The sequence below is a fragment of the Typopeltis vanoorti genome, chromosome 3 (genome assembly GCF_054136105.1).
Source record: "Typopeltis vanoorti isolate ZY-2024b chromosome 3, IOZ_Tvanoo_1.0, whole genome shotgun sequence".
Taxonomy (NCBI): Eukaryota; Metazoa; Arthropoda; class Arachnida; order Uropygi; family Thelyphonidae; genus Typopeltis; species Typopeltis vanoorti.
Genome location: NC_143551.1, coordinates 125,272,966 through 125,417,144, shown reverse-complemented (window position 1 = coordinate 125,417,144; position 144,179 = coordinate 125,272,966).

Sequence of the window (144,179 nt, the reverse complement as noted above, 5' to 3'; positions counted from 1 at the left end):
CAGAGGAAAGTAAGTTCAAGAACCTATCAGAGTGGACTAGACAACTAGTACGAAGTAAGGTGTTTTTGTAGTGTTTTTTACTAGAGACAGAATTTGTGACGCTGATTTTTCTAAAGTTTTTTTTTTTTTTTGGTAATAGTACTGTAGGCATTAAGCTAATCATTGAACTATCTTGTTCAGTTGTGTGAGAGAAAAATTAGCATTTTGTTTAAGGTGAAATATTATGTGCTTATTATTATTATTTTTTTTTTGCTAAACCTGCCTTTTGTTTAGCATGTGTAATTTACTCTGTGCATGACTAATTGATAGCTAAAGTAATACCATAGACATCTGGTTTTTAAGAGAATGTTTATTTAAGAGGATTAATTGTGTGTCTAAAAATAAGTTGCTGTTGAAGTGTAGAGCCTGAATTAACTTGTAATTTTAGTATTAACCTTTTTATACATTCTTTGAGTGAATAAATTGTTTTCTTTGTCAAATAATTTGCCTGATTCCTGCAACCAATGCACTGCTCATAAAATTCGAATCCGTGTGTCCTAGAGTTTTGAGTAGCCACGGCTGTAGAATAGAAATTTTGCGTTGCTAGATTTAATGATAAGTGAGAGAGGAAAGTGATGTGTTTTGCTGAGTGTTTTTCTTTGGAAAGATATTCAATTCCTATCTACGAATTTTGATGGCGCAGTCGGAATTCAAATAAAATTGAATTGAATTTCTAAATTCAATTTAGAAAAACGCCAGTTGTTCAGACAAAGAGATTGTCTCCAGTCCGAAGCAATTTCTTAGTTCTGAAGGTTTTTTTCCACTGAAAAATAATATTTATGGCATTGAGACAAAAGGAGGGAATTAAGTTGGGTGCAAGGATAGAAATTTAAGAGATTAAATCAAGCAACGTATTAAGAGCTCGGAATTACGACTGTTGAAATTAAGATAAAGTTAAGATTGAAATAAAATTAAAGTTAAGTTTTGAATAAGATAAATGTAGATTTTAACAAAGGCACAGCAAACAAAAGATTTAATAAGATAAGATTTAATTTAATCACAATGTTACAGAACCCTCCCAGAAAATAAAATAGCTATCAATGCTCTTAAAGCAAAATTAAAACAAATAAAAATAAAAGAGACTGAAGAAGCCTGGATACGTGCAAAAATTAGAACAATGGAATATGATGAAGGGAAGTCCAAAGCAGCTTGGCTCTTTGAAGTGCAGAGAAAACCAAAAAAACACCATTCATAAAATAAATCATGAGGGGACAAAGGTCGAGGGAGATGCAAACCTCCTCCAATTCTTCCACTCACAATACACAAGTACCGTCTCCCAATAAATAGAAACACAAAACTTACTAAGAAGCTTACCGAGATTAACAATGACAGAAGCTGAATTTATAGATTCACCCATTACAAAAACTGAATACAAAAATACTATAAAGTCCCTGCCACTACACAAATCTCCAGGACCTGACGGTCTCACTGCGGAATTTTATAAAGCTTACTACCCCCTGTTTGAGACACTATTTGTGAAAATGCTGAACGAAATACAGAATTCAGAAAGCATCGCAGAATATTTCAACCTCGGTTGCATAACACTGATACCAAAAAATAAAGACACCACAAACAACGCAAACACACAATGAAGAGGCATTACACTCCTCAACACAGACTATAAAATCTTATCCAAAATCATATCAATTTTAACAGTCAATTTTAACAGATGCAGACAGTTTCTTGTTTATTATGAGTCGTGACTGTGCTGTGTTGTATATGTTTGACATTAAATACAAATACCAAACCTGCGGCGTTAAAAACAGAAAAATAGAAGATAATATTCTGACAGAAGTATATATGAACACTACCAGGCAACACAACAACCATGCCTGTTGGTAAGTCTGGACATAGAAAAGGCCTTCGATTCGGTCAGTTACCACTACCTGAAAGAAGTCATTAAAGCTGCAGGTTTTGGGAAGAAATTCCAAAATTTAATGTCAAACATATACAACACAGCACAGTCACGACTCATAATAAACAAGAAACTGTCTGCATCTGTTAAAATTGACTGTTCGGTCAGACAGGGAGATAGCCTATCTATGATCCTATTTGCTTTTGTTTTAGATCCGGTGATACGAGCGATATCGGGACATCCCGGCATAGCGGGTACTCATATAGAAGATGAAGGTAAAACAAAAGTACTAGCCTATGCCGACGATGTTACGTTAACGCTAATCACAGTCGAGTCCTTCTCGATTGTTTGTAATATATTTAAATGTTTTGAAAAGGCATCCGCATTAAAACTCAACTTTCATAAATGTCACGCGATGTTCGTCGCAGGTGGGCAAATAAGCCAACTATACCGAACGAAATTAAAATCAATGAACACCTCCCTCTTTTAGGAATCACCATAGGGTACCAAATCTAACATAACAAACAATGGGAAGTAGCCGATAGCAAAATTACAAAAACAAATTTCACAAATGAGACTAAAACAATTATCAATTAGACGCCGAGCAAAATTTTTACTATCAAAAATATGGTACCTTGTTGCCAACGCCAATTACAATGGCAATGAAGTAGACAAAATTCACAGAGAATGTACAAAATTTATTTGGGGTTCGAAATACGAACCCATACGAAGGTGTACAATATTTCATGATATAGAAGCTGGAAGACTTGGTTTAATAAACGTACATTTAAAAACTCTGAGTTCAAGAGCAAAAATCATAGAGAGAGCTTACTCGGAACACAAAGCATGGGGTGTATATATAATACACTGCATGCAAAGCATAATGCCACACCAAATAATTTGTTCCCTACCACAATCGAATGGCAAAATACCAAAAATATTCATTGAAATTGTGGAAGGGTACAAATTCATTAATAATCATATACCAATAAAAGATATCCTCAAAATGAAACCAAAAATTGCACATATCACTCTCACGCGAGCAGTTATACCACCACTCCAACACCGAGAGTTTGAAAAAGGTAAAATTAAATTATCCAATGTACTCGAAAAGGCATTCAGATTACCTATAAACTCAAAATTAAAAACATTTTATTACAAAGTTCACCACGCTTGCCTACCCACCAGAATATGGTACACATACAAAAGTATTCCACTTCGAGGCCCAGCCAAATGCTACTTCTGCCCTGAACCAGAAACACTATATATCACATAATATTATACTGACCCCATACCTCTAATATGGAACATTGTTCAGAAATTCATAAATCACAAAGAACCGGTCACAGAATACATACTATTCTGGCTAAAGGATGGAAACATAACAATAATAGAAGCAATTATAATCATAACAACAATGTATTCCATGTGGACATACAGATGTGATAAATTTATGTAAGAGAAACAGGCCCAGATATACTCAAAACACTCAACAAACAACTAAATGAAATCATAACAGACACAATAAACAGAAAAAAGGTAACAAAACACCAATGGCGGAAGATAGGCCTTATCTCTGAAGAATATGAAGAAAACATAAAAATCATGGAAATAAAACACCCACCGTAAAAAAAACAACAACATGGAATAGAAAACTAAAAACTAAACATATAATATACATGTGTATAATTAATTGTACAAGTATTGTGTAGTCATGTATATCTATTTGTATAAAAGGAAGTAGGAAGTAAACATTAGATATATATCCACAGCAACCCATCCTTAAGATAAGTTAATAATATTGTACTAATCTAGGATGTATTGTATGATATACTTCCAAAAATGAATCTACATTTATATAAGAAATAGAAAAATGTATGTATGTTAATAGTAATTCTCACGTAACATATGTTAACAATATTTTATAATTTAATATGTAATATATGATATATTGAAAATTACATGTATATCTATGTGTACATATGAAAACAGTCATTGTAAAGATGACAGTCATTTAAACTATAAATTAATTTACTGATATAAGACTGAACCAATATATAACTTATGAAATTCTGCTAAATATATGTATATGTAATGTGTGTATATATATATATATATATATATATATATGAAAAATGTTGTATATATGTAAATAGCAACTTATCTCTTAAGATAAGGTAAAAGATTGTATTATTTCAATGTGTAACTTATGCTAAATGGCAAAATAACTGCTCAAAAGATTGTACAGGACTCTAGGTGAAAATAGATATTGAGCATGTTATCATGTTGGCAATGAAACGTCAATGAAAATTGTTAACTGAAAAAAGCATGCTGTGTACTTATTGTATATATAAATAGCTCGTCCGAATGTACATAGATGCTTTTGAGAAAATAAAATATTATCAGTGGATTGGCGTTTGTACACCACGGCGCTTGATTTCACGAAGGAAGACTTGGTATCAAATCTAGTTGGTGACTAGAGGAAATTTTTTAAGCCTTTTTTCGACCGATCCCGAGTTAGTCATCTCTGGCACAGGCAAGCAGGTTTTTTCTCTCTTGGAAACTCGGGTTTTTCAGTTATTAAATATATTGGTCAGGGTTAGGGACCACGAGATGGCGGTTTTGCTAGGAAAAGAAATTCTAAAAACACGAAAAATCTATACTAATACACTATAATACTCTGATTTTCTGAGGAAAAAACAATAAAAAAGATAAATTCACTAATTTTACACGAGCGCTAAATTACATGACCACTCACAATATAACCGCAAACTAAGAATCCAAAATGTTCCTCTAGTCACCGAGTAGATCTGAATCGAGGTCTTCCTTTGGGTAGATTTTTCCGTCGACCCCGTTTTGAAACAGCAGCGAAACTTAGTAGCAATTCCGAAGAAGATAAATAGAAGAAATGAATAAGAATATTACAAATTTACATATATCAAATATTAGGACTACATTATCGGTAACAAGTTTTTATTTGATATCAAGAATAAAAAATCGGTTATATTTAAAAATAGACGAAAACATATCATTCATTTTAATTCTAGCTACCAACATCTTGTAGTCCAACAAACTAAACAGTGAGGTCATTTTCTTTGGTGATTTAAATGTTTTTTTTTTTTTCCCTTAACCAGTTAATACTTGTAAGTATACTGTAGGAATAGCCTCTTCGGGAAAGGTCTTTACTTGGGATTTGACAACTGTGGCTATTTTAACATGTCTGTCACATGAGAAACAACAGCTGTCCAGCATGTGAAACCTAATTAATACAATCTTTGAGGACTGCATTCTCATAATTTGCAAAGTTGTTATTTTTTTTCTTCGGCAATGGAATAAGGATGGATCATTAATGTTCTCTATTTCTATCTACACTGCACTTTCCTCAAATAACAAAAAAATCAGCTAACGCCTTTTTATTCCCGTATACGGGAAGTAGGCGAGGCCATTTAGCCCTATCTAACTTTTGGAGACTGAGTGGGCAGTTCAATCTCCACTGGTACCAATCAGAGATAGATGGCCCAAGGCTATCACTAATTAAGCGGTACACAGTGAAGAGAGACGGCTCAAATGTGCCGCCATCTCGTGGTCCCTAACCCTAACACAATATATTTAATGTCTGTTCTACGGTCGATTTTCTTGAGTTTACGGGACGAAAAACCCGAGTTTCCGGAAGGAAAAACCCGCTTGCCCGTGCCAGAGATCGACTAACTCGGGAACCGGTCGAAAAAAGGCTTAGAAAAATTTCCTCTAGTCGCCGACTAGACTCGAAACCAAGTCTTCCTTCGTGCGGCCAAGCGCCGTCGTATGCAAACGCCACATCCATTTAGCTACACAGGCTCTTCCTGAAATAACATAGCAAAAAAAAAAAAAACTAAATTTTTATTTTAAATTGTGAAATATGAAGAATAATGGATCTAATAATCAAAATGAATTCGCTATAAATCATGACCGAGGAAAAGGAATTTTTCAGCGTTTTCTGGAATAGCCTACGTTTGGTTCCTTCATAAATATTTCTGGCTTCTGGAAAAACTCTTTCTATGAATACGCTGGTGCAAAAAAAAATATTCTTTTTTTTTTTAGATTACTAGACTTAATTTATTATTTGTTTGGTTAGATTTTGTGGATTCATATTTCAATATCACTCAGATCTTTTGTTGTTTGCATATTTTACATTTTGCAAATTTTGAATCTGCACATAAATCGTAAAACTTCCAAATATTGCTTTTTTTTTATAATTCATCACCAAAACTGTACTCGACTAAAATAAAAACAAAGGAAAGTACTACCTATTGCAAAGGCTTTTCCCGATTTGTTGCATTCATTATGACGCATGTAACAGGAATTTTTCTGCTTCGGCTGTCCAAATACCGAATCTTTTTACTGATTCGGACAAAGTCGAATATTCGAAAAACAGATTGAAAACAAGCAAACCGGATATTCGGCGCATGTATTTAGAGAGTACTAAAAATTACGCAATATTCTAAAGTGAAAATTTACAATTAAAGAATTAGTAATCATTAATATAGCAAGGTAAAGAGAAAGAAATGTCGCCAAAGAACAAGACAGAGAGATGATCTACAAAGGTTTGACATGAGATAGTGGACACTGGCTAAAGACAGATAGAAATTGAAAGTCGAGTGGGAGGCCTATATTCAGCAGTGGATGGAAAGAGGCTAAAGAAGAAGAATATAGCAAATCCTTTGCATTTCTCGTTATGATGAAGGCTGGATGGATTTGTCATGACTTAGTTCTTATGGAAATTTGAAAGTTTTGAAAGCATACCATCAATAGCAGAATCAAAAAAAAGGCTCATCATTATTTGAGTTATTTCTATAGTTACTGGGGGAGAGAGAGAAAAAATTCGCAAACTATAAAAATTTCCGATAATAAATGATGATAAATTCTGTATCGCTTCCAGAGACGTAACTATTATATATCAAAAATGCAGGAGGTGGGGGGGGATTCAGTAGATACAGAGAATAAACTCCCCCCCCCCGTTTTACGAGGATTTTTTCCGCCGACACTATAAACCGTCTATAAGTGGAGTTCAAAATTCGTTGCTTTGAAGACGAACTGTTAAAACAAGTTCTATTTATGTCAGTCCCTAGGACTTTTATCCCTTTGTCGCCAATTTTTATTTATTTATTTATTTATTTTTTTTATTTATAGAGAGAGATTTTTTGAGCGCCTGTCTCGCCCGAATTAGGGCTGTGTAGAGTCTTTTAAATTGATCAGAACTGCCTTCGGGCGTTTGTCTTTCCATCTGTCATTTTCATCGTAATTTGATGATTCTCGAATGAGTTCGTTGGGATGGAGGAATGTCAGAGTAAAGTACTTGGTAGCTGTCTGGATGAAAAACTTAGGTATATCTGGTAAGTTTCCGTCATGGTGTAGGAGAGTGTTTCTTACAAACTATGGGGCGTCAAAGATCATTCTGAGGCACCTGTTCTGGAGTATCTGAAGTCTTTTGATGTTGCTAGGGGAGGTGTGGCTCCACACTGGTGATCCATACGTTAGTATGGGTCTAATGACTGCTTTATATATTCTTAATTTGTTTTCTGTACTGACTTTGCTTCTTCGGTTAAGTAGAGGGCAATGTTGGGCTATTGCTGAGTTGGCTTTGTTGAAGACATGTGAGATGTGGGGATTGAAGCTGAGTCGGTTATCTAATTTGATTTCCAGGTATTTTATTTCTTTTTGCCAAGGAATATAAGTGTTGAACATAGTGACTGCTCCGTGTTGGATTGCGTTCTTTTTTGTAAAGAGTATGCCCGTGCTCTTGTATGCGCTGACGTATATCCTCCATTTTTGAAACCATTTTTCAAGATTTGTTGCTGTTGCTGCGTTTTGTAGTCGTTGTGTGGCTAGGTATGGCCTGAGCGATCTGGCTAGTATCGCCATGTCATCTGCGTAGAAAGCCATGATGGTTCATGGAGTGTTTGGGACATCTGAGATGTAAATATGCAACTTAACTTGAAACTTTCGGTCTTTCAGATAGTGATAAGCAAACGTCGGTTCAATACACTTCCGATGATATTATTGCTACCCGTACATAATTTTTTAAGACCGGTGCAGGAAGGGAGAGAACGAGGGACCATTCCTGGAGATTGTGTAAAAGTGTGGTTAACAAGGGTGTTAGGACTAGATTTTTTGCTTGAAGGGTTGTGAATGGGTGGAATGCATTGCCAGAGGTGGCTGTGAATGAATTTAAGAATGACAGGTATTGTGTGAATAATGGTTAGTGTGTCAATGTAGGGTTCCCCGCAATGAGTCTTTTCACTCCATGGAGACACCTTATAATAATAATAATAACAATTTATTTTTATTTTTTTTATTGATTTCTAAAATATTTACACAATTACATAATCATCTTGAGTGACATTCCAACTTGTAATTTTTACAAAATTCAGCACTAAGTGCTGCATCTGTGATTCAGTTTCTATATTGCATTTCAATTAAAATAATAATAATATGATAATGTGATAATGATGATAATAATAATAATATGATAATGTCTCAGATAAATTACATACATATGATTATGACAGATTTTTTTTGCATGTTTACACATTATGTATAAAATAACAATTTTTCTATTTTCATCGTACAGAGTATTTACATGTTACAATTAATAAATATTACACTTGATGTAATATTCATTAATTCACTCTGTTCATTATACTGTACGCAGTTTAAGGCACGTTATTTCTTTTCACTATTTTTTTTCTTCGGATACAAATTCATATACTTTTTTTAAAAAATCTGTATCTTCATTATTATTATTATACACCATACTGACTGTTTGTAACATAATTTTCAATAAAAATAATAATGATAATAATAGTAATGTATTGATTGCTAAAATATTTACACATACAATAGACATCTTGAGTCACATTGCAACTTATAATTTTACAGAATTCAGCTCTAAGTGCTGCATTTTCTACATTCATTTCAACTAAAATTTTTAATAGTATTTTTTTGCCTCTATATTATGTATTTACAACACATGTTCTTCTAATGTTAGCAATGGAGATTATTCAGAATTTTTTGTTTATATAATTTTTTAATTATAAGAATAATTTATTACATTATTTTTTCATGTTACATGAGTATTATATTAATGATATTATCACATAATAATCAGTATCTTCTTTATTGTTGTATACTTTACTAACTGTTTTATTACAACATAATCTGCTTCTTTGATTATAAGGATTACGTGTGGTTGAGTGAAGCGAGTTAATCCCACCTACTTCGAAACTTGGGTTAGCTTTTGTGAAGAGAGTGGGATTTAGGCTTCACTATTCATGTTGTTGCTACTGTTTATGTATGGGATGTAGGCATTAGATGCTAGTGATTTGTGATGTGTATATTAGTGTTAATGGTTTCTTAACTTTGTTGGTATATTTTCCAGAGTTCGTGTTTTAATGTTCTGTAGTTATCTACGTGTTTTAACTTTCTTGGTAGGTTGTTGAGTTGCGTGGGTATCTGATGTGATCTCACAAAAGAACCGTATGAATTGTTGAAGGGGTGTAGGGATGTAGAGAGTTGTTATAGGTCGTGTTATACGATATGTGTCTCTGTTGTTTCGATAGGTGATGTTGAAGTAATTCCTTGTTAATGTCATGTAGTGTTTCAGGTTTTTAATGCTCAGAATTCTGTGTATCGCCATGCGCTTGTTGGATATTGGTTGTTGCGTGTCAGGTGTCCAGATCACTGTTGACACGATTTTCCTGTGTAATGTTTCTAATTTTGTTAGGTGACTGTTTGATGTATTTGCATAGACTGTTATTCCGTATCTGAGTAGGGATTCGCAGATACCGTGATATAGGAGTTTTTTTATTTTTTTATTTTTATGTTGGATGGAATAATGTCTTTAACTTGGAAGAGTTTTGCTGCAATGATCCGGAGTTTGGTGTGTAGGTATTCTATATGTTTTGTCCATTTAAGGTAGGAATCTATATAGAGACCGAGGTATTTTGCACGTGTTACAGGTTTGATTTCGGAACATTTGCAGGTATTTTTGTTGTTAATGCAGCGGTACGTGTGAGTGTATCGATAGAGATGCCGGCGTATGATTCTTGGGTTGTATATTATCAACATCTGCGTTTTGGTGGCGTTGATTAGAATTGCGTTTTGGTGGAGGTATGTTGTGATTTCATTTAGGTCTTGTTGTGCTTTGCAGAGAGCCGTGTTGATGTCTGTGTGGATTGCTAGTAGTGCACTATCATCTGCGTACTGAAATATTTGACTTCTTATGGATATGTTATGAACATCGTTAATGTATATGTTGAATAGAATGGGTGATAATATGGCGCCTTGAGGTACACCGTGTTTTATTTGTATACCCCGACTGTGACATGTACCTATTTTTGTTACTTTTGTTCTGTTTGAGAGGTAGTTCTTGAACCATGTATGCAGTGTTCCTCTTATACCTATTGAGTATAGTCTGGTGAGTAGTATGCTATGTTCAAGTGTGTCAAATGCTTTGGTTAGGTCCAGCAGTATAAGGACGGCGTACTTGTTTTTGTCGAGAACTTTGTTTATTGTGTCGGCGATGTCTTCTAATAAAGTGATGGTGCTTTTTGTTTTCTGAAAGCAGTATTGGTTTTGCGAGATGATGTTGTACTTCTGTAAATAGTTCTGTAGTCTGGTGTGTGTTATTTTTTCTAGAATTTTTGAGATGACTTAGTGTAGCTATTGGTCTGCAGTTCTGAGTATCGTTTCTTTTGCCGTGTTTGTATATTGGCGTAATTAGTGCAGTTTTTAGTTGTTATGGAATAATGCCTGTGTCGAATATTATGTTCACGAGTTTCAAAAGTATTGGATTTATTTGTTCAAAGTGTGTTATAAGGTCTATGAGTCTTATTTTGTCTATTCCTGGAGTGGTCTTTGGTTTTAGTGTTCGGAGTGCTTCTTTCAGTTCCTGTTTTGTTATGGGTGGAAAATACATCGTTTGTTGTTGACTTTGTGTCGGTAGTTTTTTGTCGATCGCTGGTAGTTTGTCTTTTTTGAGTTGTGTGATGTTGGTTTGTGAAAGCATGGTTGAATGAGTCTGCCAGTTCCTCTTGGTTTGTGTCCTTCCCGAAGCTTTTTGCAATAAAATCTTGTGCTGAAGTTTTCTTTTTTCGGGTTACTAATTCGTTGTGTGTAGCCCATGTTTGCTTAATGTTGTCGTTATATTCCATGAATTTTTGGAAGTAGTAGTAGTAGCGTCTCTTTGCCCTACGAATTTTTGTTGTTAGTTGATTTCTTGTGTTTTTGTTTGTACATGTGTGTGTGTGTGTGTTATTGGGTGACTTTTTAATTTTTTTCCATAGATTTTCTTTTACAGTAATACTATTTAATATGTTCTTATATACATAAGATGTTCTTATAGTATGTCGTCATTTATCCATGGATTGTTGTCTGTTTGTCGCCTCGTTGGTGTAGGGTTTGTTGCTTTTTTGTATATTTCTGTGAAGTTTAGTTGAAAATTCTCGTATAATGTTACAGGCTCATTTATTTTAAGTAGGGAATTCCAGTCTGTATTTTTTACTTGGTTATCGGCAATGCTCTTTAGTATGATCGAGTTTTGTAGACTTTTGTGGTGGTGGGTAGGTAACGTAATGAAACGAAGTTCAGAGAAAGTAGTGATCGGCAATTTTGACGTTAATTACTGATGATGTATATGTATGTATGGGAGCCCGTATGTTGATATGATCAATGCATGATTGTGTTAGTGAGTTATTGAGTATTTCTTCTCTTGTTGGGGAGTTAATGGTAGGGTTTATGTTGTACTGACTTAGTATATCAAGATATTTGTTAGTGGTTGAAGAAGCGTGGTCAAGAGTATTTATGTTAATGTCTCCTATTAGGATGAGTCTGTGTGTTGTACGGGGTTCGATGCCGCTTAGCCATGTTTCTAAGTTCAGCTATGTTTTTAGGTACTCGTGAAGAAAGCTAAGTAGATTATTATCTGGGAGTCTGTATATTGTGTATTTGATACTATTGTGGCTATGTGATTTCCAAAATTAGTGTTTCCGCATGTTCGAAATGAGTTTGTTTTTCAGTCACATTGTATTTTTCTTTGATAAATGCCACGATGTCACCTCCTCTTTTGTTTGGTCTACATAAGTTGTAGGTTTGGTAATTATTTATGTTGTATGAGTAAATTTCTGTGTCGTTTATTCCACCTTCGGTCAGTATTAGCGCATCTATGTTTATCATGGTATAATTGAGCTGTGTTATCAATGTAAGCCATTTTTTTTTATACTTCTTATGTTTGTGTGTACGATAGTGAAGTTGGTATGGGTGGAAATGTTGTCTGACCATTTCTTCAAAGAGTCAAAGACCTTGAAGTTTATGTTGTCTGACTAGATATTTATTACAGGTTTAATTTGCAACCTTATTGAACATGTCAATATGTCGACAAGATCGGTGGGAACCTGTGTAGCTCAGTGGAAGTGGTGTTTGCCCTTCTCAGTGCTGAACTGTCAGAAGATAAACTTCGTGGTTTAAGTCTAGTCACCGACTAGACGAACTTTTACTTATTTTATTTTTTCGACCGATTTCTGAGTTAATCGATCTTTGGCTGGTTTTTTCTCCCCGAAACTCGTCTTTTTCGTCCTGTAAACTCAAGAAAATCGACCGTAGAACCGACAACTATTTTCAGACATTAAAAATATTGTTAGGTACCCGAGATGGTGTCACTTGTTAGCCGTTTCTTCACTGCATGTCGCTTAATTAGTGATAGCCTTGGGCCAGCTATCTCTGATTGGCTACTAGTGGAGATTGAACTAGCCACTCAATCACCAAAAGTTAGACAGGGCTAAAACGTCCTTGCCTACTCACTATAAGAAAATAAAAAGGCATTTGGTGATTTTTTTTTTTTTTTTTTGATCAGACTGGCGATGATATTTACAACAATGAGGATACGCCGGCACATGAAGAGGTGTGCTGTTATCAAGATGGATACAAAGTTAAAAATCGTACAAAATTGCAGTCAGGTTTTGAGATCGTTGACTTCGCACATGACTTTAAAATAAGCGACTCGACAATAAAAACCATTTTTAAAGATAAAGTTAAAATTAAAGAAGCTGGTGAAAATGTTACTTCCTTCTCGGCAAAGAAAAATGGAATTTTGTATTTTTGAACTTAAATATATGTTTGCATTGTATTTTGAATAAAATTATTTGTTTCAAGATATTTTGTACACGATATTAATATGAGAAAGACGTAAAAAAAAGCAGTATTCTCCGTATAATGTGAAAATTCGCCTTCCACCAATTTTTTGGAAGCATTCCCAGATTAAAACTGGATCTTAATAAAGTATCTGAAAAAAGGCCCCACCAGAAATTCTCATTTGTCTCATTGCTTCGCAGACGCTAAAGATTGCATTTATGCCACTAATCATTCTGGATGCAGATTATAGTTCACTAAAACAGCGCTTTTTTCATATTATAGGACATTTGATCATTCAAACAATATTTAAATTGGTAATCAGTGATATCTTATATGAATTTCAATGAAATACTTTTTCATGTGTAGTTCTGTATTGAGTCAAGAGATGGCAGCAGAGAACAGTAGCAGCTCTAAGTGGAGTTTAATTTTCTTTGCAAATTTATATACGAGGGTGGTCTGAAAAGTTCTCGGCCTAACAATGAAAAAATGAATTTATAATTTCAAAATTAGTTTTATTTTTCAACATAATCTCCCATAAGACTAATACATTTATTACAGCGATGCTCCAGCGCCATTATCCCGTCATTATAGTGGTTCTCGATAAGATCTGCAAAATACCCTCTACAGTTGCAATCACCTCTTGATTGAAAAACTCTTGAAGAAAAACGCTGACCAGCGAGGAAAAGTTTTAGTTATGGGAAGAGATACAAGTCAGCAGGAGCCAAATCTGGGGAATAGGGTGGATGTTCCAAAAATTCATAGTGCAGATCCCTTAATTTTTCCCATTGCCAAAACACCTTTGTGGGCAGGTGCATTGTCCTGATGAAAGATGATTTTTATCTTCTGCAAACCGGGTCTTTTCTCAAGAAGTTTTCCATCTAGTCTGGTTAAAAGATTAGAATGATATTCCCCGGTTATTGTTTTACCCTTTTCAAGATAATTAATGAACAAAATGCCTTTAGCATCCCAAAACACCGATGCCATGACCTTTCCTGCTGATGAAACCGATTTTGTCTTCTTTGGCGCTAAAGAAACGGATTCTGTCCGCTGTTTTGACTGCTGTTTGGATTCTGGTGTGTAATGGTGAATCCAAGTCTCACCCATAGTAATAAATCAACACACAAAATCAGATTTATTCTTGTTAAAACGTTCCAAGGACTGTTCAGAGATGTTCATGCGAGTGCGTTTTTGATCTGCTGTGAGCAAGAGCGGCACCCGTCTTGCGCAAAGCTTTTCATTTGCAATTCTTCATACAAAATATATCCACATATTATTTTGAAATGCCTAGTCTCAGCAATTTAACACACTTTGACTTGCCAGTCATCCAATACCATATCGTGCACTTGATCAATGATTTCTGGGTGTTGTTACATTTTTCGGATGTTCTTCACGTGGATCATCTTCAAGGCTGGCACAGCCACGTTTAAACTCGGCAGCCCATTACTTAATTGTCGAACACGAAGAAAAGGAGTTCCCATAAACTTTTATGAACTTCGAATGAATTTCTTTTGGTGTTAAACCTTCTTTTACAAAGAATTTTATAACCGCATGATACTCAATTTTATCCATTTCAAGCGATACAGACAACATTTTTGCTTCAGACAGCTGTATAAAACAAACTACTTGATAGAATGACTTGCAATTTCACATGGATGCTTATGACAGATGCACCAACTTAGAAAAAAAATCTTGCCGATAATTTTACCATCTGTGTTCGAGACCGAGAACGTTTCAGATCACTCTCGTATTTTATGTGAAATATGAATTTTGAGTCTTTACCTCGCACACTTTTCTTAAAAACACTGTAATTATAAGAATTATAAAGACATAGCATGATAACCGATCTAAAAGAAACACACATCAGCATTTTACTTTAATTATTCTGACTTCTTCAAAGTAGTTTTAAACAAACAAATACCTTTCATTAGAGAAGTTTAGAGATGTGCATGCGCACGCACACACGCATAAACTGATTATTCTGTTATATATGCAGTGATTGAATGGTCTTCGTTATTATCTTTGCATTACTTCATGCTTAGGTTATGATACTTTAACTGGAAAACTGAAAAATTATTAGTTTCGTACAAGGATTAAAGAAATTAAACTAACGGCAATGCATTCCAAGTAACTTTTTATGATCTTAATATGTAGAGAATCTCTGCAGCTTAAGCGGTAACGAAGGCGTTATTTGGTTGGAAAGATCAGGAGTCAAGTCCCGTCTAGGAGGCAAAGAACTTTTATTAGTGCTCTTTCAGCGACTTAACGTCTCATTCCCAGGCAGAAGTAGCTCAGATTTTTTATCGTGCAAACAGGATAAAAAAAAAACAGATATCAATGTAATTAACAGTGTATTCACTGTCTTCAGAGCTGCAGTTATTATTATTACGTGACACCTCCAGGGAGTCCAAAGACTCATCGAGGGAGGGAACCAACTCTACAACTCTGTCTCCGCCACTCAATCCACCAACTACACCAACGCTGTCTTCCGCCCACCACCACCACCACCACCACCACCACTAGTATTTTCACAGACAATCACAAACATCCACATTGCCGACTGCAGGATTCGAACCCACATTTGGCCGAATGTTTAGCGGATACGCTAACCACTTGGCCAAACAAGCTGGCACCATGTCAGCAGTAATTTCAAATTGTACAAATTCATCTCTCTCTCTCTCTCTCTCTCTCTCTCTCTCTCTCACACACACACAATAATTTTTTTTTTTCTCGTATAATATCCGAGCTTAATATACCAAAGGTGTACTTATATAACAGGGAGAAATATTACTTAAATTAAGGGGATATTAAATCCCACATAGTTTTAAAACCGAATAAGAAACTCAAAGATTGGAATCAGAGAGTTTCTTGCCGAATATAGTAAACTATAAAGTATCGGCGACACTAGCGTTAGCCAATGCAAGTGATCCTAGTACGTAGTACAATACCGGACGACTCGTTGCAAAGGTGGGGAAAGTTCGGATCGCTATTCTTAGGTATTTTCCATAATGTAAAAACACATTTCCTAGGAAATGTATGCTGAACTTCCCCCACATTTGCAACGAGTCGTCCGGTATTGTACTACGTACTAGGATCACTTGCATTGGCTAACGTAGTGTCGCCGATACTTTATAGTTTACTATATTCTGCAGGAAACTCTCGATTCCAATCTTTGAGTTTCTTATTCGGTTTTAAAACTATGTGGGATTTAATATCCCCTTAATTTAAGTAATGTTTTCATTGCCGAAATGAAGCTTATTAGCTCTTTATACTAAAGTAAGGGAGAAATATGTTTACAAAATGCTCCTTACCTATCGGTCAATTATCTCTATAAATTTTACGTCTTCCTAAAAAATAATCGCATTTTAAGTGTAGGCAAGATAACCGAATAATGTCTTATATTAAAATAGTCTTATTGAAACCAAAAACTGAATAATCGAATGGTTTCATAAATTTTAACATGCAGCCTGTTAAATATCCAATATCACTAAATCCTACCCAGAGAGAGAGAGAGAGAGAGAGAGGAATATTTACTATTATCATTTTGAATTGTTTTTATGAATAAATAAAAAATAATAATAAATAAAGGAACCTGATCACTGTAAAACAAAGGTATTAACATTTCAAACCGGAATGTAATTAATAATGTAATTAATATCGTGTAATTGTAATTATTCACTGTTAATGACTGTGAGAAAGAAATTCATAAAATGAATTACTGGTAACAAATAGTAATATCCTTAAGGAGGCTAAAGCATATGTAAATATATGATATATATATATATATATGTATACAATATATGCTTACAATATATGATGTATTTATTTTTACTACTATGTATTTATTTGTTATTGGTTTAATAAAAAGTACTCAGTAGAAGTGACTTTTGCACTCTACGTTTCTTGATCGCACGACGAAAGACTTGGGTTCGAATCTAATTGGCGACTAGAGGAACATATTCTAATTCTTTTCTCGACCTGTTCCCGAGTTAGTCTATCTCTGGAACGGGTAAGCGGGTTTTTTTCTCGGGGAAACTGAGGTTTTCGTCCCGTAAACTCAAGAAAATCGGCTGTCGAACCCACGCTATTTTCAAACATTAAAAATATTGCGATAGGGTTTGGGACTACGAGATGGTGGTACGTTAGCCGCCTTCTTCACTGCGTACTGATTAATTAGTGATAGTCTTGGGCCAGCTACAGTGGCGTAGCTGGGGGGGGGGGGGGCGGTCTGTCCCGGGCGGCACTTTGAACCTTACCATATACGTCGTTTTGACTTTTTGTAGCAATTTTGGTGTGTATTGAAAGGGGCGGCAAATTCAGGGAGCGATCCGGGCGGCAAAAGCTCTAGCAATGCCACTGACCAGATATCTCTGATTGGCTACCAGTGGAGATTGAACTGCCCACTCAGTCTCCAAAAGTTGGATAGGGCTAAAACGACCTCGCCTACTCCCTATACGGAACAAAAAGGTTAGCTGATTTTATCAATAAAGACAGACCAATTACAATGAAAAAGGATCTTCATCAACTGGTATTGAACCTAAGACAAAAAAACAAACTTGCTAACTAACAAAACCACCACAACGAAAATCGTTCTTCAAAGTCTTGAACCTACAACAGTATTATTGCTCCAACATCATCTTATAATTGTTTATATGAATTACTGCTTATTCTAATCGTCGATACACACTCTTCGCCAAATAAATAATTTTTTTAATATGTATTTATTTATTGATTGCTAAAATATTTATACATACAATAAACATCTTGTGTGACATTGCACCTTATAATTTTACAGAGTTCAGCACTAAGTGCTGCATTTCCTACATTGGATTTCAATTAAAATTTTTAATAATAGTTTTTTGCCTTTATATTATGCTTTTACAACACATGTTTTTCTAATATTAACAATGAAGATTATACAGAATTTTTGTATAATTTTTTATTTTTTATTTTATTTTTATTTTTATTTTTATTTTTTAAAGTTTGAGAAAGAGTGATTATACAAACGAATTTCTGCATTTGCTTGTAAGGATTACTTGTAGAATAATAATAATAATAATAATAATAATTTTATTAACTTTTTATTATTATTAACTTTATTATTCATACCTGCTTATTTACATTATATACAAGTGGACTTATCAGTATACAAGTACTTTCACATAAATTATACAATCTGCAGGCATTGTAATCTTATGAACAATGAAACTTGACAATTTTTCAACTTTACATTTCTGTATTTAGCATCTGTACATTTCGGTACAATAAGTTTGCATCACTTTACTTTCACTTTTTATTACCTCTCAGAGAAATGACATATATTTTATAATATTTAGGTAGACAATATGATTACATCCTGCGTTTTACTTTTATTATATATATATTTACTTTTTTTTTTTAAGTTTAGCAAAGTGTTATCGTTATCATACAGGATATTTACATATATTTTCGGTTTAGTATACAATGTTATATATATATATTTAATTACACAATTTTATTAAAATTCCGTTAAAGCTTACAAAGACATTAAGAGTTGGTTACAAGATACATCAAAGTCACTATTATATATTAGCACTGAAATGATTTATTATTTTCTTAATTAAAAAATATTAATTTCTTTCAAAATTAAAATAAAAAACTTAAAAAATTTAAACTTTTTAAAATTTAAAATAATAATATCTGCTACTACATACTACAAATATTCTGTATAGAATGCTAGATAAATACGTTATTTAAATTGCATAAATTATGATATTAACATATTAACTGTGAGCATATAACAATGCGTTTTTAATCTTTTTTCACATACATATTTACAGTGATCCATTTAAATTTACGATGACTATCTTTTTGTTAAGTCGATTATAATATTGACTTGTTTCTTTGGGTGGCATTTCTGATTTCTTCATCGAAGCTTTGTAGAGCTTATCTGAGTAACAGTTGGTTTAACTGTTACTCAGATAGTGACAAAATTCTCTAGTGACCCCACAAGAGAATTTCATAACAGGACCAACAATCTTCTAAAATCAACTTTGGAATTACCAAGGAACATCCGCCTTTCATTCAGATCCGTTCATTCTTTAACCGCACGATTATACGGGCTTCCTAAGATTCACCAAATCCATACTCCCTTAAGACCAATAGTTGAAGGCATCGACTCACGGACATACAACTTATCTAAATATCTCGCCTCTTCCTTAAAACACCTCACAGGCAAATCTTCTTCTTACATAAAGAATTAAGCTGACTTTGTTTCTAACATCAAAGACCTCAGACTGAACAAATCAGATTTGATGGCAAGCTTCTTCGTAGTGTCGCTTTTCACAAATGTTCCAACCCAGGAGGTTCTCACTCTTCTCAAGAGCAAATTATCAAAGAAGTTCTTCGCCTTACTTACCCACTGTGTCAACTCAGGCTACTTTAGATTAGAGGACAAGATCTTTAAACAAAACTCCGCACTAGGTATGGGTAGTTCGCTTTCCCGGTGCTAGCTAATATATTTATCGAAGACTTGGAAAAAAAAGCGATTTGTTCGGCCACACTAAAACCTAAAATCTGGCTCCGTTATATTGATGATGTTTTTCTTATATGGGAACACGGCCTAGATAAATTCAAAGTTTTTCTGGATCATCTAAACAATTTTCATCACAAGATCAAATTCACCTATGAGCTAGAAACTAACAATTGTCTTCCTTTTTAAGACATAAAACTTACAAAGTGCTCTGATAATATTAAAATTTCAATCTTTAGGAAGCCAACAGATACAGACAGATACCTTCATGCATCCTCTCACCACTACCCTCTACAGAAAAATTTGGCATTATTTCCACCCTTGCACATTGGGCCAGATCCTTATTATCAATCGACGTAGAGCTTCAAAATGAACTTAATTTCCTCAAAAGGACCTTTCTTTATAATGGTTTTACTTTAAAAAGCACTGAGAAATTTCTTTTTCGCCGTCGTCAACTAACTCATGTAAGGCAAGGAGATGTAAGTTCTACTACCCCCAGAACTTACATCTCCTTGCCTTTTATTAGTTCCCTCTCCCCCACACTGGCTAAAATTTTTAAAAAGTTCAACTTCAAAACACGTTTCTCTACTTTTCCTAAACTACGTCGTTCTATTCCTAGTCAACCTAAAGAAAAACATCACCATCTTCAGTTCCCAGGAGTATACAATATTATTTGTAATTGTGGAATACCTTACTACGGACAGACTGATAAATCTATACTTCTCCGTGTTGAAGAACACAAAAGAAATATATCCTATAACAGAATCCGAGCCAGCGCTCTCTCCGGCCACGTCCTGTTCTCTATAAACTCAGATGAAGGCCACCAACATCAAATAGACTGGTCTCAAACTTCTAATATTCACATATGTTATGATGAACTTGAAAGACGTATTCTTGAGTTAAAGAGGTGTCAAGGTACAAATAATTCTTTGTACTTTGACATCTGAAGAAGTTGGTTTACCAACGAAACTAGTAGTGTCCCCATTAAACCTGATTCTTTATATTAAACCTGATTCTACACACACACACACACACACATATATATATATATAATATTTATTATGATTATTATAGATGATTATTATTATTACTGATTATTATAATTACTATATATAATAATAATAATAATAATAATAATCAGGAGTTCTAACAGACACTTCAGTGACCTCAACCTTCCAAGTATCCTTGGATTTGGTAACCGTAATTCGAGAATCAGATAGTTAGTCCTGTGCCTATAAGTAGTGTTTTGTCAGTAAATTGCGTGGGTTTTACTGCAGGTTTGCCTGGTTGCGGGACGAAAAAAAACTAAAGTTTTGGTGAGCAAAACTTCTCCACCCAGCCTTTTCAATCAAAAGGTATTGTCAATACCGACTGAGCTACGGAGATGGCCAAATGAGCCAGTTGCTAGATCTCTACTGTCCATTCATCCGTCCATACAAATATTTTCTTAAAACTTCATATTTGGGATTCTTACAAAAATTTTGTAAGCTACACTAGTTTCGGTTTCAATCACACTGCATGCGGAGACACAATACCGGATTTTTTTTTCGATAGAAAAAAATAAATTTAACGAATTGAAATCCAGTGTAATTTGCGATTTAGGTTGGTCATATGTCCACGAATTCGATTTCCATTTTAATCAAATGATTGGTGACTAATATTGCCAAAATGTGATAGCAGTAATTCTGCTCTGACAAAATAAACCCGCAAATTTCGTATTTAGGAGTAGGATAATATTATTATCCAAGTATCGTACACACTCACCAGCAGTCAGAAATAAAGCCAACTTTATTTCTGTTATGCCAGCTGTCAATTGCAGTATATTCCAATGGAATTCAAAGCTGCCACTTCGAGAAAAATAAGTGACCTTCATAAATTACATTTTTATGATAACTCCACACGTGAAAAATCACAAGACCTATAATTCTAAAAGTGCCATTTGTGGGCAAGTGATTGAGGAGATGGTAGCCTGTTGATATGTTTCTTAAAGAGTGGGAGGTTGTATTCATTGAGAAAAATGTTATAGGGGAGATCGTTCCAAAGACTAGAGGTAGATGGAATGAGGAAGCTGATGAGAAGTTAGTTCGCAGTGTTTGGAGCTGGACAGTGTATGGGTGTTGGCCATAGTTAGAAGAAAGTGGTGAAATCGTAGCTGCCAATTCAGAGATGCAATGCCCATAAAAATACCTAAGGAACAGGCATAGCGCTGAAATATGATAAAGTAACTGAAGGGAGTCTGTGAGGGAAGTGTCATCTATTATTAAGCGGATTGCCCTCTTCTGAATCTCATTAAGAATTCTTAAGGAGGTCTTGGAGGCTCAAGCCCAAATGTGCGAATACTCCAAGGTTGGTCGGATCCTAGACTAGTAAAGTGTTACGAGTTGAGAGGAAGAGAAATAATGTTTAGAACGGGAAAGAACACCAAGCTGTTTAGAAGCGAAGAGACTATGTAAGTAATATGTTTATTCCAGGATAAACAAGATGTGACAGTCAACCCAAGAAGAGAAAGTTGATCTTCAAAGGAAACGGGAACATTATGAAAAGCGAGATGGAATGAGTTGTCTTTACCCTCAAATAGGATGAAGAAATTAAATTTTAATGCTATTTGAGGATGTTGAGGAGATCAGTGTTTAAATCACTGGTTATGGAAGATCTCGAGTCATCTAACATTAGGATACTGCAGGGTTTCTTGAATGAGGAAGAGGAATGAAAAGTATACTGTGGCTAGCGAAGTTGTGAATAGGATTTGAAGTCAGAGAAAGGAGGTCATTGATGTAAAGGAGGTAGAGGAGAGCACAAAACCCTGATGCACTCCAGCACTGATGGGGAAATGTGATGAGAGGAAGCCATTCACCATGACACAAGGAACGACTAGTGAGGAAGCTGACAATACAATCACAGAGAGCAGGAGGGAGGTCATAAAATGGCAGCTTGTTCAAGAGGCCTTAGTGCCAGACATGATCAGATGCTTTTGAAATATCAAGAGCGATAACATGAGTTTCTCCAAATCTCTCCATGGCCTGAGTCCAAAGTAGGTGAGATTGGCTAGAAGGTCGGCTGTAGAACGAGAATGGCAGAATCCATATTAGTGATCTCTAATTAACTGTTAAGTCTCCAGATAATGAAGAATCGGGTTGTTAATAACCTTCATCATATTCAAAAGTAGTGAGGTGAGAGCAATAGGTCGGTAGTCAGATGGCCTGGCTTTTATTTTGTTTTTTTAGTACAGGCTGGATGTAGGCTTGCTTCCATGCTATTGCTTAGATGCCAGTAGAATCCTATCCTATCCTAATTTACGCTCACGCGTACACCTACACTTTTTACCGTGTACGCATTCGGAACCAAAATCCTACAGAATAGGTTGGTTACTCCTTATTCTTGGAAGCATCATATGACTATAGCGTGTGTGTGTGTGTGTATGTGTGTAGCGGGCCAGTTTGCCTGCTTGTGGGATGAAAACCCCCAGATAAACTGGGGGGGGGGGAAACTTCTGTCCATGCCCAAGACTGGCTAACTTGGCTATGTCTGAGGAAGATCCTTGAGCTCCTCATGTCTTCGACGGGAATCGAAACTAGGACACCCCTTCTCCATGCATATGGTTTCGAAGCGCACAGCCACTAGGCTAACTGCATGGACGCCAGTAGAATATAATAGTTTATATAGGCGATACAGGATTGGTGTCACACAAGACTTGAACACAACTGGAGGAATACCATGGTATTCCTCCAGTTGTGTTCAAGCTCTTGATGCTCTTGATGAACACATCAAGAGCATTATTAGTATCAATATTAATGAGAGTTTTTCTTGATGTCCTTTTGGCAAAAGTTCAGAAAAGCAATGCAGTAAACACTTTCTGGTAGTATGGGAGGTGATTTGCTTTGGGCATCCAGGCAGGAGATCTGCGTTTTCCTTGCATAAGGTTACCACGGTACCATCAGGATTCAACAGAAGTGGCAAAGGGGGGAAGGGTAGAAGGTATATGCCCATCAGCCTCAGCAAAAGACCAGAAGGCTTGACTGCCAGTTGAGCAGGAGAGTAGTAGGGTAGACACTAGTGATCAGATCAAGATTAAGATAAGATAAGGATTCCTGACATCATTGTGTGATATGATGATTGGTGTCATTGTGTGCGTGATGTCATGAGTTTGGAAAGTTTGGAATTTCCCTGGAGAGGGGAAGATGAGTCAGTGACATCACATTGTTTCTTTTATTCCCCTATGCCATTGTGGGTGATATTTAGAGATAAGGATTCGTGTTGTGATTGGTGGGGCACTACAAACTAAATAGGGGTAAGGTGTATTGGGGAAGCGACATCAGTGTCGTGGATGTGTGTTGTCATCAGATGTAGATAAGTGACATCGTTTGTTAGTTGTAAATAAGTGACGTTATTGTTTTGAATGGAAAAGGAAGATATATTAGTGGATACGGATTCGTGTCGTGATTGCAGGACACTATGAACAAAATGGAGGTAGGGTGAATGGGGGAAGCAACGTCAGTGTCGTGGATGTGTGTTGTTATGAGTTGCAGATAAGTAAATGGTTTGCACATGGCCTTGTGGGTGATGGATAGTGATAAGATAGAGTTTCGAATGTTTGGAATTTCTCTGGGGGGCTCCTTTCTGTCAGGGACATCACGTGGAATGTTTGTTCACATGTAATATTGTGGGTAATGTTTACAGATAAGGAATCATGACGTTATGTGTTTGGAAATTTATGGGGAACATATGTCTCCTCTCTGTGATATCACATGGTGTTTGGTTTGGCTATGGAATTGTGGGCGATGTTCTGAGATAAGCTATCTTGTAATATCCCAGGGTGACAAATATCCGTCATTATTGTCAAGTTTGTCTTTCGTCATCTATAGATGGCAGTGCTAATTTTCCAATATAATTTGGGGTATTTCTTTTCTATTAAACACTATGGGAATTCTTAGAGTAGAGTCGAGATGGCGGCAGCGTTTATATTCCTTTCAGAATAATTAATTATATGCTGGTGTCCCCTCAAACACACACTTTTTTCCATAATTCATTCATATTTTATTCTATATTCATATTCTAATTCTAATTCATATTTTATTCATAACACATCCAAATATTTGATTTGTCTACATTTAAGATCTTAAACTTCATTACTTCTTCTTTATCTTTTTTATAAAATGTTTGGCTATTGGTATTTTTAGTTTACAATCAAGAGAAAAACCAAACAGCATTTAAAAAATTAATTAAAATAAATGGATTTTGTATGTAGTCTAGATAATTTAAATTACTTACAGTCTTTCCAGAATGGCTCTTAATGCGAATAGATATTCCAAAATAGTTGAATTTTATATCCACAGCACAACACACTAACAAAACATATAAATTGAAAGAACGATATTTCTGTAAATAACCAAAAATCTAGTTGACTACATCCTTTAGATTTTCGCCCATTTGTACTTTCATTAATTCCTTTGCACGGCACCTCATGCTATGTTTTCCTCACACTTTTCTGTCCAAAATGACATCGTAGAGTTGAGGCAACATGCGACTTCCTGTTTTTGGAATTCTGGTAGGTTTGGTACTAGGAGTTGTAATTTTTTTTCTCTATTTTACTTTAAAAATCAGTTAACTACATTTTTTAGTCAGAATAACTGAGCAATAAATAAATAAATAAATAAATAAATAAATGTGTGTGAATTTTTTTTCTCCCACACTGTTGATTTTTTCTGTCTTAGTTTTCCATCCTCTTTTAGTCAGACTATGAAACTTTATTTTAGACTTTTGTACATAACTAACTAATCATATACTGAATTAGATGACTTGCAGTATCTTCAAAAGGTATCATTTCCCACGGTTGCTTGTTCCCACACACATACACATGTGACTAAGTGATTTTAACATTCACGATATTGTGATGACACATATCCTAATCTTATTCATTACTGATTAAGGATTTTATACACTTATTGTTTTAAAGTAGATGGCATATTTATTTACATTTTGTGTAGCTAAGAAACTGGAACTTAACTGAGTAAAGTTTCGCTGTGGAAAACACAACAACAACAACACACATCTTTGTTTATTTAAGTTACAAATGCATATTTTATATTGCTGAAATATTAAATCACCAAATGCTTACAGTTGCACTTGAATTCCAAATGATGAACAAATATACTTGTCTCTTGGAGACATCTACAGATATTGTCACTATTTTTTTCATTTGTACTTTATTCATTTCAAAAGACATAATTACATTATTAGCTATCACATCCATCTTTTTTTTGTTCTCCTAATGAACTAGTATGTGTTGTCAAATTTTGAAAAAAGGTTTCGACTACCAGTCACATGATTTTAAACTTTTATCATGCACATGTGTTTGTAAAGAAAATAAAAATGTACCTTCTCTTTATTTTTGAAAACAGCATAAAAGTTTTTAAGACACAATTACATTATTAGCTATCACATCTGTTTTTGACAGTTCAATGTTTTGAAGTTCAATGACAATATCTGTTGCACTCGCTTTTGTACTTTCCATAATCAAGATAGATTTGTTAAACAATTAGAGTTGCCCGTGCACAAACCACAAATACATTTCACCACAATCATTATCAAAGAAATGTTTTATCATCACTGGTCAGTGTTCTTGTGAAATAAAATATGATTTCAGTCTTTCATAGATTTCAAGTATTCTGTCAAAGCTAGAAGAAGCAAAAGAAAACAGGTGTTGCCATGTTGAAGAACCTTTTTATACTCTACATCTACAAATTCACAGAATGCTTTTAGTTGAGTGACTCGAACCGAATAAATGTGGAAATATTTATAAATTTTGACTACTAAAGCTTCTATTTCAATAGGTTGAACATCAACTGCAGTTTGAAGACAGTTGTGAACGATGTGAAACCACAACCAATACCCACAATATTTCTTCCTAGTACCTCTTCAATCGACTGTAAATATTATTTTCTCCTCTCCATTTTATACCCCCAAAATTGGTATTACAGTTATCTCCACAAAATCCAATAATTTGTTTAGATATATTATGAGTTTTCATAACTGACATTAAATGGTTTGTCAGTATTTCTGCAGTTTAACCGGGAACTGATTGAAAGTCTAAAAGTTTAACTTTTACTTCACAATCTGGTACAAAATACTGCACAACACATGGCACAATTTTAATTTCTTTCCTGTTGGAAGAATCAATCACAAAATTTGTTTTGTTTAAATCTTCACAAAGTTGCTGGAACAACAGTGGCTCAATCACATTAACAATGACAGCTTCACATTTTGTTCTACACAGTCTAAACTTTGTTTCAAAAAGCTTTGATATCAATTTAGATGAACAATCAGCGTACTCAAAGCTGAGATTGTGAATAGCAACATGAAATGTAAAAGTTGCCTCTTTAGCAGCTATTAAAATTATTTGTCATTTGGATCGGCACCTTTAAAATATGACAAAGGAAGTTCCTGCCAGTACAAGACTAGCCTTATGTTTTGCACATGTCAAGTGATTTTTTATGTCCGAACGCTCACCATGAGCCACAGAAAATTTTGAAGAGCACTGTTTTATCATAAAGAAGAGCACAAATTCTCAAAAATGGATAATCCTTTTTTAATTTTTAATATAAATATATATATATATATATATAGTAATACAGAGCTTTATCAACTTTACTATAGAATTTGCAACAAGGTGTTTTTATTTTTAATAAAAATCTCTGGAAGAGATGTAGATGTAATAAATTTTTTAACTTGGGGATATTGTATATTAGGATAACCAAGTAATTTTATAAACTTGGTTATTTTTACTCCTAATTCCAAGTATGCAAACAATTAAGTTTGCACCTGAAACAAAATTCAAGCCTGAAGATGGTACAATGGTACAACACTAGGGTACAATACTCATTGTAAAGATGGGTAAAGCTCTGATCACTATTCTTAGTATTTTCCCATTATGTAGAGCACATATCAGTAGAAGATGTATACTGCAATGCATTATAGGTGGGTTCACTACCCAGACTGGTTTCAACCTTTTTTGAGGTCTCCTCAGTGAGTAGCTAGACCCTAGATACCAAGGTTATAGTAATATAGATCCTTATCAACTTTACCTATAGAAGTTGCAACAAGGTGTTTTTATTTTTAATAAAAATCTCTGGAGGAGATGTAGATATAATTAATTGTTTGCATACTTGGGATTAGGAGTAAAAATAACCAAGTTTATAAAATTACTTGGTTATCCTAATATACAATATCCCCAAATTAAAAAAATTATTACATCTACATCTTTCTCCAGAGATTTTTATTAAAAATAAAAACACCTTGTTGCAACTTCTATAGGTAAAGTTGATAAAGCTCTGTATTACTATAACTGTGTATATGTATATATATATATATATATATATATATATGATCTAACTTAAATTTGCATATATATATATATATATATATATATATATATATATATATATATATATATATATATATATATATATACATCATAAATATATATATATATATATATCAATGACATATAATGTACATCAATGACACTCACTTGAGTTTAAGTGGGTGTCATTGATTTAAGTTTACACATTTTATTTGACTGAAATATTATTTACAATGTTGTCGTTTTTTGAATCTAACATTCAGAAATTAAATCAAGCGAGAAGTGCATTTTGTTTTAGTTCTTTACTATTATTGTAGCATTAGCAGGCATAGGGTATGATTTCCCACTCTTGTGCAAAAGTTTATTAATTTCTGTTCTTGGGAACTTGTTACTGTAGTAAAATTAAGGGTTACATTTTTATTTTTTTTAAACCAATACATATATTTTTGAGCATTATTATAAGCGCAGAAACTTTCGTTATGTTTCCAAAAGCATTTAAAAGCACACGTTGTTTTCACGTTTTGGGCATCCAATTTCATTTAAATCAAGAACAGGTCTCCTATTAACTGCGTTAATGCTTTTGATTTTTCTCTTCCTTTGGAAAGAGCAAAAAAAAGCGTTTTTTTTCACTCTACAGTTATCAGTATCAGTTGGAGGTGACATCACTAAAAGATATTGGGAAATGGTGAGCACGCTCATCTCCCCATGGATGAGCAGACATCTGGAGGAGAGGGAGGGTGGGGGAGGTGTAGGGTGGGGAGCCTTGCAGGAAAGACCACTGTCAACCATTCGACTACCCTTTCACTTCCTCCATGTAATGCTTTTTTTTCATGCCAACAATTTCAGACACCTGCAAATGGCGAGCTCGCTCATCTCCCATTGGATGAATTCGAGCCACAGAGATACATTTTGCCACATGATGTCACAAAGTAAGATAAACTCACATCAACATCAAATCTACTAGCATGGAAAAACATGTCTGTGAGTCATCTGTGCGAAAGTTTCATTTTTGAAGGAACGGTCAGGTAAACAGTACTATAAGGAAAAACAAATGAGTCGAGTGCCTTTTCAGTTACTTCAATTCATTCATCCAGTGCAGCTATTGTATTGAATTGTGGGGTTTTGTGTCCAGTAAAGTAAAATAATGAGTGAACCACAAACGTCTTTGAAATTTTCTTTCTTCAGGAAAATAGCATGAAGCAAAACTCTTCACATAGTTCTAAAAGGATGGAAACCGATTATTATTTTAGAAGACAAGTAGGTTGTGATGTATTTATCAAGGACCACTTGGAAAAAGTTATACAGGAAGTGGTCTGATATCCTCGGCTACTTGCAAAGAAGAGTTGACTATGAAATGGATTTCGATGACTGTTATATTCTGAAATGCCAAGATGGGGAATTAATGCTCACTGCTACAGGAGCTGGTGGATGTAAGGTTTCTCTATTAATTGTGAAGAAGCTGAGAGATTTTCAGCAAAAATGTACAACATTGATAATCATTTACTATTTTTGGAAACTGAATTACCAGCAATTCGTATCATTGGGAAAATTATTACTAATGATCTAAATTCATCAATGGTAAAATTAGACCTTCAAGATTTTATTCAATTCCATAAAGATTCCTTATTTTGGGATATTTACAAACATTTTACAAAAACTGCTTGTGTATATCTGGTGACAAAAGAATACCCAGAATGCTTAACGAGGCATGGTGTCATTTCCAGACTGACACAATATCAAATGTATGGAGCTGTACTTACTATTGTAACTGATCTAAAAAATCTTTTGCATGACCAACTATTTTGATGTAATGTAACCAAGAAACAGTGAGTAATGAACATTTTCTTTATTGAAATCTTTGGAAAATGTTAAGAGTGTAAACTAAATATTGTGAAATATTTTTAGGTATTACAAGTTTCGAATTTTTTTTGTAAATAATAATATTTGAGCAAAATAAAATATGCATTTGTAAAACTTAAATGGATAAAAATGTGTGTTGTTGTTATGTTTTCCATAGTGATTTTACTTAGTTATTCAGTTTAGAATTTGATATTTAAATCAATCACTTTATACCTTAATGCAATTCTGTTTAATTATTGTAAAATAATCACTAATGTGAAATTAATGCCAGGAATGTGTGGAAAAAACAAGTGAGGAAAACTGATATCCTGTAATTAATTATTTTAGAAAATTGTTTAATGCTACCTATTTGACATTGCTTGAATTATTTGTAAACATTTGATTCACATACTCGAAAATCTGACCTGTTAAAATTTGGTGATTTTTACAGAGAGACAGCTGATAATTTAACCCAAAAACGTGCCTTAAACTCTTAAAAACGTTTTGTATACAAAAAAGGTTTGTACTCTGCAGATAACACAAATACAAATTTTGGCTTTCTCCATACAAGGCAAGATGAAAACACATCAACGGCATATCCACCAGCATGTGAAAACATGTCTGTGAGTCATCGGTGCAAAAGTTTCATTTTTGAAGGAAAGATCAGGGTAGGGCATGGTAAGGGTCAACAGTACTATAAGGAAAAACAATCAAGTCAAGTGATTTTGGACTAAAGGCAATCATTCATTCACTGCAGCTATTGTATTGTGTTGTGGTGTTTTATGTCTGTTAAAGTAAAAATGATGTGTAAGCCATAAAATTCTTTGAAAGTTTCTTTGTGAAAAGTTCCAATTGTTTAGAATTTTGTAACAGAAAGCTAACATAAATATAAGATTGGAGCTAACAATCAGTGAAATAATAATAATAATAAATAACTATTTATTTGTGGTGCCATATGAAGTAATATAAGAAGAAGAATGAAGGAAAATGATTATGAAAAATCTACAGTGGGTGAAAAAATACGAATTTTCGTTTATCATTGGTATAATTGATACACAGTTTCTTTTAAATAAGACTTCAAATTTATTTCCTAAAGAAATTTGTATTTCTGATGGAATTACTGTAAGATATGCATTGACAAATCACCTTGTAGTTGGAAAGATTTACCTAAAAGAGTTAAAAAAACAGAATTCTTCATTAATAAAATATAACCATCAGCATAAGTGGGAAATTGGTTCACCAACTCTGGGAAAACTAAGAAATTGGATGATTGAATCAACATGCATATATCAAATATTACTCGGCAAAGGAAGAGAAAAATCAAAAACATTAACGAGGGTTAATAAGGAGACCTGTTCTTGATTTAAATGAAATTGGATGCCCAAAACGTGAAAACATAACGTGTACTTTTAAATGCTTTTGGAAACATAATGAGAGTTTCTGTGCTTATAATAATGCTCAAAAATATACGTATTGATTTAAAAAAATAAAAATGTAACCCTTAATTTTACTACAGTAACAAGTTCCAAGAACAGAAATTAATAAACTTTCTCACAAGTGTAGGAAATCATACCCTATGCCAGCTAATGTTACAATAATAGTAAGGAACTAAAACAGAATGCACTTCTCACTTGATTTAATTTCTGAATGTTAGATTCAAAAAAAGACAGATAATTTCAAAAAAAGGAGATATTTTAACCCATCACATTATTAAACTCTTAAAAAGTTTTGTGTAGAAAAGAAGATACATTTTTATTTTCTTTCCAAACATTTGTACATGATTAAAGTTTAAAAACATGTGACTGGCAGTTGAAACCTTTTTTTTCAAAACTTGACACGTTCTATTCCATCAGGAGAATGAAAAAAAAGACAGATGTGAGAGCTAATAATGTAATTGTGTCTTATAAAGTTTTATGCTGTTTTCAAAAATAAAGAGAAGATACATTTTTCTTTTCTTTACAAACATTTGTACATGATAAAAGTTTAAAAATTTGTGATCGGACGTTTTTTTTTAAAACTTCATAACACATATGGAGAATTAGGAGAATGAAAAAGAAAAACAGATGTGATAGCTAATAATATAATTGTTTCTTTTGAAATGTAAAGTAGAAATGAAATCAGGGGCATGCCAAGGGTATTTACCGCCCAGATGCAAACTTTTATCGGCCATCCCTAATACTGCATTGTATAATCCAAATTAGATATTAGCTACATAAATGCCACCTTATCAATGTTGCAACCTAGGTGGGGTGCATCCCTTGCACCCTTGGGTTGGCACTGCCCTGAATGAAATAAATAGTGACATATCTGTAGATGTCTCCAGCAGACTGGTATATTTGTTCATCATTTGGAATTCAAGTGCAACTGTAAGCATTTGGTGATTTAATCTCCTTACTGGCCATTATGGATTAAATAAGCATTCTCAAACGATTCGTATCCATCAAATATTTCAATGTAATTTCAATGGTGTTACAATTTTAATATACACTTCGCATCCATCTTGACGTATATAGATGGCTTGGCCGGTAGCGTGGTTAATATTTCAGCAATATAAAATATGCATTGGTAACTTAAATGAACAAAGATATGTGTTGTTGTTGTTATTGTTGTGTTTTCCACAATGAAACTTTACTCAGTTAAGTTCCAGTTTGCTAGCTACACAAAATGTAAACAAATATGCCATCTTCTTTAAAACAATAAGTGTATAAAATCCTTAATCGGCAATGAATAAGATTAGGATAAGTGTCATCACAATATCGTGAATGCTAAAATCATGTAGTCACATGTGTAGGAACAAGCAACCTTTGGAAATGATACCTTTTGAACAACACTGCAAGTCATCTAATTCAGTATGTGATTAGTTAATTATGTACAAAATGTCTAAAATAAAGTTTCATAGTCTGACTGAAAGAGGACAGAAAACTAAGACAGAAAAAATCAACAGTGTGGGAGAAAAAAAAATTCACACAAATTTATTTATTTATTTATTTATTGCTCAGTTATTCTGACTAAAAATGTAGTTAACTGATTTTTAAAGTAAAATAGAGAAAAAAATTACAATTCTTAGTACCAAATCTACCAGAATTCCAAAAACAGGTAGTTACATGTAGCCTCAACTCTATGAAAACATTTTGGACAGAACATGCGAGAAAACATAACATTAGGCACCATACGATGGAATTAACAAAAGTACCAAATGGTCGGAAATCTAAAGGATGTAGTCAACTAGATTTTCTGGCTATTTACAGAAATATCATTCTTTCAACTCATGTGTTTTGTATGTGTGTTGTGCTGTGGATATAAAATTCAACTATTTTGGAATATCTATTTGCATTAAGAAGAGCCATTCTGGAAAGACTGTAAGTAATTTAAATTATCTAGACTACATTTAAAATCTATTTATTTTAATTTATTTTTTTTAAATGCTGTTTGGTTTTTCTCTTGAGTGTAAACTAAAAATACCAATAGCCAGACATTTTGTTAAAAAGATAACTTTAATTAGAAAAAAAAGTAATGAAGTTTAACCACCTTACCGGCAGTTATGGATCAAATACGCATCCTCATATGCTTCATATCCATCATATATTTCAATGTAATATCAATGGTATTATACTTTTAATATGCACTTCGCATCCATGATAACTTTGACGTCTATAGACGTCTTGGCCGATAACATGGTTAAGATCTTAAATGTAGACAAAAATAAAATATTTGAATGAGTTATGAATAAAATATGAATTAATATTAGAATATCTGAATATTACATTAGAATATGAATTAGAATTAGAATAAAATATGGATGAGTTATGGAAAAAAGTGTTTGTTTGAGGGGACACTAGCATATAATTAATTATTCAGAAACGTCAAAATGCTGATGCCATCTCGACTCTACTCTAAGAATTCCCATAGTCTTTAACAGGAAAAAAATACCCCAAACTATATTGAAAAATTAGTACTGCCATCTATAGACAACCAAAGACAAACTTGACAACAATGACGGATTTATCACCCAGGGAAATTATAAGCTATCTTATCTCAAAACATCGCACACAATTCCATAGCCAAACCTAAACACCACATGATGTCACAGAGACATATGTTCCCCAGAAATTTCCAAACACATAACGTCACGATTCTTATCTCTAAACAACACCCACAATATTAACGTGAACCAAACACACCATGTGATGTCCCTGACAGAAAGGGGGGCCCCCTGAGAGAAATTCCAAACATTCCAAACTCTATCTTATCACTATCCATCACCCACAAGGCCATACGCAAACCATTTACTTATCTACTACTCATAACAACACACATCCACGACACTGATGTTGCTTGCCCATTCACCCTACCCCTGTTTGGTTTAATGTGTCCCAACAATGACGACACGATTCCTTATCCACACATATATCTTCCTTTTCCATTCAAAACAATAACGTCACTTATTTTTCTAAGCTTTTTTCTAAGCTTTTTTCGACCGGTTCCCGAGTTAGTCGATCTCTGGCACGGGCAAGCGGGTTTTTCGTCCCGTAAACTCAAGAAAATCGACCGTAGAACCCACATGATTTCAGACATTAAATATATTGTGTTAGGGTTAGGGACCACGAGATGGCGGCACATTTGAGCCGTCTCTCTTCACTGCATACCGCTTAATTAGTGATAGCATTGGGTCATCTATCTCTGATTGGTACCACTGGAGATTGAACTGCCCATTCAGTCTCCAAAAGTTAGATAGGACTAAATGACCTCGCCTACTCCCGTATACGGGAATAAAATGGCGTTAGCTGATTATTTTTTCACTTTTTTTCCTTTTTTTTTTTTAATCATAGTGAATTCACACATATTTTTTTTATTTATTTATTGAACTTTAAGATCTTAAATTATAGACAAATCAAAATTCTCGGATGGGTTATGTATATGCGGGAAAAAAAAATTTGTTTGAGGGGGGAACAGCAGTGATACCCTATAATTAATTATTCAGAAAATGTTTAAACGCTGCCGCCATCTGTTCACTCTAAACTAAAATTTTTCATACTTATCTATTGACAAGAAAACGTTTGTGCACGCGCGCGCGCGCGCGCGCGTGTGTGTGTGTGTGTGTGTGAGGGACACCAATGATAACCTATAATTAATTATTCAGAAAATGTCTAAATGCTGCAGTCATCTCTTGACTCTAAACTAAATTCCCATAGTCGTTAACAGAAAAGAAATATCACACACTTATTGGAAAAGTCGTGCTGCCAACTATAGAGAAACAAACACCACGTGACGTCAATGACGGATATTTGTCACCCTGGGAAATTCCAAGGATAACATACTCGATCTTTTCTCTAAACATTACCCATAGTTCCATAGGCAAACCAAAACACCACGTGATGGTACTGACACATATGTTTCCCAGAAAATTCCAAGCTCATAATGTCACGATTCCTTATCTCTAAACATCACCCACAATCCCATACATAAACCATTTACTTATCTACATCACACAACAACACAAATCCACGGCAGTAACGTCGGTTCCCTCATTGACCTTACCCCTATTTTTTGGTTTAAAGTGTCCCACCAATCACACCACGAATCCTTATTCACTAATATATCTTCCTTTACCATTCAAAACAATAACGTCACTTATTTACAACTTACAAATTACATCACTTATGTACATCTGATAACAACAGACATCCAGGACACAGACGTCGCTTCCCCCACCCCATTCACCCTACACCTATTTGGTTCATAGTGTCCCACGAATCCTTATCTCTAACCATCACCCACAATTCCAAACAAAACAAACAACGTGACGTCACTGACATATCCCCCGGGAAATCCCAAACATTCCAAACTCATGACGGCAATCATCTTATCACACAATGACGTCACGAATTCTTATCTTATCTTGATCTGGTCTCTAGTGGCTACCCTACTACTAATATCAAATCGATATTTGAATCGGTAATATGCTGCTATTAGTTTATAAGTCAAGTGGATATTAGATCCAACATTATTTCAAAGCCGAATGTAGAAACTATGACAGTTTCGTAAGTTGACCAGAGAGCTTACCGGAATACATTCCCGGTATTCACGAGTTGCCTTAGTGTGGACCATACAGAAGACATAGGCGCCGCTCAAAACGTCTACATATTCACCTTTTATTGGTCCATTTTGATAAGGTTTCGCTGATCTGAACTGGTTGGTTCTTCTCAGAGATCAGGTAGAAACCTTAAGAGAGCAAAAACTCTCGTTCGATAGTAAGGAACTTGAAATATCAGTCAGATGTATTTTTCGTAAGCGAACTCTCGGTCGGTGCGTAAAAGTAATTTTACGCATCGACCGTTAAGAGGTGAATATATAGACGCTTAGGCAGCACCTATGTCTTTCCTATGGTCCATACTAAGGCAACTCGTGAATGCTGGGGAATGTATTTCCGTAACTCTCTGGTCAACTTATCTTACGAAACTGTCCTAGTTTCCACATTCGGCGTTGAAATAATGTTGGATCTAATATCCACTTGACTTATATAATTTTACATCGCCGAACTGAAGCCTGCTCTTTATTTTAATACTACTATTACTACTAATAATAATGGAGCCTCTGTAATTCATTCGGTATAAACAAGGTCCTTTAGTTATGAAGATCCGAGTTCGAATCCCGTGCATGAAAATAAAACTTTTTACTAGTGCTTTTCAACTGAAGGTGAGTTATTCGGTCTCATATGGAGAAGGCAGGGTTTTGACTCCAGGAAACTCGGGAGTTTCATCCTGCAAATCCAACCCCATGAGCATATATATCCACGGACATAAAACACTTACAATGGAAAACCATCTTGTTCTCTCATTATTCTCTAGTAAAACAGCATTGCTACTCCGTCAACCATTCGATTGAGAACAGAGAAGGATAAGAAGGAATGATAAGGATAATAATTGAGATGCTTACATAATCGTTTCCAGATTGTATAAAATACACATAAAACGAACAAAAGGCATATATACTGGCTGAAAAGAATATCCCTCAAAATGCTCCATACCTTTACATAACATATATAAAGGGAATATCGTGCTAACTTCAATTACATCACAAGTTAATCCATTAAAAACTAGAGTTCTTTTTTGTGTGCCTTATAATTCATTTTTCGGTGAACTGTTCATTCGATGATTTGTAGTTTCAAAGAATTGCTGGTTGTTGATGAATTGCTTTCGATAAATTGTGTTTTCGACTAATTGTCGTTCGTTGAACTGCTTTTCGAGGGACTGCCTTTCACTTAATCGGTTTTTCGATCAATTGATTTTCGATTAAACGTTTATTCGATTAATTGTTTTTTCGATAAATTGTCTTCGGTGAATTTTCTGGATTCCGTGCTGTTCGTATTAATAAAATTGCCTTGATAAGAAAACTGTTACATACGTCTTAAATATTTTCTTGAATTACAAAGTTAGAGTTTAATCTCCCACATCTTTCTTTCTTTACCTGTTATAATGTATTCAATAATAGAACATTAGCAAGATTTTAATGAGATACATTTAATGAATAGTATTATGCATATGTGTTTCACAGCGTCTTCATTTTGTTCAATGGATCTTGATCCTAAATATCAATTTTATTTTGGTCATTTAAAAAAAAAAAATTTAAAAAACAAAAAGTTAATTTTATTCCTGGTATTGCATTAAAGTTTTCAAAGTGAAATGAAACATTCAATCCAATTTTCTCAATATGTTATGAAACAAAAAATAGCTTTAACGACTTCAACTTTTGTAGTAAATCTTATTAGAATGAAGGATGACACGTATCGATTGTTTGATTTATATTTTAATCTGTATTTTAATAAGCTTACGATTACCTTCGAAATAGGTGTAGCTTTTAAATTCAGAAGACAAACAAGCAATGTTTGTCTTCTGAAACTAAAAGCTACAATTCGAAGGTGATCGCGAATTAATTAAAATACGTCTATCGTGGATGGACAATAATACTGCAAAATTTAAAATGCAAATTTAAAGAATTGAATATGTTACCCTATTTTTCGGACCATAAGACGCACCTTTTTACGTACGTGCGTCTTATGGTCCGGAGGTAGGTGACTTTTAATCTAAGTCTTGGATTCCCACGTTTTAAATGAGAGCCAAACACGTGTCTCGCTGCATATGTGGGAATCTCTGATTTACATACGAAAACTTGACCGGCGTCAAAAGGAATTAGTGGGCGAGCGGATGCGGTTTTGAACGGACGAGACGATTATTAAGTCTTTTAAAAAATACGGCATAAGTAACGCGATGGATGGTACTAAAGATGACTTAGTTTTTGAAGAGAGTGATAACAACACTTCAGACAATAATAAGAAAAGTGACAGTAACGAGACCAGTGAAGACGAGCTGGATGCTGCTGGTACAAGTTTTATGGTAATAAACGCTGCTGGTACATTTATTATGGTAATAATAAATGAAATTTAAGGTTTGTGAATATTTTTATATAACAATATATTTTATTTTATAAAAATTGTCTCATAAATTTGGGGTGCGTCTTATTGTCCGAAAAATACGGTATATATGATGAAGAACCTCCTTAGCTCAGTTTTTTCCGACGAAGCCATTTGTTGGAAAGATCTGGGGTAGAATCCTCTCTAGGACGCGAAGAAACCTATATCAGGTCATCTTTATTAACCGAAAGTGAGTTAGTCTGTCTCATACGGAGGTGGAAGGGTTTTTCTCCTGGAAACTCGGGTTTTTCATCCTGCAAAAAAAGGACATTATCCAGAAAAGCTTACGCAATTTACAGGATACTACGAGAATAAGGATTAACCACCATTTTCCGTCGAATCTGGTTTCGATAACCTGCATGATCTACCTACTCATAAGCGTAAAACAGGAAGGAAATACGATAAACTTACTATTTTTGGGGGAAATTTTTTTTTTTAGTTGGTTGCAAATTAAATTAAACTCGCCAAGTAATTATCTAAGGGTAAGCAAACAAAATTTGCGCTTGAAGTACCTTATGACAAGGCGACTTGTACTTCGCTCGCATCCGTTAGTATCCCCCATAGCATACACACCCTAAAGGATGTATGCATTGCATTATGGGATACTAAGGCAATTGATGTGAAGTCATTAGCCTCAAGTTTAATTTATTTATTCTTTCTTTCTTTTTCTTCAAATTCTTAAGAGAGAGAGAGCAGTCATGGGAAGATTTGCAATATTAATGACGGAAAGCATTATTACTCATTCTATCCATCCTATTTTAATGTAATCAAGGTTAATATTTATTTATTAGCCTTGATTACATTAAGCATTTTATTATCATATTTATTTATGTTTATTTTTATCCAGAGAGCTCATAACTCGGTGTCTTCATCCTCACCCCCAGTTTCACGCAACGTAGCCGATTATAATTTTTGTAAAGCGAGATAAATATAGAAAAAATGCAATGTTTGCAGAGTGTTCCTTTCTCAGTGGCGCCCACGAATGCTTCACTTACATTGTAAGATTATGTTAATCGAAGGATGTGAATATTACATGGAGACAATATAACAGAGCATTCCAGGATGGTCCTACTTAAAACACACACACACACCTAGCATGAAAAATTAAGACTTAGCAGGCTTACAAAAAATACGATTTAATAGCTTACAATATGCCCATTCAGTAGAACAGGATAAAGGTTGTTGTTCTACTGTACTGGCAGAGTATTTCGATTTTTTTTTTATCGTACATAAATAAACCTATACATGTAAACTATAAAATACTGGCTTTATATGTTTTATGGAGATTTACATTGTGGAGATACAATTATACAATAGAAGACAGATGCGTTATTTTTCATGTAAGTTGCCACTTAAACGAAAAACAGTTTATTTTAATCTAATGGCAAACGATTAGTCATCTGTTTTCCCTTTCATTGTATAAATGCATCCAAGTATTTGAAGGGTATTCAGTAAATCTGAATAACAAGTGTGCTATTTTTATTTTACTCAACTGTTTATCGGAAAGAATTTTTAGGTTTATTATACTTTTTTAAATCCTGTACTTAATAATCAGCTCTTTCCTGATACCGAGAATTCATTTAGAATCTTCGCTGTAATAAACAAATCCCGAGTGACACTCCAATTTTTTGAAGATTTTTTTCTCCCATTCCTTGCAACTGACTTTTCTTTCTTAATTCTGCAACCTACAATTCAAGACTATGAGACTCCATTAATTCCTAGGAGAAGTTCATAGTAATGCTTCTTAATCGTGTTTGGCTCGTTGCCGAAGTCCATTTGTTTGTTCAACAGAGCGTACGGAAGTACTTAGAGTCCCAGCTAACTAGGCAGAAACGTTTTTCAAATGCTGCATTTGTACATGATTTAAACTTCAGATTTGTTTACAAAAGGGAAACTACAGAAGGTTTTTATTGCATTTACGATTGGCCGAATTTTAATGGGAATTATTTGTCATAGTTTTAGCTGTCAACTTAATGGTATGCAATAAGCTAGGAGTGCATTGCCACCTCGCTCATAAGCGGATCAGCCAAGATATTAGCAAATAGTCTTCTGAAAAGGGAAAAAAGAAAAAAAAACGATAGAAACTTTGCTGATCTTTGAATATCGGAAAGTTTTAACTCCGTCTTTTCCATATTGTTTTTCTTTCTTTATTTTTTATTTTTTTCATCTGTGTTTATTACACAGGCGTTCTGATATTTCTTGTTTATCTCCTTGTATTTTTATATGGGGTATTTTGCCATTGGAAATGTAACTGAAACTTCTAAAGCATTTCCACTTACAATATAACAATTTATACACTAATGCAAAAAGTAAAGGCTAAGGTAAATATTTATAGGATAATGTAAAATTTTATAGGGTAATGTAAAAATAATAGGCCAATGTAACTATCTATAGAGTAATATAACATTTATAGGCTAATGTAAAAATGTGAAGACCAATATAACTATTATAGGCTGATGTCACTCACTGTGAAAATTAGTTCATAACATATTCTGTGTTAATTAGGATCAAGTATAGTCAAAAGATAACGTACCGCTATGCTAATAATTAAAAGTATAGTGCATGGTTTGTTAGATATTAGATGTAGAGTAAAATGCTAATTATGTATAGCTATGCTTAGAGTCTCACCAAATCGTTTCTTAGCAAGTATTAGTACGAACATCAAAACCGATCCAAAGAAAGAAAGCTTATAAGCATAGAAGCTAGAACAGAGATGGAATCTTCAAAAGCAGCATCCTCTTGATTGTCTTATCACTAACCTAGTGGGACACGAATTAAACAAAACTAATGACTTCAAATAACTATCCGAAGCTCATTGAATTCGTTAGTAGCTACGCTACAATACTTTCTCGAAGTTTATCACAACGATTGACTACACTCTCCAAAAGAAGTAATTAATTTAAAAGTAAATTAATGAAGTTTGAATTTAAACTTCAGTAAGCTTTATTCAAGTTCTCTTTATTTGCCTTTCAAGGTTTGTAACCTGCTGAATGAGACTTTCCTCATAAGAATAGCCACTCATACTAGATAATAATCCATGTGGTTGTACTCTTCTGCGCTTTCTCCTGCGTATTAACATTCTTTCTCTAAAAAAAGTCATTACTGGCACCATTAATAATAATAGTGGAGAAATTCTAATTAAGTATTTCTCTTTCTTTTACCATCACGTTATTGTTCTGGATGATTTCATATCTTGTTTACTCGTCATTGGTGGATTTGTTAGGGAGAACGTCTTATTACATTGAATAAGAAAGTAGTGTAGACTCATCGATCTCAAAAGATGACTTTTCAGCTGAAGGTGAACTGGCCTGTCTCATACAGAGATGCCAAAGGTTTTTTTTTCTGCAGAAAAACTTGAGCATATCATTCTTTACACTAGAAACTGAACATACTCAATTAACATACGAGAGGGGAGTCTAGAAAGTTCTGATAAACACGTCGAACAAAAATGATATTAAAGCAACTGATATAACTACAAGAAAGAACATACTAGTAGCAGAGTTATGAAGGTAACTTATGTTCTTATATTCTTATGTCATCGCGTTATCAGAACTAGATGTTTATCAGAACTTTCCAGACACCCACTTCGTATATAATACGCGTCTAGTTGCATCGGCCCTAATTCCAAACAAAGCAAACGTATCTCAGATTGATTACAAGCTGCCACGCCTCAGGGCAAAAGTGTCTCTTTACAGCTTTAGCTAAGATGAATTTCGTTTTTTTTTCCTTCTCTTTTTTAGAGAGAGATATCAGCACATATCTTTGGATGACAGAATTTTAAACGTAGGCTGTAATTTAAACTATAACTTTAGGATCAAATCAAACAAGGAAACAAAATTAAATTAAACACGGAGAATACAAAATAGATACAATGTATGCGCATTTTGATCAAAAGAAAAGAAGAAGAAAGAATGAATGACAACATAAGAATAAGAAGGTAAAAATCTTTAGAAATTAAATTTAAAATAAATTATATCAATACTTGTAAATTGAAAGAAAATTTTTGCGCATTTTTTTTATTGCTACGAAAACACCAGCGGACGTGTAACTCTGTGAAACTTCTACGTGTGTTCTCTTATAGTGAAGAAAGAAAGAAGTTGTTTAATCCTGTTGAAGTTTGTTTTTAGCTGTTTTTGTTTCCTAGTTATTCACAGTTAAGGCTTGACGAATGCGTGCCTGATAAAAGTTTACTCACTGTTGAAAACAATTCTGCTATATTCCTTTTTTATTGGTAGAATCAACAGAAACATTTCATGGATTTACAGATAAGCCATAAAAGAGAGAACACACGGACATTTGATTTGAATTTCTTAAGATGGAAGTTCTTAAGAAAGCTCATGAAGGAAGAGCGTAACAGGAAAACAGGAAAACGAAGTAGAAATGATGAATAAGAATGACTTAAAATTAATTTTCTAACTTTCATAGAAGCAATACTTGGTACAATTGTGATTTCTACTCCAATAGATTTAAAACAAACTTTAGGATTTATAAACAATTCTTCGTTATGTTCTATGGAATATACGTCGAAAAAATTAAGTACAAAAACAATTCGTTTGTTTGTACCATCTCCTAGGAAGAATACGAGATTACTGAGAGTTGGAAGTCATTTTCTAAATCTAAATTTATTTGGAAGTCTAAATCCATTGAGAGAGTACTTGCAAAAATAGCTTTTTATTTTCTCGTAAGAATATCCTGAATAGAGTAGTATAATATTGCATCACTGAAGTTGTTTAATGTGTTGTGTTGCATTGCGACCGGTTTAGCTAATATTGAGTTGGCTGTGTGATATTGCATAAATGATGTAATCTATGACACGTCACTTTCTTGATGTGTTTGCAGACTGCTTCGTAGTTCTTACCTTTCCTGCACATGCCATCGAGCAAATAACTTATCTGATAGAGTACTTAACAAACTTTGGTCTCTTAGCAAAGTTCTGCCCTTATCGCACAGGAAATGAGCACCATTATGGTTATTATTGCAAGCACTTCAAGAAGTGGAAATGGAAAAGAAATAGGAAATGCAAGAACTTAGAGGGTTAAAAAGATGTCCAATGTAGACAAAAGGTTACAGTAATTAGAATTACGTAATCACAGATTTAAATAAAAGTAAATCAACACCTCCGGTGAATCCAAGTAGAATGAAATATTAACTTTAGACCAATCGGTCAAATCATCCTGGCTTTTAACCCACAATCATTTCACGTTTGCTATTCAACAGTATTCAAATATTGTCAAATGTAATTCTTATCCAAATAATTTCTATAAATTAAAGTGAATAAAATTGTATGTTTATTTAAATCAGTTTAAACCAGGAATGGTCTAGGAAATTTTTGAAAACGGTTCTATGAAAGCTTGTATTAAAAATATAATGCTATATATGATCTTGGTAGTGCTTTAAGAAAATGTATAATTATTCTGCAACTTTCTTTGGACAGAAATATATTGAACAGACTAAAATAATATTTTAATTATTTTTCCAATAGATGGAGCCACTATAAGTAGCGACGGAATTGCAAATTTTAAGCGATTTGTAATGGTAAGTAGAATATTTTATGATCTATTTGGATAGGGATATTGGATGCAAAATAAAATTTTATGAAATATCAAGAGGAAAGCATTCCTGTTTTTAATCTTTTCAGTAAAGGTTTTGTTCCTTGATATTTCAAATTCGATAAATGCGATTTCGAGTCAGTAGTACGATTACGATATATGGATATTTTAGAACTGGAATGCCTTCAAGCTTCAGAAACGATAAAAAAAGTTTTAGATACTTGGCATGGTTGAAAGCGTTGTCACTTCTACCATTATCTAGCGGGACTTCATTAACTACTTTACTCCGTCGCCGGAAGTAGATTCCAGATTTATTATGGTAAATTATGAAAAGCCAAAAATGTTTTATTTGCCTCAGTTTATCAAGTAAAATCTTGGTTGAAATCATCATCCGGTAATTAACACTACAGTTAATTTTTTTAAAATATTCATAAATAATATAAAATTGTATCATATGAATAAAGTTTATTTCTGAATGATTAGGAGGATTTTGAGTTTTCTTATTTTTATTTAATATTCAGCGAAGCAAATACTCGTAGATAGATGACCATCTGGAAATATTTGCTCCATTCTCTTTATTCATACCAATCCCAGGCCCGTTTCTTAGTCAGGAAACGAAATGATTCGCTTCTCTATCTTGATTGCATTCCTTTACATTCTAGCAGGGGGTACAATTTATCAGCTTGGAATTAACCAAGAGAATGTACAGTCAGTCCAAGAATGTCGAAGAATTGCATGCAATAAACAACACTGTTGCGTGAAGAAGCAGCTCTCTGGAAGCCGTCTCAATACTGTACCCTTGATTTTGTGTATATTGTTCTTATTATATATTAAAGGTTATCAAAATTTGCAACTATTCGGCTGTAAAAGTTGCATTAATTTTCGTAATGCCGTTTTATAATTACAATAATATTTATAATTAAACATTTTTACAGTTGAATTTCTAACTAAAATTTATCTTAATATGAAATATTAACTTTTTTTACTATTATTATTATTATTTTCTGAGACCTCCGAGGAGTCAAGGAGCCATCGAGTGAGGCTATAAATCACCCAAATTAGCTGTCATACCTTCCCTTAAATTCATTCACACTAGATGCACTCACTACCCTTAAAGACAAACTATTTCACTCATTCACTACCCTCTGGTAGAAAAACTTAGCTCTTACCCCTTTCTTGACTGTGAACGAACTTAACTTCCACGGATGCCTCCGTGTTCTCTCCCCCACCTTCCATATCACAAAACATTTAATCAGTTGATATCCTATAACACCCATTCAAATTATAGACCTCTATCATATCACTCCTCATTGTCCTGTTAACCAAAATCTGCAATCCACACACTCGCAATCTGTCCTCATAATCTAAATCCCATAATCTGCATATAATCTTTGTAACTCTTCTTTGCACCTTTCTACATCTTCTTTAATCCCGTGGAACCCGGGAGACCAAATCTGCGCACAGTAATCCAGGTGTGGTCTTATCAAATCATTATAAAGAGGCAAAATGTCTTCTTTATCCTTACATGTCAAAATTCACTTCAACATCGCAATTATCCTCTGAGTTGTATTTGACTTTTGCTATGTGACCTTTGAACTTTAAATTCCTATCCACCAATAAGCTAAGATCTCTTGCCTCTTCGGTTTCTTGTAGTATAATCCTGCTAATATAATATACCGCTGGAACTCTGATCACTCCAAAGTGCATAACTTTACACTTACTAACATTAAACTGATTATTATTAAACCTAATAATTATTAAACTGATTATTATTAACATTAAACCAAATTTCCAGTCTATTCAAATCATTTTCTAATTGCTGAACATCAGTAGCAGCCCTGATTATCCTGCCTATCTTCGCATCATTGGCAAACAATTGCACATCTGATGTTAGATCCTGTCTGATGTCATTAATGTATAGATTGAACAATAATGGGCCAAGGACTGAACCCTGAAGTACACCACTGGTCATCTTAAATCTTGCAGATTCACACCCACTATATACCACTTTTTGATATCTGTCTGTCAACCATCCCCTGACCAACGTCAAGAGTTTATATCCCAATCGCATATTCTCCAGTTTATGCAACAGCCTTTCGTATGGTATCCTATCAAAAGTCTTAGAAAAATCCAACATTATCATAGTGTATCCATTCCCTTTATCCAACTTGGCCGTAACATTGTTATAAAATATGAGCAAATTGCCAAAACATGACCTTCCTTTAGTAAACCCATGCTCTTCCCTGCAGAGTATAGAATGCTTGTATACCTATTTCTGTATGCGAGTTCTTACCAACTTCTTTAAAATCTTCACTACTACACTAGAGATACTAATAGGTCGGTAGTTAGATACATCAGTTTTTGAACCACCCTTGTACAGTGGAACTATTATACATTCCTGTGGTACCATTCCTGAGCTGAGACTCAAGTTATACAAACATATGACAGGCGTAGTCCATTCGGCTGAACATTCTTTTAGCAAACGGGCTGATATTCCATCCCTATAGACAAATTCTTATCCAGGTTATGCAACAGCTCTTCAACCTCATTTTCATGAACCTCTAACTCTTCTTCCAATGTAGCAGTGTACACCATGTTATATACACCTGGTTGATATATCTTAGCAAAGTGAGCACTCATTAACTGAACAATCTCATTAGCTTCCGACACTCGTGTACCATCTGCATTCAATAAAGTTATTCTTCCACATTTCTTTCTTTTGCTTCTGGCATAACGATAAAATTCTTTTGGATTGCCTATTAGCTTGTATGGCCAATTTCTTTTCATACTCCGATTTAGCTTTGCTCACAATAGTTGTTACTTTTCTGGCCTGAGCTTTATATATTTCACAACTCCTCTCACTCTTATTCTCACGATATTCTTTCCACATCAGTTTCTTCTTGTGGATCTCTTGTTTAATAAAGTTGCACATCCATTTCACTCCAAACCTATTTATTCTGCGAAAACTAAGGATACATTCAGCTACCGCCTCATTTCAACACTTTTTTAAAGATTCCCATGCATTGCTGACATTTTCCCCATTCAGCAACTGATATGATGGGACCAAAGATAGTATTCTCCTAAGCTGATCATAATTTCCAGCTTTGTAGTTCAGCATGTAACCTGTTTTAATCGGAGCATCAATACAATTAGATACTTCCCAAGAAAGAACAGCATGATCACTCTCACCAGTTGGTGGTAAAATAGCTATATTCTTGAAAGAGATCCCTTCTGACGCTATGAGCAAATCCAACGCTCTTTGACCTCGAGTTTCTTTCACATGCTGCTTGAGAAAGTTGTCTCGCAACAATTCAATAAATTCCTCTTCTTTCTTATCATGAGTTTTTCTCTTCTACCCAATCAATTGGAAAATTAAAGTCACCCATAATGATTATTTCTTTGGTACCCATATGGCTAAATTGGGAATGCATTTCTTCATCCCCTAATCCCCTACAACTAAGCCGCCAGATCTGTAGCAACACCCCCACCATATATTTCATTCTGTTAACCTCCGCTTCATACCAGATAGACTCAAACTCACCACTACATTGTTACCATCATTGTTTTATGGTGTTTCTATCCTAACTGGACTTAAGTCATCTGATATCATTAGTAGCACTCCTCCTCCTCCTCCTCTTCTGTCATTCCTAAAAATAGTATATCCGTTACACTCGATCCCACTTACCATATCTGATTCTGATATCCAGGTTCACTAATGCCAACAATCCTAGTCCACATCGTATTCAATAAAGCAACAAACTCAACCTCTTTGTTTCTAATGCTCCTAGCATGTGTATAGACATAATAAATTACCACCTAGCCTATCCTTATAATTAGATATGCAATCTATTTGATCTTACTTACTTACTTACTTACTTATGGGTGCACCTTTTTGACAACTCGTATAGCAAAGTATATAAGTTCTCTTCGCTATAACCTTAGTATTACGTTGTCTACCTACTCACTGATGAGACCTCAATAAAGGTCGAAACCGGTCTGGGTAGTGACCTTCCACCATAATGTATAACATCAAACATCTCCTAGGAGATGAGGTTTACATTATGGGTAATACTAAGAATAGTGATAAGAACTTTACCCACCTTTGCAACGAGTTGCCCTAGTGTTGAACTATGTGATTTAGCTTACGCTACAATTCGCCGAAACGTTTATAGTTTGCTATATTTGCCATGAAACGCTTTGATTCCTATCTTTGAGTTTCTTATTCGGCATTGAAATAATGTGGGATTTAATATCCCCTTAATTTAAATACTATTTGGTCTTGTTCTAGAATTTTATCTTTTCACCTAGACATACTTAAAAGATCCGAACCCAAAGCATATTTTTCCACTTCTTCGCCATATGCATAACCATGTTCAAAGGCATTCATATCTTTATCACGTTTCTATACCATAGCTGAACTTTCACACGCATTTTTCCCATTCCTCCCTTGATGATCTAGTTTCCCTGACTCTCTGCATTAAGTCTCATACCAAGAAGTAATTTCTCCAGGTTTCTGATGCTAAATGAATTAAAGTGCAGGCCATCCTTCTTATACAAGTCTTTTCTGCTATCAAAACACACCCCACACATCTAAAAACTCGCATCCATATCTACTACACAGCCTGCGCGTGAAATCATTTGCCATCACCTCCCTCCTTCTTAACTCAGTACTATCATATCTGGGTAGTAATCCTACAATTTTTACTCTCTCACGTATCTTCTTCATAATATCTTTACTTTTCAATTACGTTTGTCATATTTTTAATTTTCGCTCCCAGGAAACTAGAAGTGGTGACTCCCTCGGCAAGCGCAAATTTTAAAAGTTAATATATTAATATCATTTAATGTCTAATTAAATTTTAAGAAGTTTCTCAGAGTCTTTTCATTGAATTATGAGTAGTGAAAAAACATGCATGCTGATCAGCGTGATTAAGTTTCCTCCAGAAAAATTCTTGACGTTTGGTTTTTGAACTTCTAATTTTTTGATATGAAGGTGGCATTCCGGGTAATCATGTGTAGCGTTTTCAGCAGTGATAAAATAAATTTTCCCAAATAAAACAGAATTAAGATTACTCGACAATTTTAAGGAAATATACGAAACTAACTTTCTTATGTACCGATAAATCAAAGTGGTTTTCTTCCAAAATGGACGAAAATGATTCATAGAAGTTTCTTGATATTTTTGCTTGTTCTACTGCTTAATAGAACTATAGTCTCTTCATCTTTTTGTTTTCTTTTCCGTCGCATCAATAACCTATCCTTGCTCCATATAATATCTTCTAGGCAGTCGAATTTTTTGTCTTGTGCAACTGTCTTTTTTATTATTATGCGAATACCATTATCTAAGGGTTAATCCAATAATCCTTCGCTAGAGACCAAACATGGGATTCATGAATTCATCTGCCACCTAAAGGCATTTACAAAGTTCCATTTCAAGACCTGTGGGTAAAAGACCGAAGGCGCTGTCTGTTCGACCAATAGGGTAGATTCATAAAGAACAATAATAATTTTATCTGAATCTTTTGTTTTCTTAAGAAATTACTCATAAACCAGGCAAATGTCGATTTATAGATTTTAGAAATTTTAGGATGCTAGCAAAAATCTCCAGCACCAATACCCTAGGACCTAGGTAATCGCGTCCCAATCGCACTGTATGTAAGTGTGTGTATACACGAGTATACTTAGAATAACATATGAAAATAACTGATACCTTACAAAGCCATAATCTCAATGCCATCTACTGATTAGGCAGAAATATCTCTTCTCAGTTATGTAAAAGGAGGATATCGTGGTTTAATACTACTTATTAGTATGAAACCAATAAAACACTGTCTCATGCAATGCAATATAAATGATTGTAGCTGTGTTTCATTGGTCCAGACTTAACCAATTTCAAGAGATGTAATGTCAGATACTGCAATATCAGTCCGTAGCTTTTCAGCGTATTTATGGATGCCATTAAACGACAAAAACCACAGAAAAATAGAAGGTCAATAAAAGTTACAGAAATTTGTGGACTTTCAGGAAGAACTGCTACGTATAGACTAAATATTTAGTAATTTGAATCCAAGCAATGATTGGATCCGAATTACTCAGTGTAGATCTCTTTCTTGAATGGTGGCTGACGGAACAACGATTGACCAGAGTATACAGCGATGTGAGATGTGAGGAATGCTTCTCATGTCTTGAAATAGGATCTGTTGCCATAGTCCCAAGAAAAATAAAACATTATCATATGTGTGTTGTGGGCGACATGGTTTAAGATGTTAGAAGTGTATATATATAACTAGTCAGTAGACCAAGTCTCGATTTAAACCCAGCTTGACGAAAATCTAACCTTTTCACTCAAAATATTTCCTAAACTGTAATGCATTTACTTTTAGCCTATCCTTTGTTCATGAAACTTGGAAAGTCCATTGCTTTGTGTTGAAGTCTCCTTCCATCTCGTGACCGGATAAAGTCATATACAATATATATGCCCATATAATAAGTTTCCATCTTTTCGTACTCTTTTTTGCTTTCATCAGATTCTATTGAGATCTAAAATGCAACATGCGCACGGGACATTTCCTATTCAAAAGTAGTTGTTGCATTCCCCGACTACTGAATAAGATGGATTCATCTAATAGGCCATTAGGGATACTCATTAAAATTCCCATTAGGTTGTAGTTATAGCTGCTAAACCCTTACAATAGAGCTATGAGACCCATTTGGAAAAACAAAGTCTGAATATAAATATTATTAATATCTCACCTTTTAGGATTGAAATCAATAACCGATAAGATATTTTTAAACATGGAAATTTTAATAAATCAATAGATACCTCCTTAGAGGAGTAGGAAGAAGAGAAGTTCCCTTTGGATGGACAGACTTGGTTTTAATCTAGGCTAGGTATCATATGCACAGAGATATAAAAACAGACAGAGAGTTGGATAATACAATCAGTTGACAGACATTCCGAGAAAGGATTAAAGCTCAATTCTAGAAAAAAATTATAAAAAAAAAAAAATCAGCTAACGCCTTTTTATTCCCGTATACGGGAGTAGGCGAGGCCATTTAGCCCTATCTAACTTTTGGAGACTGAGTGGGCAGTTCAATCTCCACTGGTACCCAATCAGAGATAGATGGCCCAAGGCTATCACTAATTAAGCGGTATGCAGTGAAGAGAGACGGCTCAAATGTGCCGCCATCTCGTGGTCCCTAACCCTAACACAATATATTTAATGTCTGAAATAATGTAGGTTCTACGGTCGATTTTCTTGAGTTTACAGGACGAAAAACCCGAGTTTCCGGGAGGAAAAACCTGTTTGCCCGTGCCAGAGATCGACTAACTCGGGAACCGGTCGAAAAAAAGGCTTAGAAAAATTTCCTCTAGTCGCCGACTAGACTCGAAACCAAGTCTTTCTTCGTGCGGCCAAGCGCCGTGGTATGCAAACGCCACATCCACTGAGCTACACAGGCTCTGAAAAAAATTATAGGCTTATCAAAATTGTACATGTTACTCAGCAGTAATAGGACAATGGGCGTAATACGCTAATGAAAGATAAGATGTGATGATTATTAATACAAGCTTTTTATGAGAATAATGAAAGTGTTTGAGAACAGGAACCAAACCTTGGAGATTCATTGGCAAGCCTTGAAGAAAACTCTGATTGATTCAGTCAGAGAGGCATGTGGTGAGGTTGTCTGCAAGGATAGAAAAATCAGCACTCCATGGTGGACACAGGAAGTTAAAGAGGCAATGAAGGAAAAGAAGAAAGCATATCAAAAGTTCCTGGCAAATAAGTCAGCTTGTGCTCTTAGAGAATACAGAAACAAATGTAAGAAAGCTAAACACTGCGTAAAACTGGCTAAACAAAAGTAATGGGAGGACTTTGGCAAGAACATAGAAAATAAATATTACCATTATTACCATTACTACGGGCAAATACGACTCATCGGGGGAGGCCCCAACATCATGTCAAGAACAACTATTCGACATTCACACAGTATCATACCTCGCCTTGAACTCATTCACAGTCATGGCACCCACAACAGACTCTGGCAGCTTATTCCACTCATTCACAATTCTCCAAGTAAAAAACCTAGCTCTAACACCCTTGCTAACCACACTCTTGCCCAGCTTCCATGTATGGCGTCTAGTCTTCCCACCACCAGTCCTATTCTCAAAAATATCTTCTGAATTAATCTTATAGAAACCCTTCAGTAATTTGAATGTCTCAATCATATCACCCCTTTCCCGCCTATCAACCAATTTCTGCAACCCACAAATCTTCAACCTGTTGTCATAAGGTTCATTCCATAGACATGCCATCATCTTGGTCACTCGTCTCTGGATCCTCTCCACCTCCTCCCCATCAAGAAGAAACCCTGGTGCCCAAATCTGGGCACAGTAGTCTAGTTGGGATCTTATCAAGGCTCGATACAGAGGAACAATAACCTGTTTGTCTCTGCTTGTTAAAGTATTTTTCAGCAACCGAGTGATTTGATGAAATGATTTATCCACTTTTGCGATTTTCCCCCTAAACTTCAACTCCCTATCTACCAACACTTCCAAATCCCCGGCCTCTTCAATCTCCTGGAGTATGGTTCCACCAATGTGATATACTGCTGCTAATCTTTTCACCCCAAAATGCATAACCTTACACTTTGCCAGTTAAATTGACATCCATTCTCCTTAGCGCACACCTCCAATCTATTCAAATCATCCTGCAAAATTTTGACATCTTCAGCATTCACTATTGCTCTACCCAACTTTGTATCATCAGCAAACAAATGAACAGTTCCTCTCCTATATCGTTAATGAACAAATTGAAACGTAGTGGCCCAAGAACAGAACCCTGCAGCACACCACTAGTCACAGGCCGTCTTTTGGACGCTACTCCTGAATAAACCACTCTCTGATATCTCTCCATCAACCACCCTCCTATCTATCTCACCAATCCTATATGCATCCCCATATTCTGCAGTTTACTGATTAGAATTCCATGTGGTATCCTGTCAAAGGCCTTAGCAAAGTCCAGTAGAATCACTGTAAACCCCTTACCCTTATCAAGTTCAGCCGTCACTGTGTTATAAAACGTGAGCAAGTTACTGAGGCATGATCTGCCCCTCACAAAACCATGCTACCTCCCATACAGTGTCCCATTTTCATCTATTCAATTCTGTATTTTTCTCTTGACTATTTTCTCCAAGACCTTGATAACGATTCCTGATATGCTGATCGGTCGGTAATTTAAAATAGTAGTTTTAAATTAAATTAAATTAAACGAAATGGTCAAGGGCACTGACAATTCTTTAGCCGCTTTACCTACGACACGAGCTGGTATACCATTCAATTCCACAGATGTATTGACATTGACGTTTTGTAATAGACTATTCACCTCCACTTCATTCACCACAATTCCCGTATAAGCTATCACCACCTGGAAGATATACACTTACAAAGTGCTCGCTCAGTAATTCAACTATATCAACTGATTCGGTTACCTCCCTACCATCGGCATTCTTTAAAATCATTCTGCCATATACATTTTTTCTTTTACTTGCAACATACGAAAAAAATTTTTGTGATTCTCTTTAGACTGCATGGCTAATGTTCTTTCATAATCCGCTTTTGTTTTTCTTACAACACTCGTTACCCTTCTGGCCTGCGCTTTATACTGTTCATGTGCCTGCAGTCACCTTTCTCCTTAAATTCCCTCCACAGTTGTTTCTTTTTTTTGCAGCTCAAGCTTAATGGTGTTATTAATCCATTTAACCCCTACTTGATTTATTATTCGGACTCTAGGTATACAGTCAGCCATTGCCTCATGCAAACATTTCTTAACCGCCTCCCATGCACTATCAACATCCAGCCCTTGCAGTTTTACATGCCATGGCACTGAACCAATCAAACTCCTAAGTTTGTCATACTTACCAGCCCAATAATTCCACATGTACCCTGTCTTAATTGTAAATTCCACACCTTTAGCCACCTCCCAAGTCAAGACCCTATGATCGCTCTCACCAATTGGTGGCAACGTGGTCATATTCGTAACAGCCAAATTCTCAGATGCAATTACTAGGTCAAGCACTCTCTGACCCCTAATATTTTCCATTACATGCTGTCGCAGATAGTTATCCCTTAATAACCGCATAAAATCTAAATCCTTCCTCCCATGTGTCCTCTCCTCCTTCCAATGAATGTTACCATAGTTGAAATCTCCCGTAATAATTACCCTCCTTCCACTCATTTCTTCTATTTTCTTATGCATAATATCTCCACAATCTATTCAATCACCTGGTCTATAGCAGCACCCAACTGTAGCTTTTGTTTTACTAGCCACAATCTCACACCAAATAGCCTCAAATGTGCTCTTTTCTTGTCCTACTGTTCCACTTCTATTCTTCTTGGCTGTAGCTCATCAGCTATCATGAATAACATTCCACCCCCATTTTATTCTCCCTGTCACTCCTGAAGACATTATACCCCTCACATTCAATCCCACTAGCTATATCATCTTCTGTCAGCCATGTTTCACTAATGCCAATAACCTGTGGCCTGGAAGTGCCAACCAATGCCAAAAAGTCTTCCCTTTTGTTTCTAATACTTCAGGCATTAATATACATGAATTGCAGAAGCCCATTTGTCCCATCCCTATTTTGATGCCTTATACTAACTATCCCATTCTGATCTGTTGTCCTTCGTACTCACTCGGGCATATTACACACATTCATTCACTCAACTGTCTCCCTAAAGTCTGCATATCTATTCCCTCTCCCCTTAATAACTCTAGTTTCCACGATTCTGCACATTCACTTCCACTTCATTCAACAACACCTTTTCAAGTCTCGGTACACCATATCCATTCAAATGTAAACCATCCATCTTATATAAATCCTTTCGCTCATTGAACTCACTCCACACATCCCACACCACTCCTCCTGCATAATCCGCGCATAAAGTCATTAGCAATTTTCGCCCTCCTTCTATTCTCTTCACTGTCATACCGCGTGAACAGACTCACCATCCTAACTCTCTCACTCTTCTCTTTTGCTATCTCAAGTAATTCCTTCAAATCATCTCTCATAGCCATTTTGTCTTCTTTCAAATCATTCGTTCCTGCTACTACTACTATCAGTTCTTTAATCCTCTGTTTTTGCATTCTAACTGACTCGATTACATCCTTAACGTTCACATGAGGTTGGTATACGATTTTGTTGAACTCTCATCTATCACACCACTTACTAAAGAATCTCCTTGCAACAGTCGCTCTTTCATTTTGTTTATACTCACTCTCATACTTTTATTTTTCTTAACATACTTTGCCGTTTATTAATTGGTATGCTCGGTAAACGTTTTGCCAACGCCCCAGCTGCCGATTTTCCCTGTGTATCGCTCCGCGTAATCGTGCGATCTCATTCATTGCATCTGTCTCATCATTTTTATTATACGTTAATTCATTCATTCGTTCTGTATGTTTACCTTCATTCTCACTATCAACGCCACTCTCACAGCTATCTGGTACTACCTCGCAAATATCACTATTTATACCTCGCATTTCTGCACACATTCACTCCACTATCGTTGTCTAATCCATTGTCTAACCTTTGTCTAATATTGTCTAATATTGTCTAACCAATATCAAGAGATGGCAAGATATTCTGGAGGTTATTGAAGAAACTCAGAAATGGAGGAAAGAGTGTTGTAAAAGGAATTAGAGATGGTAAAGGTGACATGAAAACTGGAGAAAAAGATATCCTTCAAGTGTGGAGTAATTACTTCGAAAAATTGCTAAATGAAACAAGCTGCGATAGCACTGTTAAAAACCACTCAACAGGCATGCAGTCAGGAACACATATCCATACTTGAAATAGAAAAAGCCGTCAAAGGCCTGAAATGTCGAAAGGCAGCAGGAGTAGATGATATTCGACCAGAAATGCTCAAGTATGGTGGTATAAAAGTCTTACAGTGGCTGCACTGCATAGTTCAAAAGGCCTGGACAGAGGGACGAATTCCTGGTGATTGGAGTAGAGCTCTCATGGTACCCATATATAAAAAGGGAAATAAAACTGAATTGGGAATTACAGAGCTATTTCCCTATTGAGTGTTCCTGGTAAGATTTATGCAAGTATACTTTAGAAACAGTTGAGAAGATTTGTGGAAGAAAAGCTTGGTGAAGAACAAGATGGATTCAGGCCAAATAGAGGCTCTCAGGTTTTGTAGATATGGAAAAGGCATACAACAAGGTGCAAAGAGAGAAGATATTTAATATGCTACAGTTATGATAACAATGGGGCATTACATCAAGCAATACTTAGTCTTTGAGTTGTAAGTCAGCAGTTAGAATTGAAAAAAGTACAGGAGGATGGTTTAATGTTAAATCTGGTGTCAGACAAGGACATACATTATCCCCTCTGTTATTCATTTTCTATAGGGAGCATATTATGAAGGAAAGTGGTATTAAACATGATATCAAAATTGGAGATGTTAATGTCAGCTCTTTGCTTTATGCGGATGATGTTATACTTATCAATAAATCCGCTACAAGTCTGCAAGATTCCCTGAAATTGAATAGCTGTTGTAATAGATATGGTATGAAGGTCAGCAATAACGAGACAAAAATAATGAAAATAGGTAAATCGTTGAAAATGTCAACTGTGTTGTGAATGGAGAACCTGTGGAACAAGTAAAACATTTCAGCTACTTAGGCACGATTTTTAGTGAAGATGGTAAATTAAATATGGAAATAGACAACAGAATCAACAAAGCTGGTATGGTAGGAAGTCAATTGAATAAATTCATATGGAATAAGAGAGAAATTAGTCGAAACACTAAATTAGCTGTATACAAGAGAGTATTGAAGCCAATTTTAACTTATGGATCTGAGAGCTGGGTCAGAAGTAAAACACTTGACCAATGACTAGAGACTGCAGATATGAGAGTCCTGAGAAAGATTAGGGGCACGAACAGATGGCATCAATGGCAATATCATATTAAAAACGAGGATATTAGGAAAGAACTTGACATTGTCAATATCCAGGAATGCGTTAGCAGAGCTAATCTCAGATGGTATGGTCACTTAAACAGAATGGGAGAGAAAAGATTAGAAAAGAAGTGTTCTCTGGCAAAGTGGCAGGAAAAAGGCCCAGAGGAAGACCAACATATTTGTGGATTGATACAGTCAAAAGCCTTTGAAAGACAGAAATATAAGATCTGATAATTTTGTAGTGTTGACAGGTAACAGACTGATTTGGAGGAAAATTGTAGATAGGGAGTTAGTAATGATGTAAATTTTTCATGTAGTACTATCATATCCTGTACACCCCTTGAGGGTACATGGCAGGAATTTGATGATGATGATGCTTTTTATGAGATCCCTCCAATAAATCGTAAAACGTTTAAATAGTATTATTAGCACACCACGAGTGGGTTAAGGGTTAAATAATTCTGTTTCCTTTACCTTTAGGAATATCTAAAGATATTCCTAAAATCCATAGCCGTTTGGAGGGGGAGGGAGAGAAAGTGGGTGGGCTATCCATAAATGAATTATTAACAAGTACCACTGTGGTTACTGCTTATCTCGAGATAGGTTGTTTCATATACTGTTGCTTATATTTATCAGTGATGTTTGATTATATAACAGTCGCTCGAGAAACGATACCTTCCAAGTGAACAAACAAAGCATTTAATTAAAAAAAAACCGCTTCTTTATGTAATTACCTGATTTACTTGCAATTGGCAAACTCCCAGTAGCAAACAAAACAACTAAATTAGAAACAATAATGTCATTCAGCCATCTATCAGACGATAGGGAAAACTTGCATTGATTGTTCTGAGCAATCAGAGCGATTTTCGTCGTGGAAAAAAATAAACTATTTATATAAAAATGCTACTAATCATAGAAACAAATTAATTTTAATTATATAGAAAAGCAATACTTTTTTGAATTATGAACTAAATTCTTCAATTATTATTATTATTATTATTATTATTATTATTATTATTATTATTATTATTATTGGCCTTTAGGATATTCGAACTATTAAATGATATCAACGGGAAAAAATATAAATTGCTGACAACTTTATATTTTCTATGACATCCTAATATATAGAAAATAGAGAGAATAAAGGTTAGAAAGACACATTAACATTACAGGAACGTGCTGACTGGTCATTAATATTTATGTTGCATTTTAAACTTTCCATACTTCGTAATTTCATGAATTTATTAAGTTATCTTTTGCATCCTCAATTAGTGTCAACACTTCGTAAGAATTCTACTTTCTGCTTTTATTATAATTCCATCACCTGCTTCTATAACTTGTGCAGTTATCTTATCTTCTGATAGGCGAATATTTTCGCAGTAATCTATTATACATATTTTAAGAAACAAGAGTTCCAAGAGGCGAATGATACTTGTATCGAAGGAAGGGATGAGTGAAGAAACATAAATATTGTACAAAAAAGACGATGATATTACTTTTCTTATCTTTATCTTGCACTACCGTGTCTTTATTTCTAAGAAATGTTTGGTGGAGAGTATAAAGTGAATTTCTAACAGGGATTTATTTATAATCTTGTTCGCATTTCTCTGCCTTCGCAATGGAAGACTATTTTATAAATCTATAAATGACAGTATGCACGTTTATAAACTTGCCACGTGATTCCTGCAAGCCTCTTTGTCATGTACGATCACAGTTCTAATCTGCTGTAGCGGCATCGAGCTTCTGATTGTTTCGGGGTAAAGCTGTTCATCATATATTCTCTAATTCCTCACTTGCTGAACCCGGCATTGCAAAAATCAATATTTAAGCTTCCCATAATAACATTATTATTTTTTTAAAAACTTTTTATAGCACGTGAGAATAGGTACCGTGATTGGCAATTACTGCGGTGGATAACCCCGTAGTTCACAAGAATAGCGTTTCATTTGCAATCAGTAGCCAAGAAAGTTGCCGTCTAATTCTTATTAGGTTCCTCCCTAAAATATCGCTAACAGTATTGACCGCTAAGACCCCATTTTCTCTAAGAATTGGTTAATTATGTTAATAATGCATTTAGTATTCCAAAGGTAGAGCATTTAAGACTTTGGAACAGTGATGACGCTTTTCGAATATGATCCCTACATCTGTCATTGCTAATTTTAAGACAATATTTTGCATATTGTAACAAAAATTTCACTGTAAATAGCGCCTGACTAGTAATTCTTCTTCTTCTTCTTCTTCTTCTTCTTATTATTATTATTAAGAACAAAAATACCGAAATCAAACCTGCAACACATGCAAAATACATTGGGCTCTATATAGATTCCCACCTTAAATGGACAAGACATATAGAATACCCACATACCAAACTCCGGATCATCGCAGCAAAACTCTTCCAAGTAAAAGACATTATTCCATCGAACATAAAAAACTCCTATATCACGGTATCTGCGAATCCCTACTCAGATACGGTATAGAAAACACATCAAACAGCCACCTAACAAAATTAGAAACATTATATAGGAAAATTGTGTCAGCCATGATTTGGACACCTTACACGCAACAACCAATATCCGAACAGCACATGGCGACACACAGAATCCTGAGTATTAAAAACCTGAAACGCTGCAGAACGTTAACAAGGAATTACTTCAACGTCACTTATCAAAACAACAGATACACATATCGTATAACACGACCTACAACAACTCTCTACATCCCTACACCCTTCAACAACTCATACGGTTCTTTTGTGAGATCACATCAGATACCCACGCAACTCAACAACCTACCAAGAAATTTAAAAGATATAGATAACTGCAGAACATTAAAACACGAACTCTGGAAAATATACCAACAAAGTTAATATACCATTAACACTAATATATACGCATCACAAATCATCAGTATCCAATGCCTACATCCCATACATAAATAATAATAACAACATAAATCTATCCTATCCTCTCCTATAGTCCTTAATGGACCGTTGGGTCACTCATGGCTGAGCCAGGAATGTCTAATAGACGATGAAGTAAGACAGATGCGCCCATCTCCTCTTCTGTCTTCGTCTATATGTCCTATGGCTGTATCCTGTATGTTCAGTCCGATTTGCCTGTTTTCGGGATGAAAACCCCCAGGATAAACTGGGGAAAAACTCTGATGTCCACGCCCAAGACCGGCTAACTTGGCTATGGCTGAGGAAGATCCTTATGCTCCTCACATCTCCGACGAGAATCAAACCTAGGACACTCCTTCCCCAGACATATAGTTGCGAAGCGCACAGCCACTAGGCTAACCGCGCGGACAACAACACAAATAGTGAAGGCTAAATCCTACTCTCTTCATAAAAGCTAACCGAGCTTCGAAGTAGGTGGGATTAATTAGCCTCACTCATCTACATGTAATCCTTATAATCAAAGAATTCAGATTATGTAACAAAACAGTCAGTAAAGTGTATAACAATAATGAAGATAATGATATTAAAAAAAAAATTGTCATCATCATTATCATCATGAAATTTCTGCCATGTACCCTCAAGGGGTATACAGGAAAAAAAAATTGTGTATAAGTAAATACGCTGCATAATAATAAACTATGATACTGATATTGAAATGTACATTTATATTTAAAAAAATCACAATATTCTACATCTGTACTGAACAGAGAATGTAATAGTATGCTTTATGCTATATATGTAAATATTCTGTATGATGTTATTACAGTTTTTAAAAAATATTATTATTATTATTATTATTATTATTATACAAAAATTCTGTATAATCTTCATTGTTAATATTAGAAGAACACGTGTTGTAAATACATAATATAGAGGCAAAATAGTATTTTTAAAAATTTTAATTGAAACCCAATGTAGAAAATGCAGCACTTGAATTCTGAATTCTGTAAAATTATAAGTTGCAATGTCACTCAAGATGTCTATTGTATGTGTAAATATTTTAGCAATCAATAAATTATTATTATTACCCCCCCCCCCCCAAAAAAAAAGAAAAAAAAAGAGAGACCTCCAGGGAGTCAGGGACTCATCGATGGAGCCCGCATACTACACGCGCCAGCTATCATACTTATTCTTGAATTCACTCACACTGCTTGCACTCACAACATCCAATGGTAATAAATCCCAATCGCACACCACCCTATGAGAGAAAAATCTAGCACTCGCCCCACCCCCCACCCCTTCTTAGCGGCATTCATTCTAAGCCAAGGATGCCATCCCGTCCTTTCCGCACCCTCCATAAATTGAAAAATTCCATCAATTGAAATCCTGTAATCTTTCAGAAGTCTGTAAGTCTCAATCATATCACCCCCCTTTCTCCTGTCTGCTAGTGTCTGCAGTCTACAAATTCTCTGCAGTCTCAAGACCTTGTAAATAGGCAAAATGACACCCTTATCTTTACATGTGAACGTTCGATTCAACATTGCAATTATCTTTTGAGTTGTATTTGCAAATTTGCAATCTTTGCTACATGGCCCCCCTAAACTTCAACTTCCCATCTACTAACACTCCAAGATCCCTACCCTCATCAGTTTCTTATAGCATAATCGCACCAATTATAATACGACATTGGATATCTAATCACACCGAAATGAATGAACTTACATTTATTGACATTGAACTGACATCCATTTTCCCATGCCCACGATTCAGCCTATTGAAATCATTCTGCAAGTATTGCATATCAGTAGGGTAATTCCTAATTACCCTACCTATCCTTGAATCATCAGCAAATAGCTGTATGTCGCCTGTCAAATCCTTCCCAATATCATTCATGTAGAGATTGAATAACAGTGGATCAAGCACTGATTCTTGTAGTACACCACTGGTTACTTTAAATCTTGCAGACTCACATCCCCTTAGACCACTTTTTGATAGTCAGTCACATGACTGACTATCAGTCAGCCATCGTCTCTTATCCACGCTAATATTCTATAGCCCATAGCCATATTCTCCAAATTCAGCAACAGTCTACCACGCTGTATTCTGTCAAAAACCTTAGCAAAATGCAAACGTATCATGGTGTATCCATTCCCCTTGTCTAGTTCAATGGTAACATTATTATAGAATGTGAGCAGTTGCTAAAACATGTCCTTCCCTTTGTAAACCCATTTTGTTCATTGCAAAGTAGAGCTTGACTATCAACCCATTTCTGAATGCGAGCCTCAACCATTTTTTTCAAAATATTCACCATCGCTCCTGAGATACTAATTCGTCCATAGTGGATACATTGCTCTTTGCATCACCTGTGTGCAATGGAATTACCATATATTCTTTCCATTCCTGCGGAATCTTCCTTCTTCCGAGACCCATATTAAACAGCCTGGTTAAAGGAATAGCCGGTTCAGCTGAACACACTTTTAGCACACGTGCTCACATCCCATCAGTCCCTATTTGCTTATTCAGTTTGTGCAACAGCTCTAATACCCCATCCTCATACACCTGAGTTTCTTCATCCAGTGAAGAGATAGCAGTGAGCTCAATTGCGTATACCAGGTTGATAGCTTTTAACAAAATGGACACTCATTAATTGAACAACCTCTTCCGCATCTGTGACCCTCACGCCATCTGCATTTAAAATAGTAATTCTTTCATATTCATTATTTTTTTTTTACTTTCAGCATATCGATAGAATTCTTGTGGGTTGTGTTTAGCACGCAGAGCCAGTTTCGTTTCATAATCAGACTTTGCTTGCCTGCTGCTTATAATTTTCTTAACGTACATCGTCCTTATGCACATGGTATTCCTTCCACATCATCCTTGTCTTACGAAGCTCTTGCTTAATAAGATTATACATCCATTTGACTCCTACCCTATTTATTCTTCGAACTTTCGGGACACATTCTGATATTGCATTTAAGTGTGGTTTAAATACTTCCCATCCAGCAACCGCCCCCATTCCACTGAACTCAGTATACTCCTCAGTTGGTCATAATTTCTTGCTTTGTAATTCAGCATGTAGCCTTTTCTGAATGGAACATTCATAAACTTAGTCACTTCGCAAGTGAGTACCACATGATCACTGTCACCAATCGGAGGCAGAATAGTTACTTCTTTAACTGAAACGCCCTGACATTATAATCCAATCTAACATTCTTTGGCTTCAAGTTTCTTCTGTTACATGCTGCTTGAGGAAGTTGTCCCGCAACAGCTCAATAAATTCATTTTCATTCGTCTCATGAGATTCTACTGTTACCCAATCAATATTTGGATAATTAAGTATCCCAAAGATTACTCTTTGTGTGCTCATCTTGTCTATTTGATGATGCATTTCTTTATGACTAGCAACCGATTCACCAGGTCTGTATCAATCCCACGATGTAATTGTGGGATGTTGTTAGATTCCACCTCACACCAGATGGCTTCAACTTCACTACCACATGAAATACTGTTAGTAGTACTACAATCAAAGGTCTCAACTCTAACTGGATTCAAGTCATCCGATATTGTTAGCAGTACTCCCCCTCCTCTCCTAACCTCTCTATCCTTCCTAAAAATACTGTACACTTTACACTCGATATAAGTATGCCCACACTTTAGAGAGCTTCGCTTGGAGATTTGCCAAGAATAGTCGATTCATGCTGAAGGAGAGAAAGAAATGAATACGAATTAGTTGCAAACACGCAAACTCACGTGCTTTATAGTTAAAATTTTCCAACTGTTATACAAGCAACATAGTTAACACTTTAAAAACTACAATGATCATAAAATGGAAGTTATTTCCGACGTGTAATAATAAACAACTCATCCACAATACGGATTAATTACGCTATTATCGGAATGGATTCTCCTTCTGTTGACATGTGCAGAAGTGTCGAAGGGTCTCGAATCTGTAGGCGTACTATACCAGTTGGTATGTCTGATTCTGATAGCCAGGTCTCGCTAATGCCTGCAATCTGAGATCTCAGCATACTGACCAAGGCAACAAACTCTACCCCTCTTGTAGCGACATTTCTAGTTTCATAATGCTATATTGCTAAAGTTAAGACAATTATAATTTCGTTTCAAGTCACTTACTACAGGAACGCTTTCTGAATGTTTTTTCAGTCCGTCCAGAGTTGTCGTTTTTGATCCAGGAAAGTTTTTGTTTTTTTCAGGGAACTAGGATTTTAAACATAATAACTAAAAATATCCACCATGGAACTCACTACTTCAGAAAATAATACTTGTTAGGGTTTGGGAACAGTATATGGCAGAAGTTGTTTGCAGTAATTTGGCTTCTAAATCTTCATAATCATTGATATCTTTGAAGTCAACTATAGGAGATGAGACCGATTTCAAAATCGCACAAGTTGTACTTTTATTATGCCAAACGCAGCATACTAAAAGTACAGATTGCACGAGTATTCACGCTCTTAAAGGAAGATAAATTTGCTATTAACGCCATCTATGATATTACGGTTAAGATGAAAAAAGTCTTGGACAGGGAATATATGACAAAGATTAGAACCATTTTTTTCCCATCAAAATTCATATAGGAAATCTATGAAACAAGTTATTTTATGAGATGAAGGAGATCAGACAGATTTATGCTTCCGAAGGCAAAGGTAACTGACCTTTACCACATAGACATTACATTAAATCGAACATTTCTTGTCACAATTATTTGCTTATAGCGTAAAATAATTGCTGTTAATATAAAGTCCTTGTCATTTAAAACTATTCATTTTAATTTATTCATTAAGAAAAATTATTATTATTATTATTATTATTTTAAATAAAATTGAATCTTTGTACAAGTTACACCATGGCTATCAGACACTTTTGTCGACTTAAAAAAACCTGACAAAGGAAAAAATGAATAAAGAAAAGGAAAGAAAGAAATGAAGAGTCGAATGCCAATAGCAAACAATTATTGTGATATCAGGACAAAAATCATGTCCCCCCCCCAAAAAAAAATGGATGGGCAGATTTAGTCATTGAATTAGCAAAGTTGATTTGGATGAAAGCCAAAGGTTCGAATACGAATGAAAAGCATTGACTAGAAACAGTTCCCAACACAGCAATGAGAATGTATCAAAGGAACTTGGTGAAGCCCAATAAAACAATTCGTTTTGTTCCAAAGATAGACCACGGTCTCCGAATTGAATAAGGAAGACTTGGAGCGCCAATCTATTTATGTATAGGTGACATCAGGTATACTAATATAAAAACAAATAGTGAAATAAATATTAATTGAGCAGAAGTTGACGATTCACAGCTAAGCAAAGGACGGATCATCTCTTTCTCAAGCCTGTCACTCCTAAATCCTAATTTAAATATGAAGTAGTCGTCGTCGTCCTTCTATCAACCCATATGTCAGTACGGATGTAAAGGTTTGAACTCGCTTATCAGATTCACGTTTTACATCGTGAATCTGATTATAGGAAAGAAAGTAGAGATGAATGGACGAATGAAAGCAAATTTGCTGAAGTTCTTGAACCTGTTATCGAATATAATCTTCAATTAAAACTAATTTTTGCATCAGTGTTTGCCACTAATCGCTTATATTAGCTTTATAAATTCATTTTTAATCATTAGGTGGTCTATTTAAAGTATAGGCGTTGAACAGCATAAAATGAGATTTAAATCAGGCTGTTTAGCCAGCACTCTTAAACGTCTGTATACGATGTAAGGTCAGAGAGTTTCCAGAGTTGGTCGTTTACATCACTCAAGTGGAAATGCGAAAGTCGTTAAGATGAATAAGTGATACTCGGAAATGAAGAAGGTCATCGGAACTTAACTAAGCAATGGATAGTCCGTAGAAAGACATGGAAACTGGTCATAAAGAATGCAAACTGATCTGGATGAAAGCCAAAGGTGCCAGGCATAAAGGAAAGTGTTAGAAGCAGTTTCTCGAAACAACAATGAGAAGGTAGTAGAGGAACTTACAGATGCTTAGAGAAAGCTCAGAGACAGTCCTCATTAGTCAGAGTGCTGCGTGTTGGATATGGTGCATTGGAAGTAAGGAAACAGCAGATGGAGTAGCCAACAGAAACATCAATCTGATATGAAGACAGCGAATGCAGTTGCTATTGACAAGTAAGCAAACTCACCGACTGCTTAGTGCCTGCATTACGATAATTAGGTAAACGCCTCTTCCGGAGGGGAGTAGCTGCACTTTGCTCATTAAGAAGGCAGCTCTAAAAGTTTGTTATTTATCACTCTATAAGGTCACCAACGTTACACGAGTAAGTACTCTTTGGCTTAGTATCATCTAGACGTTTTCAGTAAGTCGTAGTCCTCGTGTAAGAACAATGAATACGATAATTTGCTGACGTATGGAAATCAAACAAGGAAACTGGTTTCCGCGTTGTGTTAATAAGATATAAATCTGGGATTTCGCAGGCTTATTCTGTTGTAGTTTAATAGATTTGAATACTATAATATTTACTTTCTGTTGTGTGCATTGTTCAATTAGCGGGACGACAATTATGATATTATTCATCAATTATCAGACTGCGTCGCGTACTGCTGCAGTTTGGGTAATATTCATGAAGCATTTAACGAACAAGTTATTGCCTAAGTTTCCATGATAGTCACACTTGCTTGGAGGGAAGACATAGGTGGATAATTAAAAGCCTGAAATGGTTTGAGAAAGTTTCCATATTCGTTTTCTAGAGCGGAGTTTCTGGATTATGTAAAAGTAAATAAAAATACAAAGAAAGATAAAAAATAAACAGAAAAAAATTAACACAAAATCCTTAACTCACTCACAACAGGCTCCAATCTTTCTCCAGTGAGTGTCACGTAAAAAAAAATATTTAATACCCGGTGGTATTATTCTATTTCTGACCCTTCGAAATACATCTATCGTGTATTCAAATATCACATACTAAGCTTGGATTGTGTCTCTGAAAACGATGTTATGCTGTGATGATGATGTAGATGTGGATTATAGCTATCTATAAGTTGCCATATTGAAGTTAACACAGAAATTACTCGACAGCTATTGATAAAATTTCAAATACTAACTTTTATCAAACAAAAATTCGTTCTGTTATATGCTTATAAATAGAAAAATAAAACGAAGCTATGCTTTTCATATTTTAGAAAAATAATCATATTTTACAGTTGGATAAAAAAGCTCATACAAGAAAAAAATTAGGATCCTTCGTAATAAGATTTTTAGCACATAATAATGAGCACTTCCGCTCCTCCACGGGGAGCACTGGTAGTTCGATTTTTGGCTTTTTTTTTTTTTTTCCAAAGTGTGTGAGTTGTTTGGCGGGTACGTAGGTACGTACGCGTATTATTTTAATTGCGAGAACGGTTCGATGGTGATTGCAAAATCTATAGCTAAAATATGTAATGCTGTGGCCTTTATTTTAGCCACATACAAAGCGTTTACTAAAAAAACTTGTGAAATGTTTTGTGTTATATTCTAACAGAATTATTGCAGGTATAGCGATATAAGGAGAGAGCATCGTATCCGTAAGAGATCATTTTAATCACTTCCGGAATCTCCAAAACAAGAACTGACCATTAAACACAAAGCCGTTTACATAGTATTAAAAGATCACTCAAGTCATTTAGTATTGCTGATAACAGATGAAAGCAGGCAGTTGGTAGGGATCCTTCGCCTTTGGTCCAGTATGATCGGACTCACAATTTATGTTATAATATGGCTTAGTCGCCTTTTTTGTCCGATTGGCTCCTAAAATGGAGATCACGTGTGTTGAAAAAGCATGGCCATTGAAGTATCATTCCAGTTAGTATCTTCTCGTTATTGGCCGTATGCAATATCGTGTCAACTCCAACACAAGAGATACGAGTTAATATGACATGTGCAACAGGGGTTTCTGAACTACGATTTTTATTTTATTTTATTTATTTATATTTTCTGACTAATTTGAAAACGTATAGAAAAATTAAAAAATTTTCTATACGTTTTCAAATTAAAAATTCTTATGTCAATATTGCAGACAGTATTTCTGTTGCTTAATCCTTTTTTATTTTAGACTTTGCCTATGCTGGCTCCTTGAGGAAACCGCGAGCTCCAAAGAACATTTTGAAAAAAGATTGGCATTGAAAAGCGACTGTTTTTATTTATTATGTTTTAATGTCTCTTGAATTCTTTGTCAACGTGCGCTGTTTGTTTCATGCTCACAGGTTGTAGTGAATACAGTAATTATGGAGGCTTTTGAAGTGTTTCATTAAACTGGATCTGCAAATAAGAGGTTAATTGTCTCTATTGCTTAACTTTTTTTTTAATTTGAAAACGTATAGAAAATTTTTTAATTTTTCTATACGTTTTCTAATTAGTCTGAAATGGTGGAAGAGGATTTTTGCTTGAATATTCAAAATTTTTCTTCCTCGAAACAGGCAAGCTGCATGGAGAAACATAGGCATGTCCAAAATGTAATTCTTAAATTTTTAATACATTCTGGCCGTGACGCTATGACTAATATAACAGTCAGCAAGATTTGTCATCAACACGCGCAAACCTGACACAGAAGGTCACACCTTTTAAGCGTTAGGGTACCACATGTTGATGAGATTCAAATTGAAATCGATTCATTCGGTTTTTCTACATTAATTCTACATTATGACAACAGACTACTGTTATTTTTTTTATTGATATAGAGCAGTGGTTCTTAACCTTTTCAAAGTCACCGAACACCAAAAGCATTAGGGTCATAAAACTAACAATAAAAATATGCATGGACTTGCCTTTTATAAAAATGGAACTTATTTTAATGCGATACTTGAACTCGTTGGCTTTTGCAGGTTTCAGCAATATCAGGTCTAATATGTGATATAGCTATCCTCATCTATTTGTCCATATTAGTAAGTCTTTCATCAAACATTTTAGTGTTTTATTGGTTAATATTGAGAAACCGAGCTCACTCAAATATGATGTTGAAAACTGTAACAACATTTTCAGTGCTCTTGTGGAGAGAGCTGGGTATTCGGAAATCCAAAATTCCTCAATAGTTATTTCAGAGAATTTCATTTTTAGAGCATGATCCGTTGACAGGTAACTAATTGTTCTTCTTCTTGTAACGAAAATTCACAACTCGATGTATTAACTGTGCCAAAGGGATTTCGTATCCAGTCATAATTGTATGTATTTAAGGAAGGAAAGTAGCTTGAAATCTTTTCTTCCAATATTGTTAATTGTTCTGTTATAACGGAAATAATTCCCTCGCCAGTTTTATTCAGAGTAGCCAATTACACTCAGAACTGTGTCATGTGACATTTTTCTCCAGCGGAACACTTGCAACCAGTTCGCGGAACACAAGTGTTCCGGGGAACTTCGGTGAAGAAGCTCTGATATAGAGAAATAATGGAAGTCAGTTCAGTAGAAGAACATCCATGGAATTACCTAGACAAAAGTGAGTCTACGAGATAAGGATTGTCAATTAACATGTCTGTCTTTTCCTGGATAGCATCCAGAATTTAGGATTGCTAGTAGTAGTAGTAGGAGCACTTCTGACCAGATCAAGATCAAATAAGATAAGGAATCGTGACGTGATTGGTTGCTCATTTGATGACGTCGTTGTGTGTGACGTCATGAGTTTGAATACTTTGGAATTTCCCTGTGGGCATATGTGCCAATGGCTTCAGTTCTTGTGTTTTGGTTCGCGTATGGAATTATGGGTGATGGTAGACATAAGGATTCGTGTTGTGATTGGTGGGACACTTCTGACCAGATCAAGATCAAGATAAGATAAGGAATCGTGACGTAATTGTTAGTTGTAAATAAGAGACGTTATTGTTTTGAATGGAAAAGGGAGATGTATTAGTGGATAAGCAATTGTTTCCTGATTGGTGGGACACTATGAACCAAATAGGGGTAGGATGAAAGGGGAAGCGACGTCAGTGTCCTGGATGTATGTATGTTGTTATGAGTTGTAGATAAGTAAATGGTTTGCGTATGGTATTATGGGTGATGGATTGTGATAAGATAAATTTTGGAATGTTTGGAATTTCGCGCCCCCCTCTTCTGTCAGGGACATCACGTGGTGTGTTGTGGGTGATATTTAGAGATAAGAATCGTGACGTTATGTGTTTGGAAATTTCTGGGGAACATATGTCTCTTTGTAATATCACATGGTGTTTTGGTTTGCCTATGGAATTGTCAGCGTTATTTTTGAGATAAGATATCTTGGAATTTTCCCAGGGTGACACACATCTTCATTGTTGTCATGTTTTGTTTGGGTTGTCTATAGATGGCTGTACTAATTTTCCAATACATTTTGAGGTATTTCCTTCCTCAGTTAATGGGATAAAAATCCCTTATTGTTTTTCAGCCAGTAAGCGAAACCACGATCGAAAACTACGATCTGAACGTTTCATGCCGACGAATAGGGATATTGCTGACGATTAGGGACACACCTTTCTGGCAATCGTATAGCAAAAGTATGTTTAGCAAAAGTAAAGCAACTACCAAGTGGTCACTTACGCTTGGATACGCTGACAGTTCGTCGGCATGAAACGTTCAGATCGTAGTTTTCGATCGTTGTTTCGCTATCCGAATATTTTGATTTGTCTAAAATTTAAGATCTTAAAGTTCATTAAATAAATAAATAAATTGTGTGTGAATTCACTGTGATTTCCAAAGTGATCTTACTTAAACATGCATAACAGATCAACGATACCATTTGTTCATTTAAGTTTACACATTTTATTGCACAGATATTATTTACAATATAATATGCAAAAATAGGAATTTACAGACATCACCACTGTCTGTGGTTTTTCTTGTCGTAACATTTCTTTGATGAGACATGAGCGATTTGCTGACATTGATACTTCTTCCCATACTAAGATATAAATTTCACAGGTCATTAACAAACGTAGCACTAGTATAAATACACTCAGTTGACGTTTTCGTGATGGTTCTTGATTTTCACCTGCAAAGAAAAGAAAAAAGTCATTGATAGTGATGGAAAAGTTAGCAGATTACTATAATCCTAATACAGTAGTTAGTTTTGGAAATATCAAAGCTTTACAGAAACATACAAATTTGCCACATGGAACCGTTAAAAGTTGGTTAGAAACACAACCCACTTATGTGAAACATAAACCCATTAGAAGAAAGTTTAAACGCAATCAAATCAAAGTCCCGACACTTTTACACACTTTTCAATGTGATTTGGCAGATATGTCATCCCTTGCAAAAGAGAATGGGGGTGTGTGTTTCCTTCTTGTGTGCATTGATTGTTTTTCCCGATTTGCATGGGTTCGAACACTGAAGAAGAAATCATCAGACGCTGTTATTAATGCTATCGAGTCTATTTTTAAAAAGGAACTGCCATGTTACATAAACACAGATCAAGTGTTTATGTAACATCTAAAAAGAGTTTTGCAACAAGAAACTTCGTGCATTGTTTAAGAATCACAATATTCATTTCTACACGACCAGGAGCGAAATGAAAGCACCCATTGCAGAAAGATTTGTCAGAACATTAAAAACAAAGATCTACAAATGGATGACGTATACTAAAAGTAAAAGTTATACGAAAGTTTTGCCGACCCTTGTACATACTTATAACCTCACACCACACCGCACTATCGGTATGGCTCCTTCGGAAGTTGACCTTCACAACGAGGATCGTGTTTGGAAATATTTGTACGGAACTTAAGAGGAGACTACCAAACCAAAATTTCACGTAGGTGATAGTATGGTTTTAAGTGATGATACCTACAAATTTAGAAAAGGGTTTTGGGGTAACTGCACACGAGAATTGTTCACTATTGCTCAGGTTATTAATGGAAACCCTGTACTATATAGAGGTCGGGGTCGGGACGGAGAGATAGTGGAGGGAACATTCTATGAACCTCAACTGCAAAAGGCTGATATACCCAATGAACTTCCGGAAGACGTGTATCTAATCGAACAAGTACTTAAACACCGCAAGCAGAAAGGAAAGCTTCAGTATTTTGTTAAGTGGCTCTATTATCCCTCATCGTATAATTCTTGGATTAGTAGCGAGGAGGATTTACTTAACCCTTCCCAGTCATGCCAGTATGAAAATGTTTCCTACTAACACGCAAACGAAATTTCAAATGGAATTACCACACGAGATCAGATTTAAAGGTAAATGGGAAGTTGCTCTTGCCGAAATTCATCTTTGGGGAGAATTTAATAACATGGATTCCGGTTACGATGAGTTTCATATGATACGTGGAGTTGGAGGAAGAAGAGTCAACACTATCGACAACAACAACATCACAGGAAATAAAGTTTTCGAAAAGTCTAAAGAAGGATTTTACAAAGTGTACAAGATTCCCCATGGCAGTTACAATTCACCCTCTGAACTTCTTCAAGCGGTATTTGATGTGAGTTCTGTGATTACTGGAAAAAAGAACCCGAATAACACCATTTCTCTGAGAGTCCCAAAAGATTATAACCTTTTGTTTCCCAAGAAGACCCCGGGGGAGTGCGCCTTCTACTGAGTTTTAATCAGATTGGTGTTAAACTGAAAGGCACAATCACTGGGAAATATCCAGTTGATATAAAGAGGGGTGTAGCCGCATATTTTGCTTATTCTGATTTAATCCAAGAACAGATAGTTGGTGATACATGTGCACCACCAAGTGCAGCACCAAGTGTTCCTTCGTTTTTGCTCACCCTGATTATTATCCGTTACGAAAATAAACAGTAAATAAAAAATCAACAGTAAGACTGTTTAGAAGCAAGCCAAAGAAAGCTAGTTATTAATATCACAGAATTAACGAAGTAGGCCATACCATTCAAACACATCTTTAATTACAATTAGCACAAACTATTCATACATATCTTGAATGTAATTCTTTAATGCGAATTAGTTGAGGTAGGCGTAGCATTAAATTAAGTAATTAGTTTTACTTGTGTTGCTTTGATTAGATAGCAAAAGAGGAAATAAGTGTGTATCCGTTGTTGCTATAGAGGGTTGATTAGCGAAGATGCTTATTCAAGGTACAACTAGAAATCAAAGCCAGTTAAGCGTGTACTCTACTCATCACTTCAGGCTATGCTGTGTCTTCATTCGCGCTTTACAAAGTATAAGGTTAGAATATGTTCAATTTTTGATTGCTTACCTAGTTAATGGACGGGTCAATAAGTGCGAAGAAGCTGCCAATTGATCTGCGTATTCGGAAGATCAAAATAAAATGTTATATTTTAAAAATGTTGAAATGTATAAAATATTTTAGAATTTTAAAATGCTCATAGCTCATTTCTCCGTGCTAATAATTACGGAGAAATCTGTGATTATTAGTTCTTTCCTTGTATATTGTGTCCGCCCTTCGAGCACTTATAGGGTAATTTTCAAGCCACTTCAGGCCTCCAGTAAGCAAGGTAATTTCGAAAGAAGCAATGAAAATCATCTGTCATACAAGTCATACAGATAGCAAAATTAACTGCAAAAATGTTTTATAGATTGATGAAACATTATCCGAACAGATATCGGATAAAAATGCTAGCGATAAAAAAAGAAATTAACTTTCTTATAAAGTACACATTTTGGAAAAGCATACATATACAGACAGACAGACAGATCGTATTATATTCAGAGAAAGCTCCTAAATGCATCAAAGAGATGAATTCAGAAGTTTCTTCTGAATACAAGAGATTCATTCTCCCTGTTTGTATATTTGTTTTTCCATTATTTGTCGCTGGTCACCGGAAGATGATGTTCGTGTTACAAAATAGCTAACGTAATTAGACTATGATTGAAATACATTATGTAATTATATTCTTACGTAGCACAGCTTGCACGTTTGGCCTCATTAATTTTCTTTATTTAGGTTTAAGTTTCTCTATTGGAAGCGCTTGTAGCTCTTACTTTGAATGTCATGCTAAATTTCTAGATTAATTTTTTGCACTTTTTTTTAAAGTGTGTTTTTGTTTAAATTATTACATTATTTATTCATGGCATTCCTCTTTTCATCGCCTTCTTTTTTGTACATGTCTTATAAAAATTAAGATCATTATCTACACGTACTGGCTCCCCTTAATGTTAATTATTATATCCCATAGTTCCATTGTCCTCTGTTGTAGTAGTTGGCAGCTATTATGATTATAATAATGGTAGAACTATCGTGAGAAGTTGCACGTTTACACACTCTGAATCGATTTTTGAAGGAAAAAAAAAACTAACTAAACCTCAAATCAGCTTTTGTCGGATTTCTTTAAAACTGAATGATGCTAAGAAACGACTTTCACCAAGTTCTTGTTAAAGATTAAGAGTTCAAGAGATGAGAATAGACGAGAAGGGGGAAAATGGGGAAAGTGTAAAGCTACAGAAAGATATAGCAGTATTGTGACGGAAAAATCAATGCGTGGCTGCTCTGTACTGTACGAGGGAAGTGTGTGATGAGAAGAATAAATATTTCCCCGAGGCCAATGTTTCAAAGGTTTCGTCTCTGATTGCTTGAGCTGTGTACATGTTTGTGCCACCTCTATAATGAAGAAAGACGACTGTCACAAAAGATAAATGGATGGGAACGTGCTTTTAGCAGGCGAAATAAAGTCAATTACAGATTACCCAATAACAATCGGAGTTTGAAGTCATTTGGAGACAAAAAAAAAAGCTATCTATGCATGAAATGTTATTTCTTCTTACGCGATTTTTATATTTTGTCTCCCCTGCGAAGACAGTTTCTTTCCACATGATCAATGCCATCATATTACTCTGCAGCGAGCAATATCAGTATGCTTTAACAGAGGTAATCAAAACGAGAGTGAAGAAGTTGCAATCAGTTCTTGTCAGCTACTGCAGCACCAACTATTAAAGGTAGTTTATTATGGAGAACATCACCGACGTCTTTTGCATAGATAGGGTTAGTAAGAAAATGTCAACATGGCCTTTCAAAGGCACTATCTTTCATCTGAATCGATTGTTAGATGTTTTTTTTTAAAGTAGAATTAACATCGAATATTTACTTGACGTATTTGATATTTAGGCTACTGGAATGCTGATGGATTAATAACAGCGAAAATAGTGTACAACTACTCAACACTTTTGATAGCGGAGAGCCAAAGAAAAGATGGTTATTAAATTTTAAACGCTTTGTATATTGATTTTAAGCGAGAGAGAGAGAGAGAGAGAGAAATGCGATGCATCCAGATATTATCAGAAAGTGAGATGAGTGAAGTATTCTTGTCACTCAACTAGAAATCTTCTCCCTCCACATACAGATAATTGCTAGATAACTGTGTGATAAGAAGTGGTGATATTTTTCCTTAAAATTCCATCTATCATTTTCTGACAATTGTGATGGTACTTGCAGCTGTAATCTATCCATTACTGATTTGTGATCATATAGATCGCGGCAATCTGTAGTTTAATGTAGTTGTCAGTTAAAGTGTATTCCTGATAGGGTTATTGAAATAATCTTTTCATCAGTTGAAAGATGTATGTGGTAATGGAATCGCACAAGAAGCTTAGCATTATTTCTGGATATTTAGTTACTCATATTTAAACAGTTTCATCAGAATAATATTAGAGATTTTACGTTTCACTACGAACTTAATGTTCGTCATGTATATGGGTAAAGTGAATAAATGAGATTCTTTGGTCTTATCTTCTTAATTAAATTGATTGCAATTTTATTAAAACAGTTATAGTCTGTCTCTAGGGATGTTGCCAAGAAACGGATGTTTGTATGCGTTTTTTTTTTTAGATTAAAAGAACTACTGTTCTGTAGTGATGGAAGATACAGTTTCTGTTCGCGAGCTATACTCTGATCATTGATTTTTGTGAATTCCACAAGTCTGTCTTTCGTTTGGTTTATGGTTATAGGGAAAATCATTGAGATGAAATTTAAAATTTAAACAGAAAAAGAAGTATGAGAAGCGATCAATATCCGCCAAAGAATTTTTTTTTTTGGGGGGGGGGGAGTGTTACTGACGGCATCGAAGTGACAACTGTGTAGGATATTTGGCAACATCCTAACACCATTAACCGGAAATGGGGAGAAGCTGGAATTTCCGGACATTAACCATTTCATTTATCATCGCTTTAATAGTATTTTAAGTTGCCACCAGTCAGTTTATATATTTATTTTTCATCGTCCATAGAAAATGATTTTCATAGATGAATATAAAAAAAAGTAGTGAGTTATGCAAATATTATATCAATTGTGTATATAAAAAAAAGTAGAAACCAAGTTTAGTTAAGATATGCAATGAGTGAACACGCGACACGTGTGAAATGCCAAAAGCTTTAGTGATCAAGTACCGCTAGAAGTAAAAAAAAAAAAAAAAAAAAAAATCAACCTGCCAAAGCGATTGCGTGTTAAATAAACAGGCGAAATGTTAACAGACAAGGCTCTGTAACAATTCATTTATTTTCCTTTTGATATAAATGCAAACGCAATAAAAAACTGTCTGTTGAATTGCATGACTTTTCATAACTTTAGCGATAGAAAGCGGATTTACTAAAAAAAAAAGAAAAAAATACTACACAACTACACAAAATTAAACAGCAGCAAAACTAGAATCTCTTTAAAGAGCGCTTATTATCTCTTCTCGCAATTGAATTTAACGAAGAAAAAAAGTGATTACTTTTTACAAGAAACTGTTACAAAAACTTTTATCATAACGCAGAAGTAATGGACATCGTTATTTTTACTCAGATCATTAGCAAACGCTCAGCTACAGCAAGATGCTTGGACGCTTCGGTGAATTTCATCGGATCTACGTGGAGAGCAGACACTGTTTACTCAGTCGAGCAGAACTTCGACAGTTACCTTAGGTCGAACTAGCTCCATAGATGAACCTGTTCTGGAAGTAAAGCGGAAAACGCAGAGACGGATGAAATGGTCATTTGTTATGGATGAAAGAAAACATGAAATGTCATCGGGACACTCAAAGGTAACATTAGAGTCTTCCACAGAGCTTTTTTTTTTTCCCCGCTTGTTCCTGTCAGAACCCGCCTCCTATAACTCGATCACCGCGGAGTTAAAAAAAAAATAAGATGAAGAAGTTCGTTGGGCAAATAATTCGCTTGTGAGGAAATCTTAGCAGACTTTAAGAGCAAAGAAATTTTTGAACGAACAAGCATTTTTATTTTATCCGGAGGAAGAAAAGACAATTATTAAAAATTTAAACACAGCTCAACGTACTTAGTTGAATGATTTGAAAGAGAGCAAAGACAAATATCACAGCGTAAATGTATGGGATAAGGAAGACAGGATAAAGAACATAATATGAAGAGGATCAGTCTTCATTATTTCTTAGTTCTCCAATTTCTCGACAAAAAGAATAAAAAAAAAAGGTTGATTGAGTTCGGAGTCAACTCTCAGTAATTTACAATTATTAGAATATAAAGGTGCTGTAATCTATTGTATTAATTATAGTTAATCGATATCGTTATTATTATTTATTATAAATCACTAAACTAATTATTACTGACATCAATTAAAGTTAATAAGCTTAGTATTAATCTGTTACATTCTTAATTTATTCCGAAGGACAGAAATCAATTTAAATAGATATTTTGATTAATTATTATAATTAGTACTGAGATCTAGTCTTGCTTCGATTATTTGGTTAACTTCTGCCTACTGACGTCATGTTCTCGATTCAGTAGATTTTTATTTCCAGCACTGGTTTCTTCATTCATATCATCATTTGGAGTGATTATAACATTTACTTTATCTATATTTTCTTCTGTTCGGGATAATATTTGGTGGATTTCGATGGTTGTCATTGAACTTCTTGATCGGAAACCATTAATTGTACTATGACGAGTTAACCCAAAGACATCAGTGGAGAAAATTCGAAAGACTATACCTCAAGATCAATGAATCCTCAAGCGTTAGCGGGAACTTGAATTATTATGACGTTGTTATTCTTTGTTAATGAACAGGTAGCCTTCTCATTAATAAAGCACATTCCCAATTTCTTAGTCTACACTGTGGCTCAACTTTTTGGATTTACATTTCGGCGAGGTTTTAAGTTAATAAGGTTTCTGCCATGTCTGTCAATTCCTTGGATTCACTGGTTGATTTGTTTATTTATTCGAAGGGTAATACCCTTATCTCTTTATCCGAAGTAGCTAACTCAGCATTAGTTAAAGTTAATTCGAATAATTAACATAAACGACCAGGAATTTTGGGGGGGGGGCAAGAAGGGAGAAATTTATTGACAGCCAAGTCAGATATAGTTTTACTTCAAAACTAACTACATTTCTGTATAAAATAAAATCGAGTAACACACACACACACACACCAGCTACCAATTACGTGGTGACCCCATTGATTTCATCAAAGACTTTTCAGATTCTACAGACATTTGTTGACTTTTGCAACATTAAGGAAAATACGAGAAATCACGTTGATGCATGTCTTACAAATTTGCACGGCAGAAGTGGCCTTCATTAATTCCAGTTCCCTTGTGACGTCACTTTCAGAGAGGGGGTTAGGTAACGAGATTGCGGTTTTCCACTCCTCGTGAGTTATTACAGCACGTCTACATCTCCTGTAGTAAACAGTGTTAGTGACCACCGTGTGTACACGAGACAAGCACATCTTCCGCTACTGGCCGTCATCACTTGAAGTCGGGACCCGAAATTTATTTAAGCACTTGTCTTCCGAAACGCGGTGGTGTGCCGCCTTAATTACCGACTCAGGAAAGCGGTACATTAAGCATTAATTATAACAACGAGTTGGGAAAGCCAAACGGCTTTAAATCAGGGGCGACATGAGAGATGTGCCAACCATGCGAACAAGATAAGGCTATAATATTAATGAAAGGGCTTCTTCAATGGAGCACTAGATGTCACTAGTGTTATTTACTAGCCGTTGCACTAAGTAATTGGGTAAACGCACTAAAAGCAAATGGGATAAAATCCCCCATTAAGGGGGATAAGAAAATCTGTTGACATCTGGATTGGACGGTGTTTTCGTCGAATGTCATCCATAAAGTCTCGAAATATGGATCACATTCTGAGATCCTCTTATCTCGTCATCGCTTTAGTGAGGACAATGTCCTTCCCGGTTTGTGCTTGACTCCTAGCACCACTCACATTTCTTTAATTTAGATCGTTATCAGTATTGCGGAGTTCTTGTTGATATAATCTTCTTAGAGTCGTAATTGGCGTATTCACAAGACCAAAAATATTCAATTAATAGAAATTAGATCCTATTATGTCGATTAAAAGTGCATTAGGATTAGTGTCATACGATACTTCAATGTATGGTCTGTTCCGATGGTTTTCTGCTCTGAAAGTTACTTTAAACAACGAAATCTTTTACAAAGAATGTTTTTTGATAGAAAAATAGGCTACTCTATAAAGAAGAAGAAACTCTTTTTTATAACAAGATGAACCATTATTTAAATAAGATCTATAGTTTATAGAAGATTAGACTCTAGGCCTTTATTTAAGAATAAATTTCGTTCTAAGGAAGAATCCATTTTTTTTTAATAACGCCAACGCATCTATATAATGTTTCACTTCATAAAAAGAAAATACCCTTCTATAAAGAATAGTTTCTTGTTTAAATAATGTCAGTGTTCGAGGACTTTTCATCTTTATTATGAACTGCAGACGTGTGAACAATGAGAGAGAGAGAGAGAGAGAGAGAGAATAAAGTTGATTTCTCTCTTCATGCGAGTTATAGATGATGATATTTAAAATTGTGTTAAGAAAGTTAAATAGCAAGAAATGCGTGTCATTTGAAAACGACATTACACTTTGTCTCGTGGAAAATCTGAACTCACTGCCACCCTCATTTACACTTTTGATTAGAACAGTTTGATCAAATTTTGTAGCTCGCTTCTTAAGTCATTACGTACCATCCTTGTGATCTCGGCGGTGTTTATTGAATGCTGATTAAAGAACTAACGAATGAGGTGGATTTGATTGAAAATACATCAGCTTAGACTATTGGATCACTTTTATTCTGAGGAGATGTCCAGGCCGAACTCAATGATTTCTCGCCATGTAACTTCCTTTACTTGTCTCGGCAAATACAGCTGTAAACGTGACATGAGAGGTGAATAGTACATAATTACTGGTCCCCCTCTTACAGAACGTATCTATGGTATTTGTTTCACCTCATATAAACGAAATAATGGTAAATGAATGTTAGAGTTTCTAACCATTACTTTAATGATAATTCACAAGAGTAATTTAATTTTCTTATTTGCCATTTTCTTTATTTTTTATATATTCAAATAGGTTGTTTTCCGTTTTAAAAATAATACATTGACAATTAGTAAATGCTCTTTACCTTGCATTATTTCACGTTTAGTTTCCATATTAGCAGAGGAACTGATGGAACTGGAAACAGGAAACCATTTGTTTGAAGATTGTTGGACTAGTGTTCTCTCTCTCTCTCTCCACATGTCAGGTGTTGATGGTAAGGCAGCTGAAGAGAGTTCGTTCATGGAACAGAAAGCGTTTCTTGATTTTAGGCGAAGACTAGTGGATGGAGATCATTGATCCTAGTCAAACTTTCTATCCTTAATAAGTTAACTAACTAATCTTTGTCGTGGTTTCTCAAGTGGAACTATTTGTTTTTAGAATAGTTTGCTGGCGTCTTGTCTAAGATATTATACGAGTCATAAAAGAGTATCAGTAGTTTAATTATGCTCCCAAGTTAGTTCGACTTTTATTGAGAAGAGTTACGAAAAATACCAATAAAAATCTTTGCATTACATAAGATGTACAAATCAGTACATAATACAGCTAGTTTGAAAACTAATCAGAAGTTTGGTTTCTTTTTAACGGAGAACTTTTATTGAAGCAGTAAACAAAATCAGTTAGTAAAGTAATAGCGACTGGCAGCAACTCTAGGGATTTGTACATAAGATTAAAGAAAATTTCTTATCTTCTCAACGAAAGATGTTATTACTTTCTGCTAAACAGGATTTAAACCACTCGTATCTGCAACGGGAAAATACGATTTGTCAGTAAACGTTTCCCAAAATGATATTATTTCCACGTCCAAAGTCTTCATCGCTCTCTCTTCATCTCGCTTGAGCAGCCGTGTGTCCGCATCTTTCCTCGCTGCATCCAGTCACACGTAAAAATCTTTGTTTCATCTTTTCCTCACAGGTATACCGAAGTAATTTGTTAGCGATAGTCAAACTTGTGTAAGAGGGTGAACTGTAAGTCGTTCGCAAAGTTCCGTCAGTGACAGTGGCGTGATGAGCCAAACCTAATTTGCTGTCGTCTCCCAATTGGATTTAAGACTTTTATGCTGTTTCGTTTCCGTTATTTGTTTTTATGTTATCGTTTTCCGATTGCTTTAGTTTCACTGCGATCTCCACATCTTTTAAAAGAATGCCTTTGTTATTCGTATACAGCAGTCACAATTGAACTATGGATTATGGATTCAATATCATCAGAAAATAAATTCTCCGTGAAATGCGAAGCTCGGGCGATAATCCTCAAAAGCAGTACGGCCTTCCACCAGTGAATCGAATCACAAAAGGTTTAGAATTTAAAGTCATTCTTAATTTAAAAGGATTGTTCATCCATTATTTCGATTTTAGAGTAAAATTTATTTCGGATTCATTTACCTCAATAGATTCTTGTTATGTGGCGAAGTAGGATCTAACAATACTCATTTAGTCTAATTCTCTTATCAGTTTGAGTCCGATTACCTCAGTTAAGTTAGTTTGTTCCAGACGAGATGCTCATTCGGGCGAATAATGGCATTTTACAAAACTTTTGTGTGATGTAAAGTAAGTTACGACTTCATTAACTGGTACAAGTATGAGAAAAAACGATTGGTTGTTTAGCGTTCATGCCAAGGCATTTCACATCACGAAAAGAGTATATTTTGAATTTTATCTTTTATCTGTTTTAATTATGCTTTCATCGACTGTTTTGTAAAAGAAAGAAAATAGTTTTCTGGAATAAAAATCACTGCATGAAATTGGCTCTTTTGCTTTTTAGTTTAAAACTCATTCGTCTTCTTCTTATTATTATAAAATTATTATTATAGTAAAAATTCCAACCAAGGAAACACTTGTGCTTCCGAGCGAGACTTGATAGGAACTGAATAATCAAAATTACATTTTTGTTAATTAAAATCTTAATTTACTACTGACGTATACTTTGATGTTTATTTTCTACATTTTCTAGCGGTGCAAAAAAAAATGGTTAATCATATGATGCAGAAAATAAAAATCTAAATTAATTTAAAGGACTGAATATCACACCGTATCAAATGAACAATTATGAAGAGCATTCAGATGAGTTTACAAATGAGCTTACGAATGATCATGCAAAGATTTTCTGGTCTTTGACCAGACTAAGAGACGACGCTAAAAGAGAATATAAAGATCGAAGAGAGTGACTCACTTCAAGCGATCAAGATGCTCGAAGATTTCCAAGGAAGAAATACGGACTTGCGAACAGAGGACAGAAATGGAACAAAGTCGTTAAATAAAACACACTTTGAATGACTTTGGAGGGAGGAAATGAACAGTGTAGAAGTAGTAAAAATGAGTTTTCGTATCAATCAACGTAAAAGGTGGAATGACCTTTAGAAATGGAAAAGTGCGAAAAGATATGAAAAAGGACGGATTACAGTTTCTAACTGAACTTGATATTATGATGCACATTTAAGATAATCGAATTTTCTTGAAAGTGCGTCAATCAGTTGTCATCTTCTTAATTACAGTGAAAGTATATTATTATTGATTTTCGTTGTTATCTGCATCAGTTATCAGTCTTTTATCTAACAATTGTTAATTATAATTTTATAACTACCACCGGAGCTTAAATGATAATGGTTATCTACTTCTTGTATCTTATCCAGCTGAGGCTGCAACTGGTAGTGGATAATGTGTGTGCTCTCCAATTAACAGGCTATGGATTCAAATCCCTTTGTGGACATGGATCAGATGAGTTTACAAATGAACTATGAACTTTCAAATGAGCTTAGAAATGAACATAAAGATATCTTATCACGGAGTTAGACCACCATCTTACTCATTGAAGACCTGTAAAAGTTCCATGTTTGGTCCCTAGAGCAGGGTTTACGGATGATCTAACCTTAGCTCATCCGCATCACTAATGAATGATGGGTTGATAGCATTTCATGGAAGGAGATTATGAAGAAATCAATGAAAAAATATTCCTCACGAATAGAGATTAACTTTGTTGGTCGTTGTTAGGAAATTCTAGAAAAACATCAGAGAATTATCTATCTATATTAATAATACGCTAACAAAAACACTGATTGAAAATCATTAAAAATAAACAGAGATGACTATGTTCTCGACTGAGTTTTGAATGAACAAGATTTGTTTTCTCAAATCTCCTTGCAGATGCTCTAAAATTAAGTTGATCAGAATTTTTTATGCTTGTCATGTTTAAGAGGCTTATGAAGTGTGACCAATGTCAGATTTTATTGACTATTTTGATTAAAATTCAGGTGTGATCCAAATTAGATCTCATGCTAGAAAAAATAGTCTTTGGTTGAGCTTCATTAATCAATATTTGAATTAAGTTCGAACTTAAGACGCAGCCGGTTCTGAAGTATATTTCGCTAGCTTGCTAGCTTTAATATGGTCTAAACTAAATCTTATATTTTAGCTAGGATATAATTTTAATCTACTCTTTCTTAGTAGCTTACTCGATCTTCTAATCAACTAGATTTAGAGAACAAAATAGCTACAACAATCTTGGTGAATGGCAAGAAGCACGTTGATATACAGGGTGTTCGGGATAAATTTGACATATTTATAATTAATTATATTTTTCCGTAAGTTACATGTATTAACACACACTTCTCTTCATTTAAAAGTTTGGACCCTTCTTCATTCATATACAAGATGTCAGAAAGGATGGATAGCTGGAACCCACCTGAATCATGGAAGAGAATAACTTGTATCATGATGATTCGTGCCCGCCATCAAAATAAGGATATTACGACTGCTGCCCAATGCTCCCTGAATACAGTAAAAACAATCAGGCATGAACTAGAGACTTGCAATGGTGACTACGAGGATGTAGCAAGAAGAAAGATCCCTAGCAGACGATCTGATTGCGTTCGTACAGCAGAATTCCTCGCAAATCTGCAGGAACAGGTGTTGAAGAACCCTGGCATTGGAATTCGGGCTTTGCTCGTGGAGTTGCTAACTGTAGTCAAGCCCTGGATAACAAGGGTAGCCAATGGTAGGCCGTATGTATGGCAGCAGGATTCGGCCCCTTGCCACACCTCTGGGAAAAGTCAAAAATGGTTGTCTGAAAATTTCTACGACTTCACCAGTCCAAATGTTTGGCCTCCAAACTCCCCAGACCTTAACCCCATGGATTATTTTGTATGGGGCGCAGTTAAAAAAGACACCAATCGCACTTCCAGTAATACAAAAGCCCAGTTAATGGATAAAATTAAAACAGTTTTTGCGGCCCTTCCCAGGGAGACTGTAGCATCAGCTTGTTCGAGGTTCCGAAGCAGAATTGAAGCTGTGTTCGATGTTAATGGTGGTTATTTTGAGTAAATCTTGTTGATAGTATTGTAATTAACTCTGCCTGTAATGTTTTTTTGTCAATTCATTAAATTTAATAGATACAAAGATTTTCTTTTTCCTTACGAAACTGTCAAATTTATCCCGAACACCCTGTATATATAAAAAACGGATATTTTATTACTAATTTCGAGCCAATCAATCAAGTCACCTAAGCTTGTTTGCAACAAGTGATGTTCTAATACTGTTGATGATCCTGGATGTAGTGTACTTTGCACTGAGGAGGAGGATTTAACTTGATAACTCTTTCTCTTTGCGACTGTCCCTCATATAATGTGTTGCTTTTATTTAAATAAAAAATGTATTAACTTGCGAGATTCTATTAGGGATTAGCTTTTCATAATTTTTTTTATTATTTTTTTCTAATATGACCTCGAATATTATCAGATATCAGCGATTAATTACCAAAATATTTGTAATATTCTGAAGAAAAATATAATTTATCCAATCGCATGTGCTTCAGTGTACTCCTATTACTTTCATTTTCTTTTGTAACAGGTATTCGTCCTACTGAATCCATTACCTTCTTGCGATATGATCGCCATCATGTTAAAAAGTGAATTATTTAGAATCTTTTTATTATTTATTTATTAAGAAACCGAAGTTTCAGAAAGTGATAGTTTAAGGAGCTTGTATCACGTTAGATGTCCAAGGTTTAAGTGATATATGCATGAAAAGTACAAATGAAAAGAAAAGTGTCATGTTTTGGGAGGATTTTTTTTTTTTAAGCAGTGCACAGCGAGTAACTATCTATAAAGTTGTATAGACTTCTGCGATAAATATTCACTTATATTTATTATCGGACAGATAGTGGATATTTTTGCTTCTTTTTTCGAAAAAAAAAATTTAACTCAGCTTTTATCTTGCCTTTCAATAATTATACTTGTAATTGCATACAGTTTCATATTATAACACGGAATATTTAAAGATATATATATTTATAATAAAAATTAAACATTTCGAAACATAGAATTATAGCTCATAAGTAAAACATAAGTGACATTATTATTTCTTATATTATTTATAAAAGAAATAAGTGGTAATTGGTAAATAAGCCGTGACAATTATGTAAAAGTAGGCTTCTGTCAATCCCCCTATCGTACAAATGACCAAACAAAGCCTTTTTGTAGATATGGAGAAAGGTGAAGAATTCTAGAGCGCATGTAATTCACCCTATATTATTTTTAGGGGGGGGGGGGGAAGGGAGAGAGGCGAATAGGTCAGGCTTCTGTCATCCGTAAAGCTCGTATAAACTGGAACAAAATATCATTATTAAGTCAACTAATTTGAAAGAGGAGTACAATCCTGCAACTATATTCATATTACTTTTGTTAGATTATTTTTTTTATTCTTTTGTTGTGTCCCACTTTAGAGGTCGCTACTTGTTTTACTCAGCCAGATGTTTAGCTAAAACATTATTGGGATTTCCGTGGCCTTTCATCGTTTATTTATAATAAACCATCGCGAACCGTTGAAACTGTACACACAAATCAACCAGTTCTTTTTAGTAAATGTGCCGTCCACAGTACCATAGAAAAAAATGTCATCTTGTGATTCCATTCGATGTCTTCATAAACTGGAAATCCGTAGAGGAACAACAACGAAATGGCGCTGAACTTACACAATGGACATTTAGGTAAGGCCAGCATTAAATATTACCTTGTTTGTAAAATAACGTTGTAATAGAAGTGTTCACAGTGCTTTGTTATAGTAGAACGTGCATATCGTTTTAATTTGACTTCCTGGCTCGACTTTTATTATTAACCCTCCCCCCCTTTTATTTTTCACCATTCCGCGTTTTAAAATGACGCCTGTTACTTCTTTTGTGTTCTGTCCTGAACACAAAAGAAGTAACAGGCTTAGAAATTGTTTTCTGCTTAGAAATTGGCAAAGTTTGATGTTATGTGCAGTTTTGGATTCGCTTTAATAAAAGCCTTAACTCTACTTGTTTGGGTTAATTAGAGAAATCTCATGTCAAAATCGCTGGCTTCAAAGCTCACGTTCATTTGCGAAGACACGAGATAAACTTGATTCTTGACTCTCTCTGCCTATTACTTACATGAAAAATATCTAAATAGTTCACGCGATTAATTTTTATCTGTAGGAAATTCTGAATCCTACTACAAGGGTGAAGGAGGATTTAAAATTCACGTGCGGTCTGATATCATTCCTATCGGACTGTGTGTGAATAACCTTTTCAAACGTCACGCCTTAAAAATCTGAATAATTGTTGTAATGTGTTGTTAGGTTATTATTGTGATTACAGTACTGTTCGTATCATTGTAACTATTTTGTTATTATTTGCTTTACTGTTTTTGACATACCTTAACACATTTATTTAAAACTAGACTGCAGTATTTATAACAAGAGCATAAATAACCGGAGGGAATCGTAAGGTTGTTTTTCATTCCGAATTCGAATCTGTAAATTCAATTCTACAACTTGCCCACTGATAACCAGTTTGGATTGTCGCAACTAGAAAATTTGATTTTAAATGCGATAGTTTTACAACTGATAAAACACAGTGCAAAAAACGTGATTAGAAACATTGTTTCTATTAGTTATAACGACTAATCGAAACACTGTAACATTACTATTATTCGATGACCTAATAGTTATTAATAGTCTGTAAATATGTAACATAAAAAAACTGAACAATATAAATGACGTCATTGATTATTACAATCATGAATTTCATTATCTTGCATCACGGGAGTGACGAAAATCATCTTTATTTTATCTCCACAAAGATCCATGAGATTCGATCTTACATCTATGCAAATGAAGACCTTAACCCACTTGACCACCAAGGCTGGCATTTGAGTTGTATACCTGGTTTTCTGATTACAGTACAACAGAACCATTCACAACACTTTCTCTCTACCCCTTTCAGCGCTTTAGTGAAAGGTAGACCTACTAGAATGATGTTCTTTTCTCACTAAGTACTCGCAGCTCGCCCTCTGTTCTTCCCATCGTTGTGAGATGGAATGTTGGGTGCTTAACAATAGACAGCTTAATGCACTCCAAGGTAATTGTTGCAGGGGAGGGGGGAAAATAGGAAGAAGAAACAAGAGTACAATGAAGAGAGAAACTTACTAATGCTTGAAGACCCGCCCACCTCTTCATAATTGATAACCCGTAATTTAGATCTTTGCAGTAAGATATTCCGGTCAATATTCCATCTATTTATGTTAGACCGAATACGGTTCAAACAAAACCATTTCACAATAAGATCAAGGCGACTGCAACATTTATGATAAAAAAAATCAACAAATAAATAATAAAACAGCTAACCAATCTTTAAACATGGAGTTTTCTCTTCATATCAATTAATATCTATGCGTTGAGCAACTTTAAATATTTTTACAAATAAAGCTTAATTGATTCAAATAACTGTCTTTTCCTAATTGCCAAATAATTATAGGAAACATTATCGTTTATGTAGCAAGACTATGACTTGATTGATCGGCAATTCATTTTCACTTAATATTCCAGGCAAATCTTAAGCTAGGGAAAAAAAAAAGACGGAGATTGACATATCGGTCTATGGCCTGATTTCTAACAGCATGGCTTGGACTTGTACGATTTATTGATCTACTTCTATTCTTCCATATTTATAGCTACGTTTTTGTATAATAAATGAACTTTCGAATATTTTTCAATATCAAATAGACAGTGGAAAATTTCCCCTTTGAGTGGCCACTTGATTAGGAACAGTATTTAAAAGCGAGTAAGACCCCTCCCTTTTTTTTTTTTGCTTTAAGAACGGCTTGCATTATCTGAAACGTTCCTCTGGAATATTTGTCCACGCTGTCACATCGGAAACGCCCAAATGTTGCAGATTGTATTGGGGCACGTTGCTGCTGCGAACTGCTCGTTCACCTCATCCAAGAGATCCTCTATTGGGTTGAAGTATGAGGGCTGAACTGTTCACTGCATGCAGTAAACTCGCCGTAATGTTTCTTAATTCCTGCCACAAAATGCGCTACGCGTTTTGTTTGCATGGCGCATTGTTGTGCTGGAAGTACCCATTCGACAATGGGTAAAGTGCAGTCATGAATGAGTGAACATGATCGGTGACGAGGTAAGATAAGATGTGGCATTCAGGCGGTGTTCCACTGGTATGACGGGATCTAACGTGTGCCACGAAAACATTTCCCACACCATTGCATCCCCGCCACCAGCCTGCGCTGTTGCTACTTGGTAGGACGGCTCCATGACCTTATTGCCGCCATATTCTGGTTCTGTCATCGGCATGATACAGTACAAACCTGGACTCGTCAAACAAGGCGACATTTTTTCAGTTGTCCTGTGTTGGTGATCAAGTGTCTACTGAAGCCGCATCTTTCTGCTCTAACCTTTGATATGGCGAAGAATGTCCTCTGCTATCCCCTTGCGCCATTAAAACCATAAATCATCATCACCTAGGATAGTCGTCTGTTTCTATACTCCATCTGTAAAAGCGTACGACGAACAGTGTGCTCCGAGACGGTGTTCTGACCACTACGACCACTGTTGTACTGAGCTTTGATATAACTGGTTGTGGCCTTCCCACCACGTTTCACAATCCTTATCATTATTATTCTCTAACTTCGTGCATCAATGAGCTGTTTACGTCCACAGAACTGCAGTTGGATCGAAGATATCTCGTTATTACATCACTCCTAATACACGCTAAACATCGTTTTGCGTGAAAAGTCCAGAAGAGTATATCACGTCCGGCACCAACAATTATACCACTCTCAAAGTCATTATGTCACGCCTTTTATCCATTCTGATGCGTGAAACACATAAAGCAGAACCACGTGACTTATCCTGTTCAGGAATAGTCCGTTTTCCTAAATGGAGAGACGTTTTTAACAAAGTGGCTGCAGTGTACCTTTTACTTGAAAAAAAATATCAAGTTTTCTTAGAGAATGCCATAGATTCGTTTATAGATTCTTTTTAAATGAAACCAATATGAAACGAAGCAGATTATGAATTTCGTAAAATACGTAAGCTATTATTATTATTATTATTATTATTATTATTATTATTATTTTTTTTTTTTTTCATTTTTCGTTTTGTCCGTTAGCATGGAATTTACTCTTCGGATCTGTTGGACTGAATTTACGTGAAATCGATTTTTCTGTTGAAGCCATTGATGTTTTATTATTATTTATTTTAAGATATCTCAATTTTAGTGTCAATGCAATCGGCTTGGCAAACTTTGCCAAATTGATTCAAACTAATATTCATTCATACTGTAGTTAAATGAAATTTTGAATTCAGAATCCAATTAGAATTCGTTATAGAAATATTATAACCTCTATTAAACGACAAACCAAAATGACGAAAAGAAACTGCTTTTATTTCGACTAATTTGGTGAAATTCTTTGTTTCACTTCATCAGGAAATAACACGAATAAACTAAACAACTAATTAAGCAAGTAATAACAGTTAACATCTCTATTTGAAAACGAATGCACGCTTTCCATTATTTAAATATTTTCAAATATTTTCCCCTGGAAATGTTAACTGCTATCACTTGCTTAACATATTTTTTTTTCAGTTTATCCATATTATTTTCTGATGAAGTGAAACGAAAAATTAGGCAAAACACAACCGGTAATGCTTATTTCAATAGTTTGACAAAACAAGACGTCACAATACTCCATCAACGCTTTTAGGACACGGACTTCTTTATAATTGTCTGTGAACATTTTCTAATGTGCTTATGATTGTCTAAGCTTCAAGTTAATTTTTTTACATGTTTAACTGACGTGGGAGATCCCTAAGAACTTTGAAAAATCTTAATATAGCAAACGTAGGACCTGAGTCAAAGGAATTTAAGAAAACTAGTTGTCTGGCTTCGCACAGGAAGTACAACATTCTCTTTTGATAATCTTATTATTTATAGAAGTAATGGATATGGCTCTTTAATTCTAGAAAATAGCTGCTCACATTTATGTCCTACTCTAAAGTATAAGTGCTAATATGTTTCTTAAATAGCCAGAGGGAAAAAGTATTCTATTCAGTTTATGCCATTACGAAGCTTCTAAGTACAGATACAATATTAGCAGAGAAGTTATCGAAATGTTATTATTCTTATTATTCGACGTTTCATTTTACAAATAATGAACAATCCCAGTGTAATAATCCACACAGAATGGGAGAAGCTTCTTTTCACTTCCCGAAGATGAAATTCAGTGATTGCAAGGAGGGATATTGTTTTTGGTTTCTCTCAATTACACGAAGAAGCACTAATACCTTTCGTACACGCAGAAGTGATCCGATGACTTTCCACAGTTTTACGACGGAACAAAGAAGAAATTAAATAGGGACTACAGCAACGCTAGAGGATTACGTCCAGAAGTTAGAAGGATGAAAGAAGATCTGCCGGGTGATCCTACGGCAGATAAAGTTACGACGAAGTTCAGGTTGCGTGGGATTTACAGAGCATGATCAACGAAGCGAAGGAGCTTGGCGAGACATCTCTCGAGTGTACTAAGATTTGTGCTACGTACGGGAAAACGTCGACGCGTCGGATCATTAAGGGACTTATTGGAAGTGTCCGACTGTGCGTTTCGAAGGAACTAAACATTTTTTTCCCTCTCTCTTTTCACTGACAGTTCTTTATTTGTGAAAACGAACGTGGAAGTTTCACGAAGACTTCTTAAACTAACCAAGCCGAACTCGAGCAACTTCAGAAGTCAAGCACGGAGCGGAATATTATCTTCCTGCCGGAAAGTAAGACATTTCAAGGTCTGTTGCAGCAAGCGAGATTTGGTTTTCCCATATGAATTACATAAAAGCGACGAAAATTATAAATCATCCTGTAGAACAATAAATTTCTTTAATTTTTTTTCCATTGAGACTTGTGTATCATTCAAAATACGTTCACCGCATCTTAATTGATGCATTCCATCTGATGTCGAATATTTTTCAAACTAAATAATGACAAAGAATACAGAATAGTTTATGTAAATTTAAAAAGCACACACCATTACCCCTAGATTAATATTTTCTAGAAGTGACGAAAAAATGTGATTTTATCATACCCACAAAACGTAATTTCCAGTCAGATTTTGTGTATTTGGATCCAGCGTAATTGGTGCAGGAAAACGTCACTGTTCCCATATTTATTTGTGTAATAAGGATGCTATTTCTCCATTTATATTGATTTCTCCATTGATATTTTATTTATATGCAAGCATTTATGAGTGAGAGTTCTTTTACGAAATTTGAAAATCTTTTCCACCACATGCTGGACTCTTCCATAATGTATTTGAAGGTATCGCGATATTTGCCCTTTGGTTGGAAATAACATAGTTAATTTCGTTCATGAGTCCACCTTTTTTATAATAGTTTTCGAACCGGAGACCAGTTTGCGTTCTCATCTGAGAAAATTGTTTCATCATACTAAACAGACAAATTGGTAAGAAAACATGAGTTAACCAATATGAAATACTGATATCAGAGCCTTAGTTGTTTGCTCAGTAATTCTCGAAGAATATTAAAAAAAAAAACACAACACAACATTACCCCTGGAGTCGTTTTCTGGAAGTAATTCTAAAGGAAGCAATTAAGTCTAAGCTAAACATCTGTAGTCGTTTCCTTGAAGGCAGTTTTGGTTGAAGGTAGGAGAGGATTAACCTTGTGCGAAGTGGATAAGATGGGATGGTCATAATCTAGAACAGTGCATTACGTCTGGGGAGATGAACATTTAACAAGATTTAGAATCAACAGTAGGGACAACTTCTAAGTGGGAGGAAAAGTCTGTGATATTTTATTTATTTTATATTCCTGTTTTATTATTTCTTTTTCGCTAATACATGTTTGTTTTTTGCTCAAAAATGATGCCACTTTTACGCTGTTGATTAAGTAATATTGATCGTCGAGGCGGAAGTCGAATATAACTTGCTGTTTAACTAGCCCTCTTTTATCAAAGTATCACTTATACGAATTTTCTCTTTTTCATTCGGTACACATTCGGAATAATATAAAACAACAGGAATGGATGACAGATGAGATTCTTTCTCTTATTGATACAAGAAGAATGTACAAAAACAAAGACCTAGCCAGGTATACAGAAACACATAACATCATCAAGAAAAAAATAAAAGAAGCCAAGGAAAATTGGATGAAAAATTTATGTACTGAAATTGAACTGCTTCAGAAGAAACATGATAATTTCAATCTGTATAAGAAAATCAACGAAATTTCCGGCAAACTGAGGAAAAAAGCAAATAGTGTCTCTAAGAGACGAAAATGGAAAAATAGTTCTAGAAGAAGAGAATAAAGCACAGATTTGGATAAAATATGTAACAGAACTTTTCAATGATACTAGACAGAAGCCTATAAATATAAAAGATAACATTCAAGGACCAGTAATCATGAAATGCGAAATAGAGAATGCTATATGAACAAGTAAAACAGGAAAAGCCAGTGGACCAGATAGTGTGCAAACAGAATTTTTAAAATTAATAGAACCAGATAACATCAAACTTCTTGAAAAACTATTTAATGAAATATATGAAAGTGATGAATTTCCATCAGATTGGCTCAGATCTACATTTATCACTATCCCAAAGAAATCCAAAGCGAATTCCTGTGGTGACTTCCGACTTATTAGTCTAATGAGCCAAACATGAAAAATATTTTTGAAAGTAATTCAGAATCGCATTTATAGAAAAAGTGAAGAAACTCTAAGTGAAACACAATTCGGCTTTCGGAATGGTTTTGGTACTAGAGAGGCCCTTTTCTGTACCCAAATATTGATACAAAAATGCATAGAAAAACAGAAATCTGTCTTGTCTTTATGTGCTTCATAGATTTTGAAAAAGCATTCGGCAAAGTCAGACACACTAACTTAATAGAAGTCCTTCAACAAACAAGGCTAGACGAACAAGACATAAGACTAATAACAAATCTGTATTGGAATCAGTCAGCTACCGTTCAATTAGACAACATTACCACCAGTGATATTAACATCAAAAGAGGAGTGAGACAAGGATGTGTGCTCTCACCACTCCTGTTCAACATATACGCAGAGGTAATCTTTAAAAAAGCATTGGAAGAATGTCCAGAGGGAATCGCAATAAATGGAAAAATTGTTAACAACCTACGATATGCAGATGACACCGTGCTAATTGCAGATAACATTATGGATCTCCAAAAACTCATTGACAGAGTATACATAGAAAGCCAAAGAATGAGAATAAATATAAACATCAACAAGACAAAATACATGATCATCAGCAAACATCCAGCCTCATCAATGAAACTGACACTCAATGGGAAAAATATTGATCAAGTGTCAAGATATAAATATCTTGGTTGTTGGCTTAATGAACGGTGGGATCCAGAAATAGATATAAAGACAAGGATTGAAGTTGCACGGTAGTCCTTCATGAAAATGAGAACACTATTCTGCAATAAAGACCTAAACATGGAAGTCAGATGCCGAATGCTGGAATGTTACGTGTGGTCTATTCTGCTCTATGGAGTTGAAACATGGACATTGAAGGCGACAACCATCAAGAAAATCGAAGCCTTTGAGATGTGGCTATACAGAAGAATGCTAAAGATATCATGGACAGAAAAATTACCAATGAAGAGGTCTTAAAATCCATTGGCAAAGCTAAACATCTTGTACAAATAATCAAGAAACGAAAAACATCATATCTTGGCCACATCATGAGAAACAGCAAATACCAACTTCTACAAACTATTTTGGTAGGAAGAATTGATGGCAAAGGAACTAGAGGAAGAAAAAGAATATCATGGTTTGACAACATCAAGACATGGACAGGAAAGAGCAGTGCACAGCTGCTCAGATTAGCACAAGACCGCAGTTTGTTCGCCAAGATGGTCGCTGACCTTCGATAGAAGATAGCCCAATAAGAAGAAGAATTCGGTACACTTGAAAGAAAGTTATAAAAAAAAGTGAAGTGTTAAAATATGAAAAGATAATTGGCTACTTTGGAAAAACAAAATCCTTTCTGTGTTGTTCAATAACAACCTAATTATACGCTGCTTGATCTAATTTTTATTTGTGCGAATGGAATAGCAGAGCAGAAGTTCATGTTGGATGCACAAGTCTTAGTCTGATGTCCGGTTTCCAAAATATTTAACGTGAAAGTTTAGTTGACCGAAAGAAAGTCGTATTAGATCTGCATAACACTGAACTCGATAAACGTTTGGATTATTTCGGAGTTGCCATCAAAGATCAAGGAATAAAAAGTTTAGTGAAAGTACAAGCAAAGATGGAACGTCAATGGTTGAATGATTGCTCCTCAATGTTTCCCAATTATTTCAAAATTTATTATCATCATCACAGATGAATTACGAGCATTCACTTATTGGGAACACAACAACTTTTAAAATAAAATGTGTAAATTCTCCGGTCTTTATACTCTTTATTTTAATGTTATTAATTTAAATGTCTATCAACCACTTAGCACTTCTGTTCGCTAGTCAGAATCATATAATATAATATAATAATACGTGAATGAAGAATATAATACGTGAATGAAATGAAGAAAATCGGAAATTTCTTCATGGTAAACGAATACATGCACTTGTATTCAAACATGAGACGAAAGAAAAAAAAATAGAAGAGAATATTGAATATTTTGAATAACGTGAGTAAACAACTCGCTATTTGGTGTGGATTTTATATAATTTCTAAGAAAAAACCAAACCAGTTGGTTGTATAGATGAAGAAGTCATTAAAAACAATAAGCATGATGTAGTGTCATTACGATAAACACTAATCAAATGCGTACATAGCAGTTGCATACCTTGAAGAATCCAACAATCAGGTAAATGTGTTGTAGGTAATGCATTTGAAACGGTGTTTTATGTAATGGCGATCGCCATCCGTGAGAAATGTGCGAGGCCGTTGGAGAACCAGTTTATTGTTTGCAATAAAAGATCGCGGACGTTTTAAGAGTGTGTGTGTGCTACGTTTACTGCTGACTTTATTGAGTTCTTAAGATTAAACTGTGAAAGTTCCTGCATAGTAACAAAATTGTAAATATTTTATGCCGTAAAATTCTTAAGGTATTTAAGTCACTTAAGTTTAGAAGTGAAAAAAAAATGAAAATAATCCTAGAGCATCATTAAAATATGCATTTCGTACTTGAAGTTTATAGTGACGTCATTATGTATGTATTATTCGGTTATTATATTATACTTTGAACAATAGCCGTCTTTAGCTTCTGCATTGTAAGATTCCAAGTACTAGATTTCAGTAATATTAATTCCATCCAGTCAGAATGAGGTATTTATATACAGCTATCAGATACGTAAAACGAATCTGATAGCTGTTAATCATTTTCCAAACATTAAATTTGATATCTACGAAGATAAATTAGATTTAAGCATTAAGTAGTTTAGGAAAAATAGCAATTAATTGAATTTCTGTTTGTTTATATTGGGATTGGAATGCTGATCGCTATTAAGAACAAAAAACGGCATGTTTTCAGCAAATAAAAGCGACGATGTTCTGGCAAAATGAGAAAATGATCATTTAACTTGCGTTGACTCATATGAGGTGTGAAACTTTATGGAAGAGATTTAATTAACTTTGGTCGATATAATTAACTGTCAGATTGTCATTGCTTTCATATGTAAGTTTGTCACAGTTGATTAATTTGGTGTTGAAAGTTTAAATGGTGTCGTAATGTCTGTCAGTGAAGTTTAAATGAATTACCTATTATGAATTCGCTCTTTGTTATGACAGCGTATATTCACTCAGAGAAGTCCGCAGGGCGTGTGGAAATAATACATTTATGGCCCTGATTGGCTACGTTGGCTTCCTGGGCAGAGAAATGCAGTTCTATTCCTGCTTCTTGTGCGATTGTTGATTTACATTCCTACAAGAAATATTAACGGAATTCCATCTACTGAGAACGAAATAGCTAAATGAAGTAAAGATCAACACAACTTCGCTGATTGCTTTGATTTATCTTTTTGGGCGCGAATCACTGACCTCAAAAAATGTATTCTATTCATATATATTTCTGCAGGCACTGTCCACGGAAGATGAACATTTGATTACCCGAAATTATATTCTGTGCTGATCGAAAGTGCTGTAGATATATATTAAACATCCGCTGATACGGTTGAAATGAGGTAATCCACATAGTATTAAACTGTCCACGCAGGGGCTGCTTCATTATCAGTTGCTGTTGATTTTCCCATTATAGCTTACACAGTTTTTATGGTTCGTGTTCTGGTATTTTCAAAATAAGAAATGTGACGTAGGAAAGAATTGGCATCAGATCTTTTTACGCCCTTCGTAACACTATTTCAAAGACCAATGAAATATTGTCAGCATTTGAAAATGAGCAGTAAGAAGAAAGTGTTATGATTTTTTGAGGATAAAATTGGACAAATGTCATTTAAGGATTGCGAACGTTCAAATTCTGAAGGTTAATTAAGAATATTAAGAATTCATTTCCGCACTCCAATTCTCAACCAGTAGTATCACTTACGTGTTCTTGGCATTTACAAGTTCTTTCCCAAAAACGCTTGGTATTTCTAGAAACCGTGGATTGATGTTTGATTCCATGATTTCGTGACACACTGCGGTGACCGTGTTAGTTTTTGGCCACGGACAGCTGACTATAGTTTACTATCTTCTTCAACTTACCTTACATCCGTACAAGGATGTCTGGCGACTCCGGGACAAAAAATATTCCAAGTGTCCTTGGAATGTTTGATAATTTTCCTGTTATTGCTATTATTACTGGTAATCGTCCCATATCTTCTACTTTGCAATTTATGTATACCCCCCTCCTTACTGTACAAAATAGGAATAAAGGGAAAAAAATAGATAGTTTTGTATAGTTATATTTGCAATTTATGTATACCCCCTTTTTCCCCATCATACCGTTCAAATCTATCCTCCCTCTGACTTCTTGCTCTTCATCATAAAATTGCAACTCGAGGGATGTTGGACAGATCATGACGAATTTCAGGCAGTGCCGAACGGCATATCAAAGGAATAAAGAAACCGTTGTATCCATCAGTGGAAGAACAGTTGGGTTTGTTTCAGAGTATCATTTCGTTAAACGACCACTAAATGCAATCTGTAATTTAGTTAAGCACACGTTTTCTCACTAGCCATTCCAGTGTAATATCATTAGTATAATAAGGAATAATCTGCGATGCCATACTATTTCCTCTATTAATCTTTCAATTAATGGTGGATATAGTGCAGAAAATCAAGTGTGATTTACTAAAAGATTTTAAAACTAATCTTCTAATTGAGGTTTTATTAATGTAAAGAGATTGCATTTTTTTTTACCCGACCAAAGTCCAGGAATTCTAAACTTGTAAAGTTTTAAGTTAGGTATGTTTAGTCCTTGTTAATTTGATGAAAGTGTATTTTTACTTTCTTAATTAGTTGTGCATATTCTAAGTTTGTGTCAATACCGTCATGTTATACGCCTAGCCAGAGAGATTATTCAAAAACTGTTTATTAATTCCAAAACTTTTTCTTATCAGATGAACTTTGGAAGCACACTTAATGATGCAGCAAATTAAATATTGAAATCGTTCTAAATTTTTACATTATTATGAAAGATTATTCGTGTTCGCGTCAGTTCTTCTAAGTCTAAATCTAACCAGAATCTTCTATGACCTCTTTTATGGGCTTCAATTTTTGTTTCTGTTAATTGATTATCCATCTTATGATAACCTTTCTTCAGTAATCATCACACTGTTCTTAAGGTGATTAATGATTGCTAATTGGGGAACAGGGCAGGTTGTTCCATCGTGATGGCCTTTTTTTGGTTTTGTCTTTTCCCTTTAAGTAGATCCAAAAAAGGAGAAAGAAAGCACGAAGCATTATAAAGGTGGAGCATGGGTAAGAAAAGAATGAGTTCTTTTTTGTCCCGATGGAAATTGTGGTAAGCTACAGCTGAGCGCAAGACGTTGGTACAGTGTTAAGAACGAAGTGTGTAGACTTTCGTATGGATAATCGGGAAAAAAATAATCCAAAAATGATGACGCACATTGGCCTAGTTAATACAAGTTTCATACACATTTTTCACATTTTTTGCATCGTTTATTGGTAGTTGCTGTGTGTTCAGCATACGTGAATAATGCATTGTATCATTTGCAACTATGAAGTATTTGATAATTTCGGTAGATTTTATTTCAAATTCAATATTAGCACGTGATGTATTTTCTACTGCATATACTCAGTCCACGTGTCCCATTTCCATTATAATTTTTTTATGAATATGTTTAATGCCACATTTTTACAATTATTGAAGGTTGTTGTAAGGTTTTCATATTTCAACGTTATTCATGTTTTCAATTGAAAACAAAGACAGTGGTCAAGTAACAGCGTCGAGACAAAAATGTATCAGTGAAAACTAGAATGTTGTAGCTACTGTAGTTTACTCCATCCTACGTTGAAAGTTTCTTTAATATCTGCAACTAGGAGTGGCAGAGGATCTGCCACACCTAGCCCACCCAGGGATTTACAAAATACAATGCACATGTAACATACCATACATAGGGGGAAACAGGGCGAACCATCCAAATCAGGAAGTATGAACACAAACGACATAAAATACCTCCATTTTGGAAAAACCGGCCTTTCTGATCACGCACTCCAAGCATACTACAGAATTGATTGGAAAGGTACAAATTCCCTACACCGCACCAAAACCTGGTTCGAGCGGAAATTCAAGGAAGCATGTGAAATGCTCAAATATGATCCGAATCTGAATAAAAATGGTCTAACCATTCCAAGAATGTGGAGGACCCATCTGCAACCCTCATAGCAGTTTTTTTCTCTTCCTGAACATTCAATAGCAACCAGTACTGTATAATTCCAGAAGATAATCGTAATATAACTGTATAATTCCAGAAGAATCCTAGTATGTGAGGACTTTAGCAGAGTTTATTGTAGTTTTTATTTTATTTTATTATTTTATTTTATCACTAGAGGGCAGGCTAAGAAAAAAGATTAGTTAACAACGTAGATGTAATTTACCTGTATAGAGTGCAATAGCATGTAGCTTGGTTCTTATACACACGTATCCTTCTGATGATGACCTCCATACAGGGGTCGAAACGTCAACTTATTTTATTATTAATCAGTAAAATAATCTTTTCAACACGTGTGTTTTGTGTCCCTAAATTCATAAATATGAACATGCATAAAGTTGTCCACATCCTTTCCGCTGTCACTTTTAAATTAAAACGTTTCAGGTTTCTTGAGATAAACATGCTATTTGTCCTGGAAAAACCACACTTGCATCGCTTATTTTCTCTACTACCACCCGTATAGCTGGGAAAGTTGAAGTACTGTATATACAAAGGCGAACGTACATCCCATTCTCCTTTGTGTACTATTCATCATGTAAGGAACATAATATAAGGTGTTACAACAGATAAAGGGAATCTATTCAATGCATAAGTTGATCTATTTTTATGTTTATTATTTGGTTACAGCGATGTTTGGGAAGCAGTTTGTCTTGCGATATACTTTTCCACGCCATAGGAGGAGCAATTCTCACTTAATTTGCTATCATTCATCCATTCTTTCATACTCTCTTTCTGACTTTATATTGCCATCATAATGTCAATGCATTACATAAATCTATAAACTGCGTATTTACGTCCAGTGCCCATTGGATTCTCTCTCTCTCTCTCTCTAGTATTTTCTGTCGGCTACGTAATGGAGGAAGAGCATCCTTTGCCAATAAGTTACTCCAACTACGTCTAAAATGTTTTCTTTTTCAGAAACATACATTTTTTTTTGAAATCGGCAACCTTATTTCCAGTATTATCCATTTGAAGTCCATTTTATGTTACTCAGACAGGCAATGGTGGATTATTATTGCGATTATTTACTTTTAGAAAAATTCGTCGAACAATTCGTGCCAATGTCTTGTCTTTATTTCACCAGTAAGCACTGAACAAAACGGTCACTTTATTCATTGTTTAGATTGTTAGGTTTCATAAGTATTTTCGTAAAATTTATTCAGTCTCTATTTACCGAATGGCTCTGTATGTTATTTATTTCTGAGAGAGAGATCATTTTCCTTTAACGGGTCATTCTCCTGCTATCTGAAATGGTAATACTATTTTCTTTCTTTTTCCTTCCTCGCTACTTCCATTTCATGTCTTGCATCTCATCTACTTCCATTCCTCTGCGAAGGTTGATCTACCTTTTATGTTTATTATTTTGGTTACGGCGTACTTTCCGCGTCAATCTACCATTTGCCATCTGCTTTTTCCATGTCTAAGGAGTGCTTCGCGTTACTGGCTTGTTATCATTCATCCACTCAAGTTTCTTGCTTTTACATGCTATTTCTGAGTTTATGGCATATTTCTGGTATTATTATTGTGATCGGCCAAAGTATTTCGCGTGTTTTTATCGATTTTAGTGACTCCCGTGGTGAAATGAATAAAGCGACAAGAACTTATTGCACGTGTTATTTCCGCTCTCTTGTGTCTGTTCATCCCACTTCTCGAAAGAAAGATAGTTCTTTTTGCATTTCATATTTTCATCTGCTTTGACGCGGTTTGGATGTTGTTCACTTTCATTAAAACAAGATAGTTTTTTTTTTAGTTCATGAGCGCTGACAATAAAGCCAATGAACTGATTTTATTATAGAGCCAAGAGCACACTGGATCGATAGGCAGTTTGGTGGCAGTAGTACGTTATGGAAACATGTTGCTTGCATTGAGAAAATATCAGAACCCATTTTTTTTCTTAGAAATGAAGGACTTATATGTGGGCTACATGCTCAGCAGAAAGATCTTAAGATTCATTTTGATTAAATAATTGCGATGAATTGGTAAAATGAATTTGTAAAAATACTTTTGGCAAAAAAAGAACATGTTTCCAGAAATCATATTTACAAGAATTCAAAAACCGACAGTGATAGTCGACAGATGCTGAAGTTGCAGCGAAAAATTATCAGGAAAATGACGGCTTTGGAAATCTCTGGGTTGCCGTCACAGAAATATTTGTAGCTTTCTGAAGGAAATGAGTTTGTTACCTTCATTAAAAGATAACGAGTTTTCCCCTTTCACATTCATGATTTTCGTTATGTGAAACGGGAAGAAGATCCCCCCCCCCTCCACACTGTAGTTTAACAAACCAAGTGTTCGTATAATTAAGCATGTCACTGAAATTATAACCAAATGTCAAATTTTATAAATTTGACATTTTTTTATAAGTTAATTCTTATTATTTGCATTCACTGAGATTTTTTTTCTTCAACCAATGGTTTATTACTTTATAAGTTTGAACACATTTCAAACATCTACGACTTAATTTAAGAATTTGAAGTGTCTGAAGAAGTGAAGTATCTTAAAATAATTTCCAGTCTAAATATGAATTACTTCAAATATGAATTATTTCAAATTCATATTTGAATATGAATTTGAAATAGTCACAATATTTAACATAATTCCTTCGTTTTTACTTTTCTTTAGTTCGATTTTGGTGTCCATACGGCAAGAGATAATGCGCAGCGTGTAGAGGTCAGTTTCCCTAGGAAACATCTGGAAATTAGATGAGAATGAAAATTAGGATTTCACTACGTTCTAACACGTGACAGATGATTACGTTGTAACAAAGCATTAATTTTAATTTGCATCCAGAGTCTGACTGGCGTCCGCAATCTGTTTAGTTTAGTGTGACAGACATTCGGCCCAACGATGGGCTCGCCAGTAGATTACAGTCTTCATAATCTTATTAGAAAGTCATGTTGTCAACGCTTCTCCATTGGTAATTTGTAAATTTTAAAATATCTTAACTCGCTGAGCGCAACAAAGTTCGGCGCACTTAGTGAGCTAAAATACATCCTATTTAATATTATGACCTTTTTCTTGACCATTAGTATTAATAAATTAAAGACTTAATTCTGTATGTTATGTTATCAAGTATGTTATCAAGTAAATAATAGTTTAATATCCGACATGTTTCACTGACTAATGTCTGTCAGCATTTTCAAGGATACACTGGTAAGCAATAGAAAGTAACAAAAACTAGGAAACTAACCGATAATTCTAAAAATTATATAAAGTTATCACTGGGCGTGATAACAATACGACACGGGATACAATACGCGTGTCGCAAGTACAACGTTTTATTTGTTGAGATATTTATTGTAATTTTCATGAAAGTTCATTTCTTTTTTCGTTAAACGATTGATTAGAGTTTTCCACATATCTGGTAGGATTAGGCCTTGATTCTTATTTAAGTTATCTGTTGAACGGGCGACTGTAGCAGCTTCTTTGAATGTTCTGGAATGGTAGTTCTCTTTTATGTAGGGCATATGACTCGTATCCCATTCAATATTATGGTTGGTAGAGACAAAGTAGGAAGAAAGGCCTGATATATCTTGTCTGTTATTCCTTACATAGCCTATGTGTTCTTTCTTGTTTCAAAACTTCTAGATGTCTGTCCGATGTAATTGATACCGCACGAACAGGGTATGCTGCAAACGCCAGAGTATTTGTAGAGAGGATGGCTATCTTTCGGGGATTTTAAACTTTTGAATGGTCTCAATAGGTTTGAAGGTTACTCTAATATTATATGGTTTTAGAAGAAGAGCTAATTTTTTGGATATGGTACTAACAAATGGAATTGTTACAGAGCTGATGTATTGGGTTTCATCTCGTTGTCTTTGCAGTATGTCATTAAAGAGAATCTTTTTGATGATTCTTGTAGGGTAGCCATTTAGGGATAGATTTCTGGATATTTTCATTAATTCTTCTTGTAAGTCTCCAGGATCTATGGTACACTGTATAGCTCTTTTTATGAGCATATAGATAATGCTGAGTTTCTGGGATATGTGGTGAGACGAGTCGAAATGGAGGTAGCGTCCAGTGTTAGTAGGTTTTCTATATACCGACAGGTTGATGCTATTGTCAGTTTGTTTCTTAATAAGGACGTCTAGGAATGGAAGTTTATTATCTTTTTCTAGTTCCAATGTGAACGTTGATAGTGTTGTGGAAGCAATTAATTTTGTTTTGATAATCTATTAGTTCTTCTTTTTTGTGATTCCAAATGATGAAGATGTCATCAACATACCTAAACCATGTGGTTGGTTCAGGGATAATTTGGGATAAAATTTGAGTTTCCAAATTTTCTAAGAATAGGTCGGCACAAGAAGGATAGAGAGGGCTACCCATGGCTAATCCAGTGAGTTGTTTGTAGTAGGTTTTTTTGACATCTAAAATAATTAGAAGTTAAACAATGCTTGAACAACTTCGTGATGTTTGGTGGGAAAAAGTTGTCTAAGATGTCGATGACTTCTGAAACTGGGATGTTTGTGAATAGAGATGTGATATCCAGGCTAGCCATAATATTATTTTCAGAGATACGGGTGTTTTTTAATTTCTCCAAGAAATGTTGAGAGTTCTTGATATAAGAATCCGTGTTGTGAATGTGTTCTTGTAACATTTTGGCTAGATATTTTGATAGTTTGTAAGTAGGGGAATGGATACCATCTAATATTAGACGTAATGGTGTACATTTTTTATGGATTTTGGGAACACCATATAATCTTGGAGTTAAAGGATGCATACATTTTAGATTTTTGATTAAGTCCACAGACCAGTTGCTCATATCACGTAATAGTTCAAATTTGACAAACTATCAAAATATCTAGCCAAAATGTTACAAGAACACATTCATAATACGGATTCTTATATCAAGAACTCCCAACATTTCTTGGAGAAATTAAAAAACACCCGTATCTCTGAAGATAATATTATGGCTAGCCTGGATGTCACATCTCTATTCACAAATATCAAACATCACCAAGTTGTTCAAGCATTGTTTAACTTCTTCTAATTATTTTACACGCAAAAAACCTACTACAAACAACTTACTGGATTAGCCATGGGTAGCCATCTCTCTCCTTCTTGTGCCGACCTATTCTTAGAAAATTTGGAAACTCAAATTTTATCCCAAATTACCCCTAAACAAACCACATGGTTTAGATATGTTGATGACATCTTCATCATTTGGAATCACAAAAAAGAACTAATAGATCATCAAAACAAAATTAATTGCTTCCACAACACTATCACGTTCACATTGGAACTAGAAAAAGATAATAAACTTCCATTCCTAGACGTCCTTATTAAGAAACCAACTGACAATAGCATCAACCTGTCGGTATATAGAAAACCTACTAACACTGGACGCTACCTCCATTTCGACTCGTCTCACCACATATCCCAGAAACTCAGCATTATCTATATGCTCATAAAAAGAGCTATACAGTGTACCACAGACCCTGGCGACTTACAAGAAGAATTAATGAAAATATCCAGAAATCTATATCTAAATGGCTACCCTACAAGAATCATCAACAAGATTCTCTTTAGTGACATACAGCAAAGACAACGAGATGAAACCCAATACATTAGCTCTATAACAATTCCATTTGTTAGTACCATATTCAAAACATTAGCTCTTCTTCGAAAACCACATAATATCAGAGTAACCTTCAAACCTATTGAGACCATTCAAAAGTTTATAAGATCCCCGAAAGATAGCCATCCTCTCTACAAATACTCTGGCGTTTACAGCATACCCTGTTCGTGCGGTATCAATTACATCGGACAGACATCTAGAAGTTTTGAAACAAGAAAGAACACATAGGCTATGTAAGGAATAACAGACAAGATATATCAGGCCTTTCTTCCTACTTCGTCTCTACCAACCATAATATTGAATGGGATACGAGTCATATGCCCTACATAAAAGAGAACTACCATTCCAGAACATTCAAAGAAGCTGCTACAGTCGCCCGTTCAGCAGATAACATAAATAAGAATCAAGGCCTAATCCTACCAGATATGTGGAAAACTCTAATCAGATCATTTAACCAAAAAGAAATGAACTTTCATGCAAATTATAATATCTCAACAAATAAAACGTTGTACTTGCGACACGCGTATTGTATCCCGTGTCGTATTGTATCACGCACAGTGATAACTTTATATAATTTTTAGAATGATCGGTTAGTGTCCTAGTTTTTGTTACTTTCCATTGCTTACCAGTGTATTCCTTTGAAAATGCTGACAGACATTAGTCAGTGAAACATGTCGGATATTAAACTATTATTTACTTGACTAACATACAGAATTAAGTCTTTCATTTATTACATCATATTTACTTTTTTTTCCTTCTTGTTCATCCAAAGAATAAAAATTTTACACAAGTCCTGTGTTTTCAAATTCGATTCCCACCCAAGTAATTATAAGAAAACTCAGTTGGAATATTTGGATGTAAGGTAGGCTCCAAAACGAAAACCGTTGAATTAGCAGCAAGTATCTCACCGATGAACTACGCACTGCTCGCTTATTTCGGTCTTGACCATGTTACCTTTTAGCTGCTTAAAACATGCGAATTATTATATATAGAGAAAACCACCATAATTTGGAATTTGATATCTGATAGTTTATTTTTTTATGTAAAACTGTATTTAATATTTCTGAATTTCTTCTATTTGTGTTGAAGGGACTTATTTCGCTACCTCGTTGTTGACTGTTAGTTGAGACAGGAGACGCCACTGAGTCGATAAACCAGACCTTTGATTTCTTAGTCGATAGGTATAAGAGCATATATCTTTATATTTGATCTTAATTTAGCTCCTCTGATTCGTGTATATGTACATCCATACTCCCCTAAAGTGACTCAAATGAATTAAGTCAAAAGATTATATCAATATTATTCTTCTGGTTCATTATGCATATGAGTATCTCAGGTATATTTATCCCTATAACTCAGGTATATATATCCCTATAAACCAAACTGAAGAAACTACGTAGTTGCTGCTTCAGTTTGGTTTACTCCCCTAAAGTGACTCAAATGAATTAAGTCAAAAGATTATATCAATATTATTCTTCTGGTTCATTATGCATATGAGTATCTCAGGTATATTTATCCCTATAACTCAGGTATATATATCCCTATAAACCAAACTGAAGAAACTACGTAGTTGCTGCTTCAGTTTGGTTTATAAATTCCTGGTTCAGTGATTCTTAGTTTTTTTTTTTTAAAAAAAAAACACCGCATGATTCTCAGTAGTTGAAAGGCTATGAATAAATTCACCTTACCAAATAAAAAAAAGCATTAATTGATCACTTAATAATCTTCTGTTTTGATAGCTGCTATCAAATTTTGGTTTTTCGATATCTGGTACCAACTGAAATATTCTTTAAAACTTCTTGGAAGGCCAATAGAACCCCCCCCCTATGCTTGTGATTTGCATAACACTAGTCCGAAATGGAAAGTTCCCAGTTCCTTGGCAGTCCTCTGGTTTTATATTTCTTTATACGTTCACGGGTGAAATATGGATGACTGAGTAGAGAATACTTGCTTATGGAAAATGTCAAGCAGCAAGTAAATTTTTCTTTTAGAAAAAGAAAACAAATACCAGAATTCTATTCCATGTATTGAATTCTATTTTCTACTAGTATTTTGATAAGAGGCATTTCGGCCTATTTTGCAACAAGAAATGATTATTTAAGATAGAACTGTTTTTTCCACTCGAAAGATTTTTTCCATGAAAATTTCCAGCTTTTAGCCTAAAATATAAAATAAGAAAGAAATCGTTTTACATAAAGGATGCAAAGCAGTCACTTTGAAAACAGGATTTATGTTGGGTTTCGCTCATGTTATGTCATCGATGAAGTTTGCCTCGAACAGAAAAACAACAAGGGAAATTGCGCATCAGTAAGTTTCGTTAAAATTAATGTTAACAAAAGTTTAGATCATTGAGTTACTAATTACAAGATAATTATTGAAAAAAAAAATAAGTTAAAGCGATTGTTCAACAAAAATGAACTGACACTTATTGTTTTGTTTATATGAAGTTAAATGGCTTATACATTTACTTTTCTGTATTTTAAATAAAAATTCAAATTAAACATTGCATTCACACCTGCATGCTGTGCAGGTCTCTCCTGTGGATCCAGCACTAAGTAATATCCAATTCCTTAAGATAGAATGCAACTCCCACGTTACTATTGGAGTTGCATTCTAGAATAGTGTTCCAGAATGGGAGACATCTTTGTAAGACAATTGTTATGATAGTGATAGATATACCTAATTGATCTAAATGGAATGAATCTACAAATGCACAATAGTATGGGGACAGTATAAAATTCATAAGAATATGGGACAAACAAAAAAATAAATTACATTGAAATGCATCTTAAACACAGGCAGCTTAAAGAGAAACTAAATTAACAACGCTTCTGTTCAGAATCTTGGGACTTATCACAAAGTAAAAAAAAAAAATCTGTTCAACATAAATTGTTGTAGCGTATATTTTTGGCTCTATTTTAAATGGATTTTTACTTGGAAACTGATCTACCAAACCAGTGTTTATTAGAGTAGTGTTCAATATATCAGTTGGATGTTGAAGATTTCTGTGGATTTAAGTTTTCTTTCTAACTAACACTTAATGTTCTAATTCAGATTATTAATACTATCTGTTTAATTAGGCAATAACAAATGACTACAGTTACCACTCTTACGTTGAGGCCAATCATTAAATCTGGGTAATATTTCGACCCAGATTTAATGATTGGCCTCAGCTACTTAGTGAAATGAAGTTTTTAACTGTCCACGTGAACAATAGGGCAGTGTTTTAAGTATTCTGATTTCAATATTCATTAAAAAGTTCAGAGGGATGTTTAATAAAATCATTCTGTTGTCTTTAATATAAAGCGGTGATTGATTTTTAAGGTGGGGAATGAGACTCTTTTTACTCTTTAAACGTAAGATTTGTTTTTATTACAGTTCTGAATTTTAAGATTTTTAAGAACCTTTGAAAGCTTTGAACTGATAATTTTAATCGAAGACTTAACTAGTCGTTTAAATTAAGGACTTTAAATTGGTCATTTAATCAGAAGACTCAGTTTTACTATTCCGTAGGTCTCGGTAGAGAATAAGTATTCTTATTGACTTATTCTCTAGTACAGAGTACTAGAGAATAAGTCGCGTACACCTTGATTAGAACAACACCTCGTTTTGAAAGACTTTTTCAGCCTTGAATTATTACTGGGTTCCATCATCAGCACATAACGATCTATGACTAATCATCATCATAATGACAGGCATGGCATTGATGATGATGACATCATAATTAATGTACACTCGCTTCATTCTCTGTTAAGAACGAATACCACACTGATAATTTTAAAATTCCAAATTCGCACTTTCTATCCATTTTTAACATTTCGTTCACAATTTTTAAATCATTTGCTGCATTGAAGTGGGCTTGTATGCACGTACCATCTATTTTTGTTCCTATTGACGTGTTTTTGTTTTTACTTTTTCTGACAAAGTTGAATAGTAAGACATTATTTAAACGGCTCACTTTATTAAAATTTTCATAACGTTTGAGTCATGTTGACATGAAATAGTAATAAGCAGTTTATTAAAATCACCTTCTCAGTTTCTTGGAAAGAATATATTTCTTGAATTTCGACGCCAACTCTGAACTCATTAAATGATTTTGATATATTTTTAAAACTCGTTCTGTAACTTTACTAAAATATTAATTACAGTCACTTTGATCGTTCGACTGCATGCATTTATAACAAAGCTGATCTGAAGATAGATCTTGATTGATGAAATCTGTACTTGAGATAAAAATAAGGTCAGATTATGTTTTGAATTCTGCACCACATGGAACAAAACTTTTGTAATAACGCAATAACTAAACAAAAATATAAATTTTTCGTCATCAGTGACGTCACAGTACAAATAATTAGAAAGCAAACAAACATTCATATTTAGGATCTTTTCCATTCTCTCATTTCATTTATTTAAGAAGTGAGCAGGATGCGCGCTGTAGACAGCTTTGATGTTATCCATTTGGTTTAATGCCATGTGAATCTAATCGTTGATTAATGATAATAATTAATAATAACGATACAATAATGAACCTATAGCGACATATTCTCATCTATTCACTTAAAACTTTCTTGTTAAATGTACTGAAATAGAATATTATGTGCCTTTATTATTATTATCATCTTTGTGCGCATGCTAAAGAGTAGGGATAAATCAGATCGGAACTATTTGCTAGGTAGTTTGTTTTTTGTTGTTGCTCAAATTTATTAGAGAACCTAATTTTGAGAGCTGCCTGCAAACTATATAGTAAATTTTGTACAAGTTTTTAACGCCGACAATTAAAATAAATGAATAAAAAATAAATTTAAAATAAGCTATAGCCTCTGTAGCTCATTTGGTTTCAACAATACCCTGATAAGATGTGAGTTATTAAAAAGGTTGTTTGCGTCTCGAATGGGACTTAAAAGAACCTTTTTATATAAAGGCTTATTAACTGAAGATGAGTTAAACAATATCATACAGAGGTAACGATTTTTTCTTTCCAGAAACCGTTTTTTTATCCCGTAAACAGACAAACTGACCAGAAGAATGCAATGGATAGACAGACAGACAGACACAATATATTATACAAATAGGATTAACCTTCCAAACAAGGCGAAGTTAATTGGCCCTGAAATGTCGCTGAAGACAACACGCAAGAAAAAAAACGTGTAAATAAAAGTAAACGAACTATAGTAGATAAGAATGATTGGGAATAGTTTTGAATTGGAAGTATGGCTGGATGTGCTCGAATTGGAAAATTATAAATCTACTGGGAAGAATCTTAAAAGTAACATCTCTAGATCATGATTCAAACTCATCTACTGTTCACTTATAAGCAATGCCCACTGCTATGGGCTTAATTTATGCCAGTATTATTCAGTTTAATGTATTTCTATTTTACATTCATTTCTCATTTTTACGTACTATATTTAGTTTATTTTTATGTGTTGTTTCATTTTTCTATTCAATTATTTTCGTCCTCAGTCATTAGAACTCGCTAGAAATTTTAAGTGAGCTTAGTTGGCTTGCAATTCTGCTCGCAAAAAGAAACTTGCTAAAAATCATTGGCCTTCTGAGCTGCCAGATATATACTTTAAAACGATTAATTACTTTGTATAGGAGATTTGTGAAAGTTTTGTACAGATAAATAAGAGTAATGAATACGGGTTCTATGAAACATATTTGGCACTTATTTATTAATCATCTGACTTTCGTGTAAAAGCCATGACAAGTAATTTAAAATTATAAATTGAAACAGGATTTACAGCACAGAAATGCAAAGAAAGTTTTATATATGGGAGAATTGGTTTCCTTTTTCCAGTGAAAAAGTTCTTTAAACATAATAGCATAAACAGGTTAGGCAGTATATTCGATAATGACAGGCTAAAAGATCTATTCAAAGCTGACAGATCGGATTTATATTTCGAGCTAACTGCGCACCCATTGTTATTGAAATACGTTCCATATCTATGCAAGTTAAATCACAAGTAGATGGTTTCTGTGTTACATCAATCTGGGTGTGGTAAGCCAATAAATCTAATCGTGTTTTGCTTTCTAGGAGCTTTTAGTGGAATAAAACAATGTGTCTGTATTGATATTCGTTTTAAAATTGGAAATATAGTTTAGCAAAACGGTGCGATTTTGTGATAAAAATACGTTTTGACAACCATCGAAATTTTTGAACATTTAACTAAGTGCAAATAGGCGAAAGACGTTGGGATTTCTATAGAATCGTAAACCCAGTTTTATTTTAATCAAAGATATGAATAGGAAACGTACTTCGACAAAGTTCATGCAGAGAAACGAGTATTATGTTAGTTTTATCAGTAAGCATGACAAGCTCTACATTTTATGTGCTACTTTATTGTTTCGGAAGTTCAGTTTTTGAAAGATATTTCATAATGAACGCCAGAAACACTCAACGAAATTCGGCGAATAGGTTTTTAGATATCGACAAGGAAGTTAAAAGATGCTAAAATCATTTAGGAAACGATCTTATAAATCATAAGAAGTTCACTATTGCAGCTTCTTTTATAATAGATAACATTAACAATAGATTAAGCATATTTGGTTGCTAATGTAAAAATCTACATTAGTAACCAAATAAAAAAAAAATAATCACCCAAGATTCAATATGTATATCACTTTGCATTTTCATACATTTTGCTAGTTTATCTACTGTAGTTCCTTGAAGAATATTCAATAGCATTTTAAGAACAAGAAAGAATTCCCCAAAACAAACGCTGTAATCATTAATTGGGAATATGTTTCAGTTTGTGGTTTCTTTAAGCTGGATATTTCTGCATTTTTATATCTTTAATGTTTTATTTTAAACAACTAAAATTACAGTATGAAGAAAACTGTAGGAAGATTAGCATATCTTTCTCGATTAAAATGCATTTTTGTGAATTACTGAGAGAAAGAGAAGACTGACCGAAATGACAGATTGCCTTCATTTAATCTTAAAATATTAAGACTCCTCATTGGAAAAAAAAAAAAAAGAAAATAACTAAAATCCGACGCATTGTTAGGAAGTGACAAAAATTCAAGCCTTTACCGAATATCTTAGAGGGCGCCACTTTCGTAAAGAATATCTGATGCTAGCGCAGGAAGTTTCCTATGGCTTTGTGCACTGTTTGTCCGAGAAACGTGTCTTATATGCGGATGATTTTCCCGTGTGTGGATAACAGAATTTCTGGTGATCGATTAGGTTTTCGTGCTGCTTGAGGTCAAGCTCCTCATCAGAGCGTCTGTTTCATTAATTCGTATCCGGAAATCGCACTGGCAACTGTACAACTTCTTCATGGATTTTAGAAGCCTCATGGCGTGGAGAGCAGTCCCGAATCCTGCGCTCAGCGCGCACGTGTACCTGGTCGCGTGCTCCTTCGTGGTCGCAGTATATGTCCGTAAGTAGTGATTACATGGGTCTAATTATTACTTTTTTTTCTTAAGTACAAACAACTTCTTCCTTTTTTGTGATGTAATTCTCACGTACAGTATTACTACCACGTGTTTATGACTATTGTTTGAAAAACATGGATCGATACTTGACCTTGACTCCTCTTCCTCTGACTGTCAAATAGTGAGAGAAATTTGCATGCTTCGTTTCATGTGATAACTAATAGTAGAAAATAAACTTTCCCATATCTTTTGTTTATATTTTTTCAGCAGCTACTTTTCACGAACTAAATAAGCACAAATAGAAATTATTTATTAATTTCTACTTATTTAAGCAATTTATTTGTATGTAATATACAATAATACCAGTGTTCCTTTAGTGTGCTTAGAACCGCCCCTTTACAAGCGGCTTCTCTGTACAACTTAGCTGTTATTAAACAGAGCGAAGAAGAGTGATAAAAATTCAATAGAATACAATGTTGAAAATCTTTCTTATTTATCAAATAAAAATACAGTTCATTGATACAAACGAAATTTGCTTTAATAACAATAACTGCAGCTAATATTAATTTTTAACAGGTAAATAAGACTCTGAACATTAAATACCTATAGTACAATACCATGAGCAGGACCAGTGATTCTCAAACTTTTACCTTAGCATATAAACTAGTTCTTATCAGAGTAAAAAAGTTGTTCTTCTGCCATTAATTTTTTTGCCGTTTGCATGTTTTGAGTTATTGCAAATAAATGTCTTAAGACTTCTTTAATATCACCTGTATTCCTCTCATGATTAGCGCGGTTGATTCTGTCATTTTGGTTTATGACCGCGCAGCTGTTTTGGGTCGATAGCAGCACGAGTGACATGAACTGATTGGTCCACAGAGCATCTGGTGTCTCTTTCTTCACGGAATTAGCTTGCTTGAGGTACATCAGTATTGGCCAAGATAAAGTAAAATTCATACAAGCGCGCAATATGTCACAAATTCTCAATTGCATACGTAAGAGAAAGGATGATGCTATTTTAGTGGTATTCATGGTATGAATCTCACAGGGCGTATAATCCACAGGATTTATATTATTAATTAATTGTATTAACAATTAACACATTTTACTTAGCAGTTTTTAATTTTACATAACTTTACTTTTTGAAAATATTTTTAATTATTTTAATACTATTAAATAAATGAAATTTATTTCATTTATTAAATATATTAAATTACAGGGCGGGAGGTCATGTTAGGTCATAATAGACTCATCTTTATGAGTAAAAAAATCCACATCACTTACAGTTAATGAATCTGATTCCTCGTTCTGATATCAAGATGGTGCTAATTGTAGATTATATATGTAAAAATTTATATATAATTTTGTAAATTTTTTATTTTATTTTCTATACGGAATAATCTTGCAGAATAAAATCTTCACTCAATGGAATATGAAGACACTCTTATCCATCTATTGTAGGTTTTAATTTCTGAAACTCAATCCCAATGAATGCTACACATTTTCGAATTTACACTTGTGATTTTCATCTAGATCCAACCAGCATGCACGTTAGCAGTTAACTTAAACTGGGGATAAGCAATGTTGCATTCCTGAAGTCATCATGATTCTGAAACAATATCTCACAATATATGAGATATCAGTAGGACTTATTTTTACAAATAAGTGAAAAAATCCATTATTCCGTTCCCTTAAGATACAGTGTATGAATCGGATTTTGTGTGTGTGTGTCCATACTAGTTTCGTATTTTTATATTACGTTATTTATATTAACGTATTGTAGAAAGATAGACCAGTGGAGAATGTCGAAGATAATCACCTCCAGTATTTCTCCCACTACTTGTATGTGAGACATAAGATTTCTTCTATCAATTTTATTCCAGTATCTTCATGGATCTCGCATCCTGTTTATGAGACCTCAGGATCGAAACCGGTTTGGGAAGAGAAATATTTTCAAAATGTAAAGAAAAATTCAATTTCTTTACATTTTGAAACGACTTGAAAAATTGTCACGACTAGCTACTTACTTCTACTACGTAGAAGTAAGTAGCTAGTCGTGACAATCTTGACACGCCAACTTTTATTTATTTACTTACATTACAATATGTCATTAAATAATTTGTCATATCAAGCCCAGGCTTATATTATATGTTTGCGTGGAGGTAGAAGAATTTTTTACAGCTACCTACATGTCAGACTGGCTACCTCACATTCATGTTAGAACACCTTATAAACATTCCTCGTTACCTAGACAGGACTAAAATTCAACAATTTCCAAATAAAAGGGAAAAGTTAATCTCCTCACTACTGCGATACGGAAGTGCCACCATCACAGGTCAGATAATGTGACTAAGGTTTTTTTTTGTGTTTTCTACGGTGTAGTTGACATAATTTTCGCTCTTCTATTCAGTGTAATGGTACATATAAAATAGGAATGTTTCTGTCTTGTTACCTGCAGATATTATTTGATATATTATCATGATCCATTTAACCTTTAAGATAGTTTATATGATGCGCTTACACTGCGAGAAATTGGACTGATTTAAAAATACTGTACTTTGTTTTTCTCTATAGGAAAGGATAAGCTGTCGTAAGAGTTTTCCTCGATACCTTCATATTAGCATATCACAAGGCTTGTACTTGTAAAAGCTACTTTCCATTTTTATTTTACTATAACATAATGTCCAAAACTCATGTATAGCTAGCTGTTTGAAATGGTTTAATGTTATACTTATGCTGATACTAAGGTTGCTCTTGAAATGACGAAAGATGCAACACAAAAAGTAGAAATAACATTTAGGTGATTGAGTTTGATTACCCGATGTGAAACCACAAGAGTCCTGCTTAGTGGAGGCTTGAACCGGTTTGAAAAGATTCATGTTTGATCTCCGGAGTAGGACTTCCGAACCAGGTAAATAATGAATGAAAACACGAAAATATTATAAAAATGAATACAAATGGAATTCTCCGTTTCATCCATGGTCTTAATGCACTATAGGTTTGCAACCTTTTGTGAGTGGAAGTTACATAAAGAATTATGTAACGGAGGAAAACTCACTTAAAAACTTATTTAATGTAAAAGTTTCGCCTAATTTCCATATGCATCTTCAGTGTAGTAAGGCAAATAAACAATAACAGACAATTCTAAAAATGCACCACTAAGTAGCTAATCAAAGATAACTAAATATGGTCATTAATTTCGTAACCTTTAAAAATGCAGTACTCGTATATCTATAAGTACTACCCTCCACAAAGACATAGATCATCGAATCTGTTTAAGTTAGGAGACTGAAGTAAATTTTCACGTTTCTTTATGGATACCTTCTCTGAGTAAACGACTTTTTCGAAGGACTCTTGTCTTATTCCAATAAACTTTGTTTAGTGCAGATGGCATACTGAGCAAGTTTAGACTGTTCATTCTCATAACATATTTAACATATGACTTATATATCTGGAATTTGTTTATTTATAAAATATTTTTTAATACTTATTTTGTTTATGCTAATTCACTTTATTCCACTATAGAAACAAATGCATTGAGAGTAACTATCAATTAGAAAGGTCTTAATTGTGAATTCCCATTGATAACCATCAACTTTAAAAAGATTTTTGAATGATTCCACCCTTTCTATTGTAAGCCAATTCTGGAAAGAAATAGTACTGATATTTTATATTGATCTAGGGAGTTCTCTTTGAAGAAGAATATATAATATCTATCGTACTTCGTTATATTTGTGCTAAAAATAAATGACCGTGCTGACTTGAGTTCGAACCCCATTTATTTATGAATAATGAACTGGTCCAGAAAAGAAGTCGTAAACATTATGTGCAATTCCATTTACAAATTGTCACGTGCGAATTGCGATAGATCTCTCTCTCTCTCACCATCATCATCGGGATTTTTTGCGATTTACATTATAAGAATAGTATCAAAGCTTTTTTTTTTCGAATCAAGCAAATGAAAGCAAACTTTTTTAGAATACTCAGCACCTTCAATTGGTTGATCAAGCAAAGAATCATTAGACACTATATCTAAAACAATGTAAATGGCACAAGATAAAATATTTCTCATCAAATAAGTTGCTACAAAATAAGTGAAAAAAATCGTATGAACGAAGTACTTGATTTGCCAAGTTAGAGACTAAAGCTGTCAAGTATTTATTGTTGCGAAAGATACTTGAATAAAAAGGCAAAACATAAATGGAGAATGATCATTTAATTGTCAGTTATTTCTTATCACGTTGATAATATTGATATTGTTTCCACATTAAAAATTCGAATATCTTGCGATCTCGTAACAGGGGAATGTAACGGGACTACTCAACAGGTGAAATAAGCTTAACTCTTAACATTAGATTGTATCTTTTTTCATTGCCGTAAAATTTCATTTTCTTTTAATATAATTCTCATTTCATTCTTTGTGCGTTTTATATAATCTCTGGAGAGATCCAAAGAAGAAATGCGATCTTGCAAGCGTTTTTCAAAATCAGCTTACTTTTCACGAGCCCATTTTTAGATTATTATATTTTTGCTTCATCCTCTGCTTCCCTACCCTAATCCGAGGTCGTTCCTCTAATGTTCTTTGTCCTATTGAACAGAAATCTGAATTATTATGGATTTTACCCTCTTGAGGACGGGGTCTTAATCTCCATCAAAGATCCCATTTGTACGAGCTTTTCAAATGAATACGAGTTAACTTTTCTGATAAGGAGGTTGAAGAATTTTTCCTCCCGGAAATTTGGTAATACCACAATTAACATCACGGCAATTCGCAGACATTGTACACTGATTTCAGCAGCCTTGATTCCAAATCTCTCTCTTAATTTCAAAATAACGTCTAAAATAATAACTTTATGGTATCACTAGTTCATTTCCTCCGCAGTGGGGCGCACTTAGACTTTCTGACTGTTTGTAAACGTATTTTTTACAACCGCAAAATAGGAATTGTTTTATAGTTCATAAATTCGTTTATTGAATGCACTAATGGAAGTATTTCCATCTGTTGTGTGCGCTAACTATATCCTCTGTTCATAATTTTGTGGTTTCAAAAGTTGTCTATAATGAATATGAGCCGACATGCAATTGAATATACAAAAGAATTTTTACATCTGAAAATCCTTTTAAATATATGTGCTATGTTTTACCATATACGCATTTACAAATATTGAGAGAGAAAAACAACTGTGATAGTTCTAGGAATATCATCTACTGCGACCATTTTCATGGTATTTCTTGTGTAGAGCATTTAGAATAACAGATGCATTTTATTCGACCTCTGTTCACTGAATTTCTTTGAAGGGTTATCCAAAATTAGCAGCACTGCTCCCTAGGAGAACAGTCTGCTAAATTGTCTCAACACCATCCTGATCGATAAACACGACAGATTTCTGATACTGTCAATTCAACCAAAACGCCACACGCAACCCTATCATAAACCTAACCATAATGGAAAGTTGACTGGGAAACAATCATTCATCCTCTCTTTCCTGTGTATCTTCACTTACAGGCAACGATAGCATATCGGATGCATTTCTTTGTTCCATCAAAGGGAAGCAGTTTTTTTGTTCGCTTAATTTTTTCTTTCTCTCTCTCTCTGCCTCCATTGATAGTAATAACTTGAATCTTGCAAAAACGAATTTAAAGGCATTCCATTTATTTCTTAAAACCTCGGATATTCTCCATTTTTCATCCAACATCACAAGTACGATAGTTGCAGAACACACACCCTTACGGTGGACTCGACCTCAGCTCATTCGGTGCATAGGTTCGCAATCTTTATTGCTCTTGTTAATGACAAGTAAACTGTGTCAAGTTAAGATTTGACATTTTGCCGAATCTTAACAATTCAGTTCGATGACATATTCTCTGTCCTTGCCTTTCAGAAAACAGTGCTCCTGAAAATAACCAGAACTTTTTCTTAATACTGCACACTCAGTTTATTCCCAATATACACCTGTCATTAATTAAATGACAGCTCACAAAATAAAACGTTTATGCTGCACATAAATTTCAGCTCCTAAAAGTGTTCCCAATAATGAAAACTTATTTTGTGTTCTTCTAGAATGAAATATTTCTCTGCTTTCGTTTTGTTACTTCTTGAAACAACCCAAATACCGAAGAAAGTGTTTCTATGTGAACACTCGCATTCTTGTTGACATGCGACTTCGTATAGTTATCGATCTTCAGTTCCACTCGTTGTTGGGCGCTTTTTTTTACTTCTTTTCTTACACACTTTTCAAATCCACGACACGCCGAAGATAGACAGTCACTCCGAGCCATGTTTCATTGACATTCGCTTACCGAAGTGCTCAACAGTACTTCGAAACCATTACGGTCGACTATTTGAAACAAATGCAGTTGACAGTAAGATAAAACATCGGTATAGCTACTGCACGATATCGAATAAATCTACGAGAAGTTCATAACCCGGACTCCATCTCAACATCAAGATGATGGGGGAGGAGAACGAACACAAGAAAATTTTGTCTGCATGATAGTAATCCATAGTATCTTTCTTTTCTTCTCTCTCTTGGAGATATTACATAGCAGATAACGATACTTCACTATTATTAGTGAGGCCTCCGTAGTAAAATCAACGCAATTGACGTCCTTTTATTTAGAAAAACTGGTTCGATTCCCGTCTCAAAATAAAGACTTTTCAATATGGAGATTTTTTTTATATACATTGAAAACACGCCAGAGAACACTCACTCGTTAGACAGACATTAACACATTCTCCGCATATTTCCTTGGGCATTATCTGAAACAACCAGTCACTAAGAAACTCCATTATTAGCAGGTATGTGCAGAGTAATCTCGTTAGTAGAAATTCCAGAGATAACTGCAATCTATCTATCTATCTATATATATATAATTAACTAGCTTCTAATAATTGAAATGGTTACCTAATTTTAAGCAAGATGCTCTTGTTGGTTAAGATTTTTATTAAATTTTGTAGCTCATAAATTTTATACACGAAGAATTATTTGTTTCATACGTTCAGCTAATAAATTTCCACTAGTCTATCAACAGATCGAGAGAGAGAGAAAGAAAGAATGACTCTATGCTGTTTTGAACATATTTCGGACCCCTGATAGAACCGTTTGCTGTAACTATAGGGGTATTGTTTGTACCACCCCTCCTTCCCTCTATCTATTTTTGTTTTCCGACGATTATTATCTGTCGGCAAAAGACGTCCTAAAAACTAGAGAAATAATTTTCGTAATTTTTTTTTAAATTCCTAAAAATAATTGACTTTAGGTTAGAAGAAAATTCTTCGACTATTATTGACTACTGTAGATAGTTCTTAAGAGAAGAAAAAATTAATTATTAAACGATTTGAAATTATGTTTACTTCTTGATAAAATAAGAAAAATTAATTGAGTTAAGCAAACTGAGCAATGGCAATTATTTTTTCTTTATTTTAGATATTGAATATCACAATCTCTTTTATATTAAAGGATTTCGTTGGTTGCTAGCTGAATTATTGCATTGTTAAAATTAGTCTTACGATGTCTTTTATAAATTTTATTTTAACTTCTTTATTTTATGCAAATTAAACTGAGCCCATAGTTCGATCAAAGTTTTGAATAGTTTTATTTAGATCTCAAAGGAATATTTCAAAGAATTCATAATTTATAGATTAACGAATCATTTAAAAAGATGTACTTTCCATATCTATTATTATAAAACATGTTCTTAATTACTGAATGAAATAAAATTTTTGAAATATTAACGAGAAATTCCCTTCAATTTTTGTTTTCATTGTTGAAATCGGCTGCACGTGGAGCTTGTGGTATTGTCATAAGTACGCCAATTACAAAGTCAGATTCAAACAGTGGGGCGCCACTGTCATCTTTAACAATGAGGCGCTTCCAAACGCCAACGTTCAACCAATAAAAAAAACGCCTCTCCTCTTTGAAGTTTTACGGTGTCGCACAATAAGTATTGTTTCACCTTCACCTTCATTACCGTGCTTTTAGTTAGTGATCTGCATTTGCCTTAAGAGTTTTCTGTTAGAGGAAAACTTTTGGCAGCCAACTCTCTCTCTCTCTTTATTTCCTTCGTTCTAGTGATGTATCCTCCAGCAAAAGCCAAAACCAACCAAATCACCTTCGAGCACGTGAAACACAGGGAAACTAGGGATCGATACCTGCTCGAAGAAGTTTCACGCCGCATACAAATCCAGTGAATCGATCTGCCACAGTCGAATTTTGCGACGCAAGGGCTCGTATCTTGGGTCCTAACATGGTTTAGTACTTGCAATAAAGGACCATCCGCTTTCTTTCAGTAGCTCCCGGCTGTCCGTTTCCTTTTATGGAAAACAGATAAAATATTCCCCCCCCATCTTAAAGAATGCATTGCACTTATTCAAACAGGTAGCCAAGGATGTCTTCTCACCACTTGACACCACTATCGCTAGAGATCGCCCAGTTTCGCACTCAGTAAAACTTCTTCAGTTTAGCAAATATTTATACGTCTATATATATATATATATAAAAGACGGAATTCGAACCCAAGTCTTTCCTACCGACCATCTTCGAAAGCGTTTGTGCTACGGGGCTCTCGTTGGAGCATGCGTAGGTGTTTAAAATAAAAACAGTGAATTATATTAATTTTTTTTAGCCCAAAATACTGCAGGAGCGCTTTTAATTGAACATAGTTTGAATGCATTATGCTTGATTTAGCATACCGTTTGTTAGAAATGTATTGTTAGAATTACAAACAAAGCAAACTTGTAACTGTTTACGTTAGACCTAAACTGATTATTTTTTTCTAATACCAAATCATTCAGAGAATATTCTGCGACAATATCCTTCAGCTATCTTGTTGAATTACCAGAATAATAAACTCAGAAATAAAATTGATTGAAAGTTTATAAAGCATTTTTCACATTAAAAAAATAAAGAAGTAGAGAGAAACGAAGATTATTAAAAAAAAAAAAAACTGACAAACAGTTGATAGATGCACAATTGATGCATTGTTGGAAACAGTTTTTATAATAAAACAAACAAACCTGCAGCTGTTTCCATTTCAAATATGCAAGAAAAAGCGTTTCAAGAGAAAGCAAACCCAAGCCAGCATTTAATTCAGATGCTATTTATTCATAGGATATACAATTTCCCTGACAAACTCGCACACATGCGCATATATATTAGAATCTTTTGCAAATCCGCCTTAGGCATTTGTTTCCCATTTCAATGTTGAATAGGTGCACACAAACACGGATAAGTATAGCATAAGATGATCGTGCAAAGAGAGTCCCTTAGCGGTAATAAGGATTCTTGCTTAGCCATATGCGAATTAACCTCCTTAAGGAAATCCAGGTGCGTCATTCTCTCTTCCTCGGGTCACACACGCACAACAGACATTTTGTATTCCATTCGTACCTCTCTCATACGCACACACAAAGTGATGACTCATGAAAACACCGACATAAAAGATTCCAATACAATGACGAACCTATTTGTGCTTTGCGTTGTTTTGGCAGCGCGCGCATTGTTCCTTCAACAATTAACAAAGACTTTCCTTATCAGTGGCCTCTGCCTCCTTGAGGTGCTGCCGCTTGGATGCAGTCTTCGAACTAGAAACGTGCTCAATGATACAAAACTTCGCTTATTGGCAGAGAACTTAGATATCAGAACTCTTTTTAGTAATGCAAATAATTTCACACAAGTAAGTGCAATAAAGATACTAGAGTTATGATTTTTTTTTTTTTTTTTTTTAGTTTCTTAGAAAAGCTATTTGTGGATATCTGCCAGAAAATGAAAGTTCCGTCGGTAATGTGTCGAATTTTTTTTTTTTTTTCCATGTTAAATGTAAGTGCTCTCTCTTTAAAAATGGTATAATTCGGTTTCCGTAGAATTCATTGTCTCATTTTTCGTTTTTTTTTCTATAAAATATTACGAAGCTAAGTGGGTATTCTTGTTTAACGGTCGCTTTTTTGTACCACTTTAACACAAAAAAAAAATTTCTAAAAGTTATTTCCACGCTTTTTAAAGGAAATCCCGTAGGAAATCGTGGGAAGTATTAGTTGAGCACTAGAGAGTCTTTGATTATTGTTCTCACCACATTAAATCCTACAAAATGCATTAGATTGATGGCAATTTAAATTACGCCTTAAAGTTGATACTAAAGTAAAAACCAATTACTAATTTCAGAATGAAAAATAATGAAAGAGCTGTTTTTTTTAACAGCAGTTTGGACAGTTGAATCTCTATAAAAACACATTTTAAACGAGTTGTTCTCAGAATAGCAGGAAAAAAGCACATTTACCACGGACATCGATATCTTGAAACACTACAAAACTTGGATAAATATTTTAAAATTAGATGTTAACGGGAAAGAATTCCAAATCAAACTAATCCATTTTTAAGAAAGTTTATTGATGATTATCAATCTTCAAGTTAAACTACCACATAACGCGTTTTTTTAAAAATATTTATCAGTCCTACACACGAGATTTTACAGAATCTATAGCGCAGTAGTGCTATGTGTTTGGACGGGGATTAAGACCAAGAAAGCTATTGATATTCTTTCTGAACAGCTGCAGGAAGCAAGTTTTAGCGAATACGTCTTAAGGAACGCTGTTCTAGAAGAGGGAGCGAAAGAGGAAAAAGAAAAGCTAGTCATAAACCAGAAGTAAGGTTTGCAGAGGACTGCAAGAGGATGTTAGGCAATCATGACTCGTGTTTTAACAGACTTAATGGAAAGTTTGGATAATTAATACAGTTGAGGAACATTCCATCTTTCTGGTAGAATAAAAAAACTGAGGACATTTTTGCTGCACCTCCAATGAAGAGAATAACATTCTAATGTTGGCGGACGAATCTGAGAGGTCCAGTAGCTGAACTGAACAGGTAAACATTGTCTTCATGAGCCGAAATGAATGAAAAGGCGTTTTAAAGTAATGCTGATGAAAATGATACGTTTCTACCGGGAAAGATTAGAGGTAAATGGTTCCAGGGAAGAGAACTGATCTTGTCTGGCAAGCGATTTGGATATTACCAAACGCAAAGGAAAACGCTTTTTTCTCTTTCTTTATAATAAAAAAAAGCGGTGTTTTGGTGACACTGAAGAAAACTTTGTTTAGTAATTGAAGGATGATATTACTGCGATTTAATGTGGTCACGGATTAACTAGTGAGCCCTCCAGAAGGTGAAGAACTTGCCTTCCACATCTTTAAAGCACACGAAAATGAATCTAAAGGAGTGATGACGTTGATGCGATTTATCTTGATTATCTATGCAGAAGTTGTAAAAGAAGATATCGGGTTCAGTTTTGCAAGTGACTAGAAATCATCACTGTCATTTATACAAGAAACAAGTTCCCACATTTAGCCCTTTCAAAGTTATATTTATTGATTGTGTTTTGAACTTATCGCGTGCTATACTGAAATATACTGAAAATATACTGAAAAAAGTGCAGACTGAGGAAGAAGCTGGGATTAGTATAACGCTACTGGTTCATTCATTCATTTTGTATGGTAATTCAACGACTGTGAGCCCCCTTTTACGGGGAGGTACGGCACCTCCTCGATCCCCCCTATTTTTATCCGGGCTTGGGACCGGTATATCTGACCTATTCAGACCTGTGGCTGGAGAGATCGTCTTAGTTATTCCTGACTGTATCCGTGTGTGTTCAGTGAACCGGTTTGCCTGCTTGCGGATGAATATCCCCAGATAAACTGGCGGAAAAAACCCTGCTGTCCACGCCCAAGACCGGCTAACTTGGCTATGGCTGAGGAAGATCCTTAAGCTTCTCACATGTCGTCGATGGGAATCGAACCCAGGACACTCCTTCCCTAGGCATATGGTTGCAAAGGGCATAGCCACTAGGCTAATCTCGCGAACGTAAGCTACTGGGGATATGGTGCGTGTTTTCCTCTTGATCTACCTTGTTACGCTTGTTGCTAAGTGATAGTTTCATGGTTGGAACAGGAGATTTGAATGTAGTTGGGATTGAAGGACGACCTTCATTCCATCCAGAAAAATATCGGTAATACGATCGTAGAAAGTGTGAATTAGAAAAGAGAAAAATCTGCAATTTGATCAAGAAGGGGAAGATTAAAAGTCTCCATGAGCTAAGATCTTTGCGAGACTTATAATTTTCCTTATCTCTCGTCACTTCTCCTCTTGGTAGCTCAGACCAAGATCATGGTTTGGATTACTGAAGGGAGATATAGTTCACTTGGAAGGGATGTGGTTAGGAAAAAATAAAAACAAATGGCTTCGAAGAGCGCAGAAGTTTGATAATCTGATTGGTTGGTCAATTGACTGGGACGATTAGTATTAGATCGGCTTTTACAGCGTTTCATTTGCCGTCTCTTTGCATGGCTGGTGGAATTCGTGGTGTTGACATAGGAAGATGACTCCACTATATGGATTATTCAACTGAAAATAAAATCAACCTTTGGGAATAAGACATGTTCTTTTCTCTTGTAACTTACAGCATTTGGGGAGCAAATAGCAATATTTCTGAATGGGTCAAGAATCCTTAAGCCATAAGAGGCAAAAATAGGGGATTTTATAGTTTAGAAGGTGTTTAGGTAATCAGTATTTGCAATGGTTATTGCAACTATTGCCTAATTCAATAGAAAACAGGAAATCCAGCTTGGATATTTGTTAGTGGCGATGTACATCACTTTGTTGTGCCGTGAATGTTTTTGAAGTGGATGCGGAAATATTTTTTCCCCAGAACTTCTGTTTTTATGCTTTTTTCGGTATGATCTTTAAGGATTTTTTTAGGCTCAGTGACATTGTATTCAATGATTGTTTCGTTGAACGTTTAATTAGAAAGTAGGGGCATTCACTAAGGAGAGAAACTATGATATATAGCCGAAAGAGATTGTCCCATGTCCTTGCCATAACATGGCCTTGCATAGTCCCTCACATGCGCCACCTGTGTGATTTATTTCAAACACAGACTGATATTAGGTGGCAGCTTGATTATGCACTAGCTAATTGGGAGGGAGAACCGATGGTAAATGCATCCCGATGCATTTACCATCGGTTACCACAGAATTGCAATACCCGAGAATGGAAGAGGAGGATTGAGTTTCCACAGCGATGCGCTAATATATTACGTGTGTTCTTCTTCCGGTTTGCATGTTTTGCATATGAAAAACTGGAGTTTCCGGGAGAAGAAACCCTAACCACCTCCGTCTGAGACCTTCAGATGACGGGCCCTGAGTTCTTCGGTCATAGACGTGATTCAAAAGCGACTGAGCTATGGAAACTTAATAGAACTAGGATGATATTCTTTTACAGCGAGAATTTCACGCTACGAAAAGAGGAGGTTGATAACCGATTAGAGAAATATTGCACATCCTTTATTGTCCATATACTAACTACTCTTTTTTTTCTTTCGTGAATTTCACTCATGGTTATTGATCTATTGTACACGTGTCGTGCGATTGGTTTACGGTTGCACAATCCAGAAACTCCGTTCTAGAGACCAAACATGGAATTTTCTTTCAAGCCACTTCAGGCCTTTAATAAGCAGGCTGTTGATGTTTGGTTGTAACTAAAATTTGGTCTTATTAAACATTTTCTTATTTCACCAAAAACATGGCATGGTGTTGGCATTTCTCTTCCTAGATAAGAGATCTTGTACTAAAACTACATGAATGTCACGCTCTGAAACTTGTTACGAAGCAAATATCGCAATAATCAAGCCAAACTATGTTGTTTATTTAAAAGTATTCATTGTTTATTTATTTATTTTTTGTAGAACTTTAAAGAACCATTATAAAATGGTTCTTTAAAGAAAATGTTGGAATAGAAGCGAGTTAAGATTTGTTTTTATGTTTCATCTGGGGAAAAAATAAAACATGCCTATGAATTTGGACAGGAATATTAAAAAATTACTAATTAACAAATTGTTGTTAATTAACAAATGTTTGTTAATAAATGTTTGCAAATTTAGATATTCAAATTTACGTTATGTAAATTTGAATATCTAAATATGGAAATCTGAATATTTGTTTATTCCTGAAATGGAGTTAGTTTTTAATTTTTTGTGAAGATAGTTCGATGCAGTATTGCTTCACACTGTTATGACATCATTTCTTTATAAAAGACTTTAATTGTACTAATTTATTATGCTATATACACTTAGTCGTTCTTTTGGAAATATTCGAGTTCGAATCCCATCTAGGAGATGCGAAGAATTCTTATAAACGGACGTGGACTGAAGGTAAGTTATCCCATCTGATATGGTGATAGTAGGGTGGTTTTCCCTCCCGTAAAAAGGGATTTTTTTCGTTTTATTTCTCAAAACACCAAACTGGAAGAATAAGAATAGATGTAATTGAAGGATATATACTGGTCCCATGGACTGACTCAAGTATTCATTCTGAAGAAGTGAACAGTATAATCTTTATCTTATTCCAAACCGATTATTAAATGGAAAAAAAATCAGCTTTACAGTTTTAAGTCTCACGTTCTCCCACTATTTTCTTAAATAAATATCTCTTAAAAAATACCTTTTTATTTTTATGTGAATTCCACACACTGAGGGTTGTGAATCTGTCCTATATTTAATGCGTTTCTTAAGGGGGTATATTACTTTATGGAGGTATAGTGTTTTCAAAGGTCACCTCAGGCCTCCAGTAAATTACCGGGGTGGTCTTACAATGGTCGGTTAAATTAATCTTCCACGTAAAGACATTCACAAACTTCCACGCCTTCAGTGAGATTCGAACCCACGACCTATTGGTAGAGCGAGAGAAACGCTACCCACTTTGCGGGCAGACATAAATCCTTTTCCTCAAAATAAGTCTCTTATTCAGTTTGGTAATATGAGACGTATATAAGACAATATGCATTCCAAATTGAAGCAACTCAGTCTCTGAGACCAGTATATATTTTCCGTTAATTGCGTGTGTTCTTATAGCCAATTTTCCTGTTTCGTGGGATGAAAAAACTCCAGTTTCTTGGCCTTCTGCTTACAGCAGTGAAGAAAATCAGATGCACTATACATTGGAGGACCTGTCGATCGATTTTGAAAAAGAATGATATGATAGTAAGAGAGAGAAAAAAAGTATTATTCAACATGACCGTGATCCGATTCATCCTTACCGACGATCTTTAACGTGCTTACTTAGATGTTTTCTAATTACTTGATGAGAAGCCTAATTTTGTGCATGATATGAGCTGGAAGAGTCCTTAACCTAATCTACGGCAATTGCAGCCTACCTCTGAATGATTATGGAAGCTGTATTAAAGAAAAAGTAGCGCAGAGGGATGCCTTTCATTTTCAAACCGTCAGATGAATGTTTTAAAAAAGATGTTATGCTAGGACCAGAGCATCAACTGAGTTTTTATTCACTAAATGTGAATAAAAAAAAAGAACAAAATCACAATTATGACATAAATAATGCGCGCCGAGAAAATCGGTATTTTTTTATGTCGGATAATAAGGTTCGCGATCCAGCTTTGTCTTCCAGATCTTTCTATGTGATATAAACGAAGTTTAATTTTGGAAGGAATTATATGACGCACGTTCAGAGCATAAATGTGTGATCTTTTATTATTTCAGTAAGCTCCATCGGTAATGATGATGATGGCTTTTTTGTTTGAAGATGCGGATTTGAATTCCATCTCCGATATGGAAATGACTATCGTCATAATTAAATTCCTGGTATGTATCCTAAAGGAGGGGTATTTACAGGATATTATTATAGTACTCTATGAAAAAGTTGCATCTTCACTAATTTTGTATTGACAATTTTCCTCCAAATTAATATGTCATCTCTCAAGACTCTAGTGTTATTAGATTTTATATTTCGGTCCTCTAGGGCACTTGTTACAGTACGAAAAACCATTATAAGGGGATTTGCACGTGAAATTGAATTAGTCAGTTATAATGGTGGTGACAAAGCCTTTCATCCTGCAAAAATAGGCAAATTAGGTTGAAGAATTGAACATAGTTAATCGACAATACGCCATCCTCATAGCCTTAGATTCTTCGATTATAATTCCAACCAACAACATTAAATAAACCAACTTAATATTCAGCAATTCACAGTAATTATAGTAATTGTCGAATATTTATTTTCAATAATTACTGTGAATCAAGGAATGTATTCGTCAACTAGTTTGCCTGCCTTGTAGAAAGACAAAAAAAAAAAAGAAAAAAAGGTGTTGCCCTAACACAGTGTTTCCCAACGATTTTGGATCATGCCCCACCTCAACGCCTGAAAGATTTTGATGCCCCCTAGCATAATAGTCAGCCAAGTTCTGAAAAAAGTATAATATAAATATGCATTTTAAATAAAAAGGAACATGGGTAAAACTGTTTTTAGTTTGACTTTCTTCAATGAATATAAATTTTATATTGCACTTTGGATATTATAAAACAAATCGAACTGAACTCGGGAAAATAAAATCCAAGTTAATGCGATCCTTGAGCTTGATGTCTGCTGCAAAGAGTTTTTATTTGAGGTACTAATTTAGTCATTTTCAATCTCAAATCCCCATGGTTTGCGATATCCAGATGATTTCTTTTTTTCAGTAACAAGTCATTTACAGCACTAAAGCAACATTCAACTAAATATGACGACAGGAAGGGCAACAGTATTTTTTTTTTTTTTTTTTTTGCAAAAGTAGTTGAATTTCGGTATTTCGTTTCTGTCTCTTCAGAAAGCCACGCCATTGTTCCTTTTATGTTGAATAAAGTTCTAACAGACTCTTCATTTTGCTTTTCTGAGTTCTTCTTGATACTGTATTTATGTTCACTGCTGTACTAGTGATATCAGCTTTTTTTGAGAGCGACTTTTTTCATAAAGTCGCTCTCTTTCCAATAGGAAGCACCTGATTCTGATGTATCCCATTGAAAGCATGTGTTTAGTACAGTCATAGAGGTAGTTACAACGATCTCTAGAGCCTGAGGTCCGATTCCCATTGTGGTTCTAATGGAACTTTTACGGTGGCTTTTAAATGATAGGTGAGTTACCAGTCTCATACGACTAGCGGCATTTTTATTGATTTCTGTTAAGTAAACAATAAATATTCGTTTAATAGATCCTTAAAATGCATTCATAACCTTATATATGCTTCATGCAGAAACATTGTTAGTTCTGTACAATTACGTTTGTAGAAAAACATTCACAGGATGAGCAAACAGGTGACTTTGATTTATATCGTAGTAATGAAATAGAAGAATGTCTTCTTGAACGTGCATTTTGGTACTTTCTATTATTAGAATAATCATCCATAAAACTAGAGCTTTTTGGTACGCAAAAATGCATCTTGTTTCATCTTTAAAACTTGATATTTTTGGCTTAAATTTTTCATAAGAAAATGTTCATAAATCTTTTGAATATTGAGCGACAAGCAGCTACAATAAACGATGAAAAGAAGTTTGTAACTTGGGAATATGCTTTTAGAAAAAGATTGAGATGTATTATAAGAGGTCACTGTAACTGTTATGTGTAATTATGATTCTATCACATTATACTAAGTTATATTGATGTCACGTGTGTCCTTTTGGATATACTCATTTGATTACGTAGTGAGTGCATCGCTTACAATTACATTTTTCTTGTAACCAGTATGGCTATGGCCCTTGGTTGCACATATTGTACAGTATCTTCTATTTCCTTTTTCTGTTCCTTATCTTGTCTTTTCCTTAACCTATCAGTCTCTATAACTCGATCAGTAATGGAATTGTATTATATTTATAATAGATGTAGTATTACTTTTTTATTTTCTGCTGTTATCACTTGTGTTACTGTAAACTATTAGTAAAGTACATCACTATCATTTGAACTACTTCTCAGTCTTAATAAATGTTGATTTTAAAAATTTTACTAAACACGATATATTTAAAAGCATTGGCAAACTCTTTATCTAACAGCGAAAAACACACAACTCTATCAAGTCACCTGGTAGCCGCAAGCAGAACTTCTTGTTGCTATGGAGACATGGAAACATAACGCCACAGCAGTTCGAGATATGTACAATCTAGAAAGAATTTTGCTGTCGTGGTTCTTATAAAGAAAAGTGCTTTTTTTTTTCTTTTTTTTTTGATAAAGTTTAGGAATACGCGATACGAGTTCACATTTGGGTTTGCGTGTTTTATAAGTCAGAGGAATCAGAAATAAATTAGGCATCTTAGATATACGCAATAGAATTTGAATGATAGTTGTGTTTACATGTCCATCGACAATTCGCTCCAACTCTTGCTTTAACGATTTTCGGGTAATTGTGTGTGGAAATTAATGATCCTGAGATTGCTACAGCAGTGTTTTCTGTTTGACTTCAAAAGAGGGGGGGGGGCATAGATAGAGTACAGGGTGTCTTAGCTTAGGACATCAGAATGTCAGGAAATGCAGTATTTGAAGTGAACTTAATCGTGAGTTTGTAAGCGTTCCCAATTCACGTTTGAATTATTTTTTCTTACTGAATCACGTGATGTGATTTAATGTCCCATTGTTGACCGGTATTATTTATCCACATTGTTGTAATCTATTGTTGATTCTATAATTTCTCTTATTTGTTTTTTTTTATTTGCTTTTAATAATACATTTAAATATCCCCGCTTTATACGTGGTCTCTCGGGCACTATTTCGTCTGATGTAACAACTTCATTTATCCGATATCGTTATTTTATTTACGACAATTTCTTCGCATTCTTCGAATGCGAATATATCAGTCAATATCTCACCGCTCGAGATATCAGTGCCCGACCTCAGAAAACGCCTTTGTTGTAATTCTGTGAAGGGAAAAGTGGACGTCATCGCCTTTTCGAAAACGCACACCACCTTCGACGACATTTGCCAAAGCACACACGCTGAGTCGTCGTTCGTCTGCGCGCCATCGGACAGTGGCGTCCAGTTTATCTGGAGACAATTGAGCCCAGCTGCTTCAAAGTGCTCAACGAGGCGCGCACGAGAGAGAGAGAGAGAGAACGAAGCGGAACTGTTCATTGCGGCGAATTGTGGGATTTTCGTAAAGCCTCCTTTGGTTAGCCAGCAACAAATAAAACACTCCGTCACACAACCCCCCCAGTTTCGCGTACTTTGGCTTCACATCACGGAGAACTTATCTGACATTCCGCTTCGTAAATTATCTTTTCTTCGCTGTTCCTCTCGTGTAAAAGTCCAGATGTTCGCGATAAAGAGAGAATGTTGGTGTTCAGTTAGAGGCTTTGAAATCAAAGATGAGAAGACCATTTAATTTTAGGGAGTACTTTTTTTTTTTTTTTGGTTACAGCTCAACGTTGGGGGGAAACGTGTGTGCTCCTGGCACGCAACAATGGGATAGTGAGAAGGTGGAAATCTCCGAGAGAGACGATGATAGGCAAACAAGCTCTGATGTTTTGGTGCAAGGGAGGCATTATTGATTTTGAATTAAACGATAGAAATACAGAGTTGCTTGTCACTTGCAGAAAGCAGGACATAACTCACGCATTGTGCAAAAGAGATGTGTGAAGAAACAATCAGAGTAACGCACCGCCAGATGGCCCCCTTAGAGAAAAATGACCTGATCGCAGATGAAAGAGTTCTTAATAGGTGGAGGGAAATTATGCAGCTGGTGCAGCGTCGCAATACTCAGTCACTGACAGAGGTATTGAAGAACTCATTGCCTTACAACCGAAAGTTCTGTTTCCTAAGTTTCGTAGACTATTCGAGGGAGGAAACAAAAAAAAGGGGGAGTACGAAACGCTGCATACATCACTGTCATCCTCTTTGAATTGTTGAAGACATACGATCGCTCCTCCTGATCGAGATAGAGAACTAAATGGGCTATAGCTTTCTTAGGAGTAATCTTTAAGTTTTATTTCTACCGCGATATCATTATTTACTGTATCAATCTCGCATCCCTGTACTGTTTGAGTTCAGTATCGACAGCTCCCATTATGTTAATAAGGGATTAACTGAGGAAATGTAGGTCGATGTTATCTCCGTTAACTGGGTGTCGTTGCAATTCGATTTTCCTGTCTATTTCTAAAAAAAAAGAATCGTACCTTGAAGAGATTTCAGACAAGACTTTTCCAAGAAAAAGACGAATATTTTAGGAGTATGCCAGTAAGGCTTCTATAATAAGTAAACTCTAAGAACAGTATTGCCATAACAATAGCTTATCATAATTGCGATCTGAGTTTTCAAAAACGATGATAAAATGTCGAAAAAATTCAGTGTTTTCGAAAAAATATTTCAAAAACAAATATTTATCCTTTCTTCATATCCCTTTGCCCACACAGGGAATTGATCTACTATAGGTCTTGTGACCTTTCCTTGTGTGGGCCAGATTATACGAGAGTGGTATGAAAAGTTCTCGGCCTCGACCATAGATGGCAACTATCGACAAGAGTTTTCTTTTTCTAAGTTGGTACTTCTGTCATAAGCATCCATGTGAAATTGCAAGCCATTCTATCAAGTAGTTTGTTTTATACAGCTGTCAGAAGCAAAAGTGTTGTCTGTATCCCTTGAAATGGATAAAATTGAGTATCGTGCGTTTACAGAATTCTTCGTAAAAGAAGGATTAACGCCACAAAAATTCATTCGAAGTTTATAAAAGTTTATGGGCACTCTTCTTCTTCGTTTTCAACAATTAAGATATGGGCTGCCGAGTTTAAACGTGGCCGTACCAGCCTTGAGGATGATCCACTTGAAGGACGTCCAAAAAGTGTAACAACACCAGAAATTATTGATCAAGTGCACGATATGGTATTGGATGACCGGCTAGTCAAAGAGTGTGAAATTGCTGAGACTATAGGCATTTCAAAAGAACGTGTAAGATATGTTTTGTATGAAGAATTGCGAATGAAAAAGCTTTGAGCAAGATGGGTGCCGTGCTTGCTCACAGGAGATCAAAAACGCACTCGCATGAAAATTTTTGGAGCGTTTTAACAAGAATAAAACTGATTTTGTGCGTTGATTTATTACTATGGGTGAGATTTGGATTCACCATTACACACCAGAATCCAAACAGCAGTCAAAACAGTGGACAAAAGTCGGTTGTTTTTTTGTGTTTTTTCTCTCTTAAATCTTGTGAGGCAAGTCTATTTTATATTTAACGGTAAATTAGCTTGACGCTCATTGGGAAGAGAAAATATTCCCTTCCCAATGAGCGTCATGCCATGACCTTCCCAGGAAAGGTCGTGGCATCGGTGTTTTAGGATACTAAAGGCATTTTGTTTATTAATTATCTTGAAAAGGGTAAAACAATAACCTGAGAATATCATTCCGATCTTTTAACCAGACCAGACGAAAACAGTTGCGAGAAAAGACCTGGTTGCAGAAGAAAAAAATCATCTTTCATCAGGACAATACGCCTGCCCACAAAGGTGTTTTGGCAGTGGGAAAAGTAAGGGATCTGCACTATGAATTGTTGGAACATCCACCCTATTCCCCAGATTTGATTCCCCTGACTTCTATCTCTTCCCAAAACTCTTCCTCTCTGGTTAGCGTTTTCTTCGAATCAAGAGGTTTGATTGCAGCTGACTAGAGGGGTATTTTGTACATCTTACTGAGAACCACTACAGGGATGGGATAACGACGCTGGAGCATCGCTGGAATAAATGTATTAGTTTTAAGGGAGATTGTTGAAAAATAAAAATAATTTTGAAATTATAAATTCGCTTTTTCATTGTTAGCCCGAGAACTTTTCAGACCGCCCTCGTATATATACACACTTCTGTTTTGCCATTTTAGGCCTCCTATATTCTGCATTCATTCAATCTACATATTATCCCTAATTCCTTTTGTAAATCCTCAATTTTTGTGGCTCCTTGAACATCCCTGATTTTTTATTTATTTATTTATTTTTGTAGATCCTTTATTTTTTTTTTTTAGTCCTTTTTGCTCAAAGTAAATGTCATCTTTTCGACGATGATGTCATCAAGTAGTTTGATTTTCACAACCATTGTAGCTAGTAACGAATCGCACTATAAAGAATATTTCAATTGAAAATTCTATAAACGCAAGCGTTTCTTGTGTTTTTTCCTCTCTTAAATCTTGCGAGGCAAGTCTATTTTATATTTAACGGTAAAGTAGCTTGACGCTCATTGGTAAGAGAAAATATTCTCTTCTTTCTCATCACTTTAAACTGATATTTTAAATAGACTATTTTGAAAGCTCGAAAACAAAAACAGCTATTAATATAACGACTATCTTCCAGCTAATGTTTATATTGTAACCATGTTAAAATGACATTATTAATATTCTGTGCCGGAACAAGTGGAAGAAGTCCTTTTAATGATTATTAAAAACACTCGCATCGACAATATAAAGATCCTGTTAGCATTCCTTACAATTGACCAAATCTCTTGAAGGAGGGTTGTCTTCAAGGAACAAAACCTTCGAGCGTGATTTACAGCAAGTAGTTAGGAATTGGTGGAAGAGATGTGGAGTCGCGGAGAATGAGGAAGATTTTAGCATAAACAAATAACTCAACTTGTAGTTTATCCCTAATGGGAAAGAAGATGATATACAACTCATCGCTTACACAAAACCTTACGTCAACATGTCCTTAATTTATCCAACTTCTTTCTTGTAAGGTTTTCGTTATGCTGTGACTTGCTTAAGAGTTTGAACTTAATTTCTCAAAGTTAACTAACTTGACTTAATTAACACGTCTTCTATACAAGGCGCAACTCCCACCCTGTTTGCTTCATGATACCAAAGTACTTGTATATTGTACGCGTTAATCTTTCTCTCCCCCCCTACCTGCTCAACGTGGACTTATTTCCTTAATTATCTGGTTAACCGTCTCCGTCAAGTTGAGGTGGATTTGTTCACCGTTCTCTTACTTTCGTACCTAATACACGTGCTTTGCCTCTTGGCCAGTAATTAACCCGCGAGTGCGTGCAGGTATCTCCACTTCCCCGTGTCACCCATGACGCTTACGTATGAATGATTCTGTGTAAGCAGTTCCTCCGGAAACAAACTTTACCAACTTTATTCCAGAAACTATGATAGATTGCATCCATCCATTCTTGGAAGTTGTCATCGGGTGTTTGTGGTAACTCGTGTACCCTACCTCTTTCTCTCCCCTCTTTACTCTTTTAAATACCGTACATGGGAATCGTTTAACGAAGGGAATAGAAAGAACTACATCGAAGCAACCGAGTTACAAACAAAACTTTTCTCTAAAATTTCAGTTCACTGAGACCTTTGAACTTTACCCAACTGCCCTTTTGTTCGCTCTGTCACCTGTGTAATCCTGCACGGTGGGAACGTGAATACTCCGCTGCTCTTATGCCATTAACAACGACAAAGGTTTATAGCAAAATATTGAAGAACGCTCCCATCAGCAATATGTAGCGTTGACAGTCTTTGCCTTGAACAATGGACACAACGTTTCTGCGTCAGCATTCGCTGAGATGCTTTTAGATATCTTGAAGCACTTCATCGAGTGTCATACTAGAAGTTGTGGAGATGAGAGAAAGCGTAGCTAGGGAGCAAGCATGTCTGATATTTTATCGTATTCAGAAAAATACTGCCTACAGTATCAACTTCATTTACACGGAGGTAACGCCATGTTTTTTTCGCACAAGACACAGCAAGACCTGACTTCGAGTTGTTCGACAAAGCAGACTCCTATTAGCTTGAGGGAGAGAATTTTAGTATAGCATCCCTTTTCATTTTGTATTCATTTCATTTTCATACGGATTTGTTGAAACTTCGTAAAACAAGAACGGGGATTTACGAAATACTTACAAACATATTTCAGCCAATGTCTTTTTATGTATGATAAGAATGCTTTGCGTGAGTTTAGATACCAGGATGACCAAAAGGTTAAATATAATCCTCGTTTATTCGGTGGTTAAATTTCAAGCAGAGTGGAGTTTAGTATTAGGGAAGTAACAGAAGACCTCGAGGCTGGGTATGGTTATCCGTTCATCGATTCATCAGACATTGTCGGATGCCATACGGCAACTCCCCTCTTCAGTGATGGGCCACATCAGTCTTAGCCAGGTGGTCTTTTTGTATGCTTTTCCGGAGGCTTCAACTCTCTGAAGATTAGACACACCATCCATTCATCTCATCAAGGATCTACTACTTCCTCTTTTTTTCAGGAACCTTACTTTCTATTACTGTTCTGAGAAGTTCTCCTTCCATCTTTTCAACGCGTCCAAAATATTTTAACTTTCTTCTGTCAGTATCTTTAAGGAGCCTTAAAGTTCTACTGATCTTTTCTAACACCCATTCATTTGTATGTCTTTCAGTATATGATATCCTCAACAGCCTTCTGTAACACCACATCTCAAAAGCAAATATCCGTTTCTTATCTGACTACTTTAGGTTCCAAGTCTCGCATCCATAAGTCGCTCTTGGAAAACCAACTGAATCCCAAATTCTCAACTTCGTTCCCATGGAGATAGATCCATCCTTCCAGATTTTAGACAAGTCTCTGACTGTTGTTTTAGCCATTCCTAGTCTTTTGTGACGTCTTCTGAATAGCAAATCTTTATATGATGGACGAAAAATTCAGGAAGTCAGCAAATTGCAGGTACTGGAATTTGTTGTCTTCCTGAATTCTTTTTCCATTAAGGTACACTTCTTTCTTAGAAGCTTATTATTTTAGTAGATGAACCCTCTTAGTCCAGTTGGTATACAATATGGCATTTGGTTGGAAATATCTCGGTTCGAATACTGTGTAGGACGCGATGAACTCGCGGGAAGATGAGTCACCTGTATCTCATGCAGAAGTAGAAAGCTTTTCTCTCCCAAAACTCGAATTTTTCATACCTCACATCAGCCAGAAGATTACACTCAATTAAGGCAAGGCCTGACCTCATAACACCTGAGTTGCTTCGGCCGTAATCTGAAGCAACACACAACAGCTTTAATAGTTGGAATTTGTGGCCAGGAGAAATGCTCCAATGGGGGTGGGATAGCAAATATCCTGTAGTAGATTCAGTCTGTTCCTTATTTTGAATCATAGTCTAATAAATTTTTTATTGGTCTATATATTCAGTATTCTTGAACGAGAAATGTGATAAGTATTCTGGAAATATATGAAGTCGAAAAAGATGGTATTAATCTACGACAGTGATGGGTTGTTACTTCGTAAATCGCATGATAACATTTATATGGTAAATCGATAACACCTTTCTCATGAAGCAACCATTGAATGGCCAAACGTCAATTCCCCTATTCTTACATTATTTTAAATTATCGTGACGTAATGTTAGTCTAGATTTCCGTCATTCTTTTCAACTCGCACATCGCTGACACCCCTTTTAATCTCTATCTACCTAAGTGTCATTCCCCGCAACTCAATATGATAATCCATTATTTGCGAGAGCGGATTTTCTTCTTTCTTAATACATTGAGCATCACAATCCCAATGTTTCCTTTCAGCAGAATATCTTAGATCCATAATCTTCTTTTGCTTAAACTGAAGCGAAAAGTAAAGTTTCTCAAAGAAATTAATTTTCATCTTTTATCCAAAAAGATGAAACAGAATTCTCATCTGGTAAAAAAAAAAATAATTTTACGGACCTCTTTCAATATTTATGTAAGACGAAGCATTTTCATAAAGTGATGGTGAGAGGTTGTTTTCGTTGGAGATGAAGTGCGGCACCGGAAAGAAAGTTTGTAATAACCTAAACCGTCGCGAGCTGGGAAAGTAGAAGGCAGTAGCAGCAGCGGCCGCACTAGTCGAAAACGACTAAGTTCGAGTGGGTGTATTTCTTTTTAATAACGGCGAAAATAATAAATCATTTCATTTAATATCCAACCCGGATTGTTCTCTTTCGTTGTTGCGTCGGAAGATGGAGAACAGTCTTATTACAAAATAGAAGATTTACTCGGGCAATAAATAATAGAGAAAACCGAGATTTTTTTTTTTTTAAGAAAGAGAGATCTCCATGCGGAACAGATTAGTTTGTTATTGTTTTCATAGAAAAACAACCTTTGATTTGCTTTTCAGAAATCCGTCCAATTTTCAGAACAAAGACCAGAAGATTTTATCCGTATAGAGTTGCATATCGGAGTATAAAGTTCACCTGTTTTATTTGTATCGTTTTTATCTTCTACTCATATTATAAGCCAGCTTTGGCCTGCAACTTTCTTTCATTTTTTCCTATCCAACACAATATATTTCCAATCAGTTTCCTCCCAAGTAGCTTGAGGTATACTGCGGAAATCCATTTACATGTTGCCAACATAGAGACATGAGTACTCTTTGTTTTTATTGCTTCCCTTCTACTGTAAAAACTCTTTCACTTTAAACTGTCAGCGGTTTAGGTAACTTATATAATTGAGTTATATAATTTTACAGAAATCTCTAAAAGACGCGTATCTTTTTAATAAAATTATAGTAGACTAAACAGTTGTCCTCGACTAAAAGTGAGTTAACCGGTCTCATACGGAGGTGGAGGGTTTCATCCCTCAAAACAGGCAAACCGGTCCCGTGAACGCGCGCACACACACACACACACACACACCGACTACAGTCATAGGATATAGTACGGCAAGGAAGGTAACGGGAAACCACCTTGCTCATAATCATCTCCCTAGTATGGTAGCATATAGCTTCCCCCACCAGCCGTATAGCTGAGGAAATCGAATAGGATGGAAAGAGTGCTTTGGTTTTCACTTGCATAGTTTTAAATGCCTGAAAAAGTGATGAGTAAATTTTTTTTGTACGAAGCAGGCCCCAGTGGTGTCTGTTACAGATGTACTCAACTCATTTATTAATTAATTTGAATAATTTTGCAGCGCCGAAGTGAAGTCTTTTGGCTCTCTATTTCAGTAATTCTTGGTGCCTTTTGTGATGTGACACCTTTTTTTTTTTTTATCAACTCATATGGTAAAGTATAAGTTCTGCATCGCTTCAACCTGAGTATTTACGGGTCTGCCTACTCACTGATGAGACCTCAACAAAGGTCGAAACTGGTCTGGGTAGTGATCGCCCCCTCCCCCACATAATGTATAACATTATACATCTCCGCTAGGAGATGTGTTTTACATCATGGGAAAACACTAAGGATAGCGATCAGAGCTTACTTCACCTTTACTACGAGTTGCCCCTGTCACGAAAGGTTTGCTTACGTTTGAATCCGCCGAACATTTTATAGTTTCTATATTCGGCATGAAACCCTTGTAGTTTCTCTGAAACTCTTGTACTTACCTCTATTCGGTTTTGAAATAATGTTGGATATTCGATATTCACTTAATTTGAATAATTTTTGCATCGTCGAAGTGAAGCCTTTTGGCTCTCTATTTCAGTTAGTCATTTAGTAGACTTTTTCATAGAAGCGAAAGTAACAAACTATCAGAAAACAATATCAGTGGGAGACTGAGTTTGTAACTTCAAAAAACTTTCCGCTGATTGCTGTTCTTAGGCAAATGGAAGTTGTTTATGGGAACTCGTACAGAGTTCTGTTTGTACGGTCCAAAGTCGAAGTGAGCACTTTCGGTTTGCTGTCGTTCTTGTAGGCTGCCTGAATGAAACGATTAAAGAAAGGTCTCATTTCACACCAGGCAGTACGTAGAGAGTGCAGACGAAAATTACCGAAGTCGGACCATGGGAGTTGTGCGTACATTGGGATGACTCCTGTACTCACTGAAGAGCTCAGAGCCAATGGGTATTTGCGGACAATTATTGTTGCAATATTAACACGCAGATGACGAATTCTTGTGCAACTTGATCACCCGGTTGAAGAACTTACTGCGTTATTTCTAGTCGAGCCAGAAAGTAAGCGAATGTTTAGGGAATGCAGTCATGAAGACTCCAGCACCAAAGAGTTCAATGGTGCGCTCTCCGCTTGCAGAATGACTACTTTTTCGATGTAAAGGTGGATTGCATTTCAAAATTCATGCTTTCCTTTACCACGTTAACTATCCACCGTACGTTGGAACACTGAAGAAATTGAAAGCGCAGATTTGAAGTATTCGTCTTAACATGCAGCCGTTTGTCCACAATAATTCCCTCCGAACATACAGAAGAGAACCAATGGACGACTGATCATTCACTTGGGGTAAAATGATGGAGGTGTAGTTCCTTCAATATTTCGGTGACGGACTCTAAGCTACCTAAATATTGATAGTTTTTAATGAAAGAAGAGAAATTTTTATTCATGCTTAGAAAGTTCAGTTTTTTTTATCATTATTTTATTTTACTCTACAAAATTCCTGTTTCGGAATTCAAGCCTAAAATACTTGTCTTGTATTCTACAAAAGCAGTAGTGTTCAACCTTTTTTGCTACTCGAGCAACTATTCTATAAAAAGTTATTCGGCGATCTACTCTCTTATATGGATCATGTCCCTCCCCCCCCAACCAGATATCTGATTACGCACAAATAAACAACTAAAAATAAACAACTAAAAAAAATACACAACTAAAAACTTTATTTGTGTATTTAAAAATTTATTTATCGCTTTTAATTATTTTAATACAACAAATATTTTAATACAATAAAAAATCTATTGGAATAAAATATTTATTTCTCTATTTTGGAAAACCAAAGTTAGAAAAAAAAACAACAGATTGATTACAAACTCACAAGTTACAGGAAATGCTGGTTGATTAAAAAAAAAAAAAGTTAATGTGAAATTTGGCATTGTTTGGACCTCGCAATATTTTCATAGTCAGGTTGATATGAAGAAGTGGTCAATCGCAGACAATCATCCAAACGATCATTTGTAATTTGGTTTCTTAATTGATTTTTTATGACGGTCATATTTGAAAAAGCGGATTCTGACAAGTCTGTCGATCCGAAACACGACAGAATTTTTCGCCAATATCAGTTAATATTTGGAATTTTTCATGTGCATACTTCCAAATGACTTCATTGTCTATTGATTTTAAATGTAAACTATTCTGAATGTTTATTATCTCAAGTTCTACTTCAGCTTGGTTTATATCAAACAGCCCACTAATTTTATTTTAAATTTCTGCGATGTTCAAGTTTTCTTGAAATGGATTATTGATAAAAGATACAATCATTTCAGTTTTATTAAAATCTTTAAATCTTGAATTTATTTCTTCCTCCACTAATTCTATTTCACAAATAAATTCTTTTAAATCATAGCGAAGCATTTCTTGATTTGTTCAAAAAAGTTTAATAAATATGGGAGATGTCTAAATTTGCTGTCATTTATATTTTTCTTTAATAAAAGTAAGTACTGTCTGGAAAGTTTTTATTGAACTTGCATGTCAATTAAATTTTTATTTCTACCTTGTAACTCTAAATTTAAATTGCTTAATTTCCTGCAGAAATCTACTAAAAATGATAAGTGTAACAACCATCTTTTATCACTCAATTGTGGATAAATGCCTCCTTTTTCTTCAAGAAACATTTTTATATCGTTAATTAATACAAAGAAATCTTTCTAAAAATTGACTTCTGCTGAGCCAGCGAACATTATTGTACAACAGAAGTTCCCTATCATCATCTGTCTGTAATTTAAATAACCGCCGTTGCAGGGCTTTTCCTCGAACAGAATTTACAATTTTAAATGTAATATCCAAAACATCTTTTGTGTTTAATCTTTTACTACACAGTACTTGTTGGTGAATAATACAGTGGTACGTTAAAAAAAAAATGGATATTTGTCATCGTTTTTACATAATGAAATGAAGCCTGATTTATTACCTATCATTGCAGGAGCACTATCAGTAATAATAGACACAAGTTTAAAAAGAGGAAGTTTGTGGGAATTGTTTCACAAATTCATCAAATGCCGAAAAAATGTCTTCTCCCCTAGTCCTCAATAATGGTATAATTTTCACAAGTTCTTCTTTATTGAATAATCTTGAAATACCATGCGAATAAATACCATTAACTAAGCAAATATCAGTGAAGTCGTTTGATTCATCAAATTGTAATGAAAACGCAACACACTGGTGAATGTCTGACATGAACCTGGCCTGGAAACTTTTCTCCGGCAATTGGAACTCTTCCTTTCGGCAATTTGAAACCTTGTCTGCGGCTTAGAAGTAGTCTCTCTCTAGCGACGTCTCGAACCGAGAAGCTCCTTTCTGGAATCGGGAAACTCCTCTTTCAAGCAACGTGGATCCGGGCGGCCTCCTCTCTGACAGCAATTCTGGAACCGGGATCCCTTCTGCTTGCTTCCGTCCCTTTTTATTAGGCCTCCTCTGAGACCTCGTGAAGTTTGGCAACCCCCAAAGAATCAGTATGAGTCTTTCATCTTAAATTTCAAGTTCGGCACGCCTTTTGTTCTCCTCCGCTTTCTTTTGATTGTAAGTTGCCGGCCATCGGAAAGTTGTTTGAACTCTTTCTGACTGACTTCGGAGATGTTTACACTTACAGCCTGCAAGCCTTTCTCATACAAGTTTCAATAACAATCTTTCTAATGCCGCCATGTACAGCTTCAGCGACAAAAACATTGCCTTTGTTTTTAACACTCTAACATATTCTTATTGAAGCAGTATATACAGTTAGCTTCAAAAGAGTTATTTACAAAAACATCTAATACAAACTATACCGAGACAAACAAAGTTTATTTTTTTACAATATTCACATGGGACTTAACCTAAGTAAAAAATCGATGTAATGTGCTTTGGAATAATTAATATTTAAGCTACAATCGAGTTTTTACACTTTGCTTATAATCGTATTCACTCGGCTCGCCGTTTGACTTCCACTGATCCAAATTAATTCATTTACCCGAACTTATAAGAAAATGACTGATTTGACAATTTTAACGAAAAATAAATAAACAATAGCAATACACTTAAAGCGAATTAAAAATAATACAAAATAATGATAAATAAAATATTAGGTTTTCAGTTTTAATTAAATTTGTAAGGAGGAATACACAAGAGATCGACCAAAATCGCTCCGCGATCGACGGGTTGAACCCCCCTGCCATAGGACGTAAATCGAATCTTTAAAATTTCCATAATTCATTTAATGCAGTTAAAAAGTGATTCAAATAAGTTAGTTTTATCAGTTTCATTATTACGTCACTCATACGAAAAGTACAATCAAATAATGTTATTCACTGAGCATCGATATTTGTTCCCATTCTCTTTTCGAAGTAATAATGTTTTTTGTAATCGTTTTAAATATATATTTATTCTTTTAAAGATGAATACGAATGTCTTTGGTTATTTTATGGATTATAGCAATGACCTCCGAGATAGTTAATATAATGAAGCAGTCGTATTTGTTTTATTCTTTGTATGTTTGGGATGTGTATGAAGGGAGGGAAATGATCTAAGATTATTAGGAAAAATCTCTTCTACCTCCATACAGGACTGAATAACTCATTTTCAGTTGAAAAGGCCCTTTCACTCACTTATAGGATTGATGGGATTCGAACCGACATCTTGCTAGTTAGACAACTGTCATTCTTATTGGAGACTTGAAATGTCTAGCACAGAATTTCCAGAATATATAAAAATATGTAAACACAATAAATAAAAATACAAAACATATGAAATTAATAAAAAAAAAAATGAGTCCACTCGGGTACTAAAGTACTACAGGTTTACATTAAAAATTCTTCCATGTTGATCCCTGATATATACCGATATTTAACATTTAATTCCCAAACTATCCACAATGTTCTGTAAAATCATTTAAAAACCATCTAACAGCTTCTGATTAGAGCATTGCTAGATATTTCGACGCATGTTATCATTCACTCTTGCTTGCTTGCTGACTGAAAAATACGCACGCATTCAATGAAAAATCTTCAGTTCTAGCCCTAACTGATGTTAAGGGTAGCACTGAATTCTGGATTTTTTTTTGTGTGGATTTGAAATAGTTACGATGTCATAAGGTGATGTTTCAATTCATCAGCGAAGTCTTGATTTAGCAAGTCAGGATTTGATAATATTACAATATATTAATGAGGCACGTTTTTGTTATTTATTTATTATTATTTTTCAACAGAGCGTCTGTCTGTAACAATTCATAATAATAACTGTGACAAAATATCATCATCGGTGGTTTTAAATAAACGCCTTCTAAGTTCTCAAACGCCCATGACCTTCAAAGTATCTTTGTATTTCACAACCATAATTCTAAGATTACGTGGTTATCTTATTTGGTATACTCTGTGTTTAATTTACGACCCATAATTTTAGTAGTGTCATTTTTTTCCGTAAACGAAAAAAAAAAAAAAAACCCGAAAAGATCGAACTGGTCTTACAAGGGAGTTATTGTGATTAGTATTTCTGAATGATTTTAATTGTGGAATTAAATTTTAATCCGGGAGAAAAACCCTCCACCTCCGACTGAGACCGATTAATTCACCATTTGAGTGAAAACACCTGATGATG